This window comes from Tamandua tetradactyla, chromosome 1, assembly GCF_023851605.1.
Source record: "Tamandua tetradactyla isolate mTamTet1 chromosome 1, mTamTet1.pri, whole genome shotgun sequence".
NCBI lineage: Eukaryota > Metazoa > Chordata > Mammalia > Pilosa > Myrmecophagidae > Tamandua > Tamandua tetradactyla.
Genome location: NC_135327.1, coordinates 69,712,930 through 69,825,402, shown reverse-complemented (window position 1 = coordinate 69,825,402; position 112,473 = coordinate 69,712,930). Strand labels below are relative to the sequence as shown.

Genomic DNA, 112,473 nt, shown 5'->3' with positions numbered 1-112,473 from the left:
TTCTCCCTCATTTTTGAAGGACAATTTGGTGGAGTAAATTCTTTCTATTTCAGGATATAAATATATCATACCATTGCCTGCTCACCTCCATGAAGTGTCTGTTGAGTAGTCTTATGTGGTTTCCCTTGTATGTAATAGATCACTTTTTTCTTGCCACTTTCAGGATTATTCTGTTTCTCTTTAATAGTTGAAAGACTGTTTGTGTCTTGGAGTGGGCCTATTTGGATTTATTCTATTTGGGGTTTTATCAGCTTCTTTGATTTGCATATTTACGTCTTTTATAAGGGTTGGGAAGTATTTCCCTATTATCTTCTCAAATAGTCTTCCTAGCCCTTACTCTTCTCTTCTCCTTATGGGATGCCAATGATTCTTATATTTGTGTGTGTATTAATTAAGGTTCTTTAGAGAAACACAATCAACAGGAAACACGGAAATGCTCACACATATACAATATATAAAAGTGTCACATAACCATGGGAATGCAGAATCCAAAATCTGCAGGGCAGTCTGTGAAGCCGACGATTCTGATGGAGGGTCTGGATGAACTCCACAGGAGAGGCTCACTGGCTGAAGCAGGAATAGAGCCTGTCTCTTCTGAATCCTCCTTAAAAGGCTTCAGGTATTAGATTAAGCATCACTCCTTGCAGAAGACACTCTCCTTGGCTGATTACAAATGGAATCAACTGTGGATGCAGCTGACATGATCATGATTTAATTCTATGAAATGTCCTCATTGCAACAGACAGACCAGCACTTGCCCAACCAGACAAACAGGTACCACCACTTGGCCAAGTTGACACATGAACCTGACCATGACAGTGTGCTTCACGTTGTTATTCATTTCCCTGAGATTCAATTCAAATTTTTCCATTTTTTTTTGCATTTGTTCTTTTGTGCATTTGAAATCAATTGTCCTGTCCTCTGGTTCATGTATTCTCTCTTCTGCCTCTTCAAATTTGCTGTTGTGTCTTTAGTATATTTTTTAAGTGGTCTACAGTATATTATTTTATCTCTGTGATATCTACTATTTTTCTATTTATTCTTTCAAATTCATTTCTATGCTTTTCCAGTGTTTTCTTGATCTCAACTATGTCATTAGCCAATCAGCTGAATTTATTTAGTAGAGTTGTTTGAGCATCTCTGATTAGTTATTCCCAAGTCTGTGTCTCCTCCGGTGTTTTAATTTGGTTATTGGGCAGGGCTACATGTCTCCATCTTCATATGTTTTGTGGTTTTCTGTTGACTTCAAGGCAACAGAAAGCATTTAATTATCTTGATAGGATTACAGTGAAAGTTGAATTCCCTCAGTAGTTCAAAGTTTTGTATTTGTGGAATGGGCATGGCATGGGGCATGGGATGCAGGGTCATGGGGATCAGGGCACGGGGTTCAGGGTGCAGGGGTCAGGATGTAGATGTACACATGTGCTGAGTGTGAGGGGTTGGGGGTGCTGGGGTTGGGAGGGCAGGGCACAGGGCACGAAAGGGGTGGGATGAATGTGAGAGTGCTTGTGTGGGAGACGGGACAAAGGTGCAAGCGTGTGCAGGATGCAGGGACTGGGGGTTAGTGCTCAGGTGTGCAGGTCATGGGAGGGGGCATGGTGCAGGTCGGGGGTCAGGGGGCCAGTGCACATGTGTCCAGGGCATGGGGGTGGGGTGCAGGGGTGGGAGAGCCAGATGCAGGTGCGCATTGGGGACTGCGGGGGTGGGGGTGGGCGTGTGAGCTTGTGGTGTGGGAGGGATGCAGAGTGTGGGAGGCATGGAAGACAGGTCTAAGGGGTATGGCACATGTGGGCATATGGGCATGGAGCATTCAAAGAGTACAGCTTGGCTTACTTCCTTATCCCCACTTCCCTATCCATTTACTCCTGAGGGGTCTGGGCCTCTGTTTGGGAAGAGACACAATTAGTCTCTTTGCACTAGCTGGATGCTAGTTCTCTGCATCTCAATTCCTCAGCTTTTTCATCCAGGACCAACCAGTGCAGTATGGAAGATCCTCTCAAGTCATTAGCACTCTGGATCGGCTGTCCCAGTTGTTTTCCTGTCCCTACTGTTCCTTCTCTAGGTCATCCCTTGGAGCAGGGATGAACTCGACTTATCCTATTTCCCCATCTTCCTGGAAGTCTGGAAACAGTTCTTTAAAGAGCAAAATGCACCTACCATGTGATCTAGCCATTCCACTCCTCGGTAATTACCCAGGATAAATGAAGGTGGACATCCATACAAAGATTGGTAGGTGAATGTTCACTACTGCTTTATGTTTGTCATAGACCCAAACTGCAAAAGCTGAAATGCCTGACAGAGGTGAATGAATAAACAGACTGTGGCATGTCTATACAATAGAATATCACTCAACAATAACAAGGAATGAACGGAAGATACATGCTAAAACACGGAAGAATCTCACAATGTTTATGTGGAGTGAAGAAAGCTAGATAAAAAGAATACATACTGAATGATTCCATTCATATAAAATTCTGCAAAATGAGAACTGATGTATAGTGACAAGGCAGATTGGTGGTGGTCTGAGGAAGGGAGTAGGGCAGGGCAGGAGAGAGAAATTACAAAGGGACCTTGGAAACCTGTAGCAGTTTGGATATCTTCTCTCTCTTGATTATGCTGATGCTTTACAGATGTATGCATATGTCAAAATTTATTAACTTGAACTCTTAAATATGTGTCATTTACTGTTTATCAAATATATTTCAATAAATCTGTTTTCAAAATACTAATTCTGGGCGGTGCAACAGTGGCTCAGTGGCAGAATTCTCGCCTACCATGCTGGAGACCTGGGTTCAATTCCCAGTGTCTGCCCATGCAAAAAAAAAGAAAAAACTAATTCTGAGTAACTGAGTTGGGCATCTGCAGCATGGCCCTGGGGTCCTTCTCATCTTCTCTCCATGTGGTCCAATCAGTCCTAGGGCCGTGGTAAGGACAAAGGGGAAAGCAGAACAAATATTTGCTGGCCTCTCCAATTACTTTCCTGGGGAAAAAACTAAATTAAAAAATTATAAGATTGGGTAGAATGCATTTTCTAGGTGGAACTTTGACAACTATTGCAAAATTGCTCTCCAGAAGGATTTCTCCAATTTATCCACCCACCAGCAATGAAAAGTGTTCCCACTGTTCACACTGAACATCATCTTTCTTTTACGTCTTGGCCATTTTGAGAGTTGATAATAGCTCATTAACAAAATTCACCTTTCTTGGATAATTTTGCTGATTGATGACTTCACTGACCACTTTTATATATATATGTATATTATCTGTTCCATTTTTCAATTGGAATGTTTCCATTTTGTCTGATTCTAAGAGTTCCTTATATAATAAGAATATATAATGTAATTTAATCCAGTTTTTATCATTTAAATTTGTTTATATCAATAGCTAATTTTATCAAACTCCCTATATTTTTGATTGTTCAGCATATACTAGGCACTGTTCTAATTTCATTACAAGTATTCATTTGTTTGATCATTGCAGCAACCCTTTGAGGTAGATTTTGTTGATATTTCCACTTACAATTAAGGAAAATGAGGCACAAAGAGGTAAAATTATTTGTTCTAGATCACACTTCACTAAGCAGTGAAGCTGGCACTTTAATATAAGCACACTGACTCTGGAATCTGTGCTTTTAACCTATGCTACACTGTCTCCCAAGAAATGAACTTCCAGTTTTACACAGTTTCCCACTTTAATGTGCTTATACATAACCTGTCTTTTCCTTACAGCTCCTGCCACTGGGGTTGTGCTTTGTATAACCTCTTCCATCCTCATAGTATATAAATATTGTTTTATTTTTTTCCTTCTGCTATTTGTATCTGACTGATTCGGAATTTGTTGGGGGATAAGATATTTTGTTCAATTTTTTTTCCTTAATGAAGAAACTGGTGCTGCACCAAGGCACTTAGGAACATTATTTTCCTTAATCTACACAAAAAGATTAAAGAAATTTTAATTTCTTTTTGCAGATGAAAAAAGCCAAGATTCAAAGAAGTTAATAGTTCCAGTTCATACAAGTAAATGGGAAACCAGGATGAAAACCGAAGTTTCTGTCTCATTAGGTCATTGTTCATAAGCACCATTCAAATGAGAGTTCAGATACGAGATAGGATTTTAATTTCATTTTTTCCCAAATCATTAATTTGCCTGTTGTCCTAGAGCTTTTACTGTTATATTACTTTGTTTATTTTCCTGACTCTGTCTGAGACTCAAAACCCTAAGCTCTTATTTTGTGGAATTTCTATTCCATCCACTGAGCCTCTGTTCCAGCAATTATTAGATAAATGTACCAAATTCAATGAAAGGAACTGAAACAGAAATCTGATACTTAAATAGGGTTTTTGAAATAAAATCCTCAATTTGTAAGGTTAACAAGAATCTCACTGGATTGATAACTCATTTTTTTCCTGACTTACTGATTCAATATAAAATAATTGTCAAACTGAAACTTTGAAGTAGCCTGGGCTGCTGGTTCTTAACTTTTTTAAGAACCTACATGCTTAGATGAGAATTTACTACAGATATTGTTGAATTGGAGCAAATGCTTATATTTTTGGATTCTAAATAGTTTCAGATTGTCTGGGTTAAAGTGCTTATTCCTGGCAGTGGGTTATGGAAGCAGATGGACCATGTAGATGCCCCTGTCGATGTACCCCCTGGTACTGTGGTCCCCGAGGGTGCCAGGCTACAGGGTGGGGAAGGGTTGGGAGTTGGGCAGAGCTGGGAAATATTCTCAATACAAGCTCTTCTTGTCTTGGACAAGGTTCATAGCCACCTTGAAGCACAAATACCTTGTGGGCAAATTGAGACTATAATGGGACATGCCTCAGAGATTTATGAGAATTTAGTGAGTTAATTCATATAAAGTGCTCAGCACAGTGCCTAACGCAAATGGCACTTCTGTGCTGTTAATCTGATTGAAGTGGGTATGTTGTTCTCCATGTGTGTTTCCATGCTTGAGAGTATTCATGCAGATCTACTTTGAGAGTCAAATATGTCACTGATAGGTTAATTTATTTGGGGTAAGTTACTCTGTGTTTACTTCTATGAACTTTGAGGGGGCATTCCATGTGGGAGACTTCTGCCTGAGCCAGGGTACCTGATGAATGGCAGACTTGGAGGACTTTTTGTCAGATGCCGAAGAATAAACTTCAGCGAAGTTACAAGATACTACACAACACTTCTCAACCCAATAATGCCTTATTTTATTCAATTGGCTAAGTTTTGACAGATTTTTTCACCAACTTTCTCTTTCCAAAAAACATTTATCAGATACCTACCAGGTGCAAGATAGCAAGAAAATGAGCACCTGCCTTCTTTTAAGGGACACCTGTTCTTGCAGAGGAGGCAGTAAGCAAGCAAAGAGCTTTAGCAGAAGACAAAGTCAGGCCAGGTAAGATCAGGGGGCTGCTGCTATTTTCCAGAATGTGTAGGATGCAGGTTATGTCCCAGGAGTCTTCTCAGTACTGGCTCTTCTCAGAGGCACTGCTTGGTCAGAATGTGGGGATAAGAGCAGTCTTAAAATGATGATGTGTTAGAGGATAAGATACTATAAGAATATTTGTTGCCACTTTAGCTTCTGGATGCTCTAAACCTACAGTGATGACAGTGATGAAAAAGATGATTGCATCATGCATGGAAAAGCTTAAAGAGTTATGGTTATGGTCATATGTCAACATAGTTAGGTTATGGTGTCCAGTTGTTTGGTCAAGCAACCACTGGCCTGATTGCTACTGTGAGGATATTTTATAGATGAGTTCATTAGTCAGTTGATTGTGTCTATGGTTAATGATGACATTTATAGTCAACAAAGGAGATTGCCCTCAACAATGAAGGGAGTCTCCTTATCCAATCAGTTGGAGGTCAAAAAGGAAGAATTGAGGATTTGAGAAGTCAGAAAGAAGAATTTCTACCTCCACTTCAGCCAGGTTCTCCTGGGCGATTCAGCATACCCTTCATCAGAGTTCCCAACTTGGGCCTTCTCTTGGGGATTTCAAGGCCATGTTCAATGAATTTCCAGCCCTGCCCAATGGAATTCAGACTTGCCAATCCTCATGGTTGTGTGAACCAATTCCTATAATAAATCTCTTAACACTTCCCATACACACATATATCTTGTTGGTTCTGTTTCTCTGAAGAACCCTAATTAATGCAAGACAACCTACTAAGCACTTTTCATGCTTTAATAATTTACCACGAACTTAGTGGCTTCAAACAACATAAATTTATCATCTTACAGTTCTGGAGATCATAAGTCCAACAGGATTCTCATTAAGCTAAAATCAAGGTGCCATAAGGGCTGATTCCTTTGAGAGGCTCTAGAGGAGAATCTGTTCCCTTGTCTTTTGGCTTCTAGAAGCTGCCCACATTCCTTGGCTCACGACCCTTCCTCCATCTTCAAAGCTATCAAGTCTTTTTCACATTACATCACTCTCATGCTGACCTTTCTCCTTCCTTCTTCCACTTATGCAAGAACCCCTGTGGATGCATTGGGCCCACCCAGATAATCCAGGACAATTTCCCCCTCTCAAGGTCATCTAATTAGTGACCTTATTCTCCTCTGCCATGCAATGAGACATATACACAAGTTTCAGGGATTAGAACATGGACATCTTTGAGGAGCTCATGTTCCTGGCCATTATCTCCTTTAACCCTCAAAAAAAATCCTTCAGACTGGCACTTTTACTATCCCCCTTTTTACAGGAAACAGAGTTTAGGGAGGCTAAATAGCTGCAGTACTCAGAGTAATTGCACCAGTTCATGCCATCTTCACAACAACTCTGCAGCAGGTGCTCTTATTATCTCTATTTTACAGATGAGGGAAAATGTCACAGGACCATGTGACTTCTTAGTGGACTTCTATGTCTGTGGGGACCAGGAATGTGGGAGAAGGGAAACCTGCCACTGGGAAAGGTGTTAAAGGAACTTTCAGACAAAACCTTGAAAACTGAAAACATGGTACAATTGCTTGTACCCAATGTACCTTATCTACTCTAATTGGTCACATTATTTTTTAGTAATGGTTGGAAATAATTGGTTAGGCTAGTGGAATGTAATGAAGAACTGGGACAGCAACCTCTGAATCTTTATGGTTTCCTGTGACAAGAGTGTCTTTTGTTCTTCATGTGAGACAATACCTGAGAGGTCATATGCTAATGAGATAACATGGAGATGGTGGTCAACCACACAAGCAACCATAGGATGGGAGCTGGCCACACCAGAAAGACTACCATGTGATTAGGGAGCTGAGCCTTTGAGCCAATTGGTATCAGTTCAACCAATTGAGCTTTGAGTCCATCCATCAAGCTTATATATTTAAACTCTAAATAAACTTAGAACACTTGAAGCTCTAATGACCTTCTATGATTGAGAAGATCCATTGCTCTGCCCAGAGTGTGACATGTTAGTAGCTATGCTGGTTTGAAAGTGTTATGGACCCCAGAAAAGCCACTCTATTTTAATCCAATCATGTGGGTAAGAGCTTGCTGTGGACAGGGCCTTTTGATTAGATTATTTTCATGGCCCCGCCCATTCATGGTGGATATTAATTAGCTTACTTGAGCCCTCTATAAAGAGAATTAAAGGCATAAAACATACAGAAAGCTCAGACCCAACAGAGAGAGTAGAGAGATGAAACCAAGATCCAGGTGTCTGGAGATGCAGAAGATGTTGAGAGAGCCATTTGAACCCAGAAGCCAGGAGAGAAGAACATGTCCATGTGCCTTCTCATGTGACAGAGAAACCCCAGACACTATCAGTCTTTTTTTTTTCATGTTTTTTATTTTTATATTTTAATTGAAAAATCATCACACACATGCAGTCCATCCATTGTGTACAGTGACTCACAATATCATCACATAGTTGTGTATTCATCACCATTATCATTTTTAGAACATTTGCATCACTCCAGAAAAAGAAATAGAAAGAAAAAAGTAAAAGCTCATACATCCCCTACCTCTTACCCCCTCCCCTTTCATTGACAATTAGCATTTCCAACTACCCAATTTATTTAACCCCTTATCCCCCCTATTATTTATTATCCATATTTTTTTATTCATCTCTCCATACCCCGGATAAAAGGGGCATCAGATACAAGGTTTTCACAATCACACATTCACATTGTAAAAGCTATATTGTTATATAATCATTTCAAGATTCAGGGCTACTGGAACATAGCTCAACAGTTTCAGATACTTCCCTCCAGCCACTCCAATACACCAGAAACTAAAAAGGGATATCTATATAATGCATAAGAATAACCTCCAGGGATGGACCATGGTGGCTCAGCAAGCAGAGTTCTCACCCGCCATGCTGCAGGCCCGGGTTCGATTCCCAGTGCCTACCAATGCAGAAAAAAAAAAAAACTCCAGGATAACCTCTTAACTCTGTTTGAAATCTCTCAGCCACTGAAACTTTATTTTATCTCATTTCTTTCTTCCCCCTTTTGATCAAGAAGACTTTTCAATCCCATGATGCCAGGTCCTGGCAAATCCTGGGAGTTCTGTCCCACATTGCCAGGGAGATTTACACCCCTGGAAGTCATGTCCCATATAGGGGAGAGAGCAGTGATTTCACCTACCAAGTTGGGTTAGAGAGAGAGGCCACATCTGAGCAACAAAAGAGGTTCTCTGGGGTTGACACTTAGGCCTGATTTTAAGTAGGCTTAGCCTATCCTTTGCAGGAATAAGTTTCATAATGGCAAATCTCAAGATCAGGGGCTCAGCCTATTGATTTGGCTATTCCCATTGCTTGCAAGAATATCAGGAATTCTCCAAATGGGAAAGCTGAATACTTCCTCCTTTCTCTCCATTCTCCCAAGGGGACTTTGTAAATACTTCTTTATTCACTGCCCAAATTACTCTAGGATATATTGGGATATCGCACTAACCTGGACAAACCAACAAGATCTCATGCACTATTCAAGACTCCCTGTACTTATGGTGTTAACTAAACTAACCACATAAGTTGAGTTAGGTAATGCCCTACCCAAAATTTAAATTTTGCACCAAATAAACACCTCTCCCTTTGGTCTCACACTGAAGTTGAAATTTTAAAATATGGGCATCATCCTTTACCCCGTATTCTGATCTGCCTCGGTCCTATCCATATCAGCTTCCTTCATATCTCCAGTAGAAACCCATCAGCCTTTCTTGAGAGAAGGTATCCTCTTGTTGATGCATTAATTTGGACATTTCCATGGCCTTAGAAAATTGAAACTTAATAAACCTCCTTTATATAAGCCAATCCATTTCTGGTCCATTGTATTTGGCAACATTAGCAAACTGAAACAGTAGCCAATTGATCAGCTATGTGGGTGGCCTTGAAAGCCAAACTTGTGACTGGTTTCTGAGGAACAGTCTTGTAGAGGATTGCCCTTACCTGGTCTGACTAGAAGTAGAGTCAGAATTTATTTGAACTGAGTTACTACAGCAATTGCAGTTGATGCCAGAAGCTGTTGGAAGTCATGGAAAATTTTGAGAACCTTTAAATCTGGCAATTTGAGGACTATGGAATGTTGCTCTTTTAAAAATTTTTTTTTTAATTTTTTGCAGATAAAAATAGCATAGAGGGTTGGAAAGCACAGGGGATAAAGAATCAGAAGTCCCAGAGTAGAGCCCTTTCCTCACTATTTATTAACTGTCTGAACTTGAGCAACTCCCAATTTCCCAGACACTTGGTTTCCTTGTTTGTAAAATGTAGCCGTCACTCTTTACTTCTCACAGGCTGTGTTAGCGGTTTTTATACAGTTCCTGGCACATAGTCAGTACTGGAAAACTGTAAGCCAATTTGAAACTCCTCTGCAAAATCAACAGAATTTTAAAATGTCCTCACGGCATGGAAAAGAGGCCTGTATATACATATAAAAGTGATTTCTAAAAAAAAAAAAAAAAAGTGATTTCTAGCTGTGAAATTCTACATAGACAATAGCTTTATTTTTCCAAAGCGCCAGTAGGTCCTTGCTGTCAGAGCCAGACCAGAGGTGAGTGGCCTGGCATCAGAGCCAAATGACCCAGGCATTCTGAAGTTGGCTCTGCCTGCCCCACCCCTGCTCAGAAAGTGCCATTCCCACGAGGCATTTCCCTACTTCTCTGAGGAACTGTGTTATTTCCTCAAAAGGGTCTTTCATTCCATCCCATCCAGTCAAATGTTTAATTAAATTCTTTTCTAGCTGAACGTCCCTGCTGCGCAGGTCCCACTGTGGGGCTGTCTTGCCAACACTAATTTGGTTACCTCAGCCCCATTTTTAATATGTACCCTCTGAACTGCTTGTTCGTCTAGCCCCTGGAATCCCATTTCCGTGTCAGAGAATGCGTGAACCTCACGGCAGCCTCACCATCCTACAGGAAAGGAACAAGGAAGAGACAGGGCTGTTTTCTCTGAATCTGATTCCTCCATAGTCACATATGAGAAAATAGCGGGAAAAATAAGCTAATGGGGCTAGTTTTCATATTATAAAAGCACTTTTATTTTAAACAGAGGTCAGTTCTATGTTTTTTTTTCTGTTTTTCTTTATACCAAGCCTCTCTTCATTAAAAAAAAAAAAATGAAAATGAGACAGTGAATAAGGAATGATGTCAATCTTACAAGTTTAATAAAAGAAGACAGAGAAATAAAGATCATAGAGGAGAAAGCAAAGAAGATGAGCTTGAGGAAAATACAGAGCAGCAACAAAGCTGCTGTTGATGAAGATAACAAAATGCGGTTTCAGAGCCCAGGGCAGAATGTGCTTGGGACCAGTCAGTTCCATTATTGAGTGCTGACCGCTAGGTGCACCATCACGCTGCTGGGGATGCAGGGGAGAGTGAATAGACATGGATCTTGGAGCCCAGAGTCTCGCCATTAATTTTAAAAAATAAATTTTTCACATGGAACCTCATAAAGGGACTCTGAACAGACAATACTCTGAGCCATAGTTTAGCAACAGAGCCAGGTGTGGACTTTATAAGCTTCTTTGCATCCATCACTCTTGCAGTGTTCCATGATAATGGACAAGCCCCAACTGGACAGGTTTTTAAGATAAATATTCTTATTCTTCTATTCCACTGCCATTGAAATACCAGGACTCATTGAGGCATTCATCTCTGCTCCAGATACAAAGCACCGATAGAAAAAAAATTAGCCGAATAGATGCAAAAGACATAATCAGATGAGAAAAGTTTCAGAAAGACACAAAAGGAATGCAGAGTTGTTGGGTTCTGCTTCTGGAAGTGGCCAATGCCCACAGATGTTGGACACAAAACTGCAATAAAAGCAATGGGCTCCTGCAGTAATTCCTGGCTGGACGCCAGGGTTAGGTATAGGATATCCCATAAAACCAACCTCTTGAGGAAAAAGGTGGAAACTAGCTCGTTATGGGCCCAGGAAGGAGACGACAGAGACATGGTTCAACCAGATCCATGGCAGGAGAGGAGGCTGGGTCTGAGGCAGCTGCAGTGGCTCTGAGCCCTGCAGCCCTGGAACAGCAGGAGAACTGACTCCACCATGCCCAAGGGATGAGACATGGTATCTGCAAAATCACCAGAAACTGAGGAGTCAGTGAGAGGAAGAGAGACCAAAATTAAGCAAAGTATCAAAACAAAAAACTCCTCACTCAAAATAAGATTATGCCAAAATTTCAAGGCCCCTGGAGCTATCTAAAGCTAAGGAAGAAGGACAGTAAAATCAACAATCAATACAAAAACTTATTATGAATAAAACATTTTTTAAATAAGAAATCATGAAACAGAATTGTCATAAGTAGAACAAGATCAGATAATTTTTTTAAATTAGAAATCTTGGGTTAGAAGTATAGCAGAGATTACAATATAGAAAAAAACAGAACAGTAAACTTTAGACATGAAATGGTGACTCGAAAGCCAGTACTGAAGCATTTCCCTAGAGTCTAGCAGAGGGCAAAGAGATTAAAACACACCAACAAGAGCTCTCAAGGGTAGATTGAAGTACTCCAACATACGCTTGTGGATTTCCAAAATAAAAGAGTGGAAAAAACAGAAGGAAATCGATATTTGAAGATAAAAATAGCTAAGAATTTTTCAGAATTAAGGAAATACATCAGTCTTCAAATAAAAATGCAGAGTATCGAGCAAAATAAATAGATGATGATAAATTCATACATAGCTATGAGGCAGAAAATCAGCGGAATATCATAGATACGAAAGCTACTACACAGGAAAAAAGAAAACTTACAACAGGTTGTCAATTAGACCCACAGATGACACTCATCAGGGAAAATAGAGACCAGATGGTACTAAAGTGATAGTTTCAAAGTACTGAGAAAATATAACTGTTACCTGAAATCCTATACCATCTGAACTTGCATTCTAGAAGAAGTTCAAGATGAAAACATTTTCAGACACATATGAACTATGTCAGGTTCCCTCCCATAGACACTTACTATGAGAATTACATAAACTTGAATATCAGCAAGAAGAAAAGTGAACCCAGAGAGAAGTTCTAGTACGCAAGAGTAATGGGGAGTGTAAGATTCGATAAACCATATTTAAAACCTAACATAATTATTCATTGTAAATTTGAAATTTATTTCAACAAGGACACCAAGACTGTTCAATGAGGAAAGAATAATCTCCTCAACAGATGATGCTGGGACAGCTGGATGTATTCATAGCGGCACTACTCACAGTAGCCAAAAGGTGGAAACAACCCAAGTGTCCGTCATTGGATGATGGGATAAACAAATTGTAGTACACACATATAGTGGAATATCACTCAATCAGAAAAAAGAATGAAGTACTGATATATGCTGCAATATGGATGAGCTTGGAAAGGTTAATCATGCTAAATGAAAGATGCCATGTATTTATATGAAATATACAGAATATATAAATTCATAGAGACAGAAATTGGATTGGTGGTTGTCAGGGGCTGTGGGTAGAGGGAGGGAATGTGGCTGTGGGATTTTCTTTTGGGGCGAAGAAAATGTTTTGGACCTAGATAGAGCTAATAGTCGAACTACATGTGAATGCACTGTACACAACTGAATTGTTGACTTTTTTTTTAATAATTAATTTATTTGGGGGGGGTGCAAGGTCTGGAAATCCAACCCCGGTCTCCCGTGTGGAAGGTGAGCATTCTACCACTGAACTGCCTGTGCACCCTAGATTGTGGACTTTTAAGTAGTTAATTTTATGTTGTGTGAATTTTACCTCAATAATAAAAAAAAATTTCAAAAATATCTAAACAAAAATAACCACATGGGGTGGATCGTGTTCAACAGATAGTTAAAGGATGTTATGTTTTCTTTTATATGCATCAGGACTAATATTGAAAGTAATACTGAATAACAGCTGCTATATATATATTCAATCATTAATTAAGGATCTATAATATAAAAGGATATATTATATATGATACTTATTACATTACATATTAATTTAGGATAACTACAAAAGAATGTGCTTGTGCTTTGCAACCAGTAAATTGTGGTAGAAGAATATTGAAAACATCTTCAAAGCAACATAAGGAACAAAAGAAGTTTTTTTAAAAAGTAAAGAAAAAATGATAAAGAAAACACAAAGTTAAGGTAGGTGAAATAAGCCCAAATATGTCAGCTATAATGAGAAATATGAATAAATTAATTATCTATTAATAGACAGAAATTTTCAGATTGTTTTTAAAATAACAAAATTCAGCAACATATTGCATATAAGGGCTTATCTAAAGCAAAACAGCACAGAAAGGATGTAAATAAAAGTAAAAGTTATATTATACAAATGTTAACCAAAATAAAGCAATAATAACATCAAAGAAAGTGGAATTTGAGGCAAAAAATATTAAAAGGATAAATATATAAGAACAGTCAGTAATGAAGATAAATAATCATGAACTTGTCTGTGGCCAACAACACAGCCTTACATTATATAATGCAAAAATAGACAGAATTGCGATGAGTGAATGGAAACTTATTTCCATCTGAAACTGAAAGGCCATGCATACAAAATAATAGTAAGAAATGGAAGATTTTGAAAAGCTTATTAATGTTGCTTTGCTACCTCTTTATTAAACACTATGCCCAACAAAAAGGAAAAAAATATTACTTTTGAAGTATCATGGGACATTTAAACAAATATGTTGAGATAAAAAGTTCTCAACAAAGCTCAACAATTTCATAGCAAACCCTCTTCAACAACAATGCAAGCAAATTAGTAATAGCAAAAATAAAAAAAGATTATTTTTAAACAGCCATATTACTCATGACTTTAACTTATGCTAAAACTCATGATTTAAAGAGAAAACCACGATGCAAATTACTTAATGCTTAGAAAGGAAATACAAAGTAATTATTGCATGATGCAGCTAAAAAAGTATTTAGAAGCAAATTCATATTCTTAATAAATTTATTTAAAAGTTGGAAAGATTACAAATAAATAATCTTAATGCTCAGTGCAAGAACTGAGAGAAAATAAACAGAATAAACATAGAGTAGAAATACAAAAATAAAAAGATAAGCACAGAAGCCAATGAAATATAAAAGAAACATCAAAGAGACCCAACCAAATCAAAGAATGGTTCTTTAAAGAATATTAAAAGCAGACAAATCTCTAATAGATTTGATCTAGAAATAATGAAAAAAGCACACATAATAGAAATATTGTGACATAATTTCGGACATCACAGAGATTCAACAATTAGTATCATAATACTATGAACAACTTTAATACATTTCGAAAATTTAAATAACTTAGATATGATCCTAGAAAAATGTAATAAATTTGGCTTAAGAAGAACTAAAAAATATTAATCATAAGTATTTAAAGTTTCAGCACAAACCATTTTTGCACGACAGAAGAGAAAACCTGAATCAATGGAGATTATTCCATTGTTCACCTCCAAATTAAGTAGACAAAATATTTTACCCGCAGTTAAAGCTAATGTAATACAGTAGTTAGATGACACATTATTAGATCACAAAAACACAATGTTGAGTGAAAGGAGCACGTTGCAGAATAATGCATAACACAAAAATCCAGTACTTCGCTGTATATATTATGGATGCGTCCAGCTATGGTGATCACATGTAACACCCAGGGGAATGAGAAACGTCAGTTTAAGAACAGAGGTCACCTCTCAGGAGAAAGGCACAGACGGTCTCTGATGATCCCTGTACACTATTTCTTAACAGCTGACACAGATATGACCCATGGTAGACTTTTGTAAGTGGGGCTATGGGTGCTCATTATGTTTTTTTCTCTACAGTTTTCTGCATCTTCGAAGTGTTCCATCATTTTAAAAAGCCTCCCCATCCATCTTTCTCAGACGCACAGCACTGCCTCACCTTTTTCTTCAAATATGAATGAATGTTTGGTTCTCTCAGTTGGAACATTAATATTTCCAAAGTAAGTGGAAGCTCACCCCGAATTAAAACATCTCCCAGATCGGGAGCCTGGGAAAAACATCATTAATTGGACTGACAGTGGGGAAATCCGAGACACTTTTGTTTAAAAAAAACACACTATTAAAGTCCTAATGTGCAGGCAGGAAAAGGTCCCATGCGGTTCCCTGCCTGTCAGCCTAATTACTCCATCTCTTTCTCCTGAGCCTTTGTCCCTGGTCCCCTGCTCTGGCTGGGGCTGAATGGGTAAAATGAACTAATATGTACACAGACTCTTGTGTACACATGGCTTTGATTTGGGAGAAAAGATGAATCACCCTGCGCGGGTGACTTGACCTTTGCCCCTCTGCTGGTAAACAGTTGAAAGACACTCAATACCGTCTCTGCTTTTAAAACCAGAGTAGCAAATAAAAGAGCCCAGAGGGGCCTGGCTTGAACCCAGGAAGCTATTCATCACCTTTAGGGGGGAAAAAAGAATGTAAATAGATTTAGATTTATTCTCTGGTCCTCCCTTGGACGGGACAACCTTAGAAATGCTCACCTTGTTTCAGTTAGCAAGCGGGCCAAAGGTCAGAAGTCAACAGGGCCACTCCAGCCAGGCTCTGGGTGGTACCGCAAATGGGCCACACAATGAGGGGCTGTTTAAAATCTGCATTCCTTTCGCCCTGCATAAGTTCCAGGAGCAAAGGGGTCCACCAGCCGGTACTGGTGGCGACCCTCCTGGGTGTCCTGCCTCCTGCTAGGAAGGACATGCAGCACACTCAGGACAAAAAAAGGCAGCAGTGAACAAGGGGTCTGTCCCCTGGCTCAGCTGCCACCCCCCGAAGCAGAATTTCTAATACGGTTGTTGCCGGGAAGCAACTTTGTACAGGAGGACTTAAGTAGGCCTGGGGTGAAAGAATTGATGGACTGTGAAATGAGAATGAGACGGTTCATTTGAACATGAACCCCCACAGCATGGACAGCAAACCTTGGTCAACAATGATATTCAGCCTTAGCTGACCTCCTGGGAGTGCCAGTCACCTAAGAGCCAGGGGGGTTGATGGCCGAAGATGGCAAAGGTGGGCACATGAGTTTGGTGCAGTGGCAGAGACTCGGGTGAGGGAGGAAATGTCCTCAGGGGTTGGGATGAAGATACGACATCTGTCCCCACCTGTCTCCCCTGGTCCCTGACTCGGGTCTAGGAGGGAGGCTGGGTTTCAGCACCAGTCTTGCAGGTATCTCAGAGGGCTAGAACCATGGCCAGGGCAGTGACCAGGAAAGGTCATGTCCAAATCCAGTCCCAAATCCAGGGACCAATGCCAGCCCCAGGCAGCTGCCCCAAGGTGGCCAGAGGGAAGAAAAAGTGACAAGATGTTTCTTGGTAGCCTTTCAAGGAACTTTCAGAAATAACTGGGGTTTTATAAGGATTTTTTATAGTCCTCTTGCAATAGTAAGCCAAAGGAAAATAAATCTACGCCAGTATGCTTTATTTATTAGGAGACCATCAGAGGCTAGGAATTCCTGTGCCCAAAGGCAGTGTCATTTTTCATGAAGTTCAGCATGTTGCCAAATCACTTTTTAGGAAGATTAAACCAATTAATACTCTTATTGATCATGTATTTAAGTCTCATTTCACTGCAGTCTCCCTACCATTGAAGGTCATTTAAAATATGTATTTGCTTATTAATGGATCAGAAATTACTAATTCATTTTTAAGTAAATTGGCCATTTATGAATTGACTATTTGAGTCCTTTCATAAAATATAACAGTATTTTTCCCCCCGCACTTGTTAGAATCAAATAAGATACCAAGAAGAAACAAAACAAGTATTTGAAGCTCAGGCAGCAGATGTACTGTCCCCAGTGGGATTGCTGGATCTATTTCCACTTTAGTCTAAAGATCCCTTCTAGAAGTCACTATGAGCCTGATAGGAATAACACACAATTTAGATTCAGAAGCACAGGATTCAAGTCCCAGCTCTAGAACATTCTAAAAGTGCTATTTTTTCCAACCTCTTTAAGCCTTTTACTTCATGTAAAATGGAGAAAGTATTGCTTTCCTCACTCTGTTTTTTTTTGAGGATTAAATGAGATATTAATGTTACCTGCCACACATTAGCTGCTCTGAGGCACCAAAAGATTCCCAGTAAATGTCTGTGGCCTCAGCAAGGACAAGCAGCTGCCCACGAGTAAACAGGTCACACATAGTTAAGAGAAGCAGATGATGGGGGATGCCAGATTATTTATAGGGAATGGTAAGTTTCCGCATGGAAGGAGGTTGCTTTACCATCTCATTACTTGTTCCATGTGTCAGAATTGAATCACACTGGAGCATTCATGGACCTAAAATTCAATTACTTCCCATATTTTTTATTCAACTGTTTCCTCCTTTCCTTGGAAAATTTAATTTTTCCTTATTCTAATGAAGCTCCCTGTAAAAATCAAATTACAGCTTGATTTTAAACAAAATAATTAACCAGTGATGGACGAGGCCCAGATGGCAAGTAGATTTGGTTGGAGGGTCTTCAGGAAGCAAACGATGGAGCCACTGCTGGCTTTACATTTGTCCTCAGCAAAAGTGGCTGTGTCCACTCCCCACCAAATGCATTATGGTTGGTTGTGAGTACTAGGGAACCAAGAAGACGCGACTGTGAAAGAGGAAAAATTATCACCCCGTCTGCTCACAAGCAAGAGACAACTCTAATTCAATCACAACCTTCAATGAGCCTCTTCCCATAGAAATTAAGGGGGAAACCTTATTTATAGAATAATGTATTCTATAAGCAATGTATCCCCCTAAACCACAGAGAATTTCATGTCAGCACCACTTAAAATTTTGGACAGTGCCATCCCTTTCAGGAATCAAGACTGAGTTTATCTTACGCTCCCAGGCAGCAAAGTGAATCTAGATTAATTTCTAAAAAATATATAGAAATATTGTCTATATTGTGGTCATGCCAAAGGCCAGTGTGCCAGGCCAGCCCTGAGCCAGCTCCCTGCATTCACCTGGCAGAAGCAGCTTCCCCATCCTCTGAGCTGAGAGGACGTGACTGCCCCTCTCACGGCCCGGGCAGTGTAGTGCCATGCTGCATGTCTCACCCCAGGGCAGGGCAGCAGTAGACAACCAAAAAAGGAGAGTTCCTCTTTCACCTCCTTACTGGTCAGGACATCTACACACCGAGGTTACTGAGGTCTCATCACCTCCCTAAAATGTTTCCTAGGAAGCAGGCTCAGGGGCCATTACCACAGGAGAAGTGCTTTTCTCTCTCTCCCTAAACCCCTTCTCTTTGTGTGTCTCTCTCACTCTCTCTCTCTCTCTCTCTCACACACACACACACACACACACACACACACACCCTTCAAGTCTTTCTCTTCTTTCTGCAACCCATGGGCACAGAGGAATATATTCCTCCCCAAAGGTTGTGTGTGTGTGTGTATGTGTGTGTGTGTTTTCTTTCCATCTTCCTAATACCTTCTTAATTTTTAATTCCTGCATGCTTTGCTTTGGCAGATTAAAGCCAGTCAAATTCAGGAAGTTTTGCTCATACCGTTATCTTTGCTTTCCAACCATCACATCCTTTCTCAGATGCCATCAGTTTGCTTGCCTGAATGCAAGAAAGGGAAAGGGGTGAGAGAGAGAGAGGAATGCCAGGTAGCAAAGTGAGTCTAGATTAATTTCTGAAAAAAATATAGAAATATTGTCCTATCATACAAGGAAATACCTGCATTCCATGAGCCACTTAGCATTGGGATGAGAGTGACAGAGTTTTAGCTCAAGGGCCCAACCTGCATAAAACAGCCAGCTAATAGCCAGGGTACACCCAGCAAAGGAAACCTTTTGACAGGTGGGGAAAGCCCAATCATGGGAGGAAAGATTCATTATAGCAAATAGAAGAGCTACCACCGGGTCTGGGTGCCTGGAGCCAGGAGGCTGACAACAAAAGACAAATATTTAGTGAGAAAAAAGAACATGTATTAAACATGCTCTATGTTCCAGACCCTTCCAAAGATTTTATAAATCCTCCCAACTTTTATAACAACCTGTAGAGTAAATGATGTTTTCTCCATTTTACAAAAGAACCTGAGGTTTAGAAAGGCTACATAATTTTCCCCCCGAAGTGTTCCTAGTCTTGAGTTCCCCATTACAGTAAATGACACGACCATCAATAGCTCAAACCTGGGTTCGTCCTAAATTCCTCATTGGCCCCATTCTATTCTAACCAATCAATGAATGAACCAGCTCCAAGGATCTCACCTTCTAGGACTTTCTTACTCGTGTCCCTTCCTTATGCAACATCATCTTGCTTCAGCCACATCATTTCCAGCCTCGACTTTTGCCATAAAAATCAGTTTTCTTGCCCAGTTAGTCCTTCAACCAGGATTTTAAAAGATTGTAGAGATTCTCTCATTGGTTATTTGCAATTCTGCGGGTAGGCTGCCCTTTCAAAGAGGTCCCCATCCATTTACACTCTCAAGATGAAGTCATAGATGGTTTTATCTGTATAGAATTTTGTGTTCTCCTCAAATAACTCATGCAGAGGTCTGAAATTCCTATTTGCTCACCATCAAAGGAAATAACAGCAAATGTTATCCTGAAATCTAAAAAAAAAAGTAAAGTTTACGAAGCCAGTATAATTTTAACCTGGACATAAATCCTTAGCAACCAGGAACATTTTTTTTCCTTTAAAAAACAATCTAATTTATTTTGCCTAAAACTTGAAAGACGCATACTGATGCATTACCCAGAATTAAAATAAGCACATCGGTCTGTTTTAACTTTCCATCTGGTCATCCCCAAACTATGCCAATAATCTTTTTATGATGTATTTTCTAAGCCACAACCTGGGTCAGAGAACTGGTAAGAATGAATTACGGCAGCAAGCACCCAGACTCCATCTGGTTTTCATCCCATTTGCTCTGAATGGTGCTTTCTGAGCTCTGCAGACACTCTGCTCCTAGAAGGAAGCAATCACCTAATAAGGCACAAATGCTAGCATTTTCCTACTTGGTTGCTGTTTCTAACACATTGTAGGAAGCAGAACATTTGCCTTTTTCTTCTTTTTTTTTTTTTTGAAAAGTGTGAAAATAAAGAGCTTTCATTACATAGAAAGTGTTGGCTTTCATGACTCTCTCCTGATGTGACTTTAGTTCCACTCTAACCTGCTCTACCCCCCTGTTCTTTTATTTTGAAGCTTCTCCATCTCCAGGGTAGCAAAAGAAGAAAACAATGTGTACTGAGCATTTTACCATGCACCAAGGAACATTTGACTGTGTTGCCTCCCTGCCTCATTTTCTCCTCTTACAGCTCCATTCAGTAGATATGTTTGTCTGGTGTCACGTAGAGGTCACTGGAGAAGGCAAGAGATCCAGTGTCTCATCCAGGACCATGGAGAGTAAGTAGTGGAACCAGGACTGGCACCCAGGACCTGAGAGTGCCCTTTTCACGAGCCATGCTGCTTTGAGGAATTAACCTGTTGAAGTTCCTGAATGTCCAGGTATGTCAAGAGCTGGAATATATTTTACAGATGGTAGTTTGATCTCTTAATCTCCCAATGGGGTCACGTGTTCTGAGAGAACAAATTACCTCCAAGTTTCACTCCTCATTTTTCCAGGTCTCAGCAATTTGAACAAACCTGGCAACCACCATGAGCCAGTAGTACTAATTTATTAATCACAGGAATCAAGTGAAATTATTCTTTCAAAAAGTAGGCACTGGGCATCTACTCTTTGGTAAACACCGAGGTAGGGACTGAGTTTACATTTCTGCCCTTCAAATTCACTCTGGCTATAGTGGATGGATATTATGTCTAGTGACAAAAGCAATCAGAAAGCAAAATTTCAAATATATCACTAAAATTATGGTGGTAGGAAACTATGCTGATATATGTAAGACTTCTGGCACATAATTGATTTTCCAAAAATGAATTGATGTCCTCACTGCCTTAAGATTTGACTTTTGAAAAACAAAATCGTTCCTGGTGGGCAAAAGAGGGTTAACACTTTTTTCATCAGCTGTCTTCCTAAGGATCATGTATGCGTGTTCTTCCGGTTATCAATGGGTGTGGTTCTAATAGCTTATTCTCCTCCAGCTTGCTGTAGAGCTTTGGAACATTAAAAACCATGTCCTACTCACCACAAGAACTATACCTTTGCAGACCTCCTATCATTCTCGATTTATCTTTCAATCTGATAAGCCTGTGTCACCAGGATGAAGTTGCTGCAATGAGATCATGTCAGGTATTTGTGAAACATCTACTAAACGTACTGGGTGCCATTCTGCCTCAATTATTGTAACCAATTCCAAGAAAGGGAACTTGAAATATTTTGTTTTAAAAATTCAACAGCCCAGCCCTACCCAATTGTCATTCATTTACATTGCTAATACTGTTATTATGTTTCAGAACTTAAATTGCCAAAATACCATAAATATCTCTAACATTCAGATGGTAAACCTATTTCCCCAGTAAACTCTAAGTAAAATGACTGACAAAATGGATGGAGGTGGCTTAAGGGTACCTTGACTGATAAACAGAAGGTTGAACTGTGGTATATACATAGAATGGAATATTGTGTGGCTTCAGAAAGGAATGAAGTCATGTGGTGTACAACTAGGAGAATGAGCTTTGATGATATTGTGTTGAGGCAAGTGGGTAAGAAGCTAAAGAACAGATATTGTATGGTCTCACTAATATAAACTAACTATAATGAGCAAACTCTGAGAATTGAATTTGAGAACATAAGTTATCAGAATATACTAAGTGGGCAGGGATTAGGCAATTGATGATTAAGAAGTACAGAAAGGCTCATTATAAAGGTTCCTAGCTTGTAAGCTCTTACAGCAGTCACATTTATTCCTGAGTTTTAACTGTTATTTCTAAATTATGAGATGCTCTGTTCCTTGTATATAACCTGGTAGTTCCCTGGAACTTTATGTATCTGTGTGACACGAGACTCAGAGTTCAAGTTCTGCGGCTCTGATAGTCAGCACTACTCCATAGAGCAACTGTTAAAGAAGCTGAAAAAGAGATCAGACTTCATTTAGAGATATGAATGAAGCTGACCTGGTTAGGGCTAAGATAAAGCAGAATAAAGGATAAAGGATGATAGTGTCTATATTTTAAAATTCCAACTTTGGTGTGAGACCAAAGGAAGAGATGTTTATTTTATCCAAAATTTAAATTTTCTGTAACACACTACCTAATTTAAACTCTCAAGTCACTGTATTTAAACAACCTAATTACATGGAACCTAGAATAGGGAATGAGATCGTGTTACTCTGTACAAGTTAATGTAATACCCTAATACATTCTTGAGTATTTTGGGCAGAAAACTAAAAAATATTTTTAAAGTCCCCTTGAGGGATTGGAGATAGGAGTGTATAACTACTGAACTTCCCCACCTGGGGAACTCCTGATATTCTTTCAAGCATTAGGAACTTCCAACTTAATAAGCCAAGCCCTCGATCTTAAGGTTTGCCCTTATGAAACTTATTTCTGCAATGGCGAAGTTAAGCCATATAATTATGACTGAGTCACATCCAGAGAATCACTTTTGTTGCTCAGATGTGGCCTCTCTCTGTCGCCAACTCTGAGAATAAACTTCCTACCCTCCTCCTTAAATAGGACATGACTCCCAGGGGTGTAAGTCTCCCTGGCAATGTGGGACAGGACTCCCAAGGATGGCCTGCCATTGTGGTATTGAGAATGTCTTCTTGACAAAAGAGAGGGAAAACAAATGAAACAAAATTAAGTTTCAGTGGCTAAGAGACTTCATTTAGACTCTTCTAGGTGTCATTCTTAGGGTTGGTCTTACGCAAGCTTCAGCCAGTTATTGCAAATTGCCACAGTGTGCAAAACCCCAACCAACCGTATTCCTGAAAACCCTCAAGAATACCCTGGGCTCTAAGACTCTATAAATGTTTTACTTCAAGTCCTATAGCTTTATCTTCAATGTTATTTCTTGACTCTTAGTGGAAGCAGGGAGACTGATCAGCCAGCTCTGTACAGAGTTCAGGCAAGAGATGCTCTCAGCTAGGATTAGGGTGATAACAGTGGCTTGATTCAAGATGTGTCATTGAAATAGAATCAACAAGATGAATTGGTTTGGGGCTGTGAATGGAAGAGAAAAACCCATATTATCCTAGGATGATAGCATATCAAAGAAGGCTTGATGGGAAAAGCCAAGAGTTGTTTTTTCCATGGTTGTCACCCTATTCAACATTCAAGCAGAAATGCAGAGTTGGGTAATTATGTTGGGAACTCAGGAGAGTTTGACAAACCAAATAAATTTCTGATATTTAGAAACCTGGTTCCTGCCAAGATGACCTAGGGAGTTAGAATAGAAAAGAGGGTTGAAGACAGAAGTCTCGGGCACTTCAGCACACAGAGGTCCTGCAGAGAAGGTCACTGCCTCCCACAAAGAAGAACAGCAAGGTGGGAGAAAACCCAAAAGAATGCAGGGTCAGGAAAGCCTAGAAAAGAGAACTTTCAAAGAGGGAATGGTCAGACATCTCAAGAACTGTTGAAAGTTCAATAAGATGAGGACTGAATATTGCCCTTTGTATTAGACAAGCTGTGGGTCACTGGGGATCTTGATATGAAAGGGTGTTGGGGGTTAGTGAGTGTGGAAGCTGGTTGGATGGGGTTAAGAAACAAATGTGATTGAGGAGGTGGAGATAACAAGAATAGACAACTGTTTGAGTAGTTTGGATAAACCTCAATTAAATTCTACCTGCCTGTTTTAGTTTCCTGGCTGCTAAACCAAATACCATGTGATGGGTTGGCTTAAACAACAGTAATGTATTGGCTCACAGTTTTGAAGCTAGGAGAAGTCCAAAATCAAGACATCATCAAAGCAAAGCTGTCTCCCAAAAGACTGTTGCTTTCTGGGGCTGGCTGCCAGCTGTCCTTGGTCCTTGATTCCTCTGTCACATGGCAATACACCTGGTGTCCTCTCATGGCATTTTCTTTTTCTTCCAGGTTCCACTGCCTTCTGACTTCTGGCTGCTCCCTGTGATTCTTGCTGTGTGTGTCTGAATTTCATTCTGCTTATAAAGGCCTCCAGTAACCAGATTAAAACCCATGCTGATTCAGTTGAGCTATACTTAACTGAACTAACTTCACCAAAAAAGTTCTTATTTACAATGAGTTTACATCCACAAGAATAGATTAAGATTAAGAACATGTTTTTCTGGTTACATAGTTCCTAGCCACCACACTGCATTTCTAAAATAAGTTCAGAATTGTCTCATCTGGAAAGCTCTGCCTGACTATCCAAAGTTGGGCTAAAATGCCATTTTATGGACTTCCAAAGTCCAATTCCACTCAGTGGTAATGGCCTACTTGCTTACTTCCCTCTTCTCCTGACTAGAGGCTTCTGGGCTATGGACCTGACCATAGGTTGCACTTGTCTTGCAAATAAGATAAAACTCTCTAGAATATATAAGGGACTATCAAAACTCAACAGTAAGAAAACAAACCACCCAATGAAAAGATATTCAAAAGATCTAGACAGTCTGCCAAAGAGAATATGCAGGTGGCAAAAAAGCACATGAAAAGATGTTCAACATCATTAGCCATTAGGGAAATATGAATTAAAACCCCGATGAGATACCACTATACATCTATTAGAATGGCTAAGATAAATACCAAGGGCTGGTGAAGATGCAGAAAACCTGGATCGTGCACACTTTGCCACTAGGAATGCAAAGTCACACCCCCATTTTGCATTTTGCAACTGAAAAACATTTTGGCAGTTTCTTATAAAGTTAATACACACTTACCAGGTAACTCAGCAACCCCACTCCTGGGCATTTACCCTAAAGAAATGAAATTGTGTGTTCATGCAAAACCCTGGATCCAAATGTTTTTAGCAGTTCTGTTTATAATTACCACCACTGGAAATAACCTTCAATGGGTTCAATGAGTGAATGAAGGTAGCACATCCATACAGTGGAATACTGCCCAATAATAAAACATAATGAACTATTAATATATGCAACATGATCAAAGATATTATGCTGAGTGAATGAAGCCAGCCTCAAAATGTATGATTCCATTTAGATGACACTCTGGAAAAGAGAAAATTATAGTGACAAAGAGTAGATCAGTGATTGCTGGAGGTTGGGGTGAGGGGAAATTTTGACTACAAAGGGATAGTATTGGGGAGTCTTGGGGTGTGATGAGATTGTTTTGTATCTCATTGTGGTGTTATCATACAAATCTACACAGGTGTTAAAATTCATAGAAGTATACACACAAAAAAGTCAGTATTGCTGAATGTTAATTTAAGAAATATAATTTAAAAATCATCATTTGCTGAATGAAGTTCTCCTACAGTCAGATCAGCTTCCAGCATTTCTTAGTTATTTGCTTCATTCTGACCTAATTCTGGGTGAATCTTTTGGGAATCAAAAGGACATATTTCACCCAGGACACTTTGGGGCTTCACTGGCTACACAGTGAAGGATAAAGGTTGTAGACTACTAGGTCCAGAACTGCAGCATCTTCTCACCTATCTTATGCTCCACATGACACGGATTTCTCTTTTTTTGCAAGAAGACCTGGACAACCAGAGGAGCATAGAAAGATGCTGCCCTGGAGAAAGAAGATCTGAAATCAAGTCCCCACCCAAAGCCATTTCTACTTCTGACGTGACAGGTGAATCATCTTGCCTCCCTGAAACTTGGCTTCCCTTTCTGTAAAATAGCTAAATAATTCCTAGCTTACAAAGTTGTTGTAAAGATTAAGTGAGAAAAGGGGGAAGAGGGAATTGAGACCAAATAATGTGTCAATAGCTGAGAGATTTCGAACAGAGTCAAGAGGTTATCCTGGAGGTTTTCTTATGCATTATATAGATATCCCTTCTTTGTTTATGGTGTGTTGGAGTGGCTGGTGGGAGGTGCCTGAAGCTGTTGAGCTGTGTTCCAGTAGCCTAAAGTCTTGAGATGATTGTATAAAGATATAACTTTTACAGTGTGACTGTGTGATTGTGAAAACCTTGTGTCTATTGCTCCTTTTGTCCAAGGTATGGACAGATGAGTAAAAAAAAATGGATAAAAAAATAAGTAAATGATGGGGTAATAAGGGGTAAAATAAATTGGGTAATTGGAAATACTGGTGTTTGATGAGAAGGAGTGATGAGGGGTATAGGATGTATGAGTTTTTTCTGTTCTTTTTTTATTTCTTCTTCTGGAGTGTTGTAAATGTTCTAAAAAATGATCCTGGTGATGAATTCACAACTATGTGATGATATTGTGGGCCTTGTTTGCACACCAGGTATGTGAAGATTTGTCTATAAAAATATTTTGAAAAACAAAATAAAACAAGGATAAGTGAGAAAAAAATGTGTGGAAGCATTTTCTAAATGCTCAACTCCACTGACAAGATTTAGACAGGCTGCTGGCCTCCACCTCTGCATCTATTACTTGTCCCTGCCAGGCTGCCCTGTCGCCCACTGTAACCTGTTTTTACCTGTGTGAGAATTCTGAGTCTGGGCACTGGCCCCCATCATTTGGGCTTGATAGCAAGGCTGCTGCTGTATGTTGAAAGGACACAGCCTACTCTGATGCATGTGTCTTGCCAACACCAGACATGCCAATTATCTGTGTTTTCCTTGAGGTTAGGGGGAGGAAATGGGCTGTTAGTAAAAACACAGACTCACTTATTTTAATAAATTGTAGTGAAAAGTAAAATAAACATGACCCCACTCATAAAGGGTAAATGTGATTCCCATGAAGGAGAACACAACACAGAAATGAGCACATAGACATTTTCTCCTTGGTAAAGCCAGTGATCCAGGCAGAAAGCATTAGTATATTTTGAAGGACACATTGTTTTTGCACAACAATAACATCTACATTTAGGGCTGGGGAAAATGCCACAGAGGTTTGATATTTTTGTTAGACAAAAAAACTCATGCAGATTACAAAAATAAGATCACTATAGGCAAGTGAACAATAAACGAAGAGTTCACAAAGGAAAAAAAAATTAAGGGGCATACATATTGGAAGATGTACAACCTTATTACTAATTAAAGAAATGAGAATTAAAATAATGAAATGCCTTTCATGGCCCATCAAACGACCAAAATCTTTAAAAATTGTCTAAAGTTTAATGCTGGTATTAATCAGAGAAATTCATATGATTCTGATAGACGCACAATTGATAAAATTATTCTGAAAAGCAATTTGGCAACATATGTTAAGAACCACAGAAGAGAGAGGCTGCAGAGAAATTAGAACTCTAGTGCATTGGTGGGAATGTAAAATGGTGCAGCCACAGAGGATAGCAATATAGTGGTTCTTCAAAAAGTTAAATAGAGAATTACCATCTGACCCAGAAATCCCACTTCTAGGTACCCAAAGAAAGTGAAAATGGTCTCAAACAGATACTTGTTCACCAAAGTTTATAGCAGCATTATTCACAATAGCCAAAAGGGGAAAGCAACTCAGGTGCCCATCAGCACAGAAACGGATAAACAAAATATGATATGTACACATGATGGAATATTATTCAGCCGTAGGAAAGCGCAAAGTCATGAGACATGCTGCGACATGGAAGAACCTTGAAAACACTATGTTCAATGAAATAAGCAAGACACATAAGGACAAATACTATATGCCACTTGTAAGAGATGACTTGAAATAGCAAATTCTCAGTGATAGGAAGTAGATTAGAAGTTACCAGAGAATGGGGGAAAAAGGCTAAGGGGAAAGTATTTGGAAAAATAAAATGAATTAAAAATAAATAGAAAAAGAACCATAAAAGATACCTGTCTCTTTTAACTTGTTTATATCATTAGCCAATGTTTCAGTTTCCTAAACTGCTGACTCAAATCTGATATAATTGTTCTGCTTAAACAGTAGGACATTATTAGCTTACTGTGTGTGAGGCTGAGAAAATGTCCAAATCAAGGCCTCATCAAGGCGATGATTTCTTCTGAAGACCTGCTGCGAGCAAACTTTGGCTCCTCTTGTGACATGGCAAGGCACATGGCACATCTGTTGGTCTAGCCCTTCTCTTCCAGGTTTCATTGATTTCAGCTTCTTGCTTCAAGTACTTCCTCTCTCTTTATCTGAATTTTATTCTCTTATAAAGGACTTTAGGAATATGACTAAGACCCATCCTGATGGAGATATATCACACCTTAAGTAACCTCATCAAAGGGTCCTACTTATCCAGGGAACTACACCACACAAACAATTAACCCCAAGTTAAACCATAATTATAATTAATAGTACAATTATAAAAGTGTGCTATCATCAATTATAACAAATATTTCACATCAGTACAAAGTGTTGGTGATGGGAATTCTGTATTTTATGCATAATTGCCCCTAAACCCACAACTTATTAAGAAAAAAAAAAAAGCCTTATTCACCATGATACGTATCCACAGAAATTGAATAAATTTAAGAATGTGTTTTTCTGGGGTACGTACAGTGTCAAACCATCACAACCACCAATTCACTCATCAAATAAGACCAAAAGAAAATTCATTAATGTATTAAAAATATGACCAAAAGGAACAACCTTAACATAGAAAAGAATTCTATGTATGAAATTATTCATCATAGTATGTTTGGAAACAATCTAAATATGTCAGGATTGCTTTGCATACATTTTTAAATGGTTGCAAAGAGTTTTAAATACCTTAAAGAGATTTTTATGATACAATGTTGAATTATAAAAGCAAGTTATAAAGTTGTTTCTATATTAATACTTTAATTATACAAACAAACCTTTACAAAGAAAAAGACTAGAAGAAAATCTTTAAAAATGGCATTAGGTGGTGATGGAAGAACAAAATTGTGATTGCAATTAACACCACTGAATTGTATATTTGAGTGTTTAAAATGAGAAATTTTAGGTCGTATATATGTCATCAGAATAAACATTTTTTTAATAACCATAGAACTGTACAACACAATGAACCCTGGGGTTCATTATAATAGCATAATTATAATAATATTGTTTCATCAACTTTAACAAAGTTACCACACTAATGCAAAATGCTAATGTATGAGTGAGGGGGAAGCATATGGGAACTCTGTACTTTCTGGCTGATTTTTCTGTAAACCAACACCTTCTCTAATTAAAAAAAAAAGAGGAAATAGAGTTAGTGGTCCTGTTTTGATACTTGGCATATTTAATTTTTTTTATTCTAACTTAGTATTTCCCATTTTTAAAAATAAAAATGTATTTTTAATGGGAAAGATAAACAAAGCAGACTTAAAGATGAGCTCACAGTTCCCTCATGACCCTTTGCTCATCCATCATCCATGGAAGCATCTTAACCTTTCAGGAGCCTGTGTACATCGACTGTCCACATGACCTCTGGGTAGTAAGTCCTAATGTTTGTTACCCCTGGGCAAAGGGCTACTTCCTTTCCTTCTAAATTTACGTTTTTAAGATTCTAAATATGCCCCATAGATCATATTAGCATTTCTATATTGGCTGAATTAGACGGTATCTACTATCAACTGTCCCTTGAAGACTGCTTAATCCCCAAGCGCTGCTGGTAGAATGTATATTAATGTAGCCACTTTCAATAACCTTTTGGCAACATCTAGGCAAGTTCAAGCTGCTCATATCCTACATCCAGTGATTCCCTGTCTAAGCAACAGGCACAGAGATACATCAAGGCTCTTAGTGCCTAGGGTAGGTCTGTCTGTTTAGCGTGCTCCCAGGGAAGGATGTTCTGGAGAGAACAGAGAGAAAATTCAGAAAAGGAATAACTGATAAAGCAATGCCCACAAAGAGATGGTGTGTTAGTTTGCAAGCAGCCAGAATGTGATATACCAGAACTGGATTGGCTTTTAAAAAGGGGAATTTAATACATTGCCAGTTTGCAGTTCTGAGGAAGTGAAAGTGCCTAATTAAGGCACCAACAAGAGGCTATCTTCACTCAAGAAAGGCTGATGGGTCAGGAACACCCCTGACAGCTGGGTAGTCACATGGCTGGCACCAGCTGGTCCCTTGTTCCTGGGCTCTATTGCTTTCAGCCTCTCTTCCTGTGGGGGTTCCTCACTTTGCTTCTCCAGGGTTGGCTTTTCATCTCTTGGCCTCCCTTGACTCTCTCCATGTTCTGGCTTGCTTAACATCTCATGGCAACATCTGCTGGACTCCAAGCGTCCCCAGACATCTGTGTCCCTGTTCTCCACATGTCTGCATGTGTATCAGCTCTGCTGTGAAGTTTCTGCTCTGAGGCTTCTGTCATTTCTTTCATTTCCATCAGCTCTGAAGTTTCTCTCCAAAATGTTTCCTCTTTTAAAGGATTCCAGTAAGCTAATCAAGGCCCACCTGGAATGCATGGAGTCACATCTCCATCTAATCAAAAGATCCGACCCACAATTGAGTGAGTCATATCTCTGTGGAGATAATCTAATCAAAAGTTCCGCACCATGATATTGTATTAGGATTAAGAGAAAGGGCTGCCCCCACAAGATTGGATTAGGTTTAAGACATGGCTTTTCCAGAGTACACAATACTTTCAAACTATCACAGATAGTTTAGGCTGGAGACCAGCTAAAGTGAAGGATTAGTCTCACGCAGTTCACGGAAAACCTTTCCTTTTGATTCTAAAGGGGTAAGGGAGAATAAATCAAGATTTATCAGAGCCTGGTGGTGGGTTTGGAGTTGGTGCAGTTCACAGTGATAATTTTTGTTTGCCCAGTGGAGGACAGTTTACCAGCTAGGGTAGGATAGGGGCAGGCAACTAAGAACTGGGCTGGGGGATTGAGAAGGAAGAGAATTTTTTTTACCTCCAATAAAGCCATAGAAAGCTGTTAGAAAGGTGGCTCCATCAGTGGGTGTTCAGAGAACAGCCTTAGGGGCCCCTCTGCGGGTAGAGACCATAACTCAGAAAATGATATATCATTCACCTCCAGCCTAGGCACAGGAACAGGGAAAATGAGGGTTGGCACTTGCCAACAGAGGTGCTCCATTATTTGAAAGACACTGCAATTAGAGATAATGTAAGTGAGCAGTTAGAAGCTTTAAAATTGTGTGCAAATAGCTATCTGCTCTGAGTATGATCCTAGCAGATTTATAAAATTCATTGAAACTATTTTCTTTTGAGGAAGCACCAATTCTCTTGGGAAATTCCTTTATGGAACACACCAGACATTGTTTCCTTGAAGGCACTCACGGGACAAGCCCTGAGAAAAAGCTTGAGATACAGCAATTCAAACACAAGCCCTCGAGCAAAACTTCTGCTTATTCAGCTTTCTCTGGGTCCAACTACATCCTGGAGCATTTAATCCTTCAAATATGTCTGCCCTCTCTAATCCTCTCAGTTTGCATGGTTCTGATGGTCACTTCTGTTTTATAACAAAGATACAGGCTGAGTTAGGCTAGGTAGTTTCCACAATATAGCATACCCTCCAGAGGGATAGATTCACATGTTTCTGACTGTCAAACAAACTGCTACTCCTTTAGTGAATTGCTGAGGTGAGAAACAATGGGGATTATATAATAAAATGAATTTTCTTAATCTTTTTTTATTAGAGAAGTTGTAGGTTTATAGGAAAATCATGCATAACATATAAAGTTCTCATATACCACCCCACTATTAATTACTTGCATTAGTGTGGTACAAGTCATGAAAGAAAATTTTTACAATTGCACTAATAACTATAGTCCATTGTTTACATTAGGGTTCACTATGTTGCACAGTCCTGTTTATTTTACAAAAAAATTTATTCCATATGTACATATGTACAACCTACAATTTCCCCTTTAACTCCATTCAAATATATAATTCAGTGTGCATTTTCCAAGTAGGAAAATAAATACTTCAGGTAACTTTGTCTCAGTGCCCCAACAAATACCTGTTTCCTAGAGAAGATCACCTGGTGGAGAAGGCTGGATGACCATCCGCTGGGGGGGCCGGGAGCCTGGGGGTCTGGAGGCAGCCCCATGGCCTCATCTTCCCCCTGCCCTGCTCTCTGTTCAACAATCTAATCAACAACTCCATGAATCATTGAGGAGATGCTTATCAAAGCTCTGGAGGGCACAATGCAGTGAAAGATGCTGAATGACAAACTCAGTAATCCCTCCACAGGCTAGAATAATAAAAGGCACCTTCAAACAAGTAACAATTGCATCAGGAGTAGGCTGTGGTCCCAGATCCACCCCTTTTCTGGCTGGTCATTTCCTTTTTTGTGTCTGACTCTCTGGTCCTTATTTGCAAAATGCAAATGTTAATATCTACCTCAAGGAGTTTTTAAAATAAATTATTATGGATAGCCATTGTTAAAAAGCAGAACTGTTTACTTTGCTCTGAGAAAGCCTTGGTTTTGCTGCCTTCAGAGACCACTCTTCTCCAGCCTGTACTTCATAATGAACTTGGTAAACATGGTGGGGTGTGCCCTGCCGTTTCCTGCATGTGTGTCAGAGGGTGAGACACTGAGGACTGGCTTCAGTACTGTTGCATTCCATATGTACCCGTGACTCCTCTAAATGTTTTAGATGGACCACCATCTTAACCTCCTGCTCTCTGTCTCCTGGTCATGCCATGCTACCGAAGCCATCTTCCCCTTGCTTTCTGAGAAACCAATGCTGTTTTTCCCTCCTGCTCTCCTTCTCCATGACCTCTCTGTAACATTTAACAATGCAGCCTCCCTTCCTTCTTGAAATGAACTTCTCCCTGGCCTTCCACGCCTCCAAACAGGCCTTGTCTGCCGGGCCCTCTGCCACTCCATTTCTATTCTCTTAGCCACCTCTCTTTCTCCTTGCCTTTACACCTCCACCCTGGGAACAGGGTTTCTCAGACACTGAGGCCAGCTGAATCTGAAGGCACTGCATGTGATGTTCTGGACACAGTGCCTAGGACAGATAGCCACCTCCTTGGCTGTTGTCTCAGTCTATCCCCTCCACTCATGTTTGCCGATAGACTGAAGGATGCACCCCCAACAAAAGACATGTTCTTGAGCTTACTCCATGTTTCCATGGTGTGAATTCATCCGTAAAAAAGACTCTTTGAGGATGTATCATCAGTTAGGTGTGGTCCCCTTTGTGAATATGATCTTCTAAGGGTAGATCTTCTATTTAGGCGTGACCTAACTGAAAGAGGGCGGGCCTTAATCCATATTACTGGGGGCTTATAAAGACAAGCCGCAAACCAGAACAAGACACAGCAGGAGACCAAAGCCATCACCATGTGACAGAGGCAGAGATGCCAGTCCAGGAACCTCCAAGATTGTGGCAGACCAGCACCAGAATAATACAAAACCTGGGGAGACAGCATGGCCTGCTGAGATTTTGATATGGAGCATCTGGCCTTCAAAACTGTGAGACAATTCATGTTTGTTAAGTTTTATGCCTACCTACTGTCTGTTACTCATCATAGCCGTTCCGGCAAACTAAGACAATCCTCACCCTTTTCTCCTCTGGGTTTCTCGTCAGATCCCATCTTGCTCCTCTGGAATTAAGAACACTTGGTGGCCATCTCAGGCACCAGGATGTGTTTGACCTCCATTTCACCTTCCCCTTTATTCTCCATGAATTACTTTGGAGCTGCCTCAGTGAGGCAGAGTAAAGAAGATGGTCCCCAGAGGGTCCCAGAGAAGCTTCAGAGAAGCCACCTGCAGTCTGTGGGTTTGTGGTTCCTGGTCCAGGTTCTTCTGAGCCCTGTATGTCCTATCATAGGTTCTAGATGGTTCTTTCTATTAAACCCTTATTACTTGAACTAAAGTGTTGCAACTGTCTTTTGCCACCCAAATTTCTCTTGGTAAACCTCCTTTGGTTTCATGGATTTCCATGATGGTACACATGCATTATCCCTGCCTAGTCTAATCTTTCACAGGGTGCAAAATTTCTTCTAAGAAAATTGGGGAAATGGACGACTGTGCCCATTTGACAGATGAGAAAAGAGAGACCCAGAGAAGTCAGGTAACTTGTACAAGTTCACCCCACTAGTAAGTGGTGGAGCTGGAATATAACTCGAGTTGAAGTTGATAAGAATGGAAACAACTGAGAAATGCAGTTTATTTTACTGAAGAGAACAAAGATTGAGATCCAGGGACAGGGAACTAGTGAATCAGCTCCAGACCCTGGGAGTGGAGAGACAGATAATCCAAAATGGCCCACTGAGATTTACTTTATTTTAAAGGGTTAAAATGAACAGACTCGGGTGCATGGGAGGTTCAGCAGTAGAATGCTCACCTTTCATGTAGGAAACCCAGGTTTGATTCCTGGACCATGCATGCAAAAAAAAAAGAATAGACTCAAAGAAACAGAGGACTGGGAAGAACTTTGGAGACCAGCAGGGTAGCTTCTCGTCCCCTTCCACCTCCCACCCCAACCACCACTGAACAGATGGAGACATTGAAGCCCAGCAGCTCTCAAGTCAGGACAGAGCTCATTTTTCTTCTCCCACCCTCACTCCTTTCCCTCTGTGGTGGATTTTCCAAGTTGACTCTTGCTATATCCCACTGATGCATGTGACATTATTCTTCTCACATCATCCTTTTCTCTGGGGATGTCCTGGTTTAAGGAGTCTTGCAATGTTACTAGACAGAAGAGTCCTTTCAACTGCAGGTGCCTGATGGGTGCATGGGAAATGAGTGCCCATTCTCAGTGTTGCCACCCGATTAGGGAACAAAGCAGGGACTTGAGGAACCGCAGGCTCACTGCCACCACCCCTGCCTCCCATCATGACAATCCCCCTGCATCCAGACAACTTTCCCGCATCTGGAATTTGTGGCTATCAGAGTGCAAGTCTTTCTTTTGACCTTTGCCTCTGTGGCATCCCATTTAATTAAATCACCGCCAGCAGGCTCTAATGGTGAAGGACTTTCTGTCACTGTTCAGTGTCAAGCCTCCTAATTAAAACAGTCTTCCAAGAGTCATCAGGAAAGCTCAGAAACTTTGATGAGGTCATCACATGACAGCCCGGACAATTCTGAATCTGGCTCACGCTGGGCAGAGATGAGGCCACTGCTTTTCTCTCAGGAGCATGATGCTTTCTGCAGTTGTCTGTGCTGGAGGGAAATAGCCGCTGTCTCTGGTAGTCACAGCCTCCACCAAGTTTCATTCTTAAAACCTCAGGGTGCATTTAGAGCCTTCTCTGCTGCCCTTCGATAAATCTTGACCAAGTGTCTTTGCCATGATTAAAGGGCTTGTGGATATTGACCAGCCTTCTCTTGTATCCTGGGCCATAAATACGACAACAAGGAGACAGTGAAATGAAAAGGCAGCCAACTTAGAGCCTGTGAAAGGAGAAAGCCTGTGTGGGCAAGGAGGCTCTTAAAACCTCCCCCGCAGGGCCATCCCGCTTGTCCCATAGGGGGACTGTAACAAGAAACAGCTGATGCCGGTCAGTCCTAAGTGCCCTCAAGGGGAGAAAAACATCTCCTGATGGACAGAGGGGGTCTCCCTATTTGTTCCAAATGGCTGCAGTGTGTGCTGAGGTCGTTTTAAGGCTGCTCGTCCTGATGGACAAAACCTAGATTTAGGGTGAGCACCAGAACTATGCTCGGATCAGACTGGGATGCCGTTGGCAGAGCTCCCTCCAAAGTCAGAAAGGTTTCTGGGCGTCGGAAGGAGGAGAAGGGCACTGTCGCTCATGAAAAAAGCATCTCCATACTAAATGACTTCTCCTTTCTTTCATTGCTCATTGTTGGGGACTGAACTGAACCCCCACAAAAGACATGTCCACGTTTTAATCTGCATTCCTATGGTGTGAACCCATGTGTAAATTGAACCTCTGAAGATGTTATTATTCATTAAGGTGTGGACTCATTTGTGAATAAGATTGCCAAAGACTTTATTTAGGTGAGGCCAAATTAAAACAAAGTGGGCCTTCATCCATGTGAACTTGAGGTCTTAAAAAGAGGGGGGAATTTGGGGGTAGTCAGAGAAGCCAGAAATCAGCAGAAACCAGAGTGATAGATGCAAGGACAGGCAGATCGCCATATGATAGGAGGCAGAGATTTAAGCCAAAGAATCGCAAGGATGGCAGCAAGTTAGTAGCAGAATGCTCCAGACTCTGGAAAAAAACATGGCCTTGCTCACACCTTGAATTTGAACTTCTAGCCTTCAAAGCTCTGAGACAATGAATTCTTGTTTATGTTGATGCATCATGCAGTATTTGTCATAGCAGCTCTTGCAAACCAAAACACACATGTCAGGATGTTTGAAAAAGTGCTCTTTTTGCCCCAGGCCTCCCAGACATCACCCACGGATGTCAGGGGCCCCTGGCAGGACCCATTCTCTGGGCCTTACGTGAATGAGTCATTTATTCTTACAAGAAATTCTTAGTGTGTGTATACAGTGTGCCAGACACCCCTAAATGTTTGGGAAGGATGAACAAAAACAGACAAGTATACCTGCCCTTTTGGGTCTTACATTTTTAACAGGGGAGACAGCCAGTAAAAGCATACCCAGTGAATAAATGAATGTGTATTACCTTAGGAAATGAAGATTAGTATGGAAAAATGGAAAACAAGAACAGAGTGATGGGGCTTGGGAGTGAGGGGTGAGGGCAGGGCAAGCAGGTCACAATAAAAAATGAGAAGGTCAAGATGGGCCTCATGGAGATGGTGATGCATATGAAATAGAGGAAGGGGCAGCATGGGTGAGGCTGGTATCTGGACAGGGGGTAGGGGCACATGTCAGGTCGAAAAGACAGTCTGAGCTATGAGTGATGTGGGTCGATGGAGGTTTAAGATGGTGTTGCATTAACCCAGGTGGAAGCTCATTGCTCAGGCCAGAGTGAGCAGTATGGAGAAATGCGGGAATTTTGGATAGGTTTGAGCAGAAGACAGCAGTATTTCCCGAAGCACTGAATGTGGATTATGAAAGAAACAGCTTGTTACCCTGAAACAAAAGATAAAAATAGAAGACTGGACCTGCATTTTATATTATTTTATTATTTATTTATGGTAGGTTTGGCAGGCTCCATTCTTTTCCAATTAGTAGAATATAATTCTGCTTTTCAACCCGAAGAACAGTATGGAGTGTTGTCCAGGTAAGAAGCTACTGGAATACAATTCTGCAGAGCAGATAGATGTCAAGCTGCACCCAAGTACAGCAATTAGAAGAAAAGCACAATCCTACCTCCAACGCCACTGCCCCACCAGGAGGCCTTGTTTATTCATTGCCTCTTCTTAGGGGGTAAAAATTCTGAGCAACATGGTAATACTGCACTAGTTTTTCTGTATTTATGATAATAACAAAATATTGGTATTTTTTATATATAATGACTTCTAGTTTGCTAGCTGCCAGAATGCAACACACCAGAGACAGATTGGTTTTTAATGAACGGGGATTTATTTCATTGGTTCTTCTGAGGACAGGCAGCTGATTTTCATCTGAGGTTCCTTTTTACGTGGGAAGGCACAGGACAATCTCTGCTGGCCTTCTCTCCAGGCCTCTGGGTTCCAACAACTTTCCCCTGGGTGATTCCTTTCTGCATCTCCAAAGGCCTGAGCTGAGCTGCGAGTGCTGAGATGAGGTATGCTGAGCTGCTTGGGCTGTACTACATTGCACTCTCTCATTTAAGCACCAACCAATTAAGTCAAACATCATTCATTGCAGCAGGCACGCCTCCTAGACAACTGCAGATGTAATGAGCAACAGATGAGGTTCATGTACCATTGGCTCATGTCCACAGCAACAGAACTAGGTCCCTTCACCTGGCCAAGTTGACAACTGAATCTAACTACCACATATCCATCCCTTGTCAACTTGGCAACTACACGCATCAACTTAAAAAATATTAAGGTGCAAAAATTTCTCTTCTGGCTGTAGACCTGTGAATCTCAAAACAAGTTGTCTGGTGCCAATATGCAAAGGAGGGACAGTCCCAGGATCCACAGGGAGAAATTGGAAGGAAAACCTGCAGGGCAAACACCATTGGATTTCAAAGTCTGAAAGTCATTTATCCTTCAGCTTTAGAAAGTGGCAGTCCCACCCTTTGCAAGGGCCTATGCAGTGACCTGCCTCTTTCCAAATCAACCTCAGGGAACATTGAGGAGACCACCTTTTTCTTGGCTCCACTCTCTCCAGGCATCACGGCCACACCTGGGCTCTCTGCCATTTTTGGGGCAAACCCTCAACCCCTCCATGTGGTGGCGGCCAGGCTCTCCTCAGTCCTCAAGGAGCATGCTGTAAGGCCTCAGGTGGCACAACTCTTCTCCAAGGCCTCAGGTGGCACAACTCTTCCACTTCAATGAGATGGCCGATTCATCCTTTGCCGTCAGGGTAAACACACCCTCTCCATATATATGGGTGGGTCCATTCTCCAGGCCGAGGTTTCTTGGCTTCAGACCAGAGCTTCCATGGTTCTCACTCTGCAAACTGCAATTTGTCCCTTTGTGTCCCCCTTTGTCCAGATTGGCAGTGGTTCCATTTACACCAACAGTCTCTTCAAGCACTCCAGGACATCTCCATCATTCTTGTCACAGTTCCTCCAAAATCTTCCTCTTACCCGTTCGAAAAACCGTTCCAACATATCTGGTATTTGCAAACTTCAGCAGCACCCCACTCTCTGGTACCAAAATCTGTTCTAGTTTGCTAGCTGCCGGAATGCAACACACCAAAGATGGATTGGCTCTTAACAAAAGGGGATTTATTTCATTGGTTCTTCAGAGGAAAGGAAGCTAACTTTCATCTGAGGTTCTTTCTTACTTGGGAAGGCACAAGACAATCTCTGCTGGCCTTCTCTCCAGGCCTCTGGGTTCCAACAACTGTCCCCCGTGTGATTCCTTTCTGCATCTCCAAAGGCCTGGGCTGAGCTGCGAGTGCTGAGATGAGGTATGCTGAGCTGCTTGGGCTGTGCTACGTTGCACTCTCTCATTTAAGCACCAGCCAATTGAGTCAAACATCATTCACTGCAGCAGGCATGCCTCCCAGACGACTGCAGATGTAACCAGTAACAGATGAGGTTCATGTACCATTGGCACATGTCCGCAGCAACAGAACTAGGTGCTTTCACCTGACCAAGTTGGCAACTGAATCTAACTACCACAATGACCTATAGCTGACAGTCTTCTACAATTTATTTTCCAGGTTCTAGGATGGAATTTCTGCTGTTCATGTGCCTTCTCCCTTCCAACTTCCTTGCAGACAATTAGGGAAGAAAGTCTTGTTAAAATAAGTTACCCCAGAGGAGGAGAGCCTTGGACATGGAGGAACCCCAGGGATGGAGTGGAAGGCTCTAGAACAACAGAGGAGAGACAAATAAGATCAAGGCTGGAGTGGAAAATGTTCACAAAAAAGGAGAGTTTGAAGTAGATGGGTGGGGGGAGGGGAGAAGAGGGTCCCTGAGTGAAATCCTCAGCCCTTCCTTGATCCTCTTGGCTTCTCTTCCCTCCCAAAAAGGGGCCATGGAGGAAAAAAAACAGATAAGAAACAGAGGAAAGCATGATACTCAGCTGTATTCAACCCTGAAAATGGGAGTTAGGACAACATAATAAGCCTTGGAATGCACTGAACAGAGAAAGTGGTGGGGTCACAAGATCTCCTAAGAGAGCATCTTATTCCAATGGGAAAGTTGGTGCAGGGAATTAATCTCAACACAATGACTCAGATTTTAGAGTTTTAAAATTAGAGCTAATAGTATTAGGCCAACAAAACACCAGTTTTCTGATATGGCAAACTAAGTTGGTATACCCAAACACCAGAATTCTGACAACCAGTATAATGTTTGAACAAGCATTTTTTTTAGCTGTAGCTACATGTCTAAGGCCTCCTTAGATGTCTAGGTGAGAAAAGAATCAAGATCTGCCCCTGGTCCTCAGGAGATCAGTTCAGGTAGAAGAGCTAGGAACATCACGCACAAACCAACAGGGAAGCCTCAGACCACAAGGCTCAGACATGCGAAGTGGTGTGTGAGCACAGTAGAGAAAGTAACTTGCTCTGAACTGAGAAGCTGTGGGTGGCTCTACAGAGAAGGGACATTTGGGTCTGCAATGATAACTGATTATTCAGCAGGAGGTAGGGGACTATTCCAGGTAGAAGGCATTGCAGGTGTAAAGCAGAGAGGCCCAAATAAGCATGGCAGAGGTGGAGTAGCAGGGCTGCCTGGTGGATCCAGAAGCCCAGGCTTCTCCTTCCTTCTCCCCTACCTGTACCCCTCCAACCACCCCCCTCCCTAGTCTGTTTCTGCCCTCCTCGGTTGAGCAGGTTGAGAAGTGTAGAAGGCATTGCATGTGCAAAGCAGACTGGCCCAAATAAGCATGGCAGAGGTGAAGTAGCAGAGCTGCCTGGTGGATCCAGAAGACCAGGCTTCTCTTCCCTTCTCCCCTACCTGTACCCTTCCAACCACCCCCCTCTCCCAGCCTGTTTCTGCCCTCCGCAGTTAGCAGATTGAGAAGTTTTTAGTCTCCTCCAGCCTGTACCCACCACACCTAGGCTGGGCAAAGAGTGTGTAGGGCTGAGGAGGAGGGACCAGTTCCTGTGGGCTGGAGAAGTTCAAGTTACAATGGAGGGTGCAGGTAGAGAGAGAGCTACCAGTTGAGAAGTGGTAGCTACAACATTTGTTGTGTCAAGTGTTGAGTGCACATGAGCGTGTATGAATGCATTTTTGTGTGTGCATGAGTGTCTGTATACATATGCACACATGCAAATATCTTCTCACATAAACCAGCTTATGTTTGATAAGACTAAGCATTGTGAGTATTAAATGGATTGGTCTATGTGTAAATGTAATGTAAATTATCACTAGTTACAACTACTGTAAATTACTATATAGCTCAAAAGTGATGGATTATTTTGCAATATATGAATCAAACTGATTTTTTAGTAGTTTAAAAATTCAACCACTGGTCTGATTATTGCTCCATCTTTGGTTTGATGCTTCTGCAGTATAGTTTTTGCTAAAAACATTTTAAAAGGGAGAGTTACTCAGAACAGCCCTAAAATACTTCCAATGGAAGGAAATTCTGGGCTTATTTTATCCAACTTCCCATGTAACAGGTGAGGAAACTGAGCTCCTGAGAGATTACTGATTTTGCTGAAGTCATACCAGTGACCTTCAAATTTGAATTTGCATACATCTCACCAGGAGGATTAAAATTCAGAGTTCTGGGGAAGAACCTGTGATTTTACATTGCTAACAAATTCCCAGGTGCTGCTGAAGCTAATGGTTCATGGACCACACTCTTTGAATAGCAAGAGTCTAGACTAGGGCGAGGCTGGTAAAGTATGGTATAACATTTCAAAGAGGCATAACTGGAGTATAAGATCCAGGCAGGTAAAGATGAAGATCTTTGCAAAGCAGAAGGGCCCAAGAAGGTGAGACTCAGGAGGTCCCTAAGCCATTATTTCCAAGAAACTAAAAAGACCAGGAGTGAAGGCAGTACTTTGTAGCAAACAAACCTCTGTGAAGATTCATAATGTGGATGTATCCTGAAATCCAGAGAGCTGGATTCAGCCTCCCAGAGTTCTAAAAGATAATGAGGCAGGGAACGGATACCATACATATCTGTGGCCTCATTATCTTGCCCGGGACCTGGAAAACAGAAAGAGTTTAGTTAATAACTGAGTGAATGAAAACAAAAAAGCTGTTTATGTGTGTGTGTGTGTGTGTGTGTGTGTGTGTGTGTGTGTTTCCCAAGAGATGGGGGAGAAGCCTTAGGCTGATCACCAAGGCTCTTTCATTCCCAATTGTCACCCTCTGTTCCTGCAGCAATAGATGAGTCTCCAACTGTTTCTTGATACATGTATAATCTCATTGTGGGACATTTGTCCCTGTGGCATGATGGAACACAAGGAGAAGGGGCCCTTACTGCAGGACAGAGGGGTTGGATCCAGTTCTTAAATGAGTGAGAAGTCTCTCTGATGGTTCTGGGAACAGAGTACGCTGCAGGAAGTTTTGTCCTGCTGCAGACATCTAAAACAGAGCCCCACTATTGAGGCCTGTTTGTGCACAGTTCCTCCACCATCACCACCCTGCCACACACACACTCATCCTCTTCTCACAGCCATGGGAAACAGGATATGCGGGGGACACACCCAGTTAGACAGCCTTTGGCCCATAGACCTTCACAGGGATGAATAGTTTTAAATGGCCAAACTAGAAGAGTGAAAGGGAGCTCAGGAGAAATTGGAGGAAATACCAACAACATCTCCGTGATTTACAGAGCAATGACCCCCCCACACATACTCCTTCCCAGCCAAAGCTGTCTATGCCCTAATTCTTAGAAGCTGTGAGTGTGTTACCTAGCATGGCAAATGGGACTTGCAGATCTGGTTAAGGTTACAGATCTTGAGATAGGGAGATTATTCTGGATTATCTGGGGACCCAATGCATTCACAAGGATGCTTACAAGGGAAGGAGGTAGAAGAGTCAGAGAAGAAGATGTGATTATGGAAGCAGAGAACAGAGAGAAAGTTTTCAAGATGCTATGCTGCTGACTTTGAAGACAGAGGAAGGGTCAATGAGCCAAGGAATGTGGATGGCCTCAAGAAGCTCTAAAAGGCAAGGGGACAGAGTCTTCTCTTGGTCTTGCAGTAGAAACACAGTCCCACAGATCCATCTGATACTTCTGACCTCCAGAACTGTAATGTTATTAACTGACTTTGTTTTAAGATACTAAATGTGTGGTAATTTCTTAAATCAGTAACAGAAAACTAATATAATCCCTTATGATATTTCTAGGATAAGACATTATTTTAGTTTGCTAATGCTGCCAGAATGCAATATACCAGAGACAGACTGGCTTTTTTAAAGGGGATTTATTTAGTTACAAATTTACTAATTTGAGAAGGCACAGGGTGACATCTGTTGGGCTTCTCTCCTGGTTTCTGACTTCAAACAGCTTTACCCAAGGCAGGTCCTTTCTGCATCTCCAAATATCTGGGTCTGAGCTGGCTCTGAGCTCTAAGCTGCATTGTGCTGGGCTCTGCTGAGCTCCTCAGAGCTGTGCTGAGCTGTTTATCTCTCTTCTCACCTCTCCTTTTAAGCCTCACTCATTGTGGAAGGCACTCTCCCTTAACGGACTACAGATACTATCAGCCATAGATGAAATTCACATACCGATGACTTAAGTCCACAGCAACAAAACAACTGGGCACCATTACCTGACCAAGTTGATACCTGAACCTAATTACTAAGAAGCAGATCATGAGCGTGAGCTATGGTGGATGAAGTGTCCTAGAACAGGTCCCCGAGGATCTTAGTTCTTTTGAATGTCCAGGTTGCAGTACTTGCTCAATCCAGTGCATAGTTCGGGGAGTCAAATGGCTAATGCCCTGGTTTGTAGAGAGCCCTAATTCCTGGAAAGTATGCATGCTTCTAGATTAACAGAGAAGAATATTTTCTTTCCTGAGGATTGTTTACCCTTGGAAAACAGTCATTGAAAAATATGTGAAATCTCTACATGGGCCTTCAGTGTCCCTCCCCTCTAGCTTTGGATCTGCACTGCTTACTGAGTGTATAGCAGAAAGGGGGCCTATATTACGTGGTGTGGTGGTTTGCAGCTGTATGTACCCTAGAGAAGCATGTTCTTAAATTCAATCCATTCCCATAGGTGCGAACTCACTGCAACATCTTTTGATGAAGTTACTTCAGTTAAGGCGTAGCCCAGTTCAATCAGGATGGGTTTCAATCCTATTACTGGAGTCCTTCATAAGCAGAATGAAAATTAGGCTGAGAGAGAGAAAGCCACAGGAAGCAAGAAGCTGAAGTTCAATGAAACCCAGAAGGGAAGGGAGAAACAAAGACAGGCTGCCATGTGCATTGCCTGTGGTAAACTAAAGACCAGGAGTCCCCAGAAGCCAGCCCCAGAATGCCACACTGGAAGAAAGGATCACCTTGATGACACCTTATTTGGACTTTTTTCCAGCCTCAAACCATGAATGAATAAATTCTCATTGTTTAACCCAACCCAGTTCATGGTATTTGCTTGAGTAGCCTAGGAAGAGAAAACACATGGCATATTTTTGATACCTTGCTTTGGTGGGAGGATATGCAGGATTGACAAGTTTACTGCATTATTCTATTTCTTTTCCTTCACTATCCTCAGAGGGAAGAAGCATTAAACTAGAGAGGTGGTGAGGGAGGTATATGACATTGGGGAAATGATGGGACTACTCTATCAAAAATAACAAATATAGACTCAGCATTTGGAAGTGACCAAATATAAATTAATGGTAACCAAAGCTGCTAGTCACCTACCTTATATCCATATCCTTCTCCCAAGTAGCATAATTATAATTTTAAGTGGGAAAACAAGGGAACCAACTTCTAAAACTGCATTTTTTTTGTTTAGCCTCCCATATAGTTTGGTGTGGTCCTTTCATAAAGTTCTGACCACTGAGATGTAAATGGTATTTGTTGGGAGAGATGTCTGGAATAGATCCTTAAGAGGTCAGCAGATTTCTGATTCAGGCCTCTTTTGCTTGCTTTTCCTTCCTCCTGCTTTCTGTGTGGAATACATATTTGATAGCTTGAACCCCAGCAGCAATCTTGCTTCATGAGACAAATTTAAGGGTGAAAGCCATTGACTAAGGATAATAAAGCAGAAAGAGAGAAGGACTCCAGGTTATGCATGGCCATAAATCACCATAACTTTTGGTTACTCTCTGCTTCCAGACTGCTTTTATGTAAAAGAAGAAAATTAACTTTCATGTTGTTTAAATTATTTCTGGTCTCTGAGCCAATTTTACAATTCTAATAGAATTAATCAGACATGGATGCATTGTGCAAAAGTATCTTACTAGGGAAATAACTGAATGTGGGTCACATCCAGGCTCTCCCATTCTATCACGAAATGTGAAGCCTTGGCAAGTGATGCAATTTCTTTGGTCCTTGGTTTCCTTGTCTGTTTATTGGACTGTGGTAATGAGACTATTAATGAGAATGACGAGGTGGCCTTTGTAAAGCACTTGGCATTGTGTTTCAGATACACTGAAAATAAGCAGCTATTTATTTCAGAAATTGAATGACTAAATAATGTTATGCATATTGGGAAATCTACAGAGAGATGCCTGATGTTGTAAACAACAAAACGGAATTGGAAGTACTAGAAATAAACTACAGTCTCGCAGTATGCTAAATGATTTTGTCCGTGAACAGGAGGCCCCATGGGACAAAACAACTCTGCATTTTGACTGGAAGGAAAGCTTCCTGCCAAAGCGAGACTCACTAGAGATTATCTGGGGCTGACACCCACTCTGCACCCCAATCACAAGCCAGGTCTGTGTTCTGCTCCCAGAAAGACAAGGCAGGAGGCCAGGCCCAGTGGAAGGCAGGAAGCCAATGTTTCTTTTGCTTGAAAATGTCCTGTGTACACAGGGCCCCATCACCATTCAGATGCCCAGAACTGAGGCGACAAGTGGCAAAGCTTTCTGTCCCCAGCCCAGACAGCCCCTCACCCATCTCTTTCATTGTTATCACCCTCTCAGTTCGTTACTGGACCACAGTCAGGAAAAGATAGATTTCATCTAGAAAGAGTTCTTCCAGGATGGACATGGGCTGTGCTGAAATCTTCCAAGCATGAAATCATTCATCAGTTGGCAAATATTTAGGGACCACGGTCCATGGACTAGACACCAAGTATATTTTGGATTAAGAGACTATTTCCTTCCACCAAGATAGACCAATAAACTACCATGTGCATTTTTACATGACTCTAGCAGCCTAAGGTAGCTTCACATGATACTGATAACTGAAATTCCTCCCTACAAAGCAATAAAACCCTACTGAACAGCAATTTCTATAATAGCGAGCTATTATTGTTTTTTTTCCTATGTACCAGGTATGGTAATTATTTTTCACCATCTCATTTATTCCAACAAAAATGTTGTCAATGATTGCCGGTATTAGTCCTACTGTACAAAAGAGGAAATGACATGTGCTCCCTGCCCTCCCAGGGCTGAGAGTCAGGGAAAGATGCAGGTATGTGGACACATAAGGAGAATAAACTGCTATTAGCAAGAACGAGCATCTATACTGACACTGGAGGCATAAGAGGGACATAGTTACCTCCATTTTGTCAGAGAAGGAAAACCTAGTCTCAGTGACATCTTCACATTCTCTGGGATGTTTCATGTTATTTAGTTAGTTTTTCAACTCTTTTAGTTTGAAAAAATTTCATACTTACAGGAAAGTTGCAGAAAGAACACAAAAATAACACAAAGTTCTCCAATACACCTGCTGTCCAGATACCCAGTTTGGCGAAATTAACATTTTGCCCCTGTGTGCTCTGGAAGATAGAGGAAAACCCACAGAGAAAGAACTAAAGGATATTAGGAAAACAAGAATGAACAATGCAGGAGTCTAAATAAGAGCATAGACTTTTTTTTTTTTAACTTTTTTTATTGTATAATATAACACATATACAAAGCAAAGATAGAAAAAAGCGGTAGTTTTCAAAGCACTCTTCAACAAGTAGTTACAGGACAGATCCCAGAGTTTATCATGGGCTACCATACCATCATCTCAGACTTTTCCTTCTAGCTGCTCCAATACATTGGAAGCTAGAAGGAATAAATCTTTTTTACCATCAAAATCGACTTTATTTTTCTTTTTTTGTGAAAAATAAAGTATATACAAAAAAGCAATAAATTTCAAAGCACATCCCAACAATTAGGTGTAGAACAGATTTCTGGATTACAATGCCACAATTTTAGGTTTTTACTTCTGTATGCTCTAAGACACTGGAGCATACTGGAGCATATTGGTAAAAGAAATACCAATCTAATTATTCAGCAATCATACTCATTTGTTAAACCCTACCTTCTCTATATAACTCAACCAACACATTCAGTCTTTCTCACATTCTTAAGGGGTATTTGGGCTACACTCATTTTGCATGTTGGAAGGCACCGTTTATAATATGGGTGGGGAGATGGATCTAGTTGATGTTTTAGAGAGGCTGGGCCCTCTAGGTTTCAGTACTTATCTGGTCCAGGGACCCATCTGAGGTTGTAGGTTTCTGGAAAGTCGCCTTTGTGTGTGGAAACTTTGTAGAATCTTATATAATGTCCTGAGTGTTCTTTAGGATTGGTTGGAATGGTTTTGGCAAGTTATGGTGAGTAACAATGTCTAACTTAAGCTTGCGTAAGAATGACTTCCAGAGTAGCCTCTCGACTCTATTGAACTCTCTCAGCCACTGATCCCTTATTTGTTATACTTCTTTTCTCCCTTTTGGTCGGTATGGAATTGTTGATCTCAGGACGCCAGGACAAGACTCATCCCTGGAGGTCATCTTCCAAACCACCAGGGAGATTTTCACCTCGGATGTCAAGGGCATTGACATTTTTTAAAGAATCCAAGCAGAACTGCTGCAGTTGAAGACCACAATCATTGAAATGAAAAATTCCCTAGGGGGATTTAAGAGCAGTTTGGAGCTGGCAGAATAAAAAAAAGAAAGAATAAATGACCTCAAAAACAAGGCAACTGAAATGAGTCAGGCTGAGGAACAGGAAGAAAGAAGAATGAAAAAAAAGTGAATGGATTCTAAGAGGCCCGTGGAACACCTTCAGACATACCAATATATGCGTTATAGGAGCCTGCTTTGGTTTGCTAAAGCTGCTGGAACGCAATATACCATAGATGGGTTGGCTTTTTCAATTTTTCAATGGGTTGGCCCTTCTCTCCTGCTTCTGATTTCAGTGACTGTCTCCAGAATGTCTCTGGGCATTTCTTTCTCTCTCAGGTTCTCCCAGGGTATTTTCTTCTCTGTGCTCTCTCTGTGTGAGCTCTCTTAAAGGATGATAGAAAAGGATTAAGACCCATCTTGGATTGGGGGGTTGAGAGGAAATCACATCTCCATGGAAACAACCTAATCAAAAATTCCTGCCCACAATAGGTCTGCCCCCACAAGAATGGATTAAAAGAACGTAGTCTTCTCTGGGGTCCATAACAGAGTCAAACCAGCACAGAGCTCCAGAAAGAGAAAAGAGAGAGAGTGAGAAAGGGGCAGAAGGAGTAGTAAATAAATAAATAAATAATAAATAAATAAATACAGAAAACTTCCTAAACTAGGCAAAAGACATGAATATGCACATCCAAGAAGCCCAGCGAACACCAAACAAGATAAACTCAGAGTCAAAGACTCTTAGGCACATGGCAGTCAAACTGTCAAATGGCAAGGGCAGGGGAGAATTCTGAAAGCTGCAAAAGGAAAAGCAACCTTTTATTTAAAATAAGATTATGTACCAATTTCTCACCAGAAACCATGGAGGCAAGAAAGCAGTAGGATGACATATTTAAAGTGCAGAAAGTAAAAATTGCCAACCAAGAATTCTATACCCGGTGAGACTGTCTTTCAAAAATAAGGAAGAGATTAAGACATTCCCAGATAAACAAAAGCTGAGGGTGATTGCCACCACTAGACCTGCCCTACCAGCAATGCTCCCGGATTTCTTCAGACTGAAATGAAAGACACTAAACAGCGATGAAAGCAGCATTAAAAAAATAAAGAACTCTGGTAAAAGTAACCATCTGGATAATTATAAATGTCCGCAGCCGTCTCGTTCGGCTTCTGATCCCCGGCCGGCGAAGGGAACAGGAGGGGAGAAAGAGACAGGCGCAGGCAAACCGACTCGAGTGATAAACACGGGTTCGAGGCACGCAACGGTCGTAAGCACAGACCTTTACTGGAGTTAAGCTTGCATTCTCTGTTACAGGTTCCACGCGGGACAAGATACCCCGCGGGGGAACAACCTCTATGCGGCCGTCAGGTACGGCTCCCTATGGGTCGTCTCCACCCACCCTGTCCGGGTAACCTCTTATATACTGTGCCCAAACCCAATAGGTTAGTGCCACGTATACAGAGGTGATTGGAAGATAGGGTTGGTGGGCGCGTGCGTCATACGCGGAAACAGGATGCGGGCGCCATCTTGACTCACTCGATGGGCGGGGGGAACTCTAGAGCAGGCTGCAGCGCGACCACTAGGCCTGACCCGGGAGGCGGCTCTCCACATCTCCCCCTTTTTTATTATTTTTGGTCCGTAGACCCTTTCTTAGACCCAGTGTCTCCATTGATGAGTGAGCTCCCGTGAGCTTGATTAGCCCACTACTTGTTTTGGTGCTTTGGGGAGTCTGGACTAGGCTTGCTAGGCACCAACCAGAATGCCTCCTCATATAGAGACCGGAGAGCCCGTGAACTGGAAACAACGTGACTCTCCCTGCAGTGCTTCGCCTCGCAACTGGGCTAAGCGGGGCTCAGGAGAGCGGCAACCAGAGTCGAGGGTGTCACTAGATGTCTCTGTGCAATGGCCGGAGTCTAGTCTGGCCAGGACCGTGACTCTGCCTTAGAGATCATCCTAAGACCAAAATTATGACATCTGGTGCCGCCTTTTATACCCGGGACACAGCCATGGGCCTTGCCGCTGACCTTGCTTTCGAGCGTCCCGCCCTGAGTGGCCGGGATGGGTCATACGGTGAAATGGGGGACTGGGCAGCAGGGCGGTCGTTGTCAGGAGCACCAGGGGCGAGTGACATAGCCAACATGGTAGTAACACGCAATTGCTGCTGTGTCTGGAACAAGCGTTCTAACAAGCATTTAACAGTGACTAATCCCACTAATAGTCCCACCGCTACGAGAATCCAAGTAGTCAAATTGGGCCAAGAGAACCATGAGGTGACTCGGTTCCATAGACTTTGTACAGTCTCGCCCAGTTTGGAAAGGTCGAAGGCAACGGGGGTTAACTTGATCTCCCCAAGCACTTTAAGGTCTGATTCCACCTGTTGGGAGAGTGGGGGGTATTAAAACTGGTCCCCCTTCTAAACAATCGAAGGGTGACCGGCGTTTTCGTTGCCATCTCGTCAGTCGCCGCCGTCATCAGCAGAGTTGGAGACCGGATCTGGTGGCTCTGGTTGGAGGCTTATCAATTTTCTGGGCAACAGTTCCTTGGCGTCCTCGGGCGACGTCACGGTTCTCACCAGTCTTTCCGGAACCCACACAGGTTGACGTCCTGGTTCCTGGGGAAAAACACAAACAGAGCCTCTGGCCCAGCTGAGCACTGGGTCAGGGCCTTGCCATTGTCCTGACAGGACATCCTTCCAACGGACTAGACCTCTATGTGGAGGACTCGGAGTAGTGTGCTGAAGAGCAGGTGTCATTCCTAGTGAATTTTCATTTAAAAAATTATACGTAAACAAGGCTATGGACAGTTGAGCCTTTGGGGACAGGCCGTGACCTATTCCCCCTTTCTGTTTCTTTAGTAAGTCTTTGATGTCTAAGATGAAAATAGGCCAATGCTCTGGCAGAGCTGAAAGAAGGGGCAACCCCATCTGAACAGGTCCTAAGGACTCCATGCAATTATTAATGGCTCTTAAATCATGTAACAATCTCCATCTGCCTGATTTTTTCTTTATGACAAAAATAGGGGTGTTCCAAGGTGATGTGGAGGGAATGATGTGGCTCTCTTTTAGCTGTATAGACACTAGAGTATGCAATGCTGACAGCTTTTCTTTTGGTAAGGGCCACTGAGGCACCCACACCGGGGTACTGGTCTTCCATTTTAGTTTTATAGGTGTGGGTGGGAATCTCCCCTCAGTGGCCCCTAGGAAAAACCCAGGCCTCGTCTGTCAGAATTGGAGACAGCTTGTATAGGCCTTGCGCGCCCGTGCAATGAGGCTCCTAAGCCTTTGCCGGGGACATATCCCATTCCTTTTAACAAGCGCTTAGAAGTTGGAGAGCAGCCACTGTAATTACCTGATTCGGCCACCAGAGGGAGCCCGTGGTGAGGGTTTTTGGCGAGATCACCAAAACCATTCACCGGAAGCCGCCGCGCCCCTGCAGCAGACGCTGGCGGGGCGGAAGGCTGCGTGGGTGAGACAGGGGGCCTCCCCCAATCGATCAGCGGAGGCGCGTCTGCACCCTCGGTCTCATCACCATCTGACTCTGAGTCAGAGGTGTCTGAACTAGTGCTTGACTCTGGCGGCTTGCCTTTACGGGAGCCGTCCGCAGACGAAACTGACTGAGTTTCTTGGAGCGCGTGCCGTGCCTGCAGCAGGGCGGAAGACGGACTTAGGCCTGTAGCATTCTCCGCCTCAAGACAAGCACGAACGGTCTCCCATATAGGGACCAGGATCGGGTCCATACAAAGGCCCGTCCGGCGCGCCCGTTCTATGTCATTACCAAGTTTTAACCAAGAAGGCAGACTAAGGCTCCCAGAGTGGGCGAACCAACGTGCAAAAGCAGCAACATCATCTAAGAACCGCAGGAGGGAACTCTTCCTAACCGAGATGCCCCGCTGCTTCAAAAGGGTTTTTAAAGGGGGTAATAAAGGTGAACTTCCTGACTGCCCCATGCTTGCAGTCGGCACTGTACTTTAATCACTCGGAGAGCTCTTCCGAGTCCCCGGGGCTACCTGAAAGCCCGCGGGCCTTAACTCTCACGTAATAAGAAGTACTCACCTTCTCGCGGTGATCAGGCGCGGGAAGTTCGCTGCGAGCTCAGGATGCACGTCCTTCTCAGTTCAAGAAGAGACAGTACGGCTCTCCTTGCAGAAGAGGTGTCGAGAGAGGAGGAGTCCCCGTACGGGCCACCACTTGTCCGCAGCCGTCTCGTTCGGCTTCTGATCCCCGGCCGGCGAAGGGAACAGGAGGGGAGAAAGAGACAGGCGCAGGCAAACCGACTCGAGTGATAAACACGGGTTCGAGGCACGCAACGGTCGTAAGCACAGACCTTTACTGGAGTTAAGCTTGCATTCTCTGTTACAGGTTCCACGCGGGACAAGATACCCCGCGGGGGAACAACCTCTATGCGGCCGTCAGGTACGGCTCCCTATGGGTCGTCTCCACCCACCCTGTCCGGGTAACCTCTTATATACTGTGCCCAAACCCAATAGGTTAGTGCCACGTATACAGAGGTGATTGGAAGATAGGGTTGGTGGGCGCGTGCGTCATACGCGGAAACAGGATGCGGGCGCCATCTTGACTCACTCGATGGGCGGGGGGAACTCTAGAGCAGGCTGCAGCGCGACCACTAGGCCTGACCCGGGAGGCGGCTCTCCACATATAAATGCAGTACTTTTGCATTTTTCATATGTAACTCTACTTATTACTTGTGATTAAAAGGGGGGAATTTTAGGTCATATGTATAAACTAGAATAAACTAAAAAAACAAACAAACATAGAATTGTACAACACAACATGAACCCTAATGTAAACCATGGGCTAGCGTTAATAGTATAGTTATAACAATATTGTTTCACCTCTTGTAACAAAGGTACCACACTAATGCAAGGTGTTAATACAGAGAAAACTGTGTGTGGAGGGATATAATGGAACTCTGTATTTTGTGCATGATTTTTCTGTAAACCCACACCTTTTCTTTAAAAAAATACAACAAATTGGAGGTGGGGAAAAGGGAAGAGAGTAAGTGGAAGAGCCAAGTTGGGTAGGGGCTAATAGGTGTAACTCAAGGTGAAGAGGAAGGCAGAGAGGAATGGAATGGAAATGTGTTTTGGGAATCATGGCAGTGTTGGCATAGGGTGTGGTGTCACAACCTTCCAACACAGCACTGGGGTCATTTGACCTGAAATTGTTTTCTGTGTCAGAAATTGCTTTCTAGGTATGGACAGATGAGTAAAAAAATGTGGATAAAAAATAAATAAATAAATGGGGGGACAAAGGGTAAAATAAATTGAGTAGAGGGAAATACAAGCGGTCAGTGAGAGGGAAGGGTAAGGATTATGGGATATATGAGTTCTTTTCTTTTTTTCTTTTTATTTCTTTTTCTGGAATGATGTAGATGTTCTAAAAAGTGATCATAGTGATGAATACACAACTATGTGATGATATTATGAGCCACTGATTATACACCATGTATGGAGTGTTTGTGTGTTAATATTTATTAATAAAAATGTTAGGAAAAAAAAAAGAAAGAAATCACCTTCTCCCTGCCTTCTGAGCTCGAACGGAGAGTAAGAAGATTGTTCTTTGGCTTGATATTTCCTTTTAAACCAACTGACACCTAAAGACAGACATAAAAAGCCCAACCTCTGTCCCACTCAGAATTTCTGTGTTTCTTTCTGGTTTTGTGTGTTGGCTTTCCCACAAACTCTACTTTCATAAAAACTAGACTTCAAGGAGTAATGAGAACGTAAACTCACCTTGTCCACCCGCCTGTCCATGAGAACTTCAGGCAATGCATTCACCTAATTCTAGTGCACATGGGCGTTAGGCTCCAGGGTGTAATTGGAAGTGGTGGGACGTGGCCTCCACAGGTTGGCACAGCATACAAGCGTCAGAACAAAGCCTGCAGAGAGGCCAGGGTCCAGGCTAGCAGTGATGGATGGCTCAATCACGAACAGCACCATGAGCCATGGTCACAGAACACACCATCTGCCTATCCAGAAGTGTTCTTTGACAGAACGATTACAGGCCTGTTGGGGAAAGATCCTGTGAGAGGAAGGAGATAGCATTGCATGGCAGGGAGAGATTTTCTAAATGTAAGTAAATGTCACTGTGTAGCCAGACAGCTCACTGTGCAAATCCTGCATCCATCTTGCTAGCTGCATAATGGCAACCTCTGACCTTTTCTTTCCTCATCTGCAATATGTGGATAATAACAGTATGCACCTCAAATGATCCCATAGTGTTAGATGTAATAATCCATGCAAAGTGCTTAGTGCACTATGTTATAATTAGCTACCTCTCTATTTAATTCATGGAGAAATCAAGAGTCCCAGCCATCATCACATTATGATCTTATTTGATAAAATCAGAGCTAATTCAGTGGGTCATAGAAGAAACACAAAGATCCTGGCCAAATGAGATGAGGCGTAGAGGCCAAGGCCAAGGCCAAGACTAGGGAGACAGGTACAGGGCCCCACCGAGGGGAGCTCTAGTGGGCCAGCCATGGATTCCCTCTGTACCCTTCTATAGGGAACAGCCCCAGTATCCAAATAAGCATCACTTCACTTTGGCAGTCATCACCGAAAGCCTGGTTTGGCACAAGGTCTTCAGGTTATGACTTATTCCCTGCATTATGACTCCTACCCTGCTGTAGAGGTGTCTTGGAGAAAATGTTGCTAAAAGGAAGTCTGACCTTGCCAGTAAAGAAAACCCAGTTCCCATTTAGGGTGTTAGAACCCTGTTGGAAGACAACTGATCTTCACTTGGAACCTTCTCTTCATGGAACACCCTCAAAATGGCCTCACCCATGGCAGATGGCCACACCTGGTTTGTGAACATTTCCATGGAGCCCCTTCTTGGAGTGACCAATGCTGGAGACACCCAGAACCTGGGCCCGTCCATCTGGCTCTCAGACCGATGGCTCTGAAGTCACAGGAGCCTCCTGGCAAAGCAGACTAGAATGGTCCATAAAGTGGGGCAATAAGAAAGGAAACCCCAGTGGAGATGAGGAGAAATCTCTGTGAATTATGAGCATTAGGAAACTACAAAACAAGGGGAACTGAAAGGAATTAAAATGAAAATCTGAGTAAAAATATGGGGAATGTTCTGATTTCACAGACCATGACAAAGGAGTAAAGAGGGGCCAGGATACCTAACTGATAGAAGAGTGGGACTTGGGTGTGTATTTTTATATGGCATTGGGGAGTAAGGGTTATGTGGGTAACCTGTGTGGAATGATTGAGTGTATCAGGGTCACCTGTAAATAAAGTTGGAACAAATATTCACCTCCAAATTTTTGTAATTCTATTTAAATTGTGGAGAAATTGATGCCTTTTTGTTCCAAGCTTGGAGGCATAGTTGTCAATTTCAGGGCACCAGAAAATGCCCTCCTCATCATCTCAACTTTTAGAATAAGCTTTAAAAGCTGGCGTGATTCTGACAGTCTTGCTAATAAAAATCAAGACTTTTTTTTAGCATTTCTTTTGGGATATATTCACATATCATATAACCCATCCAAGATGTACAATCAATGGCTTTTAGTATAATCACAAGTAAGTCAAAGCTTTTAAATGTGTGTTTTTCTTTCTTTTTTTTTTTTTAAGTGTGTTAAATCTCTCTCCCTGCAGAAAATCAAAGAACGAAATTCTGGCCTTGAATTGCTAAGCTTATGAAAACCTACAGGGAGAGACTTGCTGGTAGGCACACACCCACTAGAATGGTTGTAACAAGGAAATATGGACAATAACAAACGTTGGAGAGGATGTGGAGAAATTAGAATCTTCACACAGTGCTGGTGAGGATGCACGGTACTGCAGCCATTTTGGAAAACAGTTTGGTGTTTCCTCAAAAAGTTAAACAGAGAATTGACATGTTACCCTGAAATTCTACTCCTAAAATATGCCCTAGAGAACTGAAAACATGTCAACACAAAAGCTTATATATGAACACTTAGAGCAGCATTATTCATAATAGCTATGAAGGTAGAAAGAACCCAAACGTTCATCAACATTTGAAAAACAAAATGTGGCATATCCGTACAATAGTATATTATTCAGCCTTAAAAATGAATGGAGTACTGATACATGTTACAATGTGAATGAACATGGAAAGCATTTTGTTAAGTGAACACAACCATAGAGTATAATTCCATTTATATGAAATGTTCAGCATAAATGAATCCATAGAGACAGAAAGTAAATTAATGGTTGCCAGGATCTGGGGGTTTGAGAGGAATGGAGAATGGATGCTAATGAACACAGAATTTCATTTTGGGGTGGTGAAAATATTGTGGAATTAGCTAGTGGTGATAGTTGCAGAACTTTGTGAATACTCTAAATGCTACCGAATTGTAGCATTTAAAAAATGCATTTAAAGAAGCATTTAAAAAACGGAGCATTTTATGGTCTGTAGATTAGAGTTTAATTAAATATAAATAATTAGGGCAAAATGATTGCATATGTGTGCTATAGTTCACTAAAGTAGGATCACAACCTTCCAGTCAGTAGAAAGCTAAGCATGTTCTCCCTGGAGCTCCTTTGTGAAACGAAGTAGACATGACCCAGTAGCAACACAGAGCTGGAGGAGAACCCAGACGATCTCACATCCACTGCTAGTGAACGCTGTTACAGCCACCTTGGAAAACCCATGAGTAGTGTCTACTAAATCTGAACATTCCACAAGCCAGATGACCCAGAAACTTTGCTCCCAGGTTTAAAAAGCCCACCAGAAATGCAAGCTGTTGGATATCAAAACGCAAGTATAAGAATTGCTTAAATGGCATCATTTGTTATAATCAAGTGCTGGGAAAAAAGATAAACATTCATCAAGAGTAGACATGCAGCACCATGCAGAAAGAAAATGAGTGAACTAATGCTTCCCGCAACAATGCAGATAAAGCTCACCAACATGCGGTCAGCCCAAAGGAGCCAGGCCAAAGGCATACGTGGAGTGTAATTGCCAACACAAAAGTATCCAAAGACAAGCAAAACTCATTTAGTTGTTAGAAGGCCAGATAGTGGCTCCCTTTGGGGAAGTAGGAGACAGTGAGAGGAGTCTTGAGAGGGACTTCTGGAAGGTTGATGATGTTTTATTCCTTGACCTGAGTGATGACAGTTCTACAGGTATATTTGTGTTCAGTTTGTGGTATTTCTTCAAAGTGAACAATGGCGGTTTGCATACTTTTCTGTATAACGATTAAAATTCAGTTTTAAACTAGACTTTAAACTACAACCAAGAAGCATATAATTGATACTGAAATGCTTGGAAATACAGTAAATTTTGTTTCAATCTGCACTTAAAATTTGAAAATAGCATAATGTTTTATGCAGCCTTCTCACCCAAAATTCATAAATTTCTTCCATAAAACTTTGTGTCTACCCCTAACTCAAAACTAAAATATTTTTAGTGTTATAGTCTGATTCTCATTTAAACTATAACCACATTAAACATAAAAGTATGATTCCTTCATTTGGGCAGTCATTTTTAGATTTTAAGGGTTTTTTTGTTGTTGTTTTTAAGGCATGAACACATCTGTATCTTCTGGTAGTAAACAATTCCTTTTAAAAAATGTCTTTAAAAAGCTTTTCTTCCTCAGGAAAGGAATTGGATCTCTTTGTTGACTTTAACATTTGGAACAAAGATGTTGAAGTTAAAATTTTTAATGTAACTTTTTAATGTAGCTAGATACTTGATTTTGCTTTATAGCCTCCTAATTCTCTTTATTGATTTTCTCTAGCATTTAATGTTAATATGTTCACTTTGTTAATTCTGAGTTTGTATATGTGTAAATGTGTATATGCATATTCATGTGTGTGTGAGAGAGATTCAGAAGGTTTAGAAAGTGATGAAAAGCATGAGAGATTCAGATAAAGAATTGAAATGAGTTGAGAGACTATAGACTGTTTTGAAATCATTATCTGCAAGTATTGCATGAACATAAAGTACTACTTCAAGGATATTCAACACAGTTTTTTAGCTTAACTCCATGAAGTTTTATTTTCTTTTTTTCTTTATTAGAGAAGTTGTGGGTTTACAGAACAATCATGCATAAGATATAGGAGTCTCATAAACCACTTTATTATTACCTTTTATTTATATGGAGCATTTGTTACAATTGATGATATCACTCAGTTTTTAATAGAAATTCTTTCAGGTTTTTATTTTGTATATTTTCATTATTTTTCAAGTTGTATATGCTTTGTATTATCCTAGCACATAAGCTCTCCCTATTTCTGCATTAGCCAAGAATTCCTGGAGCCTACGTGACAAACACTTCCAAGTAGTCTTGGGGCAGGCTGGGTGGGCACCCAGGGCTTATTGGGAGGGTAGAAGAGGGTAAACATCGTCTTTCTCTGAGAGTCAAAGTTTTGCTTCTCTGGTCATCACACCTACCAGAAACTCTGTCAGCCAAACTGAGCTTCGAATTACCCACCACTTTTAAAATATATAATACCTCTTCCATCCAAGTTCCTATTTTCTTGAAAGCCAGAACACAGCTTCTTGAGAAATATTTGGCCTGCATCTATCATCCAGCATGCTAGCTGTCTACTGTTATGTTCGTCGTGGTGCCATGTGCGCACCTGAATGCTTTCCTCCTGGCTCCATGCATTGACTAAGACAGTTATAAACACCAGACAGGGAACCTCCTTTTCTAGAAAGATGAAATGGACATACTTTGCCCTGATCTTTCTGCACAGCTAAATTCCCTGAACTTTAGATGTAAAAGAAATTAGAAAGGCTCTGAAAGGTGGAGAGAAGATGGTAGAGCAGCTAGACATCAAGGTGGGTGGAGGTGGCAAGGAGTCACACAGCTGTCAGGCCCTTGAGTTTTCTTCTTGCTTCCTATGCATCCCATACTACAAGTTGGAGAAGTCAATGACCTAGAAATTCCAACAGGTATAGACAAAAAAAAAAAAATCAAGCCCCTAGAAGTCCCTGCTTTTTAGCCAAAGAACTAGGAAAGGAATAGCCTGGCAAGACAGAAAACTTCTAGAAAAGAACTACTTACTCCAGTCCAATACCATGGAACAAAGTGCAGCCCCATTCCCCACCCCCCCTCCCCCCGCCATATACAATGAGGACATCTCTCCAGCATCATCAGTGGAACCACACGGGAAGAAGTAAGAAAGCACTACTACCCATCTCAGTCAGGGAGGTAGCAGCACAGGCCTGGAGAATCCAATCAGCAGTAATAAGGTGCCCCTCCCCTTGGGGTGTCACTGGAATCTGAATGGGGACCCCACACCTCTGTTCCCATCTGGCAGCAAAAAGGTGGGTCTCACTTCCCTTTCTAGTGTCAGGTCATACAAGACCTACTACAATGGAAGATTTAAATAAGATCCCTGATCTCATAATGTTCAGGATTCCACCAAAAATCACTCATCATACTAAGAACCAGGAAATCTCCATTTGAATGAGAGACAATAATCAACAGACATCAAGATGACACAGATGTTAAAATTATCTCACAAATATTTTAAAGCAGCCTTCATAAAAGTGCTTTCACTAGTACCTGAAATTGTTGAATTGTGTTCCAGGAGTCTTGATTCTTGAAGATGATTATATAACTATATAACTTTTACAGTGTGACCGTGTGATTGTGAAAATCATGTCTGATGCTCCTTTTACCCAGGGTATAGACAGATGAGTAAAAATAAATAAACAAACAGGGGAAATAAAGGGTAAACATTGGGTAGATTGAAATACTGTGGGTCAGTGAGAGGGAGGGGTTAGGGGTATAGGGTGCATGAGTTCTTTTTTTTTCTTTTTATTTCTTTTTCTGGAGTGATGCAAATATTCTTAAGATGATCATGGTGAAGAATACACAACTATGTGCTGATATTGAGAGCCACTGATTGTATAATATGGTTGGACTGTATGTGTGTGGCTATTCCTCAATAAAAATATTTTTTTTAAAAGAAGACACATGGTGCTTGCTGTCCTTGGTTCATTAATCAGCAGTGCACAGCCGGTACTAAATTTTGTATCTCTCAGCTTGCATTTCTCCACAAAGATGTCATGGAAGATGCTGCCAGGTGCTTTTCTCAACTCAGCTATACCATCCTTAATATGTTCTGCTTCTGCAAGCCTATCACTCAGAAAAGTAAATGAGAATTTTAGATTAAGATATATTCCATATGGCAATATCTAAGTTATCTTCCCCTTTATTACTTCCATCAAAATATTCCTAAAAGAAATAAGAACCTGTATACATTGCTGGTGGCATTGTAGAGTGGTACAGCCACTGTGGAAATCAGTTTGGTGTTTCCTTAAAAAGTTAAAAATAGAACTACCATATGGCCCAACAATCCCATTTCTTGGTACATAGCTAAAGGAATTGAAAATAGGGTCTAAAGTAGATATTTGTTGTTCCAGTTTGCTAGCTGCCAGAATGCAATATACCAGAAACAGAATGGCTTTTAAAAAAGGGAAAGTTAATGAGTTGCTAGTTTACAGTTCTAAGGCTGAGAAAATGTCCCATTAAACAAGTCCATAGAAATGTCCAATCAAAAGCATCCATCCAGGGAGAGACACCTTGGTTCAGGAAGGCCGATGAAGTTCAGAGTTTCTCTCTCAAGTGAGAAGGCACATGGCAGACACAGTCAGGACTTCTCTCTCGGCTGGAAGGTCACATGGCAAGCACAGCATCATCTGCTAGCTTCCGGTTTCATGAAGCTCCCCGTGAGGCATTTTCCTTCTTCATCTCCAAAGGTCGTTGGCTGGTGGATTCTTTACTTCGTTGTGCTGCAGCATTCTGTGTTCTCTCTGAATCTCCCATTCTGCAAAATGTTTCCTCTTTTATAGGACTCCAGCAAACCAATCAAGACCACCCAAATGGGTGGAGACATGTCATCATCTAATCCAGTTTAACAACCACTCTTGACTAAATCTCATCATCCAGGGAGATGATCTGATTACAGTTTCAAACATACAGTATTGAATAGGGATTATTTTACCTTTATGAGATGGGATTTTGATTAAAACACGGCTTTTCTGGGGTCCATACATCCTCTCAAACCAGCACATTTGTATGCCCATGTTAAAGCAGCATTATTTGCATGACCAAAATAGGGAAGCAACCCAAGTGTCCATCAAGAGATGCATGGAGTCATTCAACTTCCCAGTGCAATTGGGGCTCCAAGTTTGCTCTGCCCTGGCAGTGCAGGCTAAGGGGAAAGAAGATGGGAGCAAAAGCCCTGCTCCGCAGGTAGAGGTTGGCATAAAGCAGCTTCTGTGTAGCCATTCACGATAAGCATGACAACCTCCTAGCTTCTTCTGAGGAAGCTGGGAGAAAATGTCACAACTTCTCATTTTTACATAGCGAGAATGGATGAGAAGAAAAGGGTCTTCAGACCCTGCCAGGAAGAGTAGATGGCAGGCCGCAAGAAGGCCAATGGCCCAGTCCACAGCTCTGGAGCCAGGACCTATCTCAGAAGGGCTGACAATGACAAAGCCTAGAAAGGGACCTAGGGGGCCCAGACAGCAGACTTTCCAGATAAATAAGACCCAAAGGAACAGAAAACAAGATGCAATTTAAAGCATTGTTTGTTTACGATAAAGGAATGTAAAGGACCCTTAACACAGAAGGAATCTGGGTTCCGGCGTTCTTTGCTGGAGCGCACTATAACTTAAGGTTAAAACAGGGCCTCAAAGCAAATGAGGACTTTAGCTACCCCTGTCTTGCCCCCAAATGCCTCAAATTCAGTCACCCGCAAGTTCTCCATCAGCCAAGCCCAAGGGCGCGGTTGTTGATGACCATGGTAACAAGACGGCGAAGCCCTGGAGAGTAAACTGTCCAAGCTCTACCTTCAGTTGAGACCCTCACGCGAACAATGTCCTTTATCTGTCACCTTTGGTCAAATTTTAAAATGGCTTTTATTTTGCAAAAATACATTTTTATTTAAAATGACGAACTGCTCTTTATCACCATAGCTACTCTTTTTTTTTTTTAATTTGGGTGTCCTTTTTGTTGCTCAAATGTGGCCCCACTCTCTCTAAGCTTAAGTCTACAAGCGAAATCATTGCCCTCCCCCCATGTGGTACGTGACATCTAGGGGTGAAAGTCTCCCTGGTGGCGTGGAAGATGATTCCCAGGGATGAACCCCGCCCTGGCACTGTGCAATCAACAATTCCATTCTGACCAAAAAAGGGGAAAGAAATGTAACTAAGTATCAGTGGCAGAGAGAGTTCAAATAGAGTCAAGAGGCTACTCTAACTGAAGAGGCCAGGCTTCAGTTAGACATTGTTACCTATCATAGCTCGCCAAACCCCAACTAAAACCATTCCTGCCAATCCTAAAGAAGACCTAGATTGCTATATAAGCTTCTACGAAGGTTCCATGCATTAGGGTAACTTTCCAGAAACCTACAATCTCCAGGTGCATCCCTAGAACAGATAATTCCTGAAATGCAGAGGCACCAGCCTCTCCAGAACATCAGCTAGTTGTATCCGCCATCCCATATTATCAACAGCCCCTTCCAACATGCCAAAGTTAGAATGGGCATAGCCCAAATATCCCTTAAGAGTAGGATAGAAAGATCAGTGGTGATGGTGAAGTTATACAGAGAAGGTAGGGTTTAACAAATGAGTATGATAGCTGAATCATTATACTGATATCTCTTTTAGTCTCCAAATTCTTAGAGCAGCTAGTAGTAAAACTAAAATTGTGGAATTGTAGCCCATACCAAACTCTGAAATCTGTTCTACAACTAATCGTTCTGATGTGCTTTTGAAATGTATCGCTTATTTTGTATATACGTTATTTTTCACAGAAAAAAAAAGCCAGTTGTGATGATACAAAAAAATAACTGCAATTCAAAAAAAAATTGGGGTGTCCTACTTCTGAAAAGAAATCGCTAAAATTGTTTTCTGAAAGAGACTGAACTTCTGGAGTCCTCGAATCTGATATGATTACAGAGCTCATGTTGATTGGGCATAAATCTATTTTAAGATTTTCTGGGCAAGATGCTTCAAAGCAACATCTAAGCCAGTAAACTGGTAAGAGGTCAATTTTAAAACTACCAAAGCATCTAGCACTGTATTTTGATTAAATGGTCACAAGTTTTTATGACAATTTGAATGAATTGTTGAGGAAAGTAGTTTCCACCAGAACTTATTTCATGGTTGAATCTTCCCGTGCTCAGTAACCAAATAACCCTTTGATTTTCAGCAAAGACTAGAATACTTTCATACTAAGAGTAACTCCAGGTGGTAAAATTGACATCTTCAAACTCTGCATACCCACTCATATCTGGACTCCAGATACTTGCACCTAATTCATACTGACAACTTCCAGAAATTAATATCTAGAGGCTGGATGAAAACTCCAAACACTCCAGACACTTCTGACCAGACTCATGCAATGTTAACAATTTAGTTTACATTGAGTCTAATTCTACCTATTAACTTTAAAAAGTCTTAACTTTCAATGAAAGTATAAGACTGGAACATCAGCTATTTATTTTCCTTGCATTTCTCCATTCAGCCCCCAAATCCCTGCTCACAGCTGCATTGCAATGGAGCCTCTGTCCATTTTATAATCCTTAATCTCTTTATCCATTTTTTTCTGAACGACTGTGGCCATTCAGTAATAAAGCAATAGTAATTAATTTATTAGTATGGTATAATCTTTAATAAACTTCATGCCAAACTGCATGATTTTCCACTTAGCATTCAAAATGTTACATAAAGAATGGGTTTCAATTTCTTATGTATAGTCAAAGTAAATTGAAAATCAGTTTCTACATTCTAATTTGTTTCTTGTTAACTTGTTGCACTCTCCTGGGCTGTTTTGTTGGTGGTGGTGATGCTTTTCCAGCAAACTCCCACATGCAGTTACATAAAGTCTTTCTCTAATTCTTGGGCACAGTCTCACCCCCAATAAGCACTGAATATCAGTCTTCTGTGGGATTCTTTATATTTGGTGAAGTATTTTGTTACCTCAGTCTTGTATCAAGTTGCTCTATTTTTCAGCTTGTTACACTGATGATAATGGTTTCATTAATTAAATACTTTAATGTAAAAACATGTTTGTTTACTTTGGAATTGAAAGTTTTCCAATGGGGGGGGGGAAAGGAGAGATAAATGGATAAGCACAATGTAGCCTATACATGCAATGGAATATTATTCAACCATAAAAAGGAGTGAAGTTCTGATGCATGCTACAACATGAATGAATCTTGAAGACATGATGTTGAGTGATATAAGCCAGACACAAAAAGACAAGGATTGTATAGTGTCACTTAAATGAAATACCTAGAAGAAGTCAGCTTCATAGCGACAGATAGCAGTTTATAGGTTACCAGGGATCAGGGGTGGGGAACGGGGTGGGGGGGGAGAGAAAGTCTAAGCTTAATGAGTGAGGAATTTCTGTGCGAGATGATGAAAAAGCAGGATATCTGTGATGACAGCACAATAGTATGAATGTAATCAATACTATTAAAATGTACACTAGACTATGGTGAAAATGGAAAATTTTGAGTTGTATATTTATTACTACAATAAAATATTTTAAAAAAAATACTCCTGAGAAATTAACATTTCCAACCAACAACGTATTAAATTCAATCCCCCTAACCAATGCATGGATTGACTGAGTCTACAACAAGAACAGCAAGTCTCAACAGGGAGGAGGTGGGGCGAGTTCTCCATTCACCCTCCCTGAATACCCTTCCTTGAGAATGGGGATTGTCTCCAACCAGCAGGGCCCCACCCCCTCATAAGTCCTCGCACTGCACCTGGCACGTGGTGCGTGCAGAAGCAGCCATCCTCTGACTGACCTCATCCGCCCGGTCTTCTTGATCCCACACTCCCTCCAAGAATGCGTTCCTGTAGATCTCACAGGGATATTCCTCACGTAATGGCTCATGGTCTTACAGGAACTCTTCAACTGAAAAGACTTTAAGAAAAAGTGTTCCCCACAATCAACACGATAACAAGTGACATGCTGAGGGGGAAAGACAAGCAGGCATAAAGAAAGAGAGGAAAAGAGGCAAAGAAAGGGTTTTCACATGTAGAGCCACTGATTCTGATGACCTCTGTCCCTGCTGGTTTGTCCCATTGCAGGACCGTTATGGCACTTATGGTCAACCGTATGGACAACCATGAATGAGTGTCATTCACTGCGGTAAGAACAGAAAAACAACTTAAAAAATAACAGCAATGAGAATCTCATTTCTGTGCTTGAAGTCAAACAGCAAGTTGATGTTGCCTGGATGTTCTGCATATTGAGGAAATGTGAAATCCCCTTACACTTTTATAATAAGATTTCCTATCGTTAATCTATAACGAGCTCAGCAGAGCTTTCATTTCCTCCTAATAGGACATTTAAAAGTTTACCAGGATATGGAGAGTTCAAAAACGGTCTGGCTTTAAATCAGGAATTCCTAATTCAAATCCTGTCCTTTATTGACTAACACACTAATGTGGATCATTGCATTCTTTCCAAACCAGAGCAATCCCAGGCAGAGTAATCGGGTTAGCCCTTCACCATCCGGCCAGAACATCTTCAGTTGCTGCAGGGCTGTAGACCAGCTTTGCTGGACATTAAATTTTCTGAAGAAGAATAAACCCCAGTTTGGGCTTTATGGTAGAAAGCAGAATGGGGAAATAATAGTGGTGCCAGCCAGTCTGGTTGGACAGTGTCAGCCTCTACTTGTCACTGCCTCTCCTATCCCCACCATCTACAGACTCCCCTAGCAGGGTTTCTGAGCACCCACTAACCTGCACTGAAGGGACACAGTGTCTATTGGTCACCTGCTCTATGGGATTCTGGTATTTTCCCTTCATCTCATTCAATCACCCCAACCAGCCTTTGAAGTAGACACAGTTGACTCTATTTTACAAGAGGGCAAATTGAGGCTCAGTGACACCGAGTTAACTCTTTGGGGAAACCAAGTTCTGTCTAGAACCAAAGCTCATTCTTTTAATCCCTGTGTGACACTGTCTATGCTTATTTCTATTTAACTCTTGATTATCAAATCTCAGTTAACCAACTGTTGGCATACTGCCCAGATGTGAAGAAAAGATTATTCCACGAATGGCCAAAACAACACATTTTAAATATACTCTTCCCTGTTCTGGCTTAGCACCAGTTTGAAATGTTTAGAGGAGATACAGACATTCGTGCAATTCTCCATGAATCTAAACTGTTGATTTTTCATAGCAGAACTTTCGATGAGAATTGGATAGCAACACATTACAAGCTATATTCTTGGGCACAATACAGGATCGGATTTGGCTGATGGAAAGCAGATTCATAAGCTTTAAGCACCACTTAGGAGGCACAGAGTCGAAGTTCCCTACAGAACAGAAAGCTTGCAGAATGAAGAGTCTTCCTCTCTCTACTTAGCAGGTCAGAGACAACCCCTGACACATGGCATCCTCCCAAGAACAAACAAAAGAAGCTCTGCATGGGCTGAAATTACCTTGAGCTGGGCTGTCTGCCCAATCAGAGAGAAACATGTCCCCACAGTGAAATTTAGGTATCAGGCCCTAAGTATTTTCGGGGACTTTGGGGTTTCTCAAAAGGGCAGCTTTGTTCTTTAATGTCCTTATTTGGATTCCTTCTTCCAGGAGTTTATGGGAATCCCCAGAGGTGTGCAGGAGGGCATGCTGTCCCCATGTCCCACGTCCTTTAGCCTCAGGTAATGCCATAAGCTCCCCCCCTCCATCGCTGGTCTGGAGGAGTGCCGACCCCCACCCCCGGGGCTGGTCATTTCCCCCTCCCCTCCTGCTTTCTGGATGTCAGATCTGGAATCACTTTCAGAATTTTCCCAGAGACTCCGAGAGGACCAGGACACTACACTGTTGGCTCTAAACCACTTTGGCCCCAAAGACTCTCCCTTCAGGCATTCCACGCATTTCATTTTGTGCGTTTTTGTTTTGCAGTGAGACATTACAGTTTATCTTTATTTCTGAGAACTCTAAAATAAGCACTTGAGGGAACCTGAAACCCAAGTCCCACTGCCTCCTTGGGTCTCCGTTGTCTGTCACTAGATCAAAGGAACTAGGGAAAAGGGAGGGGTTTTTTTAATTATTATTAATCCATAGACAGAAAAATTGCTCATGTAAAAGTTTCAGATTACGTGAAATCTAAGCGTATTGAAAGAATCCTGATGACTTCATCTCAAAGTGCCTTGAATAGCATTCTTTAGGATTGTGGTGGGGCCGCTCTGGGGTCAGGGATGTGCAGGCTTTTTAAATGGATTGGTTTTGCTTGGTTTCAACTTTGGATTTCTCCCAGCTGCACCATGGCTTGAGGCACTGCAGGCAGAGCAAGTATGTGCAGCTCTTTTGTCAAAGGAGGCAGACCTTTGACATACCTGATCTGGCACCCATCCTGAGCTGACCCATCTGCTTTCTCTTCTCCCCTCCCCAATGCTCCTTCTGAACTCTGTGAACAAGGTCGTGCCACACCTCCAGGACCAACTCCAATGCCACACTGCCTGGAAGGAAACTTTCTCCAAACCCAGCTGCTCCAGACTAACATGGGAGATCTCTCTGTCCTGCCCAGGCCCTTTCCTGGCCTTCTTGACCACTGGGTGGCAGAGAGCAGTGTCAGCCTCTGACTTGTCCCATGTCCAAGTGGTGCCTGGCATGAGGAGACACCACGAAATATGGAGAGATGGAACCAGAAGGAATGAATACTCAGGGAAGGACAATTGCCACACCACTAAGGAGTAGCAACTTTCCAACAGCTTCCACACCTGTTAAACCATTTCTTAGATGACATGCCCATCCCTGAGCAAAATTAAAGGGCCTTAATTTACAAACCAAAAATGAAGCTGCATGGGATTCACATACTTATGGAATAAATAGAGTTGTTTAGAACCAGGACTGCTGTGGCATACCTGGAGTATAGGGTACCACAACTATAATAGAAATAAAACCAAGCACATGGGAAAAATGCATACCACTATTTGGCTAAGCAGGTACATTGCTATGTCCACAGCCTTTGCCACTTTTGACGCCAGTCTTTCTCACACCTAAACTCCTGCCATATTCAACCACCTGCAGCTCGTTCACTGTGCCCTGCTGACTGTGCCCTCTGTCTCTTTCCATTGCACTTGCTGCTCACTTACACTCCTGTGATTACTCCACCACTGCCAGAAAACTCCTACCGTCCCTGCAAAACCCATTTGGAGCAGCTGTCCTCCCTGCAACCCTCCTGCCCTCAAAGGGTTTAAGCCGTGCTCTGGCCAACCAACCATGTCATTCTTCATGTTTGCATTGCATTGCTTTCATCACCCTATAGTATCACCCAGCATTGATTTCATTCTCTCCCTGGTCAGAGCCTCCATAGCAGGACATAACTCCAAGCCAAAGGACTGAATCCTTACAGATGGAGAAACCCTTTCAAAACAGCCATCTCATCTCAGGGCCCCTCCCTGAGAAAGACTGACTAGGAATAGTACCCCCAGCCATCCCTTCTGAGAACAATGCTGAGCAAAGCCCCATTGGGGAGGCGAGGGGCTAGGGGAGACCTGTCCGCAAGAAGACAGAGACACAGCAGGCTAATCTCTCTCTCCTCTTGGTTCCTCTCTCTCTAAGAAGCTCAGATACCCTATGTATGGTTAAATAGATAATTAGGATGGGGTGGAACCGCTACTTAATCAGCACCTACTCATTCATTCATTCATCCATCCACCCATCATTTAAATCAACGTGGAGAGCTTCTTCTGTGCCAGTTGCTGGGAATAGAATGGGGAGAAAAATAAGGCTCAGTTCCAACTGATTTAGAGCACTGTGCGTTTGTACAACCATTAAATACATTCAGTCCCCACAGCATCGCCCTGAGGTAGGTAGTCATACTCTTATTTCAAATTAGTAAAGAGATACAAACTCAAAAGACTCACGGTACTATAAACCTACAGTTCTCACCTGGGGGCAATTCTGCCCCCACCAGGGGATTTGTAGGGATGTCTGGAGATATTTTTGGTGTCGTAACTGATGTGGGGGAGGGGTGGGAGGGGAATAACTGTTTCTAGGTGATGGAGTCAGAGATGCTGCTAAACACCCTACACTGCACAGGACAGCTCCACACAGCAAAGAATCACCTGGCCCCAAATTTCATCCCCATTGAGAATCATGACTGGAGGCACCACTTGTGCTCGCTCCATCTTGCTCTCTTTTCAGGCATAGGAAATTCTGCGCCCCCAATCGCACCTTGCAGTTTGAAGAGGCATTTGACTCTTTTTGGATTAGAGGGACTAAGAGGAAACCAGGTGTGACGCTTCTTGGCTGAAGTTAAACGTGTGGATGTCTGGTCTCCACAAGCCTCCGTCCCCTGATGCAAGTCAAAGAATGTCTCCTGTAGAGATGGCGGAGCCAGGGACAGGGGCACTCTGTAGGACCCCAGTCCCTGCATGGAGAACAGCTGCCCCAGGGACATCATGGAGCCTCAGACGATTGAGCATGAGTGAAAAATAAACTTTTACAAGATGAAGCCACTGAGGTTTGTGTTGCAACCACAGCCCCATCTCACCTAGCCTCTCCTGACTAAAAAACATGCTGGCAAAGTCTGGAGCCCTGATTCAAGGGCTCTAACCTCAGTTTCCCTTATCTGTCAACAGGATAGTGTGAAGATTAAATGAGGCACTGCATGTAAATGGCTCAACAAGTCTAACTGAGCTAACCCAGGTGCCTAGCCCAGATGGTATGAGTTGAATTTTATCACTCAAAAGACATGTTCAAGTCCTAACCTCTGGTCCTGAGAATGTGGCCTTATTTGGAAGTAGTCTCTGAAAGGTGTGATTCATTAAAAGGAGGCTAAACTGGATAAGGGTGGGCCTAATCCAATATGATTGGTGCTCTTATAAGTAGAGGAGAAGAGGAATGGGGAGGGTGGGCCACGGTGGCTCAGCAGGTAAGAATGCTTGCCTGCCATGCCCGAGGACCCAGGTTCGATTCCCGGTGCCTGCCCGTGTTAAAAAAAAAAAAAAAAAAAAAAAAAAAAAAAACAGAGAGAAGAGGAATGGGGAATGCCATGAGACAACAGAGGCCGAAATTACAGTGCTGCAGCTGCAAGCCAAGGAATGCCACGGCCGGCTGGCAATACACCAGAAGTTGGAAGAAGCAAGGAAGGGCTCTTCCCTTAGAGCATGCAGAAGGAGCACAAGCCTCCCCACATCCTTGTTTGGGGCTTCTAGCCTCCAGAACTCTGAAATAATAAATTTCTGTTGTTTTAAGCCACTTTAATTGCACTTGCATTGCTAGGGCAGCCCCGTGATGGTTAGACACCAGAGAAAGACAAACCCCCTTGGGGACTGCGGTTGGCCCATTGCTCTGAGCCCAAGATCTAGGTATGTTGTCTCCAGGAGGACCTGGTGCCCACTGTGACTGTCTGTGTGCACAGAGGTGGAGAGAGAACCAGCCCTGGGCATTAGGTCAACGTGAAAACTAGAACGCCTGAACTTGCATCTGCATCGTCCTGCAAATGCTGCACGGGAAGAAAGAAATGGATTTCAAGCAACACGGACAAATATTTAATTATGATGATTTATTAACACCGAGTACACAAAGCAGTCTCCTGGACGTGACATTACTCATTCCCCTAGCGAGTCTGGGAGTCTGGGGCCTCCTTCAACCTCCCACAGGATTCTTGTTCATTTTCATTACCGTTATTATTTATGATGGCCCAGGCTTTGGGGAGCAGGGTAATCTCCATAAAGTTCGTAGCAAGTTCAAGAATTTGCCAGGAGGCTGAGGAAGCAGAGATGAGGATAGGAGCAAAGAAAACTGACGGTTGGGAAAAGCGGATTGTTTTTGGGATTCCCCACGGACCTCGGCTGTCCCAGTTGAGTATCACGACTGTAGGTACCACTTGCGCTCACCCCATCCAGCTCTCTTTGCCGGGCTTAGGAAATTCTGCACCTCCAGGCACTTCACAAGGGGTGAACAGGTCAGGGAGCAAGGGGTCGTGACAGAAAGGTGACCTAGAGCCACTTCCTTACCTTTTTAAAAGGAACCCTCAGCCACCATTATTACTGCTAGGGTTTGAAATTAGGTTATGTAGCTCTTACAATTTCACCCAGAACTTTGCACACGCTTTTGCTTACTTAACTCTCTCCACAAGGTGGGCAAGGCTAAGTTGGGCAGGGACTTGGAAAGACAATTATAGAAATACTTTCTCAGATTAGAAAAGCTGAATGGTTTTCAGAACTTTATTTTGGGTTTTTTATTTTTTTAATCATTTTAATTTATTTTTATTTTTTATTTTTGAAGGGAATGGTAATTATAGTAGCAAGGACTCCTGTTCTCTGGACACAAGGAACAAAGGGAAGAAAACATTAGAAGTTTGTAAAGCCAAAGTGGTGGGTACTTAAAATGCTGATACATCAAGTGCTATCAAGGAAAATTAGTAGGAATATTAATTTTTTGGGAAGCCACATTTTTTTCAAAGACACATCAATCAAAATGTTAAAATTTATATGCTTTTCCCAACATCTCTGAGAAAGGATACTACAGTAATCCTTACACTTTTGCATAAAGAGATAATCATTCTTTCCCACACTTAAGGTATGATGATTTTTAAGTATCACCAAGAAGATAAAGAAATGCTTTGAAAAAACTTAACTAAGGAAGACTTTCAGATAGATGGCCTAATAGAGTAGCTCGAGATTAACTCCATGGAAAAGTTAGAGAAGGGACAGGAGGGTAACTGAGGCAGTGATTCAGGGATGTGGCTGATCTGGGAGAGCTTTTGGCACCTCATAAGTCACCCTGGTTGCAGAGGCCGAGGAAGTGAGATTCAGAAAGCTGGAGTCTAGCGCAGAGGCACGGAGCCCCCCAAAGTGCAGAGACCGGAGCCCAGGACTGGGAAGTAAGATGGGCCGGGTTCCTTGGGGGCGCTACCCTCACCGGCGTAGCCTTGTGACCAGTGACACCTCACACCCATGTACCCAAACCCGCTCCCATTCCCCGCACTCCAGGCACCCCCACCCTGCCAGTCCCCTGTGCACATATCTGCCCGACACTCCCAACCCACTTCTCCTGCACCCCTCCCAAGCACTACCTCCCCCTCCCTGTTCCCTGCAAGTTGTTCCCAGCACATAAAGACTGCAAGCACTAACCTCCATACCAGCTACCCCTGTCCCCCAGCCCATAGTGTCCCACAGCCTCACCCCACCTCATCCCCCAAGCTCTGCATATCAGTTTACGGCAATTCTAGAACCGCATATGCGCATGGCCTTCAGTCACACTTCCCAGCTCTGAGAAGTACTGACCTACACAGCCTGGTCATATCTGCCCCCAATCAAGGAAGGCATGACACCAACCTGCTGCCACAGCTCTATGTATGCACACAAAGGGCCCTGTGCTTTAGACCAGCGCACACCAAGGTTACACCCCCCAGAAAGGTGCACCCAAACAGCTATATCCTTTCTGACTGTTGGGTAATCATGTTCACAGACATAAGCATAACATCCCAACCTGTGCCTATACCTGCACTGAAACAAATCACCACACTGAGTGCCCCACCCCATGCCCTGCCTCCTGCTGTACAACCACCCCACAAACATAAGGCCTTAGACCACTGAAATAAATCAACTCCTCAAGTAAATCAATCAAGATGTTTACATGCCACGAAGACAGCAGAAGATCACTAAGTCTATCACAATGCAGACAAATACAGCCCTGCCTAATGACCTGCCTAATGAGCAAATTAAAACACCAGAGGAGACACAGACATTGGCACAACTAATCAGAGATGCTCATACAACATACTTAATAAAACAAGTGGGACAGCAAATGACATAAAGGAGATCAAGAAGACAGTAGAAGAGCATAAAGAGGAATTTGAAAGACTGAATAGAAAAATAGCAGATATCATGGAGATTAAAGACTCCACTGACCAAATAAAGAACATACTAGAGGCACACAACACCAGATTTGAAGAGGCAGAAGAAAAAATAAGTGATATAGATGACAGGACAACTGACTTCAAAGACTCAAAATAGCAAATGGCAAAAAGACAGAAAAATTTGAATTGGATCTCAGGGAAATGATAGACAAAACAAAGCACTCAAATATGAGAATCATTGGTGTCCCAGAAGGAGAAGAGAAAAGTAAAAGGCTAGGAAGAGTAGTTGAGGAAATAACAGAGGAAAACTTCCCAACCCTCATAAAGGACATAAATTTACAAGTCAAAGAAGCCCAACAAAAACTCCAAACAGAATAAATCCAAATAGGCCTTCCCCAAGGCACATACTAATCGTTCCGTCAAATGTTGAAGGGAAGCATAAAATTCTGAAGGCAGCAAGAGAAAAACATTCTGCTACATACAAGAGAAACCAAATAAGACTGAGCTCAGTCTACTCAATTAGCACCCTGGAGGAGAGAAAGCAGTGCTATGATATATTCAAGATCCTGAAAGAGAAAGATTCCAGACAAGAATTCTGTACCCAGCCAAATTATCCTTCAAAACTGAGAGAGAGATTAAAGTTTTCACAGACAAAGTCCTGAAAGAATTTGTCAACAAGAGAATGGCCCTACAAGAAATACTAAAAGGAGTTCTGCCAGCTGAAAAAAAAGACAGGAGAGGGAGGTCTGAAGGAGGGTACAGAATTGAAGAGTACCACTAAGGGTAATTCAAAGAATACAAAGAGAAAGAGGGAAAAGAATATATAGATCTGACAAATAAAATAAGAAAGATAAGATGGTAGATTCAAGAAATGCTTTTTCAGTAATGTATTAGTTAGGGTTCTCTAGAGAAACAGAATCAACAGGGAACACTTGCAAATATAAAATTTATGAAAGTGTCTCACGTGACCGTAAGAACGCAGAATCCAAAATCCACAGGGCAGGCTGCGAAGCCGATGACTCCGATGGATGGCCTGGATGAACTCCACAGGAGAGGCTCACCAGCCAAAGCAGGAATGGAACCTGTCTCCTCTGAGTCCTCCTTAAAAGGCTTCCCATGATTGGATTTAGCATCACTAATTGCAGAAGACACTCCCCTTTGGCTGATTTCAAATGGAATCAGCTGTGGATGTAGCTGACGTGATCATGACTTAATTCTATGAAATGTCCTCATTGCAACAGACAGGCCAGCGCTTGCCCAATCAGATGAACAGGTACCACAACTTGGCCAAGTTGACACCTGTCCCTAACCATGACAGTCCACCCCTTGTCAACTTGGCACATATATATATATATATATATATATATATATATATATATCACCTTAGACCATACTTAATTTCCAAATGAAAACAAATAAGCACACATTTTTTCTTTTACCTGACAATACTCAACTGTCCTGCATATAACTGGAAACACATTAAATCTCTCCAGAATAGCGTGCAAATCCTTGGGCAACATTCATTCTTAAACTTGATATCTTACAACTTAAATAGTATAACACAAACAAAACAGCATTACAGTCCTCGTTTCTGTAACTGATCACGTGGTCGAAGTTCATATTTATCACTACCTTCTTCCACTACCCATTCCATGTTCCCTTTCCCCTCAGCAAGCACTTCAGCTGGTCGTGGTTCTTTGCCTGGTGGGGTGACCCAAACCTTCATTCCTGAAGTCTCAGAGTCATTAGTGGTCCTGCCTGGATTGTGTTGTTGCAGTTTTCCATTGATTTTAATCACAGGGCATGATAGTACTAATAGACGCCCCAGGGGATCTCCTATATTCCAAGAAAACTCTTCTTTACCTCCTTTATGTAGTTGCAGTCCTACTTCCTTCTGATAGTCAGGGTCAATTACCCCAGACAATAATGTAATTCCCTTCTTGGTGTGTTGATCCAGAAGCATAAGTAGCCCAAAGTGGCCAGGTGGCAATCTTAACTTCCAGTTCAGTGGTATCACTGTTGATTCTCCTGGAGAAAGCACACCCCGTTTTGGAACTAAAACCTGTAGACCAGCAGAACTCAGGGTAGCAGGGACAGGAAGCAAAAATTTTCCTAGTGGATCACTAGGAGTAATGGTGAGTGGCACCACACCCATTTCCACCCCTTGGTTCCTGGACCCATGGATCCTGGCTATGGGAGAAACAGCACCATAAAGTGGACGCTGATTCAGAGCATACACAGCTTCCTGGAGAACATTACCCCAGCCTTTCAAGTTCTTGCCACCTAGTTGGCACCGTAATTGAGTTTTCAAAAGGCCATTCCACCGTTCTATCAATCCAGCTGCTTCTGGATGATGGGGAACATGGTAAGACCAGAGAATTCCATGAGCATGTGCCCATTCCCGCACTTCATTTGCTGTGAAGTGTGTTCCTTGATCCGAAGCAATGCTATGTGGAATACCATGACGATGGATAAGGCATTCTGTAAGCCAACGGATAGTAGTTTTGGCAGAAGCATTGCGTGCAGGGAAAGCAAACCCATATCCAGAGTATGTGTCTATTCCAGTTAGAACAAATCGCTGCCCCTTCCATGAAGGGAGTGGTCCAATGTAATCAACCTGCCACCATGTAGCTGGCTGGTCACCTCGGGGAATGGTGCCATATTGGGGGCTGAGTGTGGGTCTCTGCTGCTGGCAGATTGGGCACTCAGCAGTGGCTGTAGCCAGGTCAGCCTTGGTGAGTGGAAGTCCATGTTGCTGAGCCCATGCATAACCTCCATCCCTACCACCATGACCACTTTGTTCATGAGCCCATTGGGCAATAACAGGAGTTGCTGGGGAAAGGGGCTGACTGGTATCCATAGAACGGGTCATCTTATCCACTTGATTATTAAAATCTTCCTCTGCTGAAGTCACCCTCTGGTGTGCATTCACATGGGACACAAATATCTTCATGTTTTTAGCCCACTCAGAAAGGTCTATCCACATACTTCTTCCCCAGACCTCTTTGTCACCAATTTTCCAATTATGGTCTTTCCAAGTCCCTGACCATCCAGCCAAACCATTAGCAACAGCCCATGAGTCAGTATACAAACGCACCTCTGGCCAGTTTTCCTTCCAAGCAAAATGAACAACCAGGTGCACTGCTCGAAGTTCTGCCCACTGGGAGGATTTCCCCTCACCACTGTCCTTCAAGGACACCCCAGAAAGGGGTTGTAATGCTGCAGCTGTCCACTTTTGGGTGGTACCTGCATATCGTGCTGAGCCATCTGTAAACCAGGCCCGAGTTTTCTCTTCCTCAGTCAATTCACTGTAAGGAACTCCCCAAGAGGCCATAGCTCTGGTCTGGGAAAGAGAAGGTAATGTGGCAGCAGGAGTGGAAACCATGGGCATTTGTGCCACTTCTTCATGTAACTTACTTGTGCCTTCAGGACCTACTCTGGCTCTATCTCGTATATACCATTTCCACTTTACAATAGAGTGCTGCTGTGCACGCCCAACTTTATGGCTTGGTGGGTCAGACAACACCCAGCTCATGATAGGCAACTCAGGTCTCATGGTAACTTGGTGGCCCATGGTTAAGCGTTCAGTCTCTACTAAGGCCCAGTAGCAGGCCAAAAGCTGTTTCTCAAAAGGAGAGTAGTTATCTGCAGCAGATGGTAAGGCTTTGCTTCAAAATCCTAAGGGTCTGCATTGTGATTCTCCTATAGGGGCCTGCCAAAGGCTCCAGACAGCATCTCTATTTGCCACTGACACTTCCAGCACCATTGGATCTGCTGGATCATATGGCCCAAGTGGCAGAGCAGCTTGCACAGCAGCCTGGACCTGTTGCAGAGCCTCCTCTTGTTCAGGTCCCCACTCAAAATTAGCAGCTTTTCTGGTCACTCGATAAATGGGCCGGAGTAGCACACCCAAATGAGGAATATGTTGTCGCCAAAATCCAAAAAGACCAACTAGGCGTTGTGCCTCTTTTTTGGATGTGGGAGGGGCCAGATGCAGCAATTTATCCTTCACCTTAGAAGGGATATCTCGACATGCCCCACACCACTGGACACCTAAAAATTTTACTGAGGTGGAAGGCCCCTGTATTTTTGTTGGATTTATCTCCCATCCTCTGACACGCAAATGCCTTATCAGTAAATCTAGAGTAGTTGCTACTTCTTGCTCACTAGGTCCAATCAACATGATATCATCAATATAATGGACCAGTGTGATGTCCTGTGGGAGGGAGAAACGATCAAGGTCTCTGCGAACAAGATTATGACATAGGGCTGGAGAGTTGATATACCCCTGAGGTAGGACAGTGAAAGTATATTGCTGACCTTGCCAGCTGAAAGCAATCTGTTTCTGGTGGTCCTTACTAATAGCTATTGAGAAAAAAGCATTTGCCAGATCAATAGCTGTATACCAGGTACCAGGGGATGTATTGATTTGCTCAAGCAATGATACTACATCTGGAACAGTAGCTGCAATTGGAGTTACCACCTGGTTGAGTTTACGATAATCCACTGTCATTCTCCAAGACCCATCTGTTTTCTGCACAGGCCAAATAAGAGAGTTGAACGGGGATGTGGTAGGAATCACCACCCCTGCATCTTTCAAGTCCTTAAGAGTGGCAGTAATCGCTGCAATCCCTCCAGGAATACGGTATTGCTTTTGATTTACTATTTTGCTTGGTAGGGGCAGTTCTAGTGGCTTCCACTTGGCCTTTCCCACCATAATAGCCCTCACTGCACGAGTTAGAGAACCAACGTGGGGATTCTGCCAGTTGCTCAGTATGTCTATGCCAATTATACATTCTGGAAGTGGGGAAATAACTACAGGATGGGTCCGGGGGCCCACTGGACCCACTGTGAGATGGACCTGAGCTAAAACTCCATTGATCACCTGGCCTCCATAAGCCCCCACTCTGACTGGTGGTCCAGAGTGACGTTTTGGGTCCCCTGGAATTAATGTCACTTCTGAACCAGTGTCTAATAATCCCCAAAATATCTGATCATTTCCTTTTCCCCAATGCACAGTTACCCTGGTAAAAGGCCATCGGTTTCCTTGGGGAAGACTTAGAGGAAGGTTAACAGTATAAATTTGTGGCAGTGTAACAGGTTTCTCCCCCATAGAGACCTGGCCTCCCCTTCATTCAAGGGGCTCAGGGTCTGTAAACTGTTTCAAGTCTGGAAATTGGTTAAGGGGCCGTGACTCTGTGTTTTTGTAATTCAGGTTAGACTTCTGTTCCCTTGACCTAGAACTCTTTTGTTTATACAGTTCCAACAAGAATTTAGTAGACTGCCCTTCTACTGTATTTCTAGGCACCCCATGATTTACTAGCCAATGCCACAAATCTCTGCATGTCATATAATTTTGATGCCTCCTTTGAGTTTGTTGCCTATTATAATACCCACGTCTACCCTGTCTTTGGTGATTAAGTGCTGCCACCTGGCTTCTGCCAACTCAGGATCCTGTCATCCCCATTGTGTTTAAGGATTCCAGCTCAGTGACAGCAGTTCCTACAGTAATATCTGACCTACAGAGAAGTGCAACCACAGAGCTCTTGAGGGATGATGGTGCTAGTCTCACAAATTTATTTCTCACTGTTCTGGTAAAAGGTGCATCCTCTGGACATTCCCGGGGTGTAAGAGCAGGCTTTGCATGATAAATCCACTCTAACATCCCAATCTCTCTAAGCCTCTGGATCCCCTCATCTACATTATACCAGGGCAGTTCTGGCATTTCAACCTCAGGTAATGTTGGCCACCTTTTGATCCATGTTTCAACCAACCACCCAAACAAGCTGTTAACACCTTTTCTAACTGCTCTAGCTATAACATTGAATGCAGAATCTCTGCTTAGTGGGCCCATATCAATAAATTCAGCCTGATCCAGCCTTATATTCCTCCCACCATTATCCCACACTCTTAAAATCCATTGCCACACATATTCCCCTGATTTCTGTCTATATAAATTGGAAAACTCACACAGTTCTTTTGGAGTATAACATACCTCCTCATGTGTGATACTTTGTACCTCACCTTTAGGGGCCTGTTGGGAATTTAGTCTAGTTATAGGTCTAGAAGAAATGAGGGGTGGTGGGGGTGGGTCATGAAAAGGATTAGAAATATCTTCCAAGCCATTTGCTTCAGGGCTTTCATTTGCAGTTTCATCTGGTGAAACAGGATTAATAACTCTAGGGCTAATCCCTTCAGGAGGAGGTTGGGTGGCCAATTCCTCAAGGCAGGCTGGAGGTGGGGTGGCTATGTCCTCAGGGCAGACTATTACAGGGTTATCTAAAGAAGGCTCAACATGGTCTAGGGTTTCAACCTCACCCCCAACATCATTATCAATCCATATGTCACCATCCCATTTTTCAGGGTCCCACTCCTTTCCAATCAATGCCCTCACTTTAATGGCAGACACCATGCAAGACTGAGATTTCAGTTTACGTTGTAAAGTCGCTACTCTAACAATAAGATTCTGAGTCTGATTTTCAGAGATCTCAAGTCTACGGCTACAGGAAATAAAATTTTCCTTCAGGATACCCATAGAAACCTCTACATCTTTCAGACGGCACTTAAGCTTCTTGTTTGAAGCCTTAAGCCCATCCCTTTCACCCTTTAATGTAGACAGTGTATCTAACAACAACCAACCAACATCTCTATAACTCTTATTTCTACAAAACTCTGTAAAGGTGTCAAAAACATTATCCCCCAGGGTCTGGCTTCGTACAAGCGAAGCATTAGGAGAATCGAATGATGATATTTTGACTATCTCCTTTGCCAACTCAGTCCATGGGTTGGGAGCGTCATTCTGATTACGGGAATCAGAGTCCTTAGTGTCTCTGAGCCCAGTCAGAGTAGAAAACCATTCATAAAAACCCATTTTTAAGATTCTGTTCCTTAAGACTCCACTCTCGGTACCAAGATGCATTAGTTAGGGTTCTCTAGAGAAACAGAATCAACAGGGAACACTTGCAAATATAAAATTTATGAAAGTGTCTCACGTGACCGTAAGAACGCAGAATCCAAAATCCACAGGGCAGGCTGCGAAGCCGATGACTCCGATGGATGGCCTGGATGAACTCCACAGGAGAGGCTCACCAGCCAAAGCAGGAATGGAACCTGTCTCCTCTGAGTCCTCCTTAAAAGGCTTCCCATGATTGGATTTAGCATCACTAATTGCAGAAGACACTCCCCTTTGGCTGATTTCAAATGGAATCAGCTGTGGATGTAGCTGACGTGATCATGACCTAATCCTATGAAATGGCCTCATTGCAACAGACAGGCCAGCGCTTGCCCAATCAGATGAACAGGTATCACAACTTGGCCAAGTTGACACCTGTCCCTAACCATGACAAGTAATAACTTTGAATATTAAGAGATTAAATTTACCAATTAAAAGAAACAGATTGGCAGAATGGATTAGGAACCATAATCCAGCTATACGCTATTTACAAGAGACTCATCATAGATTGAAAGTGAAAGGATGGAAAAAGATTTTCCATGCAAGTTGTAACCAAAAGAAATCAGGAGTAGCTATACAATATACCGTATTGGACAAACTGACTTTAAATGTAAAGACATCATAAGAGACAAAGAAGGACACTATCTACTGATTAAAGGGTTAATTCACCAAGAAGATATAACAATCATAAATTTTTGTGCTCCCAATCAAGAAGCTCCAAAGTACATGAGACAGACATTGGCAAAACTGGGAGTGATACATGTTTCAACAATAATAGTAGGAGACTTCAATGCACCACTCTCCTCTATAGATTGAACAACCAGACAGAAGATCAACAAGGAAATAGAGAAGTTAAATAACTTGATAAAGGTATTAGACCTAACAGACATATATGTGTGGGGTCATTGCACCCCAAAGCACAAGGGTATACATTCTTCTCTATTGCTCATGGAACATTCTCTAAGATAGATCATATGTTGGGGCACAAAACAGGTCTTTATAAATTTAAAAACACTGAAATCATTCAAAGTACTTTCTCTGATCACAATGGGATGAAGCTGAATATCAATAACCAACAAAGAAGGAGAATATTCACAAATACAAGGAGATTAAATAACACACTCTTAAACAACCAGGGGGTCAAAGAAGAAATTGCTAGAGAAATCAGTAGCTATCTGGAGATGAATGAAAATGAGAATAAAACTTATCAAAATTTATGGAATGCAGCAAAGGCTGCACTGAGAGGGAAATTTATTGCCCTAAATGCTTAAATTAAAAAAGAAAAGAAAAAATCAAGGACTTAACAGTGCACTTGGAGGAACTTGAGAAAGAGCAACAAACTAATCCCAAAGCAAATAGAAGAAGAGAAATAACAAAGATTAAAGCACAGATAAATGAATGGGAGAAAAACACAATGATAGAAAAAATCAATAAAACTAGAAGTTGATTCTTTGAGAAAATCAATAAAATTGATGGTTCACTAGCAAGGACTGACAAAGAAAAAAAGAGAGAGGATACAAATAAATAAATCAGAAATGAGAAGGGGTGCATTACCACAGAACCTGAAGAAATAAAAGAAATCATAAGAGGATACTATGAACAATTATATGCCAACAAGATAGACAACTTAGATGAAATGGACAAATTCCTAGAGATACACAAACAAGGTACACTGACTCAGGAAGACATAGAGGATCTCAACAAACCAATCACAAGGAAAGAAATTCAAGCAGTCATCAAAAATCTTCCTACAAAGGAAAGCCCAGGGCCAGATGGCTTCACAGGGAAATTTTATCAAACATTCCAAAAAGAACTAACACCAATCCTGCTCAAACTTTTCTAAAGAACTGAGGAAAAAGGAACACTATCTAACTCATTTTATGAAACTAATATCATTTTAATACCCAAACCAGGTAAAGATGCTATAAGAAAGGAAAACTACAAGCCAATCTCTCTAATGAACATAGATGCAAAAATTCTCAATAAAATATTAGCAAATTGAATCCAACAACATGTTTAAAGAATTATACACCATAGCCAAGTGGAGTTTATACCAGGATTGCAAGGATGGTTCAACACAAGAAAATCAATTAATGTAATACAGCACATTAACAAATCGAAAGGGAAAAATCACATGGTCATCTCCATTGATGCTGAAAAAGCATTCAACAAAATTCAGCATCCTTTTCCGATAAAAACACTATAAAGAATAGGAATCAAAGGTAACTACTGCAATATGATAAAGGGAATATATGAGAAACTGATAGCCAGCATCATACTCAATGGAGAGAGACTGAAAGCTTTCCCTCTAAGATCAGGAACAAGACAAGGATGCCCACTCTCATCACTATTATTCAACATTGTACTAGAAGTTCTAGCCAGAGCAGCCAGGCAGGAGAAAGCAATAAAAGGCATCCAAATTGTAAAGGAAGAAGTAAAACTCTCATTATTTGCAGATGATGTGATACTATACTTGGAAGATTCTGAGAAATCCACAGCAAAGTTACTTGAACTAACAAATTCAGCAAGGTGGTGGGATATAAAATTAATGTGCAAAAATCAGTAACATTTCTACACACAAGCAATGACACAGCTGAAGAGTCAGTTAAGGAAAAAATTCCATTCAAAATAGCAACTAAAGAATTAAGTACTTAGGAATGAACTTAACTAGGGACATAAAGGACTTGTACAAAGAAAACTACATAACATTGCTAAAAGAAATCAAAGATCTAAATAGGTGGAAAGACATTCCCTGCTCATGGATAGGAAGGCAATATAGTTAAAATGTCAATTTTACCCCAATTATTCTACAGATTCAACACAGTACCAATCAAAATTCCAACAACGTACTTTGAAGATTTGGAAAAGCTAATTACCAAATTCATCTGGAAGGGAAAGTCACTGTGAATAGCTAAAAGCATCCTAAAAGAGAAGAACAAAGTTAGAGGATTAACACTCCTTGACTTTAAAACCTATTATAAAGCCACAGTGGTCAAAACAGCATGGTACTGGCACAAAGATAGAAGCATTGAACAATGGAATCAAATCGAGAGTACAGAAAGACCACCAAATCTACGGCTGTATTAGTTAGGGTTCTCTAGAGAAACAGAATCAACAGGGAACACTTGCAAATATAAAATTTATAAAAGTGTCTCACGTGATCACAGGAACACAGAGTCCAAAATTCACAGAGCAGGCTGTGAAGCTGACAACTCCAATGGATGGTCTGGATGAACTCCACGGGAGAGGCTGACCAGCCAAAGCAGGAATGGAGCCTGTCTCCTCTGAGTCCTCCTTAAAAGGCTTCCCGTGATTAGATTAAGCATCACTCATTGTAGAAGACACTCCCCTTTGGCTGATTACAGATGAAATCAGCTGTGGATGCAGCTGACGTGATCATGATCTAATTCTATGAAATGTCCTCATTGTAACAGACAGGCCAGCACTTGCTCAATCAGATAAACAGGTACCACAACTTGGCCAAGTTGACACATGTCCCTAACCATGACAATGGTCAACTGATTTTTGACAAGGCCCCAAATTCTCTGAACTGGGACAAAATAATCTTTTCAAAAATTGGGCATGGAAGAACTGGATATCAATAACCAAAAATGAAACAGGACCATTATCTTATACACTACACAAAAATTAACTCAAAGTGGATCAAACATGTAAATGTAAGAACCAGCACCATAAAGCTTCTAGAAGAAAATGTAGGAAACATCTTCAAGACCTAGTAAGAAGAGGTAGCTTCCTAAACTTTATACCCAAAGCAGAAGCAAAAAAAAAAAAAACTAGATAAATGGGAACTCCTCAAAATCAAATGCTTCTGCATTTCGAAAGACTTTGTCAAAAAAGTGAAGAGGCAGTCAACTCAATGGGAGAAAATATTTGGAAACCACATATCAGACAAAGGTTTGATTTCCTATATACAGATAAATCATACAATTCAACAACAAAAGAACAAACAACATAATTATAAAATGGGCAATAGAGATGAATAGGCCTTTTTCTGAAGAGCAAATACAGATAGCTCAAAAGCACATGAAAAGATGCTCATTTTCATTGGCTATAAGGGAAATGCAGATCAAGACTACAATGAGATACCACCTCACACCTATAAGAATGGCTGCTATTAAGCAAACAGGAAACTATAAATGTTGAAGAGAATATAGAGAAATTGGGACACTTATGCACTGCTGGTGGGAATGTATAATGGTGCAGACACTATGGAAGTCTGTTCGGTGGTTCCTTAGGAAACTAAATATGGAGTTTCCGTATGACCCAGCAATATCACTACTTGGTATATACCCAGAAGAGCTTAAAGTAACAGACATTTAGACATTGTGTCTAACAGACATTAGACACAGACAGACATTTGCCTATAGGTATGCCTAAGAGTTACTTCTGGAGGACCTCTTTTGTTGCTCAGATGTGGCCTCACTCTCTCTAAGCCCAACTCTGCAAGCGAAAATCATTGCCCTCCCCCTTACATGGGACATAACACCCAGGGGTGAAAGTCTCCCTGGTGACATGGGAGAGGACTCCCAGAGATGAATCCATACCTGGTATCATGGGATCAACAATTCTTTACTGACCAAAAGGGGGGAAAGAAGTGTAATTAATAAAGTATCAGTGGCAGAGAGAGTTCAAATAGAGTAGAGAGGCTACTCTGGAGGTTGCTCTCATACAAGCTTCAGTTAGACCTTGCTACCTATCATAACCTGCCAACCCCCAACCAGGACCATTCCAGCCAATCCTAAAGAACACCTAGGCCTATATATAAGATTCTGCAAGGGATCCATGTGCTAGAATAATGTTCCAGAAACCTACAACCTCCAGATGGGTCCCTGGTCCAGATAAGTCCTGAAACCTAGCCCAGCCTCTCCAGAGTATCGCATTGTTCCATCTCCCTACCCCATATTAATGACAGATCCTTCCAATATGAATAATTTAGAATTGCCATAGCCCAAACACCCCTAAAGAGAGGAATGGAAAGATCAAAGGTGATGATGAAATTATGCAGAGAAGATAGGATTTAACAAATGTATATGAATGCTGAATCATTAAATTGAAATCCTTTTTAGTCTCCAGTATTTTAGAACAGCTAGAGTAAAAACCTAGAATTGTGGAACTGTAACCCATGTCAAACTCTGAAATATGTTCTACAACTAATTGCGGTGCTATGCTTTGAAATTTATTGCTTTCTTGTATATATGTTATTTTTCACAAAAAGAAAAGAAAGGAAAAAGGTCGATTGTGATGATAAACAAGTATTTAAGCCACTAGCCTCCTATATTCTGGAGCAACTAGAAGGAAAAATATGAGAAGACTGTATGGTAGCCCATGACAAAACTCTGGGATCTGTTCTGCAACTACTTGTTGAAGAGGGCTTTGAAAACTACTGCTTTTTTCATTTCTTTGCTTTGCATATATGCTATACTATACAATATGACAGTTAAAAATGAAAAATAAGCAAAACTTAACTAAGCTCCCAAACACTCACTGTCACCGTCACTGGTGTCCCTAAGATGGAACTTCAATTGGTTTGGGGTAAGGGGATGCTGGGTATACAAAGAGACCTTTTCCATCCCTGGCGATTCACTTTTTTGTTTTTAATTGAGAAATCTTCACACACATACATCCCATACATGGTGTACAATCAGTGGCTCACAATATCATCATACAGCTTGTATTCACACCATGATCATTTTTTAGAACATTTGCATCGCTCCAGAAAAAAAATAAAAATTAAAAAACTCACACATCGCATATCCCTTACCCCTCCCTGTCATTGACCACTAGTATTTCCATCTACCCAATTCATTTTACCCTTTGTCCCCCCTATTTTTATTTATTTTTTTATCCTATTTTTTTTTTTACTCATCTGTCCATACCAGGGACAAAAGTAGCATCAGACAGAAGGTTTACACACTCACACAGGTCACTTACATTTGAAGAGTGAGTACTAAGAGTCCCTTCAATCAGCCATGGGAGAGCAAGTGGTTTGAGATTGGTCAGTATAGAGTGGCCAGAGCAAGACTAAGAAAATGGGCAGGGGGAAGAGCAAAAAAAATGAGCCAAAATAAAGTATCAATGGCTGAGAGATTCCAAACAGAGTTGAGAGGTTATATTGGAGATTATTCTTACACATAATAAAGATACCTCCTTTTTAGTTAAGGTATACTGGAGAAACTGGAGGGAACTGCCTGAAAATATAGAGCTGTGGTCCAGTAGCCATGTTTCCTGAAGATGATTGTATAATGATATAGCTTTCACAATGTGACTGTGTGATTGTGACTGCTCCTTTTATCTACCTTATCAACAGATGAGTAAAATATATGGATTAAAAATAAAATAATAGGGGAACAAATGTTAAAATAAATTTAGTAGATTGAAATGCTAGTTATCAATGAAAGGGAGGGGTAAGGGGTATGGTATGTATGAATTTTTTTCTGTTCTCTTTTTATTTCTTTTTCTGAATTGATGCAAATGATCTAAGAAATGATCATGATGATGAATATATAACTATGTGATGATATTGTCAATTACTGATTATATATGTAGAATGGAATGATCATATGGTAAGAATGTTTGTGTTTGTATGTTGGTATGTTTAATGAATAAAATAAATTTAAAAAAAGAATATGATGCTAAAAAGACAGAACAATTTAAAGCAATGTGTAAACAATCTTCTTGAATCCTGGTTAGAAAAAAAAAAACAGCTATAATGTGCTTTAGGGCATTAGTTTTCACAGGTGTGTGTGTGGCTATGTGGAAGTATGATCTTATTCCTAAGAGACATGTCCTGAAGTATTTAAGGGTGATGTCACCAGGGCTGGCATTAGGGTGAGGCAAGAGAGGCAAGGTCATGCAAGTGGAGGGTCAGATCTCACCTGGATTTCAAATGCTGATATTTTGTTTGTTGTGGATTTTTTTTTTGCACTCTTTTTTAATACAATTATGTTTTAAAGTGAAAAAAAAAAGAAAGAAAGAAAAATGGACAAGATTTGAAATGGAATATGTCTTCTAAGCTGGCAAATCAGAGTACACAATGATGCTCATTGAAGAATTGCTTATTTAAAAAAAGAATTTGAAACAACCTAAAACATCTATCGATATGAGTGACCAAACAAATTAGGATGCATTTTAAATGGATACATGTTCCATGATGCTTTCTGAAGACACGTCATAAGGTTAAATCATATAGTCAAAGATGTTGATGCGAACACTTCATCTCCCTGTAGAACAAATAAGGATTGTGTTTTCATCAGTTATACTCTTTTTTTAGTAAGAAATTATAGCATTATTATTTATTTCAAAAGATTTATTAAATATCTATACAATGCTGGAAAATAACTTGCTGAAACCAAGTTTTTAGCTCACGTGACCTTTTTTTCCCTCTGTCCTAACTGACTGATTCCGTGAGAAGTATAGAACGGGTCGCAAAGCTATCTTCTAGGCTGCTGGGAACAGCTTCGGCTTTCAGGTATATTTCTTAACTCAGCATATTACTTCCCATGTTCCTTCTGGGTCAGAAATTACTGATAATTTTGGGAGATAAGAATCCAGGAGAGAAGCAAGATGTTTTGGTTTTAAGCCCACGGGTTTTGAAATTGACTGTGATCCAACTTGAATTTCAGTCCTGCCCACAACTGGGTGTCCATAGGTGAGGCACCTGTCCTTCAGACTATTCTTCATGTGTAAACTTTGGTTAATAACAACATTTAATAATAATAATAACAATAGTAATAATTGCAAACACTTATCAGGTGCTGTTTGGGATCCAGGCACTTTTTTCTAACTGCAATTCAGTGGTCTTTAGAACATTCGCAAAATAATTGTGCAACCATCATTATTATCTAATTCTAGAATATTTTTGGCATTCTAAAACAAAACCCTGAATCCATCAGCAGATATTCCCATCCCCACCACTCAGATTCTGCCAACCTCTAAACTACTATCCCTATAGATTTGACTCTATTAAACATCTATGTAAATGGGATCACACAATATGTGATCTTTTGTGCCTGGTTTTGTTCAATTACTATAGTGCTTTCAAGGTTCATTCATATTTTAGCATATATCAGGACTCCATTCCTTTTTGTCTATATTTTAAAATTTATTTATTTATTTATTTATTTATTTATTTATTTATTTACTTACATGGGCAGGCACCGGGAAGCGAACCCAGGTCTCTGGCATGGCAGGCGAGAACTCTGCCACTGCGCCACCATTACCTTCCATTCCTTTTTACAGCTGAATAATACTTCATTGTATGAATATAACATTTTGTTTATCCAATCATTTGATGATGGACATTTGATTTATTTCCACTTTTTGACTATTGTGAATAATACCGCTATAAACATTCATATACAAGATATTATGTGAGCACATATTTTCAATTCTCTTGGATGTATAATTAGGAGTGGAATTGTTGAGTCATATGACAATCTTACTTTTAACTCTTTGAAGAAACACCAAACCATTTTCTAAAGTGGATGTACCATTTGGTAGTCCCACCATCACTATATGAGGATTCCGGTTACACCGCATCCTTACCAACACTTGCTATTGTCTGTCTTTTTGGTTGTAGGCATCCTAGAAGGTGTAAGTGATATCTTGTGGTAATTTTTTAATTTACACTTCACTAATGACTCTTTTCATGTGCTTATTGCCATTTGTATTTTGTTTTTGGAAAATTGTCTGTTCAAGTCCTTGGTCCACTTTTTCATTGAGTTGTCTTTTTATTGCCGAATTGTAAGCATTCTTTATACATACTGGATACTAGATCCTTATCAGATATATGATTTGCAAATATTTTTTCCCATTCTGTTGATTTTCTTTTTGCTTTCTCGATAGTGTACTTTGATGCACAAAAGTTTTTAATTTTGAGGAAGTCCAATTGATCTATTTTTTCGTTTGTTGCTTGTACTTTTGGTGTCATATTCCAAGAACCATTGCCTCATCCAATGTCATAAAGATTTACACCTATGTTTTTCTTCGAAGAGTTTTATAGCTACAGCTCTTTCACTAATCTATGTGATCTTTGATCATTTTGAATAAACTTTTGCATATAGTAGATGGTAGGAGTCCAACTTCATTTCTTGTGCATGGATATCCAGTTGAAGGAATGCTGTAAAACAATTGTAGACAAAACCCTCTTTCCCTACTGAGTTGTCTTGGTACCACTGTAAATCAAATGACCACAGATGCATGGGTTTATGTCTGGCAGAGGCACTACTCTATGTGGCTTTACCTTTTTGGGTAATTGTGAAGATTATATAACTGGAGAGGAGAAAAATATTTTGCCCACTTTAACACTTATTCCCAATACATATGAACACATAACAAAGTGTGGACACTTTCAAAGACTTTCTCTATTTTGACAAAGTAAGACATTTCTTTTTTTTTTTAATAAGGGTTTCCCAGCTAAAGCCAGAAAACCTGCTAGACAAATTTTAAAAGAGCTGCAACACTAGTAAGACATTTCTTGCTTCCTTGTTTTAATTTGTGAGAAAATTTGGCAGTTTTAAAGAATTTAATAGTTTCCATATTAAAAACCATCATTGAAAGACGATAGAAGTTGTGAGTGAGTTGCACTTACTCATTAAGTGCAAATAATTTATAAGGTTTATAAAAACACACTGACCTTTAGGAAATTAAATAAAATAATTTAGTCCAATATTGATGGAAAAATATCCCATGAGAAGGAATATTACAGAAACTCCATTATTTTTACAATACAACTAATTTGGTACACTCTCGCCTTTCTCAGGTTAGATCTTTTGAGTGTCAAGAGTCAAAGGACTTGTTCAAATCCCAGTTGGCAAGCTAGCTGCTACCCCACAGCCTCTCACCCCAGGGCCAGTGTCCTTGCATTTCATCTAACCAAGCTCTGCTTCCTTGTCTCAGTGATGGAAAGCCCAAGGAGCACCTTCCTTCTTAAACAGGGACACAATGTTGTTTAATCTCTTTATCACCGGAAGCAATGTGCCCTGTTGAGGAGAATTCTGGCAGAGATTAAATGGATGGGGCCTCAGTCATACAGCGGGATGAAGAAGGGGTTTAGATAATGGGGTGAGAAGAGGTGACAGCATTGTCAGAAATGAATGCTGACATGAAACCTGCTCTATGAAGCTTCCAGAGCAAAATAGCTACTCATAGGACTTGGTTCAGGTCCCATTCAGTGACCTCTGGTTATTTTCACAACTGTCCTGTGCTTACCTAGGAGAATGGGGGGGGGGGTGGCTTGCATTGCAGTAGCCCACTAAAAATGAATGGGCAAGATTAGGCTGTAGCAAGGCAAGAGACTGTTTACTATAGCCAAAGAACTTGGATTATAATTGCTCTCAAGATATTGGTTGTAGGTTTGCATGGCTGTAAGGAAAATAATCTGAAAGAGAAACCACTTGCATGGTCACCAGCAATGACCTGTGCGTCTCCTCAGTCAGTTCGTGATTTCACAGAGTGATCCTATCTTGAGCGTCCAAGAGAACTTCCCCCCAAATGGCTGAAAAAAGTGTGGGTTTTTTTTCAATGTTAATTACATACCTACCTGTGAATTATTTCTACTTCTCACAACAACTCTACAACTCAGTATAGTTCCCATTTTACAGTGGAGAAAACTGAGACTCAGAGGCACTCGGCTCAGTATCACTGAGCTAATAGGAGGCAGGACAAAATCCGTATCTGTTTCCGAAAGCCCAGGTTTTACTCCTTTGTGTTGATACCACTCCTTTTAACATAACATTTTTGTTTGGTTCATTTTGTTTAGCTTTTGAAATTTTTATTTGTCACACTTGTCTTTATGTGCCTCAAGAGAAAAATGTTTAAGTATTGCAGCCAAAACCCCACTGACCATAACAAGGGAGGAGAAAAAGAATCTATGATTTCCCCAAGACACCCAAGTACAGCAGACAAGGAATTCCAGGCAGAGCATGAACATCTGAACTATCTTCAGGAAGGATTTTTTAATGGGATATAAAATTCTTTGTAATTTGGGTTTTTAGGATTGTCTTCAGGCCCTTGGATTCCGAATAGCTATTATATCAAGGACATTTTAGAATTAATGGAATTAGGCTCACCACCACCACTATTAACTATTAATCAATTAGAAGTATTAGCTGACTAAAGAAGACAAGAAAAATGAAGGGTAAATATAAGAAGTGCGGGTGCAAAATATTATGTTAATACTTCCAGATAATATGATTATCTACCTAAAAAACATTTAGAGTCAAGATTAACTGGTCGATCAAGAGAATTCAGAGGGTGGTTAAATATATTATAAAATATTTGGAAATCAAAAGCTTTTCAAATCTCTGCAATTATCAGTAAGAAAATACAATTTTACAAAGGTGTTCTATTCACAACATTAGAAAAAGATAAAATGCTTAGGATTAAATTTAAGATTTACAGAGGGATATAAATGAAAAATGTAATGAATAGGGAGTGGTATCATAATATAAGATTGTAAAAAGTCAATACTCTAGAGGAGGGGGAGACCACAAGCCACAAGGAAAGAAGACTAAGTTTGAATAGTTCTTCTGTCCCTGACTGTCTATCCCTCTTCCATTTGAAAGAAAGGACTCTGGGGTTTTTACTGTTACCTGATCAATAACAGAGCTTTTTGAGGACATTCCAAGACAGTAAATGGTCCTGTGGTCTACTTGGAACTAGCATATAGATAACTTTTCAAGGGAGATGCCCTGTTGGTTTTGACTGGATATTCATAGAAACCTTTTTTTTTTGTTTTAACATGGGCAGGCACCGGGAATCGAACCCGGGTCCTCGGGCATGGCAGGCAAGCGCTCTTACCTGCTGAGCCACCGTGGCCTGCCTGAAACTTTTAAAAAAGATGAGTAATAGAGCTAACCCTTATCTGTAAGTTTTGAATTTATATTAAGCTTCATCCCCTGTACAAAACCATTTTTTTCCTATGGATATTTTTTTCCATTGGGGGTTGTAAAGGAGAGCAGAATGTCTTATCATGATTTTTGCTTCAGTGACTTTGGGACAAATTGAAAGTCCTAAACTCTGGGAAAAAAAAAAGTCAATACTCTGTAATGAATATAATGAACCAGATAGTAAATATTTTTCAGCTTTGAGAGACGTACGGTCTCTGTCATAGCTATTCACTGCCACTGTTGACAGCACATAAATGAGTGGGGCTATGTTCCATTAAAACTTTACCAAAATGGTAAGAAGGTCAGATCTGGCTCATGGATGCTATAAATGATTGTTCTCTTTCCCCTAGCATAAAATAGCACAATGAGCATTATCAGAGATTCTAAACTATTCTCTCTTTTGAAATATTTCCTAATGATAAGTACTTGGTATTTGGATTACTGGGTCAAGTAGTATAAAATATTTTTATGGTTTTTGAAACTTATCACCACATTGAATTATATATAATATAATTGCTACAAGTTGCAACATAACCACTTATTCATCAAGATGAATCATTTCACATTAATATCATCAGAATTGGAAAAATTATTTTAGGATTATTAAATAAATAGGTTTAAAATCAAATTTCCCTCTCTCTCTCTAAGCCCAACTCTGTAAGGAAAATTAATACCTTCCCTTGTATGTTGGATATAACACACAGGGGTGAAAGTTTCCCCAACATCAGGGGACATGACTTCCAGTGTGGAGCCTGCCTCTGGTACCATGTGCCTTCTGAAGTAAAAGGGGTAAAGAAATGCAACAAAATAAGTTATCGGTGGTTAAGAGAATTCAAATGGTGTCAAGCAGCTATTCTGGGGTATTCTTATGCAAGCTTCATCTAGATATTGCTGCCTGCCATGGTTTGCTATATCCCCAACTCACGTCTTTCCTGTTAAGCCTAAAGAACACCTAGGGCTCTAACTGAGACTCTACAAAAGTTTCATGTTCTAAGTTTACTTCCCGAAACCTATAAGCTCCAGAGGGTTCCTAGGTCAGATAAGTCCTGAAACCCAGAGGTGGCAGCCTCTCCAAGAGCATCAACTAATTCCAGCCCCTTGTTCTATATTGTTGACACCCCTTTCAACATGAAAAATGTGGACTGGACATTGCCCAAAGACATCTATGGATTGGGAGTAGGATCAAAGGAGAAGGAAGAGTTATAACAGAAGATACGATTTAACAAAGGAGAATGACTGCTGAATTATTATATTGAAACTTCTTTTAGCTTCCAGTGTTTTGGAGCAGCTAGAAGGAAAACCCTAAAAATGTGAATGGTAACCCATGGCAAACTTTGAAAACTGTTCTGTAACTACTTGTTAAAATGTACTTTGAAAATTGTTGCTTTTTGTGTGTGTGTGTCTATAAGTTAAATTTCATAACAAAAAAAAATTTTTGATCAAACATCTTTGATAATCATTGAGGGAAAACATCCTTTTTACATTTATCGCAATTATCAGGTTATATACTTCACATTCTTATTCTTTGAAGTTAAAGTGGAAGCATTTTTAAGAAAAAATGTGTTGTGGTGTTCTTGTCAATATATGCAATATCATCCATTTAGGGGAGGCTTACCCTCACAAATTTTAGTTCTTGTGCTATTTAAAGACTATCTTTTTATGTTTACTATAAAGCATTTGCTTTGAAGATTTTAATTTAGTCAAGATGGAGTGTTTGTAGTTTAGCAGCTACGAATTTTATTGTAATTGACATTGAGATTCCCTAAGCAAAGTCTCATAGCAACTTTTAATGGGCTTTGAATATATTTTAGAATAAGGCTCTTCTCTAATTCCTTCCTTAGGTCTCTGGTTTTGAAGGTCCTGTCTCCTAGCAGTGGTCAATCTAAAAAGCAGAGATGCAGCAATAAGCAGCCCACCAGCTACATGAGTTACTTAGCATCACTATGCCATTTATGGCTGTCGTGTTTCATAAAAATATTTCAATGATTCAAACTCAATTTTAAGCATCATTACTTACATTGCATATTGATGAAAATCATTCAGTAATAGGAATAAATAAGATTTCCCTATTTCAAATGGGTGGACAGGTGAAAGGGACCAGTCACACAATAAAATGACCCAGTGTTAGTGTTAAGCTCTCCAAAATAGCTCAGGTTTTTTTTCTTTGTGTAAAAGTAAAGTGATATTAAAATCTTAGGAGTATTGCACTAAAACTTCACTGTGTCCAGCACCCATGGAAAATTCAACCTCTCTGAATAGCTGATGGGCTACTGCTTAAAATGCCAAGTTTATTCATTTAGTTTTAAACCCTTTGTATGGAAATCCATACACATGCACTGAGCTTAAAGGCATCTTCCTTCAACGGCTCCTTAATGACCAAAATAACCATTCATAGCTAAGGAAGGTAGTTCTGTTGTTCTGTATTTAATCTTAGCAAAACACTAGCATCCCTATTTTTTTTTAGTTTATTAAGCTGCCAGAATGCATATACCAGAAACAGGATGGCTTTTAAAAAGGGGAATTTATTAAATTGCAAGTTTACAGTTCTACAGCTGTAAAAATGTCCAAACTAAGGCATCCAGGGAAAGATACTTTGATTCAAAAAAGGCCCGTGAGTACAGAACACCTATATCAGCTGGAAAGACACATGGTGACGTGTGCTAGCTTTCTCTCCTCATTTCATAAGGCTTCCCCGGCATTTTCCTTCAGCATCTCCAAAGGTCTTTGGCTATGTGGGCTCTGTCAGTACTAAAGCTTTTCCTAAAATGGTTCCCTCTTAAAGGACTCCAGGAAGCAACCCCACCTTGAATGGGTAGAGACACATCTCCATGGAAACCATCTAATCAAAAGTTAGCACTCATAATTGGGTGGGTCACATCTCCATGGGAATAATCAAAAAGACCGCACCCAGCAATATTGAATGAGGATTGAAGGACATGGTTTTTCTGGGGTGCACAACAGTTTCAAAATGGCATAACATTCTATAGTGAGAAAATGGAGGTGCAGTCAATTTCCTTATGAGGACACCTCTGGCTAGGGACCAGTCTGGGTCTGCCTGATGTACCCACACATTGTACAACATCTCGGAGTCAGCCTTTGAGCCCACAGAAGGTGCTGGCTCTGCTGGAATGACCACCTTCCAAGCTGTAAGTAGCTGAGGGGCTCTGGGCCTCTAACCTCAATGGCCCCAGAGCCTGAGTCCACACTCAGAATTATTTTCTCCCTCCAGCCTTCCTGCTCTTTCCAGCATCAGTTCTTCTCTTCATTTTAAATTTGTTGCTCCTGACCTTCTTTGAGCTGGAAAGTCACAGAAAGCTTTTTTTTTTAAGTGAATTTAAGAAGAGCAAATAAATGACCTCTTTGTGAGGGGTTGGGACACCCACCCAGGAGCCACAGCTGTTGGGCAATTGTCCGCAGAGGCAGACAGAATCTATTTTGGTTATTCAGGGATATTTTTGACTCAGCACTTCTCAGTTCTGTCTCCAACACAGTAGAAATCTCTGCCCTAATTGTATTCTCATTCAATATTCTCTCACATGAAATTTAACTTTTTTATCAATGTCCATGCAATGCCATAAAAAATCTCCAGTAGCTTAAAATGTTCCACGTTTGCCAATATCTAACCACATATAACCCAAGTGTGAACCCTTTCCTTCCCCTCCTACCCTACCATCACCACCACCACCACTTCAAGAGTCCCTTTTCTCTAGGTGTTCAGCTCCTTGTGGGATAGGACCTACCTGGTAAGGCAGAGCGATGGGTCTCAAGCAGGTCCAAGTTTGTGTCTGTTTTAGCAAGAGGCTTCTAGAAATTTCCATGGTGCCACTCAACACTTGACCACCCCAGGACACAAACCCTATACATGCCAGGGCATCCCCAGAGCTTCAGATGGATTGAGTACAGCTTTGTCTGTAGTCTCTTTGGCCCGAGAACCTGACTGGCTCAGGTTCTCAGGTTCTCAAGGACGAATTTATCTGTATATATATCATCTTTTGGGTCGAACCTTATTTTTTTCTCCTTGACACATTATCCTTCTTATAGAGGTAACTAGCTGCTTGTTACCTTGGCCTGAAGACTTAAGAGAGGTGAATCTTTCTGAGCTTACCTGACCCTCTACACTTGGCCCCTGAGTTGGCACAGGCTGATCTGTATGCTGATAACTGGCCCAGACCTTTCTTATCACTAAAATTATCTACACAGTAGTTTTCAAACCTGGCTGCATGTTCACATCTCCTGGGGAGATTCTATAAACACAAATGCACACACCTCTCTCCCACCCCCAGATTTAATTGTTCTGGCTGGAGCCCTAACATTGATACTTGTCAGCACCTCCCAGGTCCTCTCATGTGCAGTCAGGGTTGAAAAACACTTAGACATCAGCTTATCTAATGAACACCAAAACCCAAAGTTCCTGGGTTCTCCAGCCTGGGTATAGACAATGTCACAGGAGCAGCAATATCCCACTGGCATATCGCTTTCATCCCCTCATGGTGGACATCAGTTCTTTCCAAATACAACTTCCAGTGTAGTTCTCAACTCCATCAAAGCCATGTGGCTCAGCCAGGGGACAAGACCCTACCACCAAAATGTAGAGCCTTGTACCGGCAAAGCCAAGTGGCAGACTCTGGCAAATGGCAAGGACACAGCTGGTGGAGAGATGGAGCTTGTCACCTACGTTGAAAGCTTCCGAGACTGAGAGAAGGGCTCCTGCTGGGACTCGCGGCCTCCTTACCTGTGTAAGTCTCAGGCATGAATTTGAATACTGACTGGTCAACTTCACTCCGATTCTCCTCCACTGTCTTCAGAGACTCTGCCCCTTGTGGGTTGATTGTGTCCGGTCCCCCTTCCCTGAGGCTGAGGAACCCTGGCTGCCAGTTCCTTCCCACAGGCTCCCCTAGGACAGGCTGCTTGAACCTCAGAGTAGATGGAATGGGAACTGTGGCCTTGCATGGCAGCCTCAGGGATGGCTCACCTTGCATGTGGATGGAGCCTTTCCTTAGCAGTGATTTGGGCTGCGCCTTGGGGGTTCATCTGTTCCACTTTCTTAAGTGACCAGAGAACGTGGAAGATCTAATAAGAAAATAGAGAGTGGTGGCCGTCGGAGCCCTGCTGGCTACCCAGCCTCAGCCTCGGTTCCTTGCCACCACCACCGTCTCCCTCTGCAATATGGATGTCTCCTGGATATGCCTCACTAGACTCTCTAACGCCCCTGTGACTTCGTGTGTGGCATGGCCGCCATCTTTCCCCCTCCCACCTGCTTCTACCTCCTCATCTTCCAAGGCCTGAGTGATGTGCCACTTCACAAAGCCTTCCCTAACCTTCTCCTCCACAAACAGTATTTTGGCCCTACTTTTCATTTCCTTTCAATTATTTGTTTATAGTTGGCCCAGTCCCAGTGGACTCTGAGCACCTTGAGATCAGGGGCCACACATTACTCAAATTGAATATTATTCCCTACCCAAAGACAGTTTCTCTCCCAGAGCAGCTGGCCAACAGACGTTTGCTGAGATAATGAACGCATGCAGTTGCCAGGAGTAACGTAAAGGCAGTCATTGGCAATACAGTTGGATGTGCAATATCACCCTGTGGGAGAGCAATCAAGAGTTGCTCTCCAGGGGAGTCTGACTACAGGAAAGATGTGGCAAAGGCAGGAACTTCTCCTCCATTTCCCGCTGGCACAGGGACAGGCAGTACCAGATGAGTTGAGGGGTATGTGTGTGGGTAGCAGCTACAAAAGCAACTTGTGTCAGAGAACCCCCATGCTGGCTACTGACATTGTCAAATAGAGAAGTAGCCTGAGTTGATGCCATCACCTGAGTCACAGAGAAGCTCTCAATCCAAATTAGAAACAGCTTTGTCTGGCTCTTCAAAAAGCAATGAGAATTGCTACTTTCCTATTTCATTTGGAGTAAGTATTAAAGAAAAATAAAGATGATGTCCACATTTTCTTTATCATGTATCATGGAGCCTACGAAGAAAAAAGTAATTTTACTTAGAAATAAAACAACCACTTATGAAATGTTACTTGGTTGAAAGTGCCTTCTCTCTGCTTTCCTTAGCCTAGTTCCATTTTGCTGAGACTTATATAAATATTTTGCATCTGAATGTTTTCTGGTATACTCATTATGTATTTTCCATCTGGCTATCGTCTCAGTCTGTTTCCACGTCCCTGGCCTCTCATTTTCCCACAGTCCTGTGTCAAAGTGAGAATGTTTAGACCCAGTCCCATGTTTCTTTCCATCAGCCAAATTATTTTTATAGGAAAATCTTGAGGTCAGAACGTTGTTATATTTTAAACAATCTTGAGAGCCAAAAGAGCTGGGAAGAGCTGAGCAGACTGGAATACGGAGGGCTGCAGCCACGCAGAGGTGCAGAGGCATGTGTCAGCGGCTGCACTTTAGTTTTCTGCTGTGGGATCTTGTCCATTTACCATTCTGCTCTGTTTTCCTTTTTTTTCAGAAATTTCTCTTTTTTTTTCTTCTTCCCCCATATTCTTTCTCTCCATTTCTTCCTCCTCTTTCATTTTTATTTCTTCTCTCTCTCTCTGCTTCCATTCTGTGCTATTTTATCCCATAAACAAAACTTCGTACCCTCACTTTATCTTTTGCCTTCTACATCTGTTCATTTCTCTCACTTGATTGATTTTTTTTTTTTTTTTTTTTTTTTTTTTTGCATGGGCAGGCACTGGAAACTGAACCTGGGTCTCTGGCATGGCAGGTAAGAATTCTACCACTGAGCCACCGTCGCATTGCCCCCACTGGATTGATTTTTATTGCAATCTATTATATATTCACATACTATGTAATCATCCAAAGTGTACAATCAGCAAATACGGTATCATCAAATAGCTGTGTATTCATCATCACAATCAATTTTTTAACATTTTCTTTACTCAAAAAAATAAAAATAAGAATAAAAATTTAAAATAAAAAAGAATGCCCAAAACATCACATACCCTTCATCACCCTCCCATTGTTAATTTATTTTCTGTTTGTTTTTTTTTTTTTCTTACTCACCTGTCCATACACTGGATAAAGGGAGTATCAGTCACATGGTTTTCACAGTCACTCAAACACATCTTAAGAGCTCTATAGTAATTCATGGGTTGAATTTTTAAATAAATTCACCTATGTACTGACACAACTTGACAGTTAAAGTTGATGTATTTCACCTAAAGGCCGTAATCTCCCCAATAAGTAGCAGATGAGTAAGAGTTCACTTGTGCAAGACTTTTTCAGGGTTCTGAGACCCATTTCTCTCCTGCTCCTTAGGGCTTTCTCTTGCATTCTGTGTTAAGGATGGGCGATGTCTTTGCTGACTTAGCAGCATTGTGTTACCGTCTAAGAATCTCCCGTCAAAGACCACCCCAAACCCAAGCAATGCTTAATAGGTCTGTAAGCAACTTGACCTGAGATGGAAATAATCTCCATCTCCCCAACTTTTTCCAAGAAATAAAGAGAACCTGTAAATAATGAAAACGGCTAGGGTTGTGGCTAAAGAGATTTCACGTTGCTGCATGACATTGCTGCTCTTAAACTTGCAGAAGAGAAGATTGCTCTGTTTTTAAACTTCCTTCCATCCCTCCAGAGATGAAAAGTCCCTCATTGCTGGATGTCCCCTAAGTCTGCAACTTACCTGGCTTGACACCTTTGTAAGGAGGAGGGAGATACTTATCAGCTCTGGTACAGAGATCATAGATGCTAAAGTCAGTTTGGTTTGACTATCAGTTCTATGCTTACGCACTCTGTGCCCTTAGGCAAGCATTTTGCTTTTGATAGGTTTCTCAGTTTCTTAAAGCATAAAATGAAGTAATTTATAAATATTTTAAATATATAGTGAGATATGTGTTTGTATACATGTAATGAGAGAGTGCAGAGTAGCATTTAGAAGAAAATCAATAAATAGTAGCTAATAAATAATTGGGACTATATAAAGATAACAAAAACCCTTTGAAAATGATGAACTCAGATTGTAGAATTATTTATGCACAGTTATGATGTATGCAATTAATTTCCCATGACTGTATCTTCTAAAAGCTCTGATTTAGATATGATACAATTCTGAGGTTAATCCCAATCTCTCTTCCTCATCAAGGGGAGAGTGAAATCCTTAGCAAAATCTGCTATTAGAGATGCTTTTCTGTTAAAAACTTGTAGTTAAGTGCATCTCCTAATGTAACTTATGTTGATAGCTTGATTGAACGCCACAAGTACTTGGTGAATCTTGGGTAGGACATGAGATTTTGTTGGTTTGTCCATGTGATGCCCTGATGAATCCCAGAGTGATTTGACCAGTGAGTGGAAAAGTATTTGCAAAGCCCCCTTCGGGGAATGGTGAGAATGGGGAGAAATTCAACTTCCCCAAGTTGAATTCTTGATATTCTCACAAGCAGTGTGGACAACCAAAGCTATAGGCTGAGTCCCCAGTCTTGGAGTTTGTTCATATGAAACTTAACCCCACAAAGGATAGGTCAAGTCTACTTAAAATTTAGGCCTAAGAGTCACCCCCAAGAGTGCCTCTCTTGTTGCTCAGATGTGGCCTCTCTCTCCAGCCAACACGACAAGTAAACTCACCACCCTCCCCTGTCTACGTGGGACATGACTCCCAGGGGTGTGGACCTTCCTGGCAATGTGGGACAGAAATCCTGGAATGAGCTGAGACTCAGCATCAAGGGATTAAGAAAAACCCTAGAATGAGCTGAGACTCAGCATCAAAGGATTGAGAAAACCTTCTCGACCAAAAGGGGGAAGAGTGAAATGAGACAAAGTGTCAATGGCTGAGAGATTCCAAACAGAGTCAGAGGTTATACAGGAGGTTACTTTTGCACATTAAGTAGATATCACCTTGTTATTCAAGATGTAGTAGAGAGGCTGGAGGGAACTGCCTGAAAATGTAGAGCTGTGTTCCAGTAGCCATGTTTCTTGATGATGATTAAATAATGATACAGCTTTCACAATATGACTGTGTGATTGTGAAAACCTTGTGTCTGATGCTCCTTTTATCTACCATGTCAACAGACGAGTAGAACATATGGAATAAAAATAAGGAATGGGGGAACAAATGTTAAAATAAATTTAGTTTGAAATGGTAGTGATAAATGAAAGTGAGGGGTAAGGTGTATGGCATGTATAATCTTTTTTTTCTGTTATCGTTTTATTTCTTTTTCAGTTGTCTTTTATTTCTTTTTCTGAATTGACACAAATGTTCTAAAAAACATGAATATGCAACTATGTGATGATACTGAGAATTACTGATTATATATGTAGAACGGAATGATACATTAATGTTTTTGTTTGTTCTTAATTTCTTTTTAATTAATAAATAAATTTTAAAAAACTTGTAGTTAAGCTTGCCTTTACTTTCTTCTACATACCACATCTGATTTAGCAGAAGCCAATATTTTCATATAAAATAACTTTTGATAGTAACCCAACATTTTGGGTTTTGATCTGCAATTGCTCAAAGTTCAGACATTAATTACTAATTTTTAACTGAAAATACTTCTCTAATGTTAGCTACCACTGTTCCTAAGTTGTCACTGCATGGAGCCAAGCAATACCAAAGCTGAGGAAGAGGTCCCCCTTCTGCAATGCACAACTTACAAATATGCCTACAAGGCCTGTTGATGCTGGCCAGAGACTGGCTTCTTCATCAGTCACCGTGCAGTGACAGCAGGCAATATGTAGATAATACTAACTTGGGCAGTCTTTTGGTTTGCTAAAGCTGCTGGAATGTACACCAGAAATAGAATGGCTTTTAAAAAGGGATTTTATTAAGTTGCAAGTTTACAGTTCTAAGGCCATAAAAATGTTCACACTAAGGCATCCAGGGAGAGACCCATTGACTCAAGAAAAGCCAATGGTTCCAGAACACTTCTGTCAGCTAGAAAGCCGCGTGGCTGGCATCTGCTGGTCTTTTGGCTTCTGATTTCAAACAGATTCCCCAGGGGCATTTCTTTCTGCATTTCCAAATATCTGGGTCTAGTGTTGGCTCTGAGTTTCCCCTTTTAAAGGACTCCAGAAACTAATTAAGACCCACTTTGAATGGGCAGAGTCAAATCTCCACCTAATCAAAAGTTCTCACCCACAAGTGGGTGTGTCATATCTCCTTAGAAACAATTTAATCAAAGGGTTTCCAACCTATAATATTGAATCAGGATTAAAAAAAATGGCTGCCCCTGCAAGATTGGATCAGGAAAAAAGACATGCTTTTCGGGGATACATAATGGCTTCAAACCAGCACAAGCAGGAATAGAATAATCTCCTAATGGGATCATACCTGAAAGCAGTATTTCTTTGTTTAGAAGACGTGTCTTCTTTGCTTTCTTCCTGAGTCACTTTATCAAATATTTCTCTGGGCTCAATGAAATCCAGTGGGATGTTGCTTTTTAAAATGTATACCTAGAGAACAAAGAAAGAACTCTTAGAAATTGAAACTATGATAGCTGGAATGAAAAATTGAACAGAATGATGAACGATACCATGAAAAAGTAGAAAAGAGAAGGAAATTGAAGGTGGGGTGGAAGACAACTGAAGGATTATTCTAGGACATATCATACCCAATCAACTGAAGTAATTGCAAAGAAAAATAAAGAAAATGATAGGTGAGATTTTCTTGGAGGAAGGGTAAGGGTGAAAATATTAAAGAAAGGATGCAAGAAAAGTTCCCATAACTAAAGGACATGCATTACCAGATTTACAGGCCCACCAAAAGTGCATGCCATTGCATATCTCATAAAATTTCAGAAACTAGTAGAAAAGAGATGGTCCTTAGAATCTTCCAAAGAGAGAAAAACAAAACAGGTTAATGAGCAAGATCAGAAAACAGAATGATTTCAGACTTCTCAACAGTAACATTGGCAGATAAAAGACGACAGAACAATGTCTTAAAAAATCCGAGGAAGAATAATTCTTAACTTACACAATGGTTGTGTTTGTGTGTCAACTTGGCTAAATTATGGTGTTCAGTTGTTCAGCAAAGCAAGCACTGCCCTAATTGTTACTATGAGGATATTTCATGGATTTAAATCATCAGCAAGTTAACTGCATTTATGGCTTATTATATCTACCGTAGGCAAAGGAGATCACCTTCAGCAATGAAGTGTATAATCCAATCAGTTGAAGGCCTTAAAGAGAAAATTGATGATTTCAGCAGTCAGAAAGAAGTTCTCTCTCTACTTTAGTCAGCCTTCTTTTCATGGGGAATTCATTGAAAACTTCATTGCAGTTCCCAGCTTGTAGCTTGCCTTATGAAATTTAGACTTACCAATTCCCACAATCATATAAGTCAATTCTTATAATAAGTCTCATAATACTTACAATAATATTGAATTACATTGTTTCTGTTTCCCTGGAGAACTTAGAACTTAGAATTCTCTATTCAGCCAAATTATCTATCAAGTTGTAAGAGTACAATAAAGACATTTTGTAAGGACTCAAGAAATTTACCTCCCTTGCATCTTTCTCTACCACATACTATAAAACCTACTCCACTAAAAAGAAAGTAAATAAAGAAGAAGATATGGAATCATTGATGCCACACACACACACACAAAATGCCCTGATAATAACATTGCAGAATCGTAGTGGTATAGTACTCCCATTTAGGCTGCTAAGAGTGTGGCTCAGAAAACTCCTGAATATTTAACAATCAGCTTTAGAGCACTGGAAAGAAGTTACTCCAACATACCACTGCATAGGATCCAGGAAATAGGATCCAGTCTAGGAAATTCCTAGATAACAGCTGTGCAGCTGATCTAGACACACCCAAGTTGGGTTGGAACAACAGGCCATAGGAACCTGTTGGAACAGGTGGAAGAAGTACATGTCAGGTGTGGGAATAGCTATGAGAGTGAAATCTCATTTGTCATAATGAGAAGTTAATTTATATTGTCAAAAATGAGTAAATCAAGAAATAGCAATATGAAAAAAGGTTTTCAGAAATTTGGAAATAAATGCCATTAAGAATTGCTGAAAAAAATAGGAAGGTTTTGCTTCTGGAGATTGAAGGGAAGAGAAAGGGATGGTGAGGCAAGTGAGATTACCACGATAGTATAAGACTATTGGTGGCATTTAACTTTTTGTTGGTACATATTTCATCACCGTTTGTTTTAGTTTCCTCACTGCTAAGAAAACACCATACAATGGGTTGGCTTAAACAATGGGAATTTACTGACTCATGGATTTGAAAAGTCCTTATCAAGCCATCATCAAAGTGATGCTTTCTTCCTGAAGACTGGTATTCTGGGTCTGGCTGCTGGTGATCTTTGGCCGTAGGTTTCTCTGTCACTTGGCAATGCAGATAGTGGCCTCTCCTGGCCTCTCCTTTCTCTTGGGTTTCATTGACTTTTGGCTTCTGGCTGCTCTGTGGCTTTTTTTCTTGTTGTGTGACCTTCCCTATAAGGTGTTCAGTAGTAGGATTAAGACCCATCCTGGGTCATACCTTAGTTGAAGTAACTCCATCAAAAGGTTCTATTTGCAAGGGTTTATACCCACAGAAATAGATTAAGTTTAAGAACATGTTTTTCTAGCATACATAACTCCAAGCTACCAGATCTTGATTAAAATTAAAATTTACTTAACTTAAAATATTCAACAATGGATTCTCTTTTCTCATACTGTACCAATAGTTCAAAAGATGCAGCATCCTAGTGCCTTCATGTTTGGACAGTGCCTACTTAATGTTGTCCTTCTCTTTCTTTCTTTCTTTCTTTTTAATCCTGGGACTCCAGATGCCTTTCCTGTATGCTTGTGTATGTGTCTGTGTGTGCATGCATATGTGTGTGTCTGTGTGTCTATGTTTGTGTATGGCAGGAAAGAAACATATGCCAACTCCTTAAACTTTTTTTATTTCTGACTTTCTCAATTACCTAGGATCCATTCTTTCCCTTGAGACACACTGATTTCATATTAGGATTCATATTTATTTGTTCATGGCTGTGGTGGATTGAACTGAAGACCCTAGTTTGGACATCTTGATCTTGACCCACATTCTTATGGTTGAGGAACCATAGATCTCTTCAATATATTACTTTTTCAAAGTGTGCCCCAACTGAATCAGGGTGAGTTTTAATCTGGATTCCTGGAGTCCTTTATAAGTGGAGTTGAAATTCAAACAGAAGAGAATACATGGGAAGCAGCCAGAAGCTAGAAGTCAACAGAACCAGGAAGAGAAAGGGGAAGATGCCACATGTGCATTGCCATGTGACAGAAATGCCAAGGAACCCCAAGGATTACTGAACAGCCAGAATATACTGACCCTGGGAGAAAGCAAGCTTTCTAGCCTCTGAAACCATTAGCCAGTAAATTCCTGTTTTTCACCCAACCCATTGTATGGTATTTGTTTTAGCACTGAGAAACTAGCACAATGACTTTATGTAGCTATTTGTTTAACCTGGAGTAAAGTTGTCTTTCTTTTTATCTATCTCTTTTTGCCTTTATCATATCTTCAAGTTCTTTTAAACTGTTAAGCACACTCTCTAGTCTATGAGGCCCATTTGATCCTGGAAGCAACCCCTCAGGAGCCATTGATCCTGTCTGATCTCTTTCCTAGATCCCTGAGCACATCTTCAAGGGACTTCCTGATGAAAGAGTTTGTGAGTCCTTCAATGTCTAAAAATGTTTTATTCTGTCCACACATTGGATTGATGGCTTCTCTGAATGCAGAATTTGAAATTATTTCCCTGTGAATGGGTTCCTCATTGCCTTCTAATATTCAAAATTGATGATGAAAAGTCTGATGCCAGTAATATTCTCACTTATTTGTGTGTGACTTTTATCCTCTCTGGAATATTTCACTACCATTCCTTCATCCCTGGTGCTCTGAAATTTCAGCATAAAGTGTTACTGTGCTGATTAAATAAGCTAAGATGTTGAAAGTACTTGGTACTAGCTGGAGCATAGTAAATGCTCAATAAATGCTCAATGCTATCATAAATGGTGATAATGATAATGGTGGTGGTGGTGGTGGTCATGGTGATAACGGTGTTAGTAACAGTGGTTGTGCCAGAGGTGATGATGGTGATGGTCATTTTTTACTGTTAGATGAGAGATATTTTTCATTCTACTGCTTGGCACTTGCCAGGTTCTCTTGTCTCTCTTTGCACCTGGATCTTTTTTCCTATGAGGAATTTAGTGATTGCTTATAGGCTCTGCTTTCTCTGTTTCTGGTATTCTTCCAACCAGCTGTTGGACTCCTAGATTATTCTTTGGCACTTCTCTTAATCTTTAAATTCATATTTTAATTAACTTATATTTTTTGTTTTACTTCCAAAGGATTCCTTGACTTTATCTATCAACACTTCTAATTTTATTCTTTGGATAATCATATTTTTATATTACCCATAGTCTTTCTTATCCTCTGATTATTCATTTTCTATAACATCCTACTCTTGCTTAATGGATGAAATTCTGGGTGGATGGTACTTGAAGCTTTGTTGCTGTTGTTATTTCTTGTCTACTTACCTTGATTTACTCCGTTTATCTTATCTGTCAGACTCATGCTACAGACTTTCCTTGAATATCTGGTGATTTTCCATTACTGCTCATATCTAAGAACCTGGGAAACTTATATGAGCTGCATTTGTCAGCTGGCAAGGAATGATTCTTTTATGAGTTGGCGGTGGGGAGACATTAAATGCCAAAATTCCAGAGTGTCATCCCCACAGTAGTTGTTCTAACTCTACACAGAAAGATTGTTCAGTTTATTTAGAGAAGTATCTTTTAATTTGCGATAACTAGGGGGAAGTGCCAGGGGCTGGGGGGTAAGTGGCAGGGTCAACAGTTCTGCCTACCGGCTTTCAATCAGTTACCTCCTTGGCTTCTAGAATCTTTAAATACATTGGAGCTTTGAATTTTCTAATACTGTAACCATCTCCACCCAGCACATTCCAGGCTTACCATAATATTTCTCTTCCTTAAGCAAGCAGGTAAAATACACACACATAAATAAAACAAAATCTCACTTCATCAGAGAGCCTACACTCCACATGAATTTTAGAAAGATTGCTTCAGTGTAAACTTGGTGGCTGGATTGGCAGTAGAGAATCTGGATGCAGAGGTCCAAAAAGGAGGATTGCAATGTCCTGGTGAGAAATTTCAAAGGTCTGAGCCACAAGATAGAAGTTGTAAGAATAGGGAAGAAGGTCCAGATAAAAGGTAGGATGGACAAGATTTGTTGTTCTTTCTCATATTTAATGAAAACAAACAAACAGACAAAATTGCAACTCTTCAAAAATACATGGGTTAAAATATATATATATATGTAAAGACTAGAAGGTAGTAATCAAAATATGAAAAGCTGTTATATACACTAATGATCACATTCTGAGTTTCATACTACCCCATCCTAACCTCCAGAAGTGTTTTCTGTGGTTTCTTGTTTCTCTAGTAACAAAAAAGAGAACAAATAGAGCAAGAATGTCTTTTAGGGGTTAAGGAAAAACATCCATTCAAAGAAAGCAAAAGGAGTCCATACTCCGACAGCAGAGCTTAGCAGTTTACAATTCTGGTGCAGTATATTTGGTTCCAAATATACTTCTTTGGCACCTAAAGCCAAAGAAGACCCTAGGTTAAATGGACTTAAATTTCTGACAACAGAAAACAGATGCCTCCAATTGTAGAGACCAAGTAGTCCCTGGAATGGAACTTGAGCAGGAATTTATTGCATGACTCCTGGTAGTTGACAGCAAATTCCATCATGATTTTATAAGAAACATTGAACTTCTTAGTTCAAAAGTCCACATGGGTGGAGGATGTGTCAGTGAACTGGACTGAGTAGTTGCCTTTAGTGAGAGACTCGGCTATCTGATGTGTGATAATACCAGGGTAAGTCTCAAGAGCCTAAAACAAAGGGGAGGTGCTCTCCTGACATCTCTTTCCATTGAACTGGGCCTCTCAAATTCAGCATCTTAAACAGTGCAGAACCCTATGCAGAATGAAAAGACTCTCAAAGTCTTTCAAAGGGCTTTGATCACCATGTTAAGAAGTTTGGGTTTTTCCTAAATGAGATGGAAAGCTATTAAATCAATTTAATTAGGAAAAAAAAAAAAGGTAAGACCAGACTTGTATTTTACGAAGATCACTGGTGTACTGAAGATTATTAATTAGGATGCATGGGGGAAAGCTAAAGAGAGAAAAACCAGTTAAGCAGCTATTTTAGAAGATGAGGTAAGAGCAATCTGAACTAATGCACAGAGTTGGGATAGAGAGAAGGGGATGGATTTGAGTGACATTTAGGAAATAAAATCAGTAGAACAGAAACTAGCGGATGAAAGTATGATAGAGTCCAAGAAGACCATCAAAACTAACCATTCTCGTCTAGTCCACCGGGTAAACTGCATTGCTGGAAACTAACATAGAATAGGCAGGGGATATCAGTCTAGAGAGCAAGGATACAATAATTCATCCAGTGAAGTGAATTAGGGGACCGAGCCTTAGGAAAGAGATCATGGGCGGAGATAAAATCTGGGATGCGGTCCTGATTGGTAGGTGATGGGTGAGCCTTGAGAGTTGAGGAGGACATCCTGGTGACTATGAACAGTGAGAATAGCTCCACCAGAAGACAAGCCTCGGGGCAGTAGAGGCAGAGTCAGCACAGAAGTGACCAGAAAAGGAGCCCATGAACCCAGTGAGATTAGAGTCCCCGAAGTTGAGACCGTTTGGGTGTCCAGAGGGAGTAAATGCATTTCAAATGGAGAACTGAAAAGCTGTCTGTGCCTCCTCACAAAGCACAGATGCCCAAGGTAGGTTTCTGGATCCCCCAGTGGGAGCGATTTGGTGCTATTCACCCATTTTGATAAATCTCAGGGGACTTTCACATGGACAACGTTTTTCCAGCTGTATCTTCCAGAACCGGTGCCCTTGGTCATGGCTCCTCCCAGCTAGTACTTCTCTCAAACCTGCCAAGACTTCACCTTTTCATTTTGCCAAATACTAATTTCACTGTAGGATAAAGGGGAAAGAACAAATAAACCACACAGTAGAAAGTCATATGAATTCATCATTTCTTTGAAATGGCTCATTCCAAATATTCTGATGACTATTTTTTTTAATGATTTAATTTCAAAAGCAAACCAAGAGCTGTTAAAATCTTCAAAACAAACTGAAAGTGAAAATCATATTCTAAGACTCAAGGACAAAGTTTTGCTTTTGTACTTACAGGCTTTCCATAATAAAAACATGCTAAAAATATCCAAAGAAAAATAACTATGAAAGAACATTTATTTCAACAATCTCCCCCCTACTTTTTTTTAAATAAGGACCAGCATTATGGATTTTCTAAAAGTCATAAATTATTTTGATATGTTTTAGTAATGCAATAACCACATGCTTAATATAAGTAAAATATGAGTACAAATTTTATGTGTTGGTCTTGGAAAAAAGTTGAATTTTCTACTTGTATCTAATATAAATTAGTGTATTATTTTTAAATATAAAATCCAGAAAGGTCATATTTAACTATTTAGAATTATATATCAAAGATTTAAGTAAATAGTCATATCATTTGTCTTAAAACTGTTTCACACTATAATAGTTCTATGTAAAAAAAAAATTAGATTGAAAAAGAACCAGTCCATCTTAAAGCATTTTAAAATAGTGCACTGAAAAAAAACATAAAGCAAAAGCCAGCTATTCCATCTGGTCTGCAGGCCTGCACTACTTCTCAGGAAAGCTTCATGCTGGGTCTGCAGTCCTCGCTGTTAAGAATTCTTGGGTGTCATGATCCTGGAATGTTCACACATTTAAAAAATCAGTTTCTCCAAATGGCCGATGTAAGAAATCACTGATGACTTAAAAGTTATTTTGTACCACACACAAAAAGAAAAATGACTTTGAAGGGGGAGTGAGAAAGAGGTTAATATAGTTTTCTTAAACAAAATTAAGATTTTAAATTAGATTATATACTCCCCTAGATTATATTGGCTTGAAGCATATCATTCACTTTATCTAAAATATTAACAATTAGAAAACTCAGACACATTTCAGCAGTATCCTACAATCATTGTTTAAGAGAAGGAAAAGAGGAAGGAAATGAACATTTGTTAAAATTTTACTATGCACCAGAAACCTGCCTGGCTACTCCTTTAGTTCTTAAAATAACTCTATAAGACAAGGATTATTATCCCTATCTTATAAATGAAAAACAGCTCACAGAGAGATAAAGTAAGGGTCCATATTAACTAAGATAATTTAGTTACAAAATAATTATGTAGTTATTATATATAATAACTAAATAACTAATTACCAAAAAACTATATATAGATAATATATGTAGCCATATATAGTGTATGTAGTTACAAATTTATAGTCATATTATAATGATGTAACACCTATAACTTATAACTGTGTAAGATGCAAGTAATCCCATAACTAAAATAATGATATTCACAACAAACAGAGCTGTAAGAGACCTTAAAATTTCTTTCTGTATGCAGTCCTTCTATACACATCAATAAATCTGTACCGTGTGCCAGATATTTCCACATACTATAACAAGATGCATTCAGAAACATAATTAGATGCTCATCCATATCAGATGTTTGAAAATACCACATGTCAGGAAGGATGTGAAGCATCAGGAACATAAACTGGTGCAAACATTTGAAAACCAGTGGACACTTTCTTCTTTGGATACTAAAACATAATTCTAGTCCTAGGCAGAAGATTTCAGGCTTATATGCAACTGGAAATCTGAATGCAAACATCCCAAGTGGCATTGTTTTTAAGAGTCCAACACTGGGGGAAAAAAAAAAAAACAGTTGTCCATCAGAGATAAAATGGAGAAATAAATAAAATGGAGTATATGCATGTTGTGGAATACTATACAGCAATGAAAAGGAATGAGCTACATTCCCCAACATGGGTGAATCCTCTGAACATAACTGAATAAAGGGCAAAATTGAGTCAAAGAAATAAAACATACCTTGACTGCATGTTTGCATTCATAACACAGTTTCAAAAGTAGGTAAAAGTGGGCAGTGGCTCAATGGTAGAATTCTCACCTGCCATGCCAAGGACCTGGGTTTGATTCCCAGTGCCTACTCATGTAAAAAAAAAAAAAAAAAGTAAGTAAGTAAAAGTTAAGAAAACTATTTAAATATATATTTAGATAGGGAAATACAAGAAGAAACAAGAGGATGTTTATCCCAAAATTCAGGATGGGAGTACTGCTAAGGCAAAGGGGGAAGGGTCTGCGACTTGGAGAAATTGTCTCAGAGATCTTCAGGGCTACTTGCAACATCATTTGATAATTATTTGTTAAACAGCACACTTCATGTTTTATATACTTTAAGTATATTTCACAATAAAAAAGTTTTTGAAAACCAATCCGCTCAAATGTGTATATAACCAGTAATTGTGGATATAGATATTACATGAGTTTTTTTGCTTTCTGTTCTTTGATTTCCATAATTTCCAAATTTCCCACAACAAATCATTAATATTGCATTGAACTGAAAAACCGTTCCTAAAAACGAAGGGAAGTAAACCCTCTTAGAACTCATTCAGCTGGTCCCCACTCTCTGGCTAGGAAGCCGTGGAGGTGAACAGAGGAAAGGACAGGCCGGCATTCCAGAGGGGCTTTATGAGTTTGCCTCGACTAATAAAACGCACGAGCGACTTGCTTGGGACCCCGGAGGAGACTTTGTGTCCCGAGTTAACTGGAGAAACGTCGCCTCTGTTTCCACAGTTGCCACAGACCGGGCTTGGAGGAGGCGCTAAAGGTGGCGCAGCACGAGGCTCACATGCGCCCCCAGGGCAGGACCAATGCACGCTGGGCCGCACTGTGCCACATGGAAACACGCGTCCCACCCAGCCTCCAGGTCTCAGGTCCCTCCCATTCTTAAATACTTAGAATTCATTCAGGTCGGGGCCTGGACCTACCCCTACCTTCCCAGTGTGACTTGCTCTTGTCACTTCCTTCTGGACCCCAGTGTCCTCCAATGCGAACAAAGGTGTTGGACAAGAGTTATTAGTATTAGTTTAATTGATTAATAACTGACTGTGATGTGTGTTCTATAAGATAGCAAAAAATGAAAATCAAGTATATACATATATCAGAGAAAACAACAACAGCAAAAAAATCACTCTAAGTGCATTAATAAGGATAAACAAACTTCAAGGGTGGTTCTAGGCACAGAAAAATAGGAAAGAGAGAAAAAAAGATCTTCCACAACAATCATCAAAGATAACTCCAGAGGACTTCAGAACCAAAACTGTTTGCTCGGCTTTTATGTAAGAGGTCACTTCAGAAGGACTGGACCTTTTCACACTTAGGAACCCATGGAATCCTCAGCTAGAGGAAGAAGTAGAGCCGTGGGGCAAGTCTCTACTAGGTGGCGAGGCTGGGGCCGAAATGGAATCAGAATCTGACACCATCTCTTTGGCTTCTCAGCTTTTCTTGGTATCTCTTCTCTCACGGTGTTCTAATTTGCAAGCTGCTGGAGTGTGATAAACCAGAAAAGGAGCTGCACTTTAAAAGGGGAATTTAATAAGTTGCAAGTTTACAATTCTAAGGCTGTGGAAATGTCCAAATTAAAGCAAGGCTGTAGAAATGTCCAATCTGACATCCAGGGAAGGATACCTTGGTACAAGAAGGCCAGTGATGTTCAGGGTTTCTCTCTCAACTGGAAAGGCACATGGCAAACATGGCAACGTCTGCTTGCTTTCTCTCCAGGCTTCTTCTCTCGTTTTCCTTCTTCATCTCCTAAGGGCTCTGGCTGTGTAGGTTCTGTCGGCATTAAAGCTTTTTCCAAAATGATTCCCTCTTAAAGGGCTCCAATAAGCAACCCGACCTTGAATGGGTGGAGGCGCATCTCCATGGAACCCATCTAATCAGAAGTTACGACCCACAACTGGGTGGGTCACATCTCATGAAACAATCAAAATCCCGTGAAAACAATCAAAAAGTTCCCACCCAGCAATGATGAATAAGGATTAAAGGACATGGCTTTTCTGGGGTCTACCACAGATTCAAACTGGCACACACAGTCACAGTGGCTTCACGTCGGGTCTTTGCAGCTCTAAAATCCTAAGACATGTTTGTTGGGCTGAAGAATGCAAGGAGAGGAAACTGGCAGCTTTTTTGAGCAATTACCTGTGCCAGGCCCTTAATTGGACACATTTTCTTTCCCTTAATCCTTGTTGTTTACCTGAGAGTAAGTCCTCCCTGCCTTTCATAGATGAGGACACGGAACCACACCATGACAGCCTCTTCTGGAGGAA

The 112,473-nt window shown here is 41.0% G+C and overlaps 1 long non-coding RNA gene and 1 other non-coding gene across 3 annotated transcripts; both read right to left on the bottom strand.

Annotated features, from left to right (window-relative positions):
* Positions 1-41,534: 41,534 nt before the first annotated feature.
* Positions 41,535-102,602, bottom strand: LOC143684807 (uncharacterized). Of its 2 annotated transcripts, none has more exons than XR_013176181.1 (3): positions 102,571-102,602; positions 101,531-101,652; positions 41,535-41,787 (listed from the first exon to the last, which is right to left on the bottom strand). It is a non-coding gene; the product is annotated as an uncharacterized LOC143684807 (long non-coding RNA). The 2 variants fall into 2 exon arrangements; XR_013176182.1 differs by having other exon boundaries at positions 102,340-102,584.
* LOC143653649 (U7 small nuclear RNA) lies at positions 88,766-88,827 on the bottom strand. Its single transcript, XR_013161441.1, has one exon. It is a non-coding gene; the product is annotated as a U7 small nuclear RNA (small nuclear RNA).
* Positions 102,603-112,473: the final 9,871 nt, after the last annotated feature.